A 129,213-nucleotide genomic window follows, 5' to 3' on the forward strand; every position below is an offset into this window, starting at 1 on the left:
TAAAATCTACCCGCCTCTGAAAAAATCAAAATTGAGAAAAAAAAAATAAAATAAAAATTTCGCTCGCCCGCTCCATTTTTTTTTGAAAATTTTCCGAAGAACTATTAATCAATTTGGTATGGCCCTATAAAGCAAAGTAATCTGTCTTAATTTTTAAAGGTTGTTAATCAGATTTTGGTCAACTAATGAATTTGTTCTAAACTTTAACAAACTTTAAATCATTTACACTTATTTGTTGTTGTTTTTTCACTGATCTTAATACATGTTAGATTTTCACTGGAAGTATTTTTAAAATAATTTGATCTTCATATCCTGACTGTCCAACAAAAATAGCGTTATTCTAACAAGTAAAATATTTAATATTCATATTTTGCCTAAGGAAGCACTACTTTTCATCGATTTCCACTGACAAATTTTCTTACGAAAATTCATTAGAAATGCAACTTTGTAAAATCATTATTACCTCCCTTTGCCTATCTCGGTTGCGCAACCAAGATAAATTGAAAAAAAAGATGAATTCCAAAGGTACTGTTTTAAAACTTGTCTTTCGTTTTCATTTAGTTGAAAAATCCAAATATTTATCAAATATAAATGTAAAACCGGAAATTATATTGAAATCTAAATAAATAGGCCACCTCTTAAATACTTTTATGATAAAGGGGGGTAATTACAAAATTTCACGAAAAGTAATAAAACATGTATTTCGAATAGGGATCTCTAGAGTTCTACAATTCTAGTCTATAATCCACATACTTGTACTGAACTGTAGTAACAGTTTTTGTTGTTGATAAGTGGACACTAATGAATATCAATATACCAGATGTTGCCTGGACAGGTTACAATAGTTAGGTTAATTTTTCTAATAACAAGAGATAACTTAACTATTGGAAATAGTTAATATTGTTGATTGTTCTAGCTGACATTTATTGATACTGTACATTTTCTCTTATAAATAGATAATAGAATTTATCAAACTGTTAGTAACAATGATACGATTACACAAAATTGTACTAATGGTGACATAACTTCCACTGTCCAACTATAGATATCTATTGCCACCTAGAAATACATTATTAAAACAACAACATCTGCCCATCAGCATCTTGCCTATATAAGCAGAATCCCAGAACTGATGGACAAGTCACATTTATGCAGTTACATGACAGACTTGTTCCTTGGATTCTGCAGGTAAGATATTTTGTTATATTTTTTGAGAAAATTATTATCATTTTATATACTTTAGTATCTTGTATATTGCGGTTAAGTATTATTGGGTATTTGAATGATTTGTTGTAATGTAATGATAATTTCAATGTTCAATTGCTATAAAGAAATGTATTACGTGTATTTTGTGACTATAATTTCTTATTCACATATATTCAGTCATTTCTTTCCAGACACTGTATTTTGAATATTCATTTATTTATAATTGAAGTTATATTAGGGTAATCTGCGCGAAGAAAAGGTAGTTCAAGTGTAATGAATTTCTTACTAATCATGTTGAAAGAATATTGTAATGATAGATTAATTGTTTATTATTAGACAGTATATCTATATTTTATAAGTATCATACTTCTTGTTTGCTCATAATATATTCAGCATTTTACATGTTTACCCCATGTTTGTTGGTAATTTATGACAAATAAATACCTTTCATTTAGCATTCATATTTTTCATATACTAGTTCACTGAATACTGTTATACTTTGTATTCTTGTTGTTTTGTATAAAATAAAGTCACATTTATGCAGTTACATGACTGACTTGTTCCTTGGATTCTGCAGGTTTTATCCCAGTGGCTTCCGTAACCCCAGAAATATAACGGTTACAGAACCAAGGATTTAGATGTAACTCTTGTAAATGGTTCAAAGTACAGTGTACTCGGGTATTACGGAATCAGTTTTCATAAAAATTAAATTTGAACTGTATAATTGGTCTTTTGTTCTAACAGAGTATATGAAAACTGAAAAATGTCAAAATGTTGCTCAGATGTGATTGACCACCTATGATTATCAAGTGCTTTTTCGAAGAATAATGTAAGGAATCCATTTGAAGGTCGGTGGTACTAACCAGGCATTCGCTCATGCCTGACAATCTGATCACAATGCAATATACGAAGGATACGGAAATACCCGATGTTTCACGATTGCTATGTCATAGACCGTACTGATTGCAATAAAAACACTTATTTTGAATTCTACATTGCAGTGTGCATTTGTTTTTACAACATGTTTATACCTATGCGTGGGACACACCATAGATATAATTGCACCGATAAAGATAAAAAATGGACACATTTTAACCCACACAGCCGGCCGGAACACTTCAGTATATTGTATTATGGATGTATCCTTAACGGATATTTACAGAAAAATAGAGTCAAACAAATATATAGACACATTAAATAACATAATTTCGCACCACCTGGGAACGGACAATGGCCAAACACCATCGACAATTTTTTCCGGTTTTCTTTGCACATACCTCCATACTTTATTTCTACTATGTTCCCAAGTTAAGAACTGTGTAAATAGAATTAATACCTGCCAGATGAATCCTGTTCACACAAAGAAATAGTAAAGTTAAAAATTACAATCGAGCCATATACGTATGAGCTCAATTTTTTCAACTATCATAACACCGGTCTTTAACTACTATATGGCTGTTGGTTGCCATCCCGTACCTACGGACATGTTATATTTTCTGGTCCTTTGGGAGCATAGTGTCCATTGAATGCCTAGTATAATAGAAATCTGCTTACCCTGGGGTGCTACACATTCCGTTTTATCTTATGAACAAAGTCAGCTTTTATTTCTTTGGTTGTGTTTTATGATTCGAAAGAATATTCTTATAGAGGAAGAGCAAAAGGTATTACATCATAATAAAATATGTAAAAAGATCCTTCGGAAACAAAGAATGCAACCAAGCAGAATAACTGCAAACTCGGTTTGACTGAGTCTGTTCATGAGAGGTAATAAAATGTGCAACACCTCTCACGCCCCCTTGCACTGGCGTAAGCGGAACTCTATTACACATATCGAGGGTTCAACGCAATAAGGGCGTATCTACATATAAAAACTATATGTAGAAACTATATGTAGATACGCCCTTATTGCGTTGAACCCTCGATATGTTGAATGGACTCCATGATCCCAAAAGACAAGAAAATATAACAACACTGAAATAAGGCATTTTTGATATTGCATATGTTTCTCAAACACATCGATGTTGCATATGTTTCGAAACACAGCGATGTTGCTTAAGTTTTCCAAATTTAAATATATTATCTATTTCTACATTTTATGTAGACTTATATTACTCTAAAATGGAAAAAATATCTAAGGTATTACCGAGCAGAATTATTGGTTATAGAATTATTCATGTCATAATTCAAAAGCTAGTGATTGTTAAAATATGGCCTCTGTACTAATTTTACAATAATGTTTATATGAGTGAATTACTTTTAAACGGTTAACCTTATTTCGTACAGTATTTAAAAAAAATGAAAATCTTGTTTTATAATTTCTATGTAAACAAACCCATGATCTCGAAATTCCGTTAGTATTGATACAATCAGCTATCAGTTCAGAGCATTGACTTGCACACAAATATGCACCAGCAGGCGTTCAATATATGTATGAACACATGTGAATCATAAAGGAACTATTTTTCAATTTGACTTGGCCCAGAGTACCAGAAAAATGTTTGATGTCAGTGGTCATTTCTCCTTGCAAGCAACGGATAGATAATATATGAAAGTATATTCTGTACAATTCTCAATGTGTTATATTTATTAGATAACATTTAAACAAGTTAAGTCTACGTAATTTTGGATCTCCCCTCGTATAGGACTGTTAATGGAAGGATGAAGGGCCTCAAAGACTGAAAACATAAACTTATCTAAGTCTTTTTATAGTATTCTGAAGCAAACTCTATTTTTTCTCAAATTCTAAAATGTTTTATGGATTTCAAAGGAACTCTATTTTATGTGTCATTCATAATATAAACCTTTTGTTTATTTGCATTCTCATTAATTGCTGCTAAATTTGCTTAGCCGGAATTAGTCCCATCTTTAACACTTGTGCACTCACGGACAAGAGGATGTAGCGGACAAGACTCAGAAACGCAGCTTAAAGGTAAAAGTATCGCTTAAAATTAAGTTTTCTTATTTAGCATAGATTTTCAAATAACTTGGCACATATATTCTTCATAACTAAACAACGTGTCATATACAAGATTCAGACACACTAGATCAACCCAAATGGCATCCCACTGAAACTCACATTCTACCTCAAACGACGATGCCAAACTCACATATACACGATTTTAGATTTCTTTTAACATTTTTCTTTGGGTTGGATGCTAGCATGTTTACCAAAACAAATTAAATGTACGATCTGAAGTTCATACTAAGAGGTCAGACATTTTTTCCGGCCGCAGGCCGGTATTAATTTCCGTTTATATCTGGGGTGAAGTCATTTAACAGCTGGTTAAGACTGTACATTTTAATTGGTGGATTAAACATTACACAGGTTTCCGAATGGAAAAGGTTATATTTTCATAAGGGTGTGCAGGTGCTCTGAGAGTATAATCTGTTGCAAGATTCCTATGAAAATAGCTTGTAAAACGTCATAAACCTGAATCCCTAGCAGCAGAGTTCAACTCTTCTTCTCTAACACTATGCGATTTACGGTCAACTCGTCCCCATTTTGGTTATTTCGTATTCCTTAACGATTTCAAAAATGGTCAGTTCGCCGCTACCGTTTTCAGCCCCTTCTTTTGAGTCTTATTTTTTGTCAAAGTTTCCTGGATTATGATTAATATAATTATGATGAAGAAAATGTTACTTTGAAAACTACATTTTGTTTTGTTTTATAAATACCCGATCGCATGTAAAAGTGTAGAGTGCATGCACGTTTTGTAGCTTAAAGTGTGGCTGTTTATCTTTTTGAAAGATACTTCTTGTTGGTTATCTTATGCTAGAGAGATATTCAAATGAATTCCCTTCCTCATCAGCATTATGTATTTTTAACAAAATTTAATCGTTTTGAATTACCATGTTCCATTCGCAAAATCATAAATTTCAATTGCAAAAGGGTAATTTATTTCATAGAAAAAAAAAATAAAAAAGTAACATTTATATGATTTCTAAAACATTCTGGTTTATATTTTACCGTTGTATACAACTTCGTGTAGGAGTTTTTGCATATAACCGCTAATAAATTACACGTGACGATAAAAGTCACATGGCTACTTCATAGTCTTAAATTTTAATTTTTGATTCATCTTTTATATATACTCAGTTCCAAAAGAAAGTGTGCGCTTTTTAAGTTTAAATATTTCAAAAAATTCCCCGACGTTTTTGTTTCATTTTTTTTCATACACTAACTCTCAGGTATAACTCAAAATCTAAAATGCACACCAATTTGTTTATGAACTGATTTAAATTTTGGTACCAAACATTATAAGTTTTCATGAAAATAACCGAAAAAAACCCCAGATAACTAAGTGCACACTTTCTTTTGGAACTGAGTGTATATCACCCGCTGCATTTGTCTGAAGAAATGTTCAAAACAATGTTAATAACTAAAATCTAAAATTAGAAGGTGTAAAATCGTTTCTTAAAAAATCTGTTCGTGGTGGTTTTTAGTACACAAAACTGCGTAGGAGGTGGTGATAATTTAACTTTTCGCTTAGTTTTTGTTATATCTTATGTAGCTCATAGAGCTTTGCCTTGTCATTATCTGTAAGTATTGTGGAATGACGAAGCTCTCTCGCCGCTGCCCTGAAATTTCTATAATGTAATGGAACCTACAATAATTAACTACTATAATAATATCTACAATAACAAACCAATATCAGAGGAATAAAAACTATGTTTATAGAGCAGTCTGAAATCTTCAGCATCTGACTGGTGATTCTTAGTACAGTTTTCAAGTGATCAACAGCCTGCATTTATAAAGCAGTCAGAAATCCTCAGCAACTAATTGTTTGATTCTTATCACAGTTTTCCGACAGATCAAGAGCATGGTTGCATTTCGAGACTGGGTATCCAGCTTCATTTTTTTATTATTTTGTACGAACATCTCCTCCTTACAGAAGGAAGTCACAAGGACATTGTTACTAGTTATCACAGTATTGATGCACTTTTATTGTAGGATATTTCATATTATGTGTACTTTAATGAAATACTTTCTTAAGTTGTCACATTAAGTATGTTTAATTGCTTGAGTCACATGAACTTTTGTTTAAGTCTGCTAGCGTAAATTTTGATAATTTTCCCATGTTCAAAATGATATAAAAGAAACCCATAACATTTACTTAACATAATAGAAATGGACATTATTAAGGCGTAAAATCAAGATTAAATTTCCTTATTTACTGTCGACGTTAACTCCATACTGGGACATAAACAAATAATATTCTGCATTTTAGTGTTTTATAAAAGCATGCCATAGTTTGGCTACGAAACTATGCTTGATCCAGAACTATCACAGAAAATTGTGGATGGTTTAACCAGGTTAGGATACAGCAAGAGCAGAGCCGAACACAGAGTGAAAATATACAACAATGCGACTATAGGCTCAACTTTATATCATAGGAAAATATATTATAAAGAGCTTGATGTGATCATGACCGGAAGTCGTAGGGAAGGTATATCAAGCTTCTTGGAAAGTGACACAGATCAGATGCTGGTTCCCACTAATACAATATGTATAGAGGTTTCAGACCTGCCTTCACATATTGGTCAAGAAGAAAAGATTTTAATTTTGAATTTTGACGGGGCCCCAGAAGGGTACACATTTTTACAACTCCCACCTAACTTACCAGATCAGAGTGTGCCAAACATTGCGAAGGAGGACTTTGTTTCAAAAGATGGGAATGCATTTCTAACAAATAACAAAAGCCTTTCCGAAGTCGTGAAAACTGATACCGATCCGGATGCTGTGTCTGACGGCAACTCTTTGGGAGCTGAACCAGACAGTGGATGGATTAGACAACATATCAACCAATACCTTCGCCGAGGGCCTTCCCTCCCTTTCACCTTGCCGATTCCTGTCGTTTGCAAATCACTGAAGTACGACAATGTCTTAGCACTGAAATGTTCTTGTAATTTGTTAAAGTCTTGGTGTGAAAGAACCAGGAGGCACAATTGGCCAGGTATAGAACTTATTAACACAATCAAAGGCTTAGATGCTCATGTTGTACCTATTGGTATCAAAGGGAGTCTAGACGAAAACTTACAGTGGAGAATTAGCTATACGCTTGCTGAACTTCAGCTGGTTCACTCATTCAATGATACACAAATCAAAGTCTATGTCCTTTTAAAAATGTTGAGTAAACACGTATTACACCTTGAAATGGAAAAGGAAAATTCTGATAGAAAAGAAAAAATGCAAAGCCCTAGTCTCTCATACATAATGAAAAATGTCGTATTTTGGATATCGGAAGAGGTGCCCATAGAAAAGTTCACTGATGAGTATTTCTCTGCAAGATTTTATCACGCTGTTGTCAAGCTGAGGGATTTTTTGGACAACAATAACATTCCAAACTATATGATTCCGTCTCGGAACCTGTGTTCTGAAAAACTAACTACTTCTGAGAGAAACATATTATTATCAAAATTGAATGCCATTCTGGAAGAGAATCTTCTTATAGTAACAAGGCTGCCAGAGTTAGGAAATGAAATTAACAGCACAAATTTTCAGAAATTGGATGACGACGCAAGGAAACGAACTGTAGAAGAAGAGTTCTTTCTGGCAACTTTCACACTCCCTCCCGAAGAATTAGCTGATATTACTCACCAGTTTCTCAGTGCAAAGAATCCCCTTCAGTGTGTCAGGATTTATAAAGAAAAAGTGTTGCCTCATTTCAGACAAAACGATACCAATGGCTGTTTTGATTACTTTGGGAACAGATCTGATACATGTATTCTGTTCCGTTTAGTATTTCATTTTGCTATCAAATTTCTAAAATCAGTTTGTTGACAAAAGTGAAGGTAGATTGTACAGACGGGATGTGTCAAACTTATAAAGAAGAAGAGTTAAAAACGTACAAGATAAGCTATGCTTACTTTCAAAAGAACAAAGAATGATTTCGGACTTCATTCTACACTCTCTCGTTCTTCGTTCTTTTTTTTATTAGTTCGAAAGATAATCCGAGCTACCGCACACATTGAAAAAGTTCAAAGTGATTTGGATTTTTTTCGAGTTCCTATCTATTAGAAGTGAATATTAATGGAAAGCATGAAACATATCAGAATCGAGCGATTAATTCAAAACAAGCCGGGAAGTATGTCAAATATTGACTGTTGGTTAAAGTTCAGTTGTCCTTGCGATCTATGACAAATATTTCCCCAAGCAAGTTACCGTATATCTTAGGCAAAAACACTCGCAGAAAAGTTGCTTTCTCGTGCCCATAAAGAACAATACAAATATTCTTAAAGTCTGTATGACAACATTATTGATCATGTGATCAACTTTTGTCAACAAAATACATCAGTAAGGCTATATGTAATCTTGTCATAAACGATATACATATAAGACCAGAAACACTGTGAGATGGATGTGCTGTCGAATCGGACATTACAGAGGGCTAAAAACTCATGTTTTTCACTTATACGTCTAATATATACATTTTTAATTCAAATAACTTACTATTGATGGCAGACACAATAATGCTGTAGATCATTTTGAAGGCGTTTTATGTTGAGCATAATATTCTTACTGGTCATAGAAATAGCTTTGTGTCCGCAGGCATTGATAACGTGTTTATTCAACAATTTGTTAATTGTGTTGTTTCATAATGTATACTTCCTGTTCTAGTTTACAGAAGTCTAGTTTCTCATAATATATTTATTCAATATTAAAAAGTAAATTATTTCTAATGTTTTTACGTACAAGTAGAATACAAATTTAGAACTTCAGTTTTTGATGAGGAACTGCTGTTTGCATGAAATATTTTTATGATAGAATTGAGACAATCGCTCAATTGCGGTTTCTGTCTAACGTTTAGCTTATAGTGCTATATTTCCTATGAAAACTGTATAAATGTACACAAGAAACATTTAACTGATGTGTAGTGTGAGTGGTTGCTATAAACTTATACTGTGAAATCATTAATATTCGTGGGGGACTAATTTTCGTGGATTTCGTTGTTGCGTCAATCCGCGAAATTTAACCCCAACGAACAAGTAATATTCCCATTCATCTAAAGTTCAAAAGTTGAAATCCACGAATTTATATCCCCACGAATTTGCCGTTTAGACTATAACCACGAAATTTCATGCCCACGAAATTAAATGATTTTACAGTATTCTGATAAAGATTTACAGAACAATATACCGAGTTACTTGATTTCTTTATTTTGCGCGGTGATCAGTAATTCAGATCTTAGCATAGGCTACTAATATCTAACTTTTCAGTTTCGGTCTGTTCTTAATATGGCACCGCGCTCTGGTTCCTCTATGTAAGGCATTAAAGGGCCACAATTGGAATTGGTCTGCGCATCGTTCTACAGTAATGAAATTCGTCTGATGTATCCAGAATTATAATGATTCTATGAATCTTTTTTTCTATTCAAGTATTACTGTCCGCAAATAATAGAACTTTCGTTTAATGTCTCGGAACGTATCCTAGTACGACTATTTTGGTCATATTAAATAGAAAATAGGCGACATATTAAGAAATGTCCTATATAAATGACACATTAAATTGAAGGATTTTGATATTTTATACCAGGGGAGAAAGGTTTAATCAATTTAATATTTCAAAATTTTATACTTTTTTCGAATATTTTCTTCTATCTTGGCCAAATATAGCCCGATTTATGGTAATTTGTGAATATTTTGTTGGCATACATGTAGAAAGCCTCCGCATGGCTCGATTATGTCATCTAATGACAGTCAATGACGCATTAAAAATCCTGTATATTTTTTTTGAATTTCAATGTTTGTTCCTTTTGTAAAGGGGTTTTATATGTATAATGTAAAATCTGGAAATTATCAAAGGCTCATTGACCATGTTTAAAAATTCGAACACGAAATTCGAACCTTATGCCGGTGAGATGCCATATAAAAGATCTAAAACATTGGCCTCGTAACAAATCAGAAGAATAGAAACACATGAGCAAGACAGACAAGTTTTTTTTTACTGAAACACATAGATACTAGATGATGATAGATTTCTGCTTGCCATAAGATTGCCGATATGAGACAACATGCGATATTTAGAGATGTAATTAATGTAAGGGAAAGTGTTTCATATATTTCTTTGAAGTACAAACAACATCAAAGTGTTATTTTTTATTTTATATTGTCTCACTATGACTGCACTTGCTACAGGAAGCGTGACTACTTCATATGTTGATGATTTGCAATTATAAACATTATGTTGAATGGTAGTTTTTTTTTTCAACTCAAAGGAATACAAAACTGATGTGCATGTGATTCACTGCTTCATTTTCTGCTATAAATAAATTATCAAAACATTGACTGTTGTTGTTACAAGTACATCAATGCATTCTAAAAGACCTTTAACTAAATCATGTTAAATAGAGTAATGAATCATAACAAACAAAATAGGAAAAGCCGCGTTTCAAGAACACAGCTCCCCTTAAACAGAAACCAGCGATGTATATAAGAATGTGTACATTATATTCTTAAAATTTACGCAAAATATATACACAAAGTAAAACATATAGACAAGGAGGAAAAAACGAGCAAACAAAACACACAAACACTTATAGACGCTTAGAACAAAAAGAGTCATCAGTTTGGTACTGAACATCCATTCATTTTACCCTGCACCCCATTGATTATATGTGGTGTTTGAAAAAACTCTAGTTAATATAAGAGTACAGTAAGGGATGCAACAAGATGCTATCCTCTGTGTTTGCTATTTGCGTGGTGTACAAGTGGTACCAAACAGTGATCATAATCAAGCAATGTACAAGAAAAATAAAAACAACATATAATTGCGCTGGTATGTACTGTTATGATGTTGTCTTGGTGAAAAACGCAAACAAACAAAAATTTACGTTTGAGTTAGTTTCTCACCGCCCTCTGTTACCTGTGAAATGAAGACTCTAATATCTCATCCAAAAAAACTCACTTTTAGGCTGCTTCCAGTCAAAGGACTAACTGTCCATAAAATTGCATGAGTATTTTCCTAAAAATTTCTTCGTCTGACATGTGGCTGAACTGTTCAAAGAAACCGGAGGTATTATTCTGCCGAAAATATGGCAAAACCTTTTCTATGTAGATCAATCCACTTTCTTCTCGTGTGTGTGCGTCGTGAAACTGTAGAATTACCTCCGCCAATTGTTCTGGAGGGAGGGTAAACGTTGAAAGCAGGAACTTTTCTTCCATATATCTCTTCATGGCTTTCATATTCAACTCTTCCTCGTTTGAATTATTAATTTCATCTGCTAACTGTGGAATCCGTCTTAAAAATTCTAGTCCTTCTTTCAAAATGTCTTCCATTTCAGATAGCAATATTACTCTTTGTTCGGGTGTCAGCTTTTCCATGCACAAGTTCCTGGACGGAATCATGTAGTTTTGAAGATTCTCCTCTTCAAGACATTTCTTCAACTTGACGAGTGCTTCAATGAGCCTCGCAGAAAAATGTTCCTTGGTGAACATTTCTTTAGGTTTATCTTCCGAAATCCAGAACATGATGTTTTTCATAATATATGTCAAGCCAGGAACATGCACGTTGTCGCCTTTTTCCGATGTTCTCATTTTAAGAGCTGGTTCCAATATCCCTTTTGCTAGCATCTTTAAAACGGCATAAACCTTAATCTGTGTGTCATTGAAGGATTTAACAAGTTCAATTTCTGCAAGTGTGTAGCATATTCTCCACTGCAGCGTTTCATATCTGCTGCCCCTCACACCAGTTGGCACAACATGGGCATTGAGACCTTTGACCTTTTCGATGAGTTCTAAGCTTGGCCAGTCAAATTTGCGTTTTCTGTCGCACCATTCATATATTCCAGAACAGTAACATTTCAGAGCTAAAACCCGGTCATAGTTAAGAAATCTTTGTCCCATTGGCATCGGAAGGGAGAACGGGAACGCGGGTCCTGTAATCTCATTTTTAGCTATATTCTTTCTCATCCAGCCAGTGTCTAAATCAGCAGCAACTTCATGGCCTGCAACAGCTTCCTTGGTGTCTCTATCGGTATCATCATTAAATTTCTGAGTATTTTTCAGGTACAGAATATCTCCTTTCTGAACAATTTCCCACTTAATCATTTTTGGAAGTCTTTGAGACAGTTCATCTTTAGCAAGCTTAAGATATGTATAACCGGGTGGTGCATCTTCAAAATCTAAATCGATAGTCACGTGCTCACTACGTGAATTGACACCAGTCTCACAACAAGCTACATAAGCCGGTACAATCATTTCGTCAGTATCGCTCACCCAGAAGCTTGCAAGTCCTTCTCTACGACTTCCTGTGATAATAAGCTCCAGGTCTTCATCGTACTTTTTCCTGTGGTATACAGTTGAGCCTTCTGTAGCATTATTATATACTTTCACTCTTTCTGTAGCCCTTTCTTTGCTATATCCCAACCTCTCCAAACCCGCTAGAACTTTTACCAACAAAACGTTATCAGCCATTAGTCAATAAACAAACCATACGTTAATAATTTCTTACCATATTTTAAGTAAGAGCTCAAATAAAAAAGCAATTCACACAAGATACTATATATCTATACATTTTGTTATTGTTTACAAGTCATATCCTGTGTAGTTGTTCATTCATGTCAAGAGGTTATGCAGCTTTAAGTACAAACCTCGTACACCGCCTACAGGTTTTTATGAGAATAAAAGGTATGTTGAAAGGGAAACTACTCACATGAATAGAAGTCTGAGTAATTATTTTAATACTAGCTAAGTAGAAAATAATAGAAATTCAATGAGATCCAAGATTTCCATTTGCTACATCATTGTCATAGGTGTGAAGTTGCAAAAATATAAGCACGTGGCGTTCAATTGAATGTTAGAAAAACTTTTTATTGACGATGACGTTTATTAAAGAAATCCCCCTGGTAAATTCGCAACAAAGTATTTTCTCTTTTCTTGACTAGATTATCTCGGATAGATCGTCTATATTTTACTATATAAAAATTCATAGCAAGCCTTAATCATTATCTACGAGTATAATGGCTGAATGAGTTATGGTCCGTTATTTTTTTATACAATGTCATAATATTGACATATTCCAATTCATAATTATTTCTCTCCCCACTGGGGGTGGGGGAGAGAGACATACTGTTTTTGCCCTGTCCGTCCGTCCGTCCTTCCGCCCGTCACACTTCATTTCCGATCAATAACTGGAGAACCATTGACCTAGAACCTTCAGACTTCATAGGGTGGCAGGTCTTATGGAGTAGACGATCCCTATTGTTTTGTGGTCACTCCATAAAAGGTCAAGGTCACAGGGGCCTGAACATGGAAAACCATTTCCGATCAATAACTTGAGAATCACTTGACCAAGAATGTTGAAATTTCATAGGATGATTAGACATGCAGAGTGGATTTTGGGGTCTCTCTGTTAAAGGTCAAGGTCACAGTGGACAGAACATGGAAATTCATTTCCAGTCAATAACTTGAGAACCATTTGACCTAGAACCTTCAGACTTCAAAGGATGGCAGGGCTTATGGAGTATTGTTTTAGGGGTCACTCCATCAAAGGTCAAGGTCACAGGGGCCTGAACATTGAAAACAATAGCTTGAGAACCCCTGATTCTTGATTTTTGGGTCACTCTGTTAAATGTCAAGGTCACAGCGGACAGAACATTGAAATCCATTTCCGGTCAATAACTTGAGAACCATTAGACCTAGAACCTTCAAACGTCATAGGGCATATTGTGAAAGGACTTACAGGGCAGATGACCCCTAATGTTTTTGGGGTCACTCCATAAAAGATCAAGGTCGCAGGGGGCTGAACATATAAAACTCTTTTCAATCAATAACTTGAGAACCACTTAACCCAGAATGTTGAAACTTATTTGAATGACTGGTCATGCAGAGTAAATGACTCCTACTGATTTTGGGGTCACTTGATCAAAGGTCAAGGCCACAGGGGCCTGAACATGGAAAACCGTTTCTATTTCATAACTTGAGAACCGCTAGGCCCCAAATGTTGAAACTTAGTGGAATGATTGGACATGCTAAGTAGATGATCCCTGTTGCAGCCAACCATCAGTGTCTCTTTGACTTTTGCTCCTGTCCCCTATTGACTTCTTGTCTATATGACTATGCAGTGGGGGAGACATGCGCTTTTCTACAGAAGCATCGGATGATTGGACATGCTAAGTAGATGACCCCTATTGCAGCCAACCATCAGTGTCTCTTTGACTTTCGCTCCTGTCCCCTATTGACTTCTTGCCTATATGACTATGCAGTGGGGGAGACATGCGCTTTTCTACAGAAGCATCTTCTAGTTCTCAGTATCTGTTTTTGTCAGCTGGCACCCAACATTTCTGTTTAATCGCTTGAGTAAAACCAGAGTTATTGTCCCATATTTTATTTTAAATGATCCCTTTTTACCGATATCGTTGTCTAAGTCAATAAACTAGAGTTCGTAAAAAAGAATGTTTTCCTGCAAAGGCATGCAGTCAATGTTTTTATAATTATACCAGAGTCATTGCCCTCTAATTAATTAAGCCTCCACTTTAGTTTGTATTCACTCAGGGTTTCTTGTTAAAACTAAATGCCAACCTTGTATTAACAGAGCTATTGTCCCAAATTTGGTTAAAAAAATCATTTTTATAGATATTAGTAGTATACTTTGGCCGATTTCGGAGAGTGCCTTTGGTATCATCAGGAGGATGGGGTGGGAGTAGTAGTGGAATCTAATTAGGGGTCTACTTTTAAATCCTCCAGGATTTTTTGAAATTGGGTTTATTTTGTTCTATAAACCTTCTACTTCAAGAAAAGTATCATCCTCAAATTTCATGTCAATATTTTGGCGGCCATCTTGAATTCAAAATGGCGGCCATGGAATTTAGTGATATAACCAATAAGAACTGTACATTTTGGTTAATTTTAGGTATTTAGCCCTTTCCTTTTTAGTTATTTTATGTAAATTAACTAATTAGCATATTTAGGAATATTAATGAGAATGTAAAAGTATGACCAAATTTCGCTAAAAATTGGCATTCAACTATGAAAGTTATACAAGTTATTTCTTGGTAAGTTTTAGTCAGTGAAGTAGTCAAATGGTACCAAATGAAAGGTAAGACACTGTGCTCTTGATATGTTATCTTTTTATGTTCATATCTAGCAGATACCAGGCTCGATTTCAGTCAAAAAGGGGTGTGTAATAAACTGACCACTGAACGCGAAAATCCATTGTTTCACCACCAAAGTCTTCTGAACATCAGCAAAAGTAAGTATGTAGTACATGGCGATTTGTGGGGATATGGACCGCCGTGAGAAAAATATTGAGAAATATAGAGACCTATACCTCAGTCAAGATTGAAGTGAATTATCGTAATTCGAAGGCAAAATATGTATGACTGCTGAATAGTTACAGGTGACAACGTCTTTGAAAACTGTGTTATAACCATATACCCTTGTTATGTGTATGAGTGTGTCAGATCAGGTTAATGCATCGACACTGTGTTCAGAATGCAAAATAAATAGAAAAAGAATTTGTTACATGGTGCAATCTTGAGAATGCTGTTTCTATTGCATAAACAGCTAGAAAATGTAAACTATTTCATAGTGTCGATTCTCCTATTAAAATTGATAAATTAATACATACCTCCCCGTAAACCTGAGTTAAAGACATCTCTGAAAGGAATCATCACAAGTTTTCTCTATGTATGTTTTAGTGTAGCATAATAGGTGGTATGTGATGTCATGATCGTTTAACGCCTACAGTACATAAACGTTTTACGTAAGGAACTTTATAGTACTAAAATCTACACCTTGAGTCCTTCAAAGAGACAGGATTTGGTCACTAATCACATCCCTGAAGTTTGTATTTTTAAAGTTCGCATAGATGATGAGCAAGATTATGTTGGATTCCATAATTGTATATACAATCACATTAAGCTCATTTCATAGATAATTTAACCTCTACAACATGTACCAATACCATATTTTAATCATATCACTTTATGTCGAACTGCTATTTTACCCCACGTGAAAAGATATTGCGACAAAGTATATACAGACTCTAGCAAAAATATTCGTAGTCAGTATAGAATCTTGCAAAATCCTAGAAAAATTAAAATCCAACAATTGCAAGGTTTGCTGTTCAGTCATTTTTATATGATTTCTATACTCTTTTATACCTATTTACCAAATAATCTAATGAATGACACAGGAAGTGTTTTAATTAAACACATTTTGTGCATTTAATTTCAGTTAAGCCTTTTTTGCTTGTAACATTGCTAAACATTTTCCATGTGACCGTGTGAAGCAGTTTTTAAAACACTCTCCATCTTATTGAACAACATTAATATTCGGTTAGGGAATGCAGTTTTCGAGAGGTAATTAGTACTCAGAACTATTTCTGCCTAGCTTTTCGCAGATATTTTCGTATGATTTAGAAAACGTTATACACAGTCAGGTGTGGTTACCTATCAAAAGTAATTCACGCATTCTTGATGATGTTTTCAAATACGGACAATCACTTGTTGCTCGTATAATTGATATTTTTATGCCGGGGAGGTGCAGTTATTAAATGGAACTAACAATTTTAAGAGTACAGTAATGCATCGCTTGCGCTTGACATATCTCCATATCTCCTTTAAAATCTATTTAAGTACACAGATTTACTCGAGTTTTTTTCTCTATTTAGACGGGGAGTGGGAATATTCCCCGTACAATGTTTTGAAATATATCAGCCCAGGTAAGTATACTCTGTTACTGGATACCTGGTTTGCCGCTCAATAGCTTTGTAGGTTATGTTGTCTGTCGGTCCGACGTTAAACATTAAAACATTTTCCTTTGCCTTTCTATAATTGCCAATACATCTTTGCAAGAACGACTTTCAAAAATTCAATGAACATTATCAATATGTTCTTTTGCAGAAGTACCGCTATGATCAACTGCGAGAATATTCTTCTAAATGTCACTATCGTAATTCAGAGACTTGTTTGAGGTTTTTGTAAAGTTTAATAGCAATTTAAAAACACTTCTGTTACAAAGTGTATCAGAACAATAATTATTTATCAAATTCAATGGAAATTTTCCTAATGTATTCGGTAAAATGATCAAATGTTTTATCATATGCGGTTCTGACCTGCTTATTTGGGCATACATGTATACTGCATATTTGGTGTTCAGTCCTTTGTCAGCTGGATGCTACACTTTAATCTTTTATCGTGTCTTACGAAAGAGGTGCATGACGCCATGATAAGTAGTTCTTAAAGCCCACTGGTACTGGGCTGCTTTAATATATTTCTGATTTGTCGGACCTTTAATAATGTTCTATTGTTCTGCTTTCTGCATGGCATGGAGAACATAAATGTTTTGTTAAAAGATCCATTAAAAGTATAGAACTCAACAAATCAAATTAACAGAAGACTCGATTTGAATGAGATTGTTCATGAGAGGTTTAGAAATGTGAAATACCCTGATGCCCTCTAGCACCAGCTTAAGCGGAATTCTGTTATGATTATATTAAATTACGGGAATTCCTATAGTTTTTTTATGCGCATCTTTCTACGGAAAACAGAACTGAAGTCAACATTTGTTGAAACATGTTACAGACAATCTTAAATATGAGGAATTTTGAATGAAATAACATTTTTGATAAGTTATATCAGTAATCAAATGTTGATACTGGTTTATGTTGTATTGACAAGTATCATGCCTGACAGGTATCTTGCTATTTTTGTGGTTGTGTTTTCACATCGCATTTTAGTACAAAGACAGTGTTGTTCATATAATGGAAGATAATTGACTTAGTACTAATAAGACAATATCACCTTTCAGATTATTTAGTATTTTCAATTATAGAAAGAATTAAGAATTTTTAAAACTTTTTTTAACTTTTAGCAGACATACATGTAATCAATTTGGCCAGGTTCGCGCCATTTCCGTCCGAACAGGTGTTGTATTCTAGCGGTCTTAACATAAAATTTAGCCTGGTGACCCATACATTTTTAGCCATTTCTATGCTCACAATACAATTATCTATACACAAGAAGAAAAAGAAAAAATTCTATGAAAGTGTTTTTTCAAAATTAAAAAATAATATTCTTCACTATGGCTATTTTTCATTGAAAAAAGTTCACAAAAGTAAATATGAAACAATATTTTTTTCATTTTTACCCATTATTGTAAGGATAGAGTATTACAAATATGACTATGATATCAAATAAGCATATAATAAAATCTGTAAAAAGAAAAAGCCGTATTGTGCTGCCTGGATTTATATTTTGGTTGGTATTTATAAAAAAGCAGAAAATTATGAAAATGTTGAAAAATCGCTGGCAGTTTCAGCAACGTGGGTGTGTTCAAAACAATTTTTCACAAAAACAAGCCTGATGACCTATTGTTTTTATTTGTTCATTGTTTTGAGCACAAATTTTCCTATCATATATGTGAATTAAAAAAAAAACAACATCATTTTTGTGTTTCACCTAACGTGCCTTTAGTTTCCCTTGCGTAAATAAGACATTTAGCTGTCGGGGGGCTTAATTTTATGTATACTGTTCTACCACATTGGAATATGGTGGGGAGTGTTCAAGTTGCATTTTTGCTAAACTACTGTTTTAAACACACCAGCTTTGTTTTGCAACTGACCATTCCAAAGCGTTGCCGCACTACGTTCCTTTATTCTTACGTTTTGAGCTTGCTGTCTATATGCTTTACTATGTTCATGTATTTATCATATATATTCTAAACTATACATGCATTGGTGCAGTGTTACAGTTTAAAGAGGCTGTTTTGTTGGAACGTTGCATTACCATGAATCAGGGGATATCACATATCGGATCTGATGAGAAATACTTTCAGTTGCAGAGAAGAACTTATGAAAATGCAATGATTGCTTTGCTCGTTATGACATTACCACCTGCCCCAGATGCCTTTCCTTCTGAAATTAGCTGAACGTAGTTGCGGAAAGCCCATGTTAAACTCAGAGCGTTTTGAAATCAGGGGTAATAAATAATACTGTGTGTAGATAGCTTTGTTATCGTGGGCTGAAGATAAATAAGTAAAACACTCACAGTGTTGATGTCAAGTTTGAATGACTATAATTAACCAGTAATTTTGAGTAATTCAGAAGACTATCATAAATTTAACACTACCATTAAGTTATAAAAATTGTGTTAAGCTTCTACTGCATAACTGTCTTGATCACGCTTAAATCTGTTCAAGATAAAATTGCAAAATATGCATGTAATTTGCACATAATCTTATAATTAGAGCATAGACAACTGTTAGTGCTGACATTGATTTGTACTGCATTTTCGTATAATTCCTTTCCTTCTAGGTTCTTATTTCATGTATATTTCTTGTAACTTTCGGAAATAATCATCTTTCAAATTCAAAACCATAAGAATACATGTAGTCGAAAAAAAATATTAAAAGGTAGAAGCGACGTGTAAAAATGCATTGTAAAGTAAGTGGGTGGGGTACAAATTAAACAGTTAAAATAGATTAAGTACAATTGTTCTGAGAAAGTATGAATATAAACATTTGTAATGTCTCATTGGCTTGTTTAATGACATGATATCCGATATTGTAAGCAATTTTAATGATTTTTTCAGACATTATCAGCAGTATTATTTTCGTAATCGGTCGCCATATTGATGACGTCATTACCGGTTCCAGTCGCGGTCCTCAGAAGAGATACATACGTATTGTTTTTGTCTTAGACCAAGGAATAATTTGGTATACGTGGCTATATTTTTCATCTATTTCGAGGGGGATTATAAATGGCAGTGGACTATAAACTTTATTTTAAAACAAAAACTTATATTTGTGCAACATAGATGCCTGTAGTGAAAATTACAGCAGTTACATAGGGATGTAAAACTACTGTCACACAGTTTAAAAAATCTTTAATAGCGAGCTCGAAGAGCAGGCCCAAAGGGCCTGCTCGAGAATCGAGCTTTACGGTAACACAAGTATTCTTCCACACTTGGTGATGGATTTGAAAAGTTTCGTCGGAAGTTCTTAAAAAGCGCACCCTAACGGATAGGTGCTCACAGGAAGTACTTCTTTCCGGAGTGAATACAGAACTTCATTCAGTTGCTAAAAATATTCATCACTTAACAATAATGAAAGAATGCTTTCCAGTTGTTTGATAAAAAAATATTATTTTCATTTAAAAGATCAAGCATCGGCCAGAAAATGGTAAAAATGTCATTAATAAGCAGAAAGAAACGGGAACGCGGTAATGGTTATAACACACTAAATAGTTGTTGTTCTTTATTCTATATAAAACTGACCTATTTCCAATGGCCGCAGCACACATCAGGACCCATTTTAATTGTCTGTAACCTACATTTTCTTGAAGAATAGTGTCCGTGCTAAATAAAAATCAAAAGAAAAGTGGGGGTCATGTTTGATGCAAGAAAAATAATTTCAGTCAAACACACAAACTGCAAAATCAGCTAAAAAATGAGACCACAAATTATACTGGTGGTGTATGATCAAAGTTTCCATGAAAAATTTTGTCATGTTGTTATTTCACTATCAAAATGCTACCTACATGTCAAGCATAGATCTGTCATGTGATTTTACCAAAAAAAGCAAAGAAAACAAGGAAAATAGCTCTACAGAGCAAAAAAACTGAGGACTATTTGTATCCGCTATAATGCGACTACCATTTTTTTTCGCGCCATTTTTCTATTTAGTGTCTGTATGCCTATAAGAAAATTTTTTTTCTCTGACACTGTGCCAGTTTCATTTGAAATGTACAAGAACCCTAAATGCATGAAAAAATACAAGGTTTTAGCTTGATATCAACAGTTTCTAAGGTTTTATGGCATTTTCAGTACCATAAGACAAAGCGTCAGATTTTGTCAAAAATAGCTGTCGCGACATAATTTTGAAGCAGTTACCCTAAATGCAGCCTTGTTTTGCCCTGTTTTGACATTTTCTGCTCTGATCTGCATACAAGTTACACATTTAAGCTGTTAAATATGTTCACTTTTACCTCTGATGGCCAGAAATTAGCAATCAGTAGGCTATAAATATGCAGTTTTTGAAAAAAATACAGCCAAAACAGTGAAAATGTGATATTTTTGGGTTTTATCCTCATTTTCAACAAAATTGCAATAAAATTGTCATTTTCTATCAAATTCTAATCAAAGTAGCCCATTTCCACCATCATCTGGCCAGATTTCAATTTTTACCAATGTCATCTTATAGGTTACAACACACTAAATAGTTGTTGTTCTTTATTCTAAATAAAACTGACCTATTTCCAATGGCCGCAGCACACATCGGGACCCATTTTAATTGTCTGTAACCTACATTTTCTTGAAGAATAGTGTCAGTGCTAAATAAAAATCAAAACAAAAGTGGGGGTCATGTTTGATTCAAGAAAAATAATTTCAGTCAAACACACAAACTGCAAAATCAGCTAAAAAAATGAGACCCCAAATTATACTGGTGGTGTATGATCTAAGTTTCCATGAAAATTTTTGTCATGTTGTTATTTCACTATCAAAATGCTACCTACATGTCAAGCATAGATCTGTCATGTGATTTTACCAAAAAAAAATGCAAAGAAAACAAGGAAAATAGCTCTACAGAGCAAAAAAAACTGAGGACTATTTGTATCCGCTATTATGCGACTACCATTTTTTTTCGCGCCATTTTTCTATTTAGTGTCTGTATGCCAAATGACGTCACCGTGACACCGGCTTCCCATAATTTTTGCAACGTATGATATTCACTGTTACAGGTATGGTGACACTAAATGTAGACTTTTTCAAGTGAATGGGTTCTCCTGAATTCTTGTGAGTAGGGAATAGTTTCTGTGTGACAAATAAATGATTCATAATATTTTTAGCTAAATCCGATTTCTCTGAGCTCGCTTTGAGGCTTTGCCTTATTTCATATTATACCACATATCGTAAATTAGCCGTTATACCAAGCCAAAACTAATCCTTCGTTTATTCAAGATGCAATGTTCAAAATAATGGAAAAAATCAGGGTCTTTTGAAGCAGATGGCGGCCATTTTGAAATACAAAATGGCTAAAATGACCAATAAAGTTGATAAAAAAAATTTGACACTGTATCTGAGCTTAGAAGTATCATTAAAAATAAATGGGCTGCCATGGGAAAATCACAATTTTGATGACATTTTTGCTAATAGAATTTTTTCTATGATATATATTTAAATGAAACTACCCACTGTTGTAAATAAATAATGGTCTATAATATGTAGAGACTTGCCCTTAACCCTCTTTACACAAGGGAAACAATCTATTTATACAGTGAAATTGTAGGATGAACACCATTTGTCAATCATAATCCTGTCAATGTTATATCAATACAAAGGAAAAGTAAGCTATCTATATTACCCGATATACAGGATAACACAGTCATGCATTTACTAGTTCTGAAATTGATTTGTTTGATTTCTCATATTTCTAGACATTTTTTTTGACACATTCGTATGATTAGCAGAGATTGTTGTTTCCAGCAGTAGCTTTTTCAACATATTTTGCCATATGAAATTCTGTGGGTTTTGACTTTTCAAAAAATGGTCTGTTTGTTGACAAAGCTAACCATAAAAAATTTATCCATTATTAAAGAGATCTGGCTTTTTTTAGATTCTGCCATTACACTCTTTGAGAAATTTTTCAGAATTTTTTACATGACAAACATTTAAATATCATATTTCATCTTTAAAAAGATAGTAATAAATTTAATCACAATTTTCATTTCTGTATACCAAGTTTACTTCATTACCCAGTTGACTTAATTCTGTGTTTTCCAGATAATGACCTTATGCCATTACTCCTGATTTATCAAACCTGCAAAACTATCTTAAACATATTTTTGGCTAAGTCAAGGGCTGTAACTCTGCTCTGATTGAGTGAAATCCCAAACAAAATGCACAATATCACATCACATGCTGAAAGACAATCCTATGAGGTTTTATGGCTCTAGGTCAAACACTTTTTGGGATATAAACAACATAAATTCGGACAAATGTAGGGACAATGGAAATATTAAGAGCCCCCAATACCCCACAATTGTGTGGATGGGGTGGGATAAGGGCACAGAAAAGGTTTGTATGCATATTTTATTGTTTCATTATATGTACATGTTAAATACAACAGGATTCAATCACTGCTCATGAAAATGTGAAAGTTTAGTTTTTCTGCCGATGGTACATAGACCATATCCTGTCTGAAAGAGTCATACATAATCTATGGTAATTTAATGGAAACACTAAACAATAAAAATCTCACACTGCAATAACTGAATTTACAGAAATTCCCTCAGTTGTAAAATGCCTAGGTTTGGCCATTAGCCAAAGAAATAGTGCTGCATATGGATGCATATAAAATATGTTTGAAACTGTCAGGAAAGGTACCTGTATATATAAATTCAAAGTAGATTTAATTAAGGTTTATTGTATATAAAAGTATGTCATATCCAGCAACTCTCTCTTTATATCTTTAACAGAAATTTAAGGTAAATCTACTCCTGTCACAGAAACATAGTCTAAGATTGTCAAGTATTTTTAACAATTTAATGTCTGTTTCATTAATATCTTTTTTAAACAATACTGTCAATACATCAAAGTACATAAAATATGGCTACATTTACTATCAATTTTTAACATATATCAAATGGATTTTCAGGATACTTTCATTACTTTAAAAACAACATCCTCGTTAAAATTTTGAAGTCATATTCAGGGCCTCCGCTGTCGATCGCCAATGTCGCCATTTGCGATAATTTTAAGAATTTGGCGCTAAATTTTGCGAACTGGCGAAAATAAGTGGCGCATAGTTTTTTTCCTCGGCATTTGTTTTTTCCGTAGTGATATAAGCGGCCCAATAATTGGTTCCCGATACACGTGTTTACCTAGACGCTGGTAGTGAATAAAATCGATAACCAGTCTAGGCGGTGTTGACAATTGGACTACTGAAGTTGGTTGACACTTTGAGAAGATAATTGCGTAATAATGTGTGAATTGATGATTAACCAGTAATCAAAACATCTGCCAGCTAGTATGTTTGACCTCTGCCGAGAATTCACCAAAATTAACGCCGATTACGGTGTACTTTATGTGTTGCGATTTTTTACAAAAAAAAAAAAAAAAAGATCGACATGTTTGTGGCATGCAGTTGTATGACTGACAAATTTTAAATAAGTACGAACGATACATTTAATTTGTTAGTTTTTGCAAGATAATTTTGTAATTCCTCAGTTTTCATAAAAGATTTTAACGATGGATCCGAAAACAAAAACACATCGACCTCAATTTGTATCCTGGACCTGGTTAATTTCTTTGCAATGTTCAGAAGCTGGAAGATATCACTTGCTACCATGGCTTCTTAAAAATCATTAGACAAGTGTTCAACTCGACCTTTTAGAATAGAAAAAAATCCGAATTTTCCTTTCCGAAAATAAATGAGTCCTGAAAAATTGGTAATTCTGACCAAAGAGCTATAAAAATAAAAATTACTTCTACAATAAACTAATGCACCTTCAAAACTTGTTATTATTCCTAATGAAATTATTTACAATATTTTATTTCTCTATGCACACTATGATAGCCAACTAAGAGAAATAAAAGTGGCTCAGAACTTTGGCTCAAAAATGGCTCTAAAGTGGCTCCAACTTTTTCAAATTGGCGAAAAGGTTGGCGACAAGTATGAAAAACCCAGAGGAGGCCCTGATATTTGTTTTTAAATTTTTCTATGTTTTACCAATAAAGTAAAAATCAAAATGACATATGCACAATCAAAGTAGGAATAAATACATTGTAACAATTCAAGGTTATAAAACAAAGATTACTGGTAAATGAGGTATGAGTCTATGAAGAGTAGACAGCAAATTACAATCTTACACCTTGCCAAAGGCATGTTATAATGTCGATTGCATAATAAACTTGCTAACACACTTTAAACTTGTCCAGTTCCAAACCAGCTATGCCTTATCTACCATCTACCACATACTTGAGAAAAAAAATCACAAACCAATGTAGTTTCACTGTTTTGTATCCCTGTTTCCCAAAATGAATGAATGTGTCACAAATTCTTTAATCACAGCAGTATTATAAGGTCACATCAAAATGAAATTTGCACACATGAATACAAAATCAGATGTAAATCTCTATGTCAGCCAATCAGATCTGACTTTGTTTCACTGAGTATACTTATTAAATGGTAAGTTTTTTTCCAAACTTATCACAGTTACTTTGTTCATAATTTCTCAATGAGGATGGCTGATGCTCCTCCGCCCCCGTTACAAATGCCTGCCAATCCTTTCTCTCCTGGTTTCAGGGCATGCACCATGTGTGTTGTAATCCTGTTACCAGACATCCTACATGAAGAAAAGAGTAACATATTAACCTTTAGCATGCTAGATAAATTGTCGTCTGCTGGAAATGTCGTCTGCTAAAATTGTAAAGTTCATTCAATTTGCTCCAAAATTGGAAGAAATATTGTCAGAGTAGCAAACAGCTTGGAACCTGATCAGACGCCGATTTAATCGGCGTCTGATCTGGTTCCAAGCTGTTTGCAAAGGCTGTTAAATTCGCCTGCAGCAGGTTAAGGGTTAATAATACTCATTACAAACTCATTTATTTCATCTGTATCCATACAATAATAAACTAGTGACATGCCCACTTGTAATTAGCTGAAAGTTAAGACAAAAGATAACAAAATTAGTCCTTGTCACAACTGGCTCTGCAGGAGATAGTTAACTTTTGCCAGAAAATGGCCAAAAAAACTGGATGAATGAAGTAAATTCTAACTTTTATTTCATTAAGAATTATAGTCTCATCATATAGCATGCACAATTTTGTGATTTATTTATTATTAAACAGAATATCTAACTAAATAAAAACATTTTTACAATTACTGCAGTATGGGTATCAAAAATCTCCACTTTTTGATCAACATTTTAACCTTTACCCTGCTATATTTCTATAATGAACTTGTCCGCCGGTACCATTGACTGTTAAAAGGGGTGCTTACCAAAAAGATACTGACTGAAAGGCGAACAGTGCAGATCTCGATCAGACTGCATGGATGTGCAGGCTGATCAGGATCTACTCTGGTCACAAAGGTAGAATCAATTGCAATCTGCATGATAAGGATTAAACAAATTTTAAATTTTAAATATCGACTGTCAACTACAATCAAATATGACCATAACTTCTATGAAAGAAGCTGGACTTATGTGATTTTAGCAATATTCAGGGACACATTTTGAACAATTCAAAATAAAACATCAGTATAGAAGATAAATATCCTAGTAGGAAACAATGTATCATCCATTTGATTTTTTTTTCAAACTTTGTAGCACATTTAAAGTTTGAGGTAGTGGACCCATAATGGCAATTGGTAGTTTTCAATGAAATATATTTTCTCAGTATGTGATTTCGGCATTTTCCAGCTGTCATCAAAACCATTACTCATATAAGCTACATTTATGCCGAAATAACAGATGAGGATACCACACAGCACGGAAATTGCTGAATGCTATTATGGGTCTACTGCCTTATGTGAACCTTGTCCTTTCCAGAGTAATCTGAAAACAAGACATGCTTTTTACATTTATTTATTTATTTATTTGGGTTTTACGGCGCACCAACACAGTAGCTTTTTACATTTAACATTAAATCAAAAGGAGTGTTTAATGGCTTCGTAATTATGTTTAAACACATATAGTAATGCACAAGGTCTGACAGAATAAATTCAGATAAAACCGTATACCATATACAGCTAAAGATTCATGTTAACTTAAAATAATCTTAACATATCTAAGACCAGTCATGGGACAGACAAAAAGTAATCTTTGTTGCAAGTGGTTTTTATAAAATAGTTTAAATAATCTGCAAATGGCAATAAAACTAATGTTTGATCCATCTTATCACCCACTGAAAAGTGTAGACAATATGCTATGACATCAAGCAGTTGATCTTAGATATTACAACATGCACAGAAAGGTGCAGACAATATGCAATGACAACAGAGTTTTATACCATGGGATTTATACACAGTTAGCAATGTAAAAATACATTCAAAACAAGAACGAAAGTATCTGTACATTTAGAAATGCAAGCTTCTCACCCAATAGGATGACCGAGGCTGACAGCTCCACCATGTATATTGACTTTGTTTATGTCCAAGTTCAGCATCTGTATATTTGCCAGTACCACTACACTGAAAGCCTCATTGATCTCCCACATAGTTATATCATCACTTTTCACACCAGTTGCTTCTAAAACCTGGAAATAAAAAAGTATTTTTGTACATGAAAAGAAAGCTAAAGATGAGTGATTTTATTAGCTGGGTTGAAAACAATTTTGGTAGTGGGGCATCCAAAGAAACTATCTGTGAAATCAGTCTTGGCTAGTGGTTTCTTTCAGGAAGATTTTTCAAGTTTCCAAAATATAATAAATCAAAAACAGACCAGCAATTTAACAGATGCAAACTTTTGAAGATTTATCTATTTTTTACATCTGTAGGGCTGGCCATGATTTTTAATGAAATCAAATGAATTTCAATTTTCAGTGAAATCATTTCAAAATCAAACCAATGATTTCCAAAATCATGTCATCTGACATCACTTCCACTTTTAGCACTTAACTGCCATCCTTTTCTTTTATCCGAAAACTATGAATTGTCTTGGTGAAGCGCTCTCAAAGAAATATCTCTGTGAAATTATTTCAAAATCAGACCAGAAGTTCAAGGAGAAGATCACCTTTGAAGATTAAGCTTTTTAGCTCTGGAGGCCATATTTGCCACTGGAGAGTAGAACAATTTGAACAATATTGATATACAGTGAATCATGGAACATTTGTCTGAACTTCATTTGAAATCAAGCCAACAAACTCTGTCAAGAAAATTATCAAACTTTCCCCTGTAGCCATATAAGGAAACCCTACCAGTTCCAACAGTGGCCATGTAAATCATCTGAAGGTCACCCAAAGAACATTTGTGTGAAATGATGTTAATCAAAGGTTTGCAAGGAACTTGGTAGTGGAACATTGCAATGGAACTATTTCAGTTTCTGAGAAGATTTTTCTTTCCCCCCCCCTCCCCCTCGTCCCATGGCAACCAGTATTCTGCAAGTATGACTTAGATCTGAAGCAATCTGAAAGGGGACCCCCCACAGAATATTATTTACAAGTTTGGTTGAAACTGAATCATGGTTTAGGCCATCTTCGTTAAAAAAACTGTGGACAGCAAACAGAGGATGGACATCCAACCATCCTAAAGCTCTCCATGAGCACATTATGAGTAAAAAGCAATGCTGCCTTTGATATTGGAACATTTGTTTTTCTCTGGAGTTGCTCTTTCAGGAAACTGGTAGAAACTGCAGTGGATGTCTTTCAAGCTTTTGTGGCTGACAACAGGAACATTTTCTCTCTCTCCAAAAGTCTGATAAAATTCAAAATCCAAATCAATATTCTTAGTAATAACCAGACCAGTTCTTGTACAATTAGAAAATGTGTTTTTTGTGTTCTGCATGCCTTCTTAATGATATAAACATTCCTTTCAATTTTCAAAAATATCCTTCAAATGAAGTGGACATTAAATCAGTGACTTGATGGACAGGCAAACTGGACCCCTGAATGTTATACAAGCCTACAAATAAAATCATAAAAGACTAAGGAAAATTTAACAATTCAAAATGTTACTAAAGTTTTGTAAAACTAATACAATTTTGAGGGAAAAAAAACAAACAGTAAATTTATCATTTACATTAGTATGTACTGGTAAATATTTTAAACTGCAATCATATAAAACTCAAAATATTTACAAAAAAACTGTCCAAAAACTGATCTATGGCCTAAGGCTAAGGAAGTGAGCATGTTTATTTTGTCAAGGACTATGCAAGAGGCCCTGACAGGCATCATAATTATGTATGCTGAATGTAAAAACATGAAGATCTCTTGTAATTTTTGTCGTTTTTTGTTGTTGTTTTTTTTCAAATTATAGAATACAAATAAAAAGAATGGTAACTTTTTTTTGCTATATGTAAACTTGATTTATAACTTACTAAATTGTTTAAATGATGAACATATAAATAATTTGAAAATGATCTAACATGATATGAGGTTCAAGTTTCTACATTCATTTTTAAGTCGGTCAAATCAACAAATCCCTCAAGCATTTTAACACTTCAGAGTCTGTGTCTTAAATATCAAATTAAGTTTAATTGGAAGGTCATATATACTGTTTGTGGTGGTAGAAGGAAATATTTGTAGGATTTTTCAGTACTTTGATTCAGTCTCTACATAAAGATTGACAAAATAAAACTAAAGGAAAGGACAAAATGTTTCAACATATCTTTGGCTTTACTGAATAATAATTTATATAATAAAAAAGTTATTCTCTTCGTGAAAATAAAACTGAACTGAACATTACATATTTATTTTTTGCACTACATGATGGGAACATAAAAAACAACAAACAGTACTTATGTAAGTAAAATATAAAAGCATACTGAATACTATAGAGTGACATATATGGACAATAAGAAATGAGATACTGGTGCAGAGATACCATCATTAACTTTGAGTGGAGTCAAGTTGTACAAGGATTTTGGCACCGTTACCCAAATCCAGCAAGTGCTCATGTTTTAGCAGAGGATGTTCTAGAGCGAAGGATTGATGGACATAAACTTATCACTAAAAGGATTATCATGAAAAAAGGAAAAGTGCCATCATATTTGGAAAGGTTCACTGCTGGAGTAAGAAATATTCATGTGATAGAAGAGTCAGTCTTGGATTTAAATGAAAAAACATTTGTAACTTATACAAGGAACATTGATATGCAGAATGTTATGAGTGCACATGAAAAATGTACTTATCAAGTCAATCCCAAGGACCCATCAAATGTACTGTGTGAAAGACAATTGTGGTCTGGATCGAATATTGCAGGGTTTGGAAACATCGTATCAATGTATGGAGTGAAACAATATCAAAAGAATTTCGAAAAAACAAACAATGGATTTAATTATGTATTACAGTCAATGTTTGACCCTGACTCTTTAAAGACAAGTCAATCTGAAAAATACACAAACAAGAAAATAAACTACATACTGAAACTTCTAAAACAGATTCATTCAAAAGTGCGAGAACTTTTGTTTCCCCATAATTACACATTGCTTGTATATAACCATCAAATCCCTGAGCATCCTAGTCATATCTTACATGCAAATGCATCCTTCTGTATGTAACCTTTCTGAATGTTGAAAAAAAAAAGCTATGTCAAATACATTTGCAACTCAGTATCACGAATCCCAAGGGATCCAGCGTTTTACTTAACAATAACTTTTACTTTAACAACTTAAAATGATATTTTATGCACGTGTTTTCGGTACGGAACTTGAGATAAGTGATGTCGAGATATCAAGTTTTAACTGTATTTAAAATATCTAATTTTTCACCATTTTATGGTGAACATCTCAAAAACAAAGTAAGCAACCAGTAAAAAAGAATGCACCAAATGACACATACAGAAGAACTACAGAAAGACTTAATATTCGGACTTACAGTCGAATACCGTTACCTCGATATTCAAGGGACTGTAAAAATTGCATCAACGTATCCGAAGTTCGACGTAACGATATCGACGATATCTGGGACTACTTTGTACTTTTGTCGGACGTCTATATTGTCATTATATCCAATGCTTTTTCCAGAGGGTTTAAAGGGGGAAAGAAATAATATAAAACGTAAATACGATTTTAATCTTATTGACAAATAAAACATCTTAATTTATTTAAATACATACATACAACTTGTTAATTTTTCAAATATACATTTAAATATTAACATTTTTATTCCTTCCCTAAACAAGTCCGAATGCAGCGATAATGTTCCTAGTTGAGTAGTCATTTTGACAGTGCTTCGATAACGAAAATTCGCCTATTAAGTATGCATACCGTTACTCCATCCTAAATGGCAGAGTTTTACTCCGTCAAACAGAAAATATTTCATCCAAATTAGTTGTTCTTTTGGAAAACAGCTTTCCTGCTTTTATACAAAGCGTTATAAAAATAAATTTTATTTTATACTTCTTTGTTTTATAAGACTAATTATTGGGAGTTAAATAACTTCCTGACATTAAAATTGGATTAAAGATTAAATAACAAACAAAACAAACACAAACTAACTTGAATATGATTAATACATCGCTGGACAACAATAGGTTGATTTTCACACCGTACAAATAACATGGATATTTTTTGACAATCTGTGATATCGATAAAACCAGGTGTGAAAACAGTATAGGTAAGTTGACGGGACTGAAAAATCTCATCGAGCTAAACAAAATATCGAGCTAATCATATCGAGGTAATGATAAATAATTACATTAAGATAAATAGGGAACAAGAGCTCATCGAACACGAAATGCCCCCCTTGATGCATATAGTAATTGCACAAGGAACAGGAATTATATGCTCACTGTAAACAAAAGTTTCTATCATTCTGGTTTAATCTGACATTGACCTTTAACCTATTAACCTAACAAGAGATTACAGAGTGATCTTGGCGCCATCCACTGAGCCATTTTTAAATGTTCCAAATTTCAAGACTAGCTCAAGGTCAAAATCAAGGTCAAATTTCATTTCGGTACAAAACAATGTGTGTGGTCCAAATTTGAAAGCTGTGGCTTCAGAAATGTTGAAGTAGGTCACTAGATCAATATCAAGGTCAAAGTTCATTTTGGTAGACAGAACTATGCATGTGCTTCAAATTTGGAGACTGTAGCTTGAGAAATGTGAAAGTAGGTAATAGGTAAAAATCAATGTCAAATTTCAATTTAGAACACAAAACTATGCAAGTGGTCCAAATTTGAAGCCTGTACCTTCAGAAATGTGAAAGTAGGTCACTAGGTCAATCTCAGATCAAAGTTCATTTCAGTACACAAAACTATGCTTGTGGTTCAAATTTGAAGGCTGTAGCTTGAGAAATGTGAAAAGTAGGTCACTAGGTCAAAATCAATGTCAAATTTTATTTTGGAACAAAACAACTATGCATGTGGTCCAAATTTGAAGCCTGTACCTTCAAAAATGTGAAAGTAGGTCACTAGGTCAATAAAAAGGTCGAAGTTTGTTTCAGTACACAAACCTATGCATGTGGTCCAAATTTGAAGGCTGTAGCTACAGAAATGTGAAAGTAGGTCACTAGGTCAAGATCAAGGTCAACTCATGTCAAGGTTCATCTTGCCACTCAAAACTATACATGTGGTCCAAATTTGAATGATTAAGTTATGGACATGAAGATTCTAAGTTTTTCCCTATATAAGTCTATATGAACCATGTGACCCCTGGGATGGGGCCATATTTGACCCTAGAGGGATAATTTGAACAAACTTGATTGAGAACCACTAGATGATGCTACATTACAAAATATATAAGCCATAGTCTTTGTGGTTTGGACAAGAAGATTTTCAAAGTTTTTCCCTATATAAGTCTATGTAAACCATGTGACCCCCAGGGCGGAGCCATGTTTGACCCTAGGGAAAAATTTGAACAATCTTAGTAGAGGACTACTAGATGATGTCATATACAAAATATCAAAGCCCTAGGCCCTGTGGTTATGGACAAGAGGTTTTTCAAAAAATTTTCCTATATAAGTCTATATAAACCATGTGACCCCAGGGGTGGGGCCATATTTGACCCCAGGGAAATAATCTGAACAATCTTGGTAGTGGACCATTAGATTTTGCTACATACCAAATATCAAAGCCCTAGGCCCTATGGTTTTGGACAAGAAGATCAGAAACCGTTTTGCTGTTCTTGGCCAATGTGACATTGACCTTTGACCTAATGATCCCAAAATCAATAGGGGTCATCTGCTGGTCAAGGCCAACCTAACTATCAATTTTCCTGACACTAGGCCTAAGCGTTCTTGATTTATTGCCCGGAAACCATTTTACTGTTCCTGGTCACTGTGACCTTGACCTTTGACATACTGACCTCAAAATCAATAGGGGTCATCTGCTGGTCATGACCAACCTCCCTATCAATTTTCGTGATACTAGGCCTAAGCGTTCTTGAGTTATCATCCGGAAACCGTTTCACTGTTCAGGGTCACTGTGACCTTGACCTTTAATATACACACCCTATTACCTGATGTCCACCACGCCGAGGGATGCGGCTGCCACAGAGGTAGGAAATCGATAACGGTGAATAGTGGTGTTAGTTTTTTGAGCTGTATTTTTTCATTTCGACTTTCCATGAAGATATTCTGGTGCAGGCATATGTGTAAATGCCTAAACATATTATATGATTAATCCTGGTCGCCAACTTTGCGAAATAAAGAAGTATTCAGCTGTTTAAATTGGACGTTTATTAAAATTGATGCGAAAATCATATTCAACGGCCCAATTCGAAGTGTTTACAAAATAATTTGATCGGGTTTACCTCACACGTCAAACGACCAATCATCTGGGGATAATCCTGGCAAGTTTCAAGTCTGTCCGTACGTCTACACCGACGTTATGACTCTCCAAAGGGACCCGGGTATAGTCACGTATGATAAACTTTACCGCAGAGGGCATTTTTAAATGATGCCCATTCCGCCGAGGAGTCAAAATGTAGGATATCGTTTACGACAGAGGGAAATTTTGTGTAAAAATGTCTATTTTGGCTGTTTGTTTTGCTTTTGAGACCTGGGAGGTCATGGAATTATTTGCAGTATGCATTGTTTATACTTGTGTTTAATAATGGGCGATTTTCAATGGCGAACACTGCTGTAACACGGTGGTAATCAGTCTAGATTGAACTTCTATCTATCTCCGACGTTGTTTTGCTACTATAAGTCTACGTTTTGTAAACTCAATTTTGTTTCAATTTCTTTTATCATGAAATATACAGAAATAATGATATCGTAAGTCCTGATGGTATCGGTACTTGCGTTCTTGCTGGATTCAGTGTTGAATTTACGGTTTATATTAAATGATAAATCGTTTTGCAATCAGTCTAGATTGTATGTATGTATATATATATATATTGCATACAGTCTGATACTGTACATGTATAGAGTTGTTTTGCCACTGAAAGTCTTCGTTTTGTAAAATCATTTTTGTTTCTTTTTTATCATAATATACAGACATTTGCTGCCAGCAATGAAATCCTAAGTCCTGGTACTTGCGTTCTTGCTGGATTCAGTGTTGAATATAGGTTAATATTAAATATCAAATTGTTTTGCATTATCAAGCTTTCATACTAAGAGGCTACTGATAGTAACATAGTTCTACATAAAAGATCCGTTAGGCTAGAAAATTTAAATATATTTGTTGTCAGTGGCATAAGTCAAGTGATCGGTTCTAAATAAAGCTGTTATTCATTAATCGTTTACAGAAATGTTCTAAACAATTTATTTTGTATTCAATTTCAGAACCAAAGATGAAGGCATACACGTGTTATTACTGTAACAATGATTTGGAAGTAAACACTGGAGTGATTGACCATTTAATTAATTGTCATGTCAAGAGAGATCTATCAAAATGCAATGGAAATAACTAAACCATCTGTTATTACCGAGTTACTATCTGAAATGAAGATTTCATTCTGATCGATCTCTCTTGAAGATGTATTCAATTTTGATATTTTGCCCTGTAACTTCGATACATGCCCACACGCTGGTCACTAGAAATGAATATTTCACCTTCATTTGGAATCACGTCGTTATATGTTTTCTGACCTATATCCAGCATTCCAAATGTTTTCATCTTATTCCAGTTCCATATGTACTTAAATGGTCAATCACTCTAGCGTAAGCTGCAAATCAGTGTCTTAGCTTTTTTTTAAACAATTCTCATGCATTTCAAATATATATTCTTAAATATACTACTCGACAAACTGTGTTTAACTATATGATCTGATGTGTATTTAAATGAAAGCTGTATATAATAAATGCAAAACGATTTAATACCTAATATTAACCGTAACTTCTACACAGAATCCTGCAAGAACGCAAGTATCAGGACTTAAGATATCATTATTTCTGTATATTTCATCATAAAAGAAATTGAAAAAAAAATGAATTTACAAAATGAACATTTACAGTCAGCAGCAGAACCAGTCTATACATGTCGCAGATAGTATGCAATGTCGGAGATAGAAATACAATCTAGACTGATTAACACTGTGTTACAGCGGTGTTCGCCATTGAAAATCGCCCATTATTAAACATAAGTATATAAACAATGCATACTGCAAATGATTCCATGACCTCCCAAGACTTAAAAGTCGAAATGAAAAAATACAGCTCAAAAGACTAACACCACTTCTCATCGTTATTGATTTCTGACCTCTGTGGCAGCCGCATCCCTCGGCGTGGTGGACATCAGGTAATAGGGTGTGATATACTGACCTCAAAATCAATAGGGGTCATCTGCTGGTCATGACCAACCTCCCCATCAACTTTCATGATCCTAGGCCCAAGTGTTCTTGAGTTATTATCCGGAAACCGTTTTACTATTCAGGGTCACTGTGACCTTGACCTTTGACATACAGACCTCAAAATTAATAGGGGTCATCTACTGGTGATGACCAACCTCCCTATCAACTTTCATGATCCTACGCTCAAGCGTTCTTGAGTTATCATCCGGAAACGGATTGGTCTACATTCCGACCGACCGACCGACCGACATCTGCAAAACAATATACCCCTCCTTCTTCGAAGGGGGGCATAAATATCGGGACCGACTCAAACACATCGTGCTAACCGGAGTATCGAGCTAACCGTTATCGAGGTAACGATATTCAACTGTATTTCCAAAGGTAGAAATATGCCTCTTTTGATATTTCTGCATATAGACAATTAAATAAGTTATGAATATCAAACACAATTCCATGGGACTATTGTAAGAAGTATGTGTGCTATCATATTGTGTACAACCCTGGATTTAAGATGATTTACATATATTTTTTTTACAATGACTCATGTTGAAAATGAACCTTGGGAATAATTTTACATTGTAACTGGCGATGAACATGTATATGTTTCTGCTGAATAAACTTCGACTTGACTTGATTTCAAAACTGAAATGGGTTATCTTTAGTTATACTTTATTTGTTTGTTTGCATTGTTAGACTGTAAGACAATGAAGCACAATGTTTCCAGTGATTTTTTAACCAAAATGCCAACTTCAAACATTGTTTAAAGTATGAATAGGCACCCAGGTAGAACCAACCATCTTCCACAAGCCAGCTGGTTTGCAATATTAACTCACCTTTGGTATAGCATGTGCTGGGGCTGTAGGAAAATCTATTGGTTCAATAGCTGCATCAGCAAAGCCTGTATCAAACATAAAAACATGTTAACAGAACTACTGTATACATTGTATGGGGAACTTTTGAATAATTATTTAAATTTCAAAACTTCTACAAGTAATAGCCATGTGCTTACACTAACACTAAGCCTAACTGAAACCATATAATGATTTTGTTACATGTATTCAATGTTCAAGTACGAGAGCTGTCCCATTAAATCATTGACATGGGAATAATTTGGAAAATGATCGACATCAATTCACGTGGTTTTCACAGTCATTTATCAAGGCATTCAGGACTACACTCTGAAAATAGGAATAATTTTTTTTTCAGAATTATGATTCTACAAGGAAGTTAAATAAGAGAACATAGTGATGACAAGCACACGTTGTAACATAATAACTGTCAACCGAAGACAGTATAATGTGCATCCTTTCTAACAACACTCCCCTGCATGCTCAATACACTTTTGATGGCTGAAAAACCTATCACAATAGAACAAACGGCATTTACTAAACGTTTATACATTTAAAGTAGTCACTGTACAGTTGTACAGTTTAAGTATCCTGTAATTTCAGATGCATCTCAAATTTGCCCATTGTCAGCATTTACAATGTCTTTTGTCTGCTGCATATTGTTATCACTGCAGCTTTTAAGTTGCTTTGGGATGCAATTTCTGAATGTCCTGCAGAAAATCTGTGATTCTAATTAGAAACTACTGGTAGTATCTGCGATAATTTTTATTACTCTCAACATGCTTCAACTTTTACAAGAATATCAGACCTACATAAAGACTCAAAAAAACATGCTTTTGCAAAATCATTTTTGATAAAATTCATTTATAGTTTCTTGGAAATAGACAAAATATACAGGTGTATAAAATAATTGCAATCGGACGTCAATAAAAAAGATTTATTCCAAGAGTCTACGATTTATTGGGACAACACTCGTACATTTCATTGTATTAAAATTTTTGCTTTGTTTTTGTTTTGATTGTATGTATTCATATGTACAGTATCCATTTTATCAAATAATAAATATGTATGGTCTAAGACAACTTTTTTTTGTTTTGGGGGCTTAGTTTTGAGTCATACCAACACAATTTAGGTTCGAGGAAGACCCTAGGTGCCTCCTAAAAAATTACTACAGGTATGGGTGGGTACCCTGGTAGAACCTCAGGGATCTGTCACATGCTATGATAGAGGGGAAAAAGTTGTTTAAATGTTCTTTGTATAAAAATCAAGTACTTATATGTAAAAAAAGAAAATAAAAATCACACATACCGGTAAACCATATATATAGAGTTTTTATGCGTGACTTTTTTCCCCTTTTTTTACATTTAAGTACTTGAATTTCATGAAAAACTTTTGAACAATCTTTTCCCCTCTATCATAGCATGTGACAGATCCCTATGGGTAGAACCACAACCTTCCATAGGCCTGCTGGATGACTTTTTCACATGAAGAATTCTACACCCAATGCAATGTTTTGAACCCACAATGAGGGGCCAGTGATTCCAAGTTGTTGACCTTAATTGCTCAGCCATAAACAGCCCAAAAGTAACAAATTAATTATATGTTGCATTCTCAACTTCGCAAAGATAGAGTATAAAGCGGCTGCATATTATTTGTGGGGGACATTGTCTGAGAAAATTTTATGGTTGCAAAAATCCACAAAATTAAATTCCAGTGAACCAATAAAGCCTCAAATTATTTTATCTTTGAAATTCAAACCCGACAAAATTGATGTCCCCAACCAATGTTTTGGCCGTGAACTAATATTTACCCATAATGTGTTGATAGTATAAAGGAAAATGGGCAAACAGTCAATAAAATGAGTTAAAAATAGAATAAATACAGTGTAAATGATACTATTGTTTCAAATCATATTATTTTACCAAGAATCCTGGCAAGCGGTTTAACTCCATGTCTCTCAGCAGCTTTAGCAGACATGAGAACTATGGCACCTGCACCATCATTTAAAGTACTGGCATTTGCTGCTGTTATGGTCCCTACAAGTGAACAAATTGTTAAGAAATTGGTATAAAACTGTATTAAACCTTAAAGGTATGATATTCTAAACAGAATGAAGTCTTAAAGTTCTAGGAAACAACTTGATCAGTCTTCATATACAAGAATATTGAGCTGTGCCATGAGAAAACCAACATAGTGGGTTTGCGAACAGCATGGATCCAGACCAGCCTGCGCATCCACGCAGTCTGGTCAAGATCCATGCTGTTCGCTAACAGTTTCTTTAATTGCAATAGACTTTGAAAGCGAACAGCATGGATCCTCACCAGACTGCATGGATGCGCAGGCTGGTCTGGATCCATGCTGTTCGCAAACCCACTATGTTGGTTTTCTTATGGCACGGCTCAATATTATGTTAATCTGTCACTGTCTTCAAACATTTCACAAACAAGAGGGCTATGATGGCCCTATATCGCTCACCTGAGTACCATTGCTTTAACCAAAAACAAGAAGAAAAAATTCTTACAAGGTACAGATATGTCAAAATACACCTAAAAATTGGAGGTACCATCCATGTTATACCATAGAAAAGTGGTCTCAGTTTTTCCCTATGGCCAATAATAAAAAAGTTACTAAATAAGCTATTTATAGTAACATAAAAAGGAAGTAATAAAAAAAAATATTGTAAGTGAACAAAAGAAGGATCTGCCAAATAAAAACAAGAGCACTGCAATGCAACGCAAATGCAGAGCAATATTCACAAAAAAAAACAGTCATATGACCTTTGACCCCTAAGTGTGACCTTGACATTGAATTTAGCCATCCGAAACATGCGCTCTGCACATCCTTTCATTGAGTGAACATTTGTGTCAGGTTTCTCTGAAATCCATCAAGGGGTTCAAGAGTTACAGAGTAGAAGGGAAATTGCTAACCAACACACAGACAGACAGACGGACACCGAGGCGATAACATAATATGTCCCTGCAGGCGTATAAAAAAGAATCGAGATCTTATGGTGATACAAGTTGTGTGCAAGTTTGGTTAAAATCAAATCATAAATGAAGCTGCTATTGTGCAGACAAGGTCAAAATAGCCAATTTTGGCCCTTTCAGGGGCCATAACTCTGGAACCCATTATGGGATCTGGCCGGTTCAAGAAATGAACCAAGATCTTATGGTGACACAAGTTTTGTGCAAGTTTGGTTAAAATCAAATCATAAATGAAGCTGCTATTGTGCAGACAAGGTCAAAATAGCTGATTTTGACCCCTTCAGGGGCCGTAACTCTGGAACCCATAATGGAATCCTGCCAGTTCCAGAAAGGAACCAAGATCTTATGGTGATACAAGTTGTGTGCAAGTTTGGTAAAATCAAATCATAAATAAAGCTGCTATTGTGCAGACAAGGTCAAAATAGCTAATTTTGGGCCTTTCAGGGGCCATAACTCTGGAACCCATAATGGAATTTGACCAGTTCCAGAAAGGAACCAAGATCTTATAGTGATACAAGTTGTGCGCAAGTTTGGTAAAAATCAAATCATAAATAAAGCTGCTATTGTGCAGACAAGCTCAAAATAGCTAATTTTGGCCCTTTCAGGGGCCATAACTCTGGAACCCATAATGGGATCTGGCCAGTTCAAGAAAGGAACTGAGATCTTATGGTGATACAAGTTGTGTGCAAGTTTGGTAAAAAAAAAATCATACATGAAACCCCTATCGTGCAGACAAGAAATTGTTGACGGACGGACGCACGGACTGACGACAGACGAAGGGTGACCACAAAAGCTCACCTTGTCACTATGTGACAGATGAGCTAAAAATACAGTGACAAATTTTGTTTACTTTACTGCTTTATGTTGTTTGGATAAAGCATGTTAAATATAAGAGGTCACAAAATTATTGTAAATGATAAAATAATACATCTCCATAGCAGAACTGGAACATGCCACTTTCAGTTTGAAAATATATCGTTGGAATGTGCTACTTTCCATTTGAAATCTGGCTATTGTATATAGCTGGTGTACAGTTTCTCATGTATATTTTTCAGTGTACTAAGTATGTTATCAAAGTTCAATTCAGTGAAAAGGAAGATGACAAATTTTAAGACTAAAACCTATTTTGGTTTTAGGAATCCACCTTTTAACACTAAAAACCAATAAATAAACTAACATTTTCAGCTTACGAAACATGACTACATTGTATCTAATTTTGGTTCAATTTAAGGTTAGTATATCATTCTATCCTCCTTCCTTAGTACAGAGGCAGCTAGCAGTTAAATAAATCTTTTGCATCCTCTTTCTTTTAAAAACAATCTTAATCCTAAGGTTGCTAGTATATAACTTGGTTCTGAGACCTGTCAATATTAGAGGGTATACTCAGAAACAGCCTAGCAGAGGCTGGAGTTTTGTCACAAATCTTCAAACTTAATTTTGTAACCATAATGATAGACCCTGGTATCAAATGAAGAGCATAGGTCTGGTTTAAACTTAAAACTGCCAACACCTTGTCAGCTACAAAACCGCTCAATTCAATATGACTCAAAACTGTTATTGTTTCTTAAAAAGTACAGAAATTATAGTTTTTGTGTTTATGAAGTGAGCCACGCCATGAGAAAACCAACATAGTGGCTTTGCGACCAGCATGGATCCGGACCAGCCTGCGCATTCGCGCAGTCTGGTCAGGACCCATGCTGTTCGCTTTCAAAGCCTATTGGAACTAAAGAAACTGATAGCGAACAGCATGGATCCTGACCAGACTGCGTGGATGTGCAGGCTGGTCTGGATCCATGCTGGTCGCAAAGCCACTATGTTGGTTTTCTCATGGCGCGGCTCAAGTATTAAATCCCATGAACATGATTTAGGTCATAAGGGAACTTTTCAATTTAAAGGTAGACAGGCATAGACTGGCTCCTGAGTAGACAACAACCTAAATGGTAACAAATGGTGTTTTCAGAGGAAGTATTTGCAAAACCATTCTAAATTCTTTCAAATGTTCATATTAATACCGATTATTTTCTGAATAGAAATAACTCGCGTTTATTTAGGCAAGAATTAATTTTGTTTTTTGTCATGATGACAACAATAATAGACGCTTATGTCATTCTTAAGAAAATTAGCCTTAGATCAAGGGAAGTAACAAAGTATAATTGATGTCTATTTGGAATCTTTCGGTTTTAACCGCACATTTTTTGTCGGTGACGTCACAACACTATTCGGAGTCATTCGGGCAGTTCACATGTTTCGATCAGCTGGTGTAATAGACACGAAATTATAATTAGTTTATCTTATTTCATCCGATAAAGTTACAATGCCTGGCCGTGGGAGAGGCGTTCGTAGGAAAGCAAGGAACCCTACAACTGCCAAGAGGCAATGTATTGATCTGCCAGAAGCGCCGGAATCTGAAGAAAATACAGGTAACGTTGTTGCTGAAAATGTCAATGTGGCTTCCCGAAGCCAACAGTCTGCCATTGATTTTGACGAAATAATTTGGGCGTCAAATTTATTAAATGAAAGTGAAGGGTGTCAGCATGCCCAGTCACGCAGAATCCTGCGTTTTTCACGCAGAAAACACAATGTGCACGCAAATTTTTCGATGGCCGTGCGTGCAGGAACGCATGTTTGTTGTGGCCGGCAAATAAACGAATTCGGCTCAAAAATTGGTGGTCGCTAACCTAAAACCCGGGAAACTCTTGCTTTTGAACAGAAAACCAATAAGCTTCCAGCGGCAAACATCTGCGCGATCTAGATTACTCCAAATACATCACTAACAAAAATGGCAGACGAGCATGAAAAACTTCATTCTGGGTGGAAATATTAAATTGACCTCAGTGCCATATGAAAGGCCGGGTTTTCACTACAAAATAGGCATCATACAGCATTAGTTCCTGCAGGCGTACTGTTGATAATGTGCAGAACAGAATGGTCATCGAGTACTACTGTAAGCAAATGCCTAAGCCAGAGAAAAAGCTGCTGAAGCATTTAGGCCTTAGACATTCGTAATAGTTAAATACTGTTCTTTATGCGTTAGCAGCATATAGTAAACAGGCTAGGCCTATATAAATACAGTATGACTGAGTTTACTGAATAAATACTGTAAACATTATCTAATATCTGTTGCTTTTAGTTTTCATACCAGTACATATGTTCATGTTTTGGGAAAATTCAGTGTACCCAGATTTTTTAAGCCTGTACCCACTTTTTCCAAAAGTAGTGGGTACAGGTACCCACTTTTTAAAAATCCTGTGGGCATGCTGGGGTGTGGTGTAGCTGATAAGCAGCAGCAGGTTAATGTTCATAATTTGCCTAGCGCACGATGTAGTGAAGATGATATATCGGCCCACGTGCCGTGTTGGTTGAAGCAACAAATTTGCAAGGGTGATTATATCAATATTGCATTGCTGTTAAAGGGTAATGTTGAGCTGCATGAAATTTGTACTGGTGCCTCACTGCATTTGGCTGAAGGGGGCAAACTTGAGTCTAGGCCAAAGTCAAACAAAGAAGTTATTCCCTCTATAGATAAATGGACTGATGCATTTTTGATTTTTATGTCCATCTACTTAACAGCCCATGCTGATGAAACTGCTGGTCTATTACATTATATGTTCAATATTAGGGAAGCAGCTGCTAAATATGGCGGTCTGGCTTGGCAAAGTTATGATGAACAGTTTAGGATGCGTCAAGCTACGACCAAGTCAAATTGGTCTCACATAAATCAAGATTTATGGTGGCGTTGTACTTTAGAGAGGCAACACATGGCAAGTAATAATGTGTCTGGACAATTGCTTTGCAATTATTTCAATGCAGGTTCATGTTTCCGTAGGTCCTGCCGGTATAGTCACTTGTGTAGAACATGCGGGAGTAGTCACCATGGTGCTTCTTATTGCCGTGTTTATAAAAATAGTCAGACTGCTTCCTTTGCAAATACACAAACACTAGGTTCGAACCAAGGATCTTTTCGCAACCAATATTGGCCGTACAATAGATCAAACAGGGGATCCTTTAGAAGAGGATCCTTCAGAGGACAATCCAATAAGTAATCTTGAATTACAGAAAATAGCTAAGTCCCCAATCGACATTTCAGTTTTACGTTAGGAACTCTTAAACTATCAATCTGAAGATGCAGTTATACTTCTAAATGGCTTTACTCGTGGTTTTAACATACATTATGAAGGTCCACGTGCAGCAAGAGAATAAAAAAATTTAAGTTCGGTATATGATAATATGTCTGTTGTTCAAAATAAAATTGAAAAAGAAATTACAGCTGGTAGAGTTGCGGGCCCTTTCACTGACAGACCGCTTTTAAATTTACAAGTTTCTCCTATAGGTCTGGTGCCTAAGAAAACGCCTGGTGAGTTTAGGCTTATACATCATCTGTCCTATCCTAAATTTGAATCTATTAATGATTTTATTGACCCAGGCTTATGCTCTGTTCAGCTTTGACGAGGCGGTTTTTCTGGTACAGGACTTGGGTCCAAGTTGTAAATTGTTTAAGTTAGATATAAAAAATGCATTTAGATTGTTGCCAATAAATATTGAAGATATTGAATTGCTTGGCTTCAAGTATGATGGCAAATACTATGTTGACAAATGCTTGCCATTCGGCTGCTCTATCAGCTGTAGTCTTTTTGAAAAATTTTCAACATTTTTAGAGTTCTGCGTTAAAAAGAAAATGAAGTCTGGAAAACTTATTCATTATTTAGATGATTTTTTGGGAGGTGATAAATCATATGCATCATGCAAATATTTCTTGACTGTGCTAATTTGCTGTGTGTTCCATTAGCACAAGAAAAAACAGAAGGTCCTTGTGAGGTCATTATATTTCTGGGTTTAGAAATTGATACAGTGCAGATGGTGGTGCGTATTCCTCAAAGTAAAGTGGAAGAAGTCATTAAGAAAATAGAAGATCTAACTGGGGAACAGAAAACTACACTGAGAGAAATGCAATCTTTGATTGGCTCTTTAAATTTTTGTTGTAGGGCTATAGCAGTTGGCAGACCTTTTTGTAGAAGGCTTATTAATTCTATTTGCGGCTTAACAATGCCGCATCATCATCTGCGCATTAGTAAGGGTGTAAGATTAGATCTTGCTATGTGGTTAAAATTTTTCAAAGCTTTCAATGGAATTTCTGTTTTTCATGACAGGTATTCGTTGTCAAATGTTGATATGAATTTGTATACCGATAGCGCTGGTGGTCCCAACCTGGGATTTGGTATTTATTTTCAGGGACAATGGTCATATGCACCTTGGCCTGCTGACTGGCATAGTGCTGGCATAACTAAAGACATAACGGCACTGGAGTTGTTCCCAATATTGGTGTCTTTGCACATTTGGGGTAGTCAGTTTCAAAACAAAAAGATTAAGTTCAACTGCGATAACATGGCTGTAGTTCATATTATCAATACAATGACATCGAAGTCAGATAATGTTATGTGTATTTTAAGGTTACTGACTCCGGCATGTTTGGATAACAATACTTTGATTAGAGCTCAACATGTTGAAGGTTCGAAAAATCTCATTTGTGATGCATTATCTCGCTTACAGCTCAACAGGTTCAGGGACTTAGCTCCAGAAGCAGAACTCGAACCATGTCCGGTCCCAACCCATCTGTGGAATGTCTTCAATCCAGAGCAAAGCAACTGTTGAATGCCAGTTTATCAGCTAACACCTTTGGTACATATAGAACAGCATTAGTCACATTTCAAGACTTTTGTAGTATATACAAATTAAAGTTACAATGGCCAATAACTCAGAATCAAGTAATATTGTTCATTTCATTCTGTTTTGAAAAAGGGCTCTCTCCAAATACAATATCAACTTATGTAGCAGGTATAACTTATTATAATAAGTTAAATGAAGGGTCAGATTTTGGCGAGGTATTTATCATTAGGAAACTGTTGGAAGGTTGTCGTAGGTCTAAGAAAAGAAGGGACCTTAGAGCCCCTGTCACTTTAAAATTTTTAACCGAAATCTGTTCCTTGTTACCAATAATTTGTTATGATGTTTTCGAGTCCAAGTTGTTCAAGGCTATGTTTGTACTAGCATATTTTGGTCTGTTCAGGGTGAGTGAATTAGTTGTGACAAATCAGTTGGAGCTTAATAGACCTGTGCAGTATCAAGATGTTACATTCCAAAGTGATAACACACAACTAACTATAGTGCTGAGAATGTCAAAAACAAATCATTCTAATTTGCCAACAACAATTAGGATTAAATGTGAAAATAACGCTAAGTTGTGTCCTGTATGTGCACTAAATGATTATATTGTGGTAGGACCGAAAATTATGGGTCCGTTATTCATACATGCCAATATGAAACCAGTTACCAGATGTCAATTTTCTGGTGTATTATCTAAGTGTTTGTGTACTTCGAGTTTTGCCAGTGAAAAAATTCGATCACATAGTTTTCGAATTGGTAGAGCAACTCAGTTAGCAACAATGGGTATCCCTACAGATGCAATTATGAAGTTAGGTCCTTGGCACTCTGGAGCCTATAGGCGTTACATACGTTTATGATCGAAATAGGTGTGAGGCAAATGCTTTTATGTTTCGTAAATCTTCTTCTGCAGATATCTGGTTGTGCAGTGATTCAATTGTACATTGGGCCGGTGTCCAGGCCGTGAAGACAGGCAAACCAGATCTGAAACTTGATAAAAAGGTGGGCTGGTATGGTATAAGGGGAATGTCCTGGTCTTCGTTCATTCACAGCCTTCAGCTAAAGATAGCTTTTCAAAAGCCCCCTAGTATTTTTATGATTCATTAGGGTGGCAATGATGTGAGCAAGTTTTCTCTGTGTCGTATTTTCAATTTAATATCCAAAGGTTTGAATTATGTGGCATCAACTTTTCCGGAGTGTGTTATCATTTGGTGTGACATCTTGCCAAGGTTAAATTGGGGTACTGGTCAAATTTATAAAAAAGCAGATGGCAAAAGACGGCGTATTAACAGGTTTGGTCGCCAAAAAGTTCTTGCTTTGCCCAAGGGCGACGTGTTGTCCATAGACATTGACACTGATACCCCCGGATTTTATCGTTTAGATGGGGTGCATTTATCACTGTTGGGGCTTGAATATCTATTAGACGCTTTAAAAGACAAACTAGTTTCGCGGCTTTGAATTTTGGGGGATAAATTTATTTTGTGAATGTGAAGTTGTAATAAATTTATTGTGGCGGAAAATTCTGGCAGCCGGGGATCATTCTTGTAAGGTATAAGGAAAAACAGTATTAAATGCATTATTTCTGGTTTGATGTATAATTGAGCAATTATTTTACTGGGTTGTTGGTCCGCTTCGGCGGAATGTTCAATGATCTGGTGAACTTGCTCGATTACATTTCAAAATTTAGTTATTTCTGTGAGCACTGGGTTTTGCCCACAAGTTGTTGCTATACTTGGTTTCTCCTAGGTGTCTCTTTGGCATTATAATTTTTACATGGATAGGACATTACAGTGCTAAATATAGCTATTGCCATTAAAATTTTTGCTATTGTGCACCGGCTAATTGCTATTGCCTGATTAATTGCTGGGTGCTTGTCACTGCCGAATAATTCTATAGTGTTGCCACGAAATTGGTTTTTGTCGACCGAAATGTTGCTAAATTATTGTCCAAGTATTATGCAAGACAGATACATTGTGTTTTGCTATTGTCTGTGCCATATTGTATGGCCGAAATATTGCTAAATTATTGTCCGGATATTATGCGCGACACATACATTGTGTTTTGCTATTGTCTGTGCCATATTGTATGGCCGAAATATTGCTAAATTATTGTCCGGATATTATGCATGACAGATACATTGTGTTTTGCTATTGTCTGTGCCATATTGTATGGCAAAAATATTGCTAAATTGTTGTCCGAGTACTTTACGCGTATTGTGCGCGGAAGAATGATTAAGTAAGTTATTAAACGGTGGCATGTGTATTGTACACACCTGAATTTTTGCTATTATTAAAGTATTATCCTTCATTGTGAAGGTTTAATTTTGCACGGCAGAAATATTATTATAGTCTTGCTAATTTATTGTACTGATTTAGTGCATGGCAAAAACATAGCTAATTTTAAGTTTACTTGAGGGTGTAGGCAATTTTTGGTCCTCGGTTGTTAGAATTTTCATTACATTTTCTTGGCCTGGGTCACAGCGTGTGACAAAATTCAGGCTAAAACAATTATTGTCATAAAGATGCGGCCATAAACTATCCAAACTTGTGTTAGGGATTATATTAATGTCTTGTTATTGATAAAGTATTATGCAATATGTTTTTGTGAATCAGTTTCAAATAATTAAAACAGGTTTTTCAAAGAATTCTGGTTTATTGTGTATAATTCAAGTCCTTAAATAAAGAATTACTGTATTTACAAATGCATGAACAGAAGAAAATATATACATTACTTTCAAGAATTTACTTAACTTCCATTTAATTTAACATGTAATTATTGCCTTCCCAATTAAAACATATAAAACTTAGTTATTACCATCTTTTTGGAAAACAGCCTTGAGTGAAGGCACTTTGTCAAAATTGACCTTTTTGTATTCCTCATCTTCTGATACAGTGATTGGGTCTCCTGAAAATAGTTATGTTGTCATTATGTATATTCCGGCAGACTGGCTCCTGAGTAGAAAACAACCTAAATGTCATAATGTTGTATTCCATGGAATTAGCATGGAGACAATGTATTGTCTGATGGAATTTTTATTGGTGCAAATGTATAATCTTAATTTCATTCAATTTGCACTGGCGATAACATTCTGTCATAAAAACAAAGGATTTTGCACAGAAGAGCACATATTGTTACAATTTCATGGAACTTGCACAGAAGATAAGAACATTGTCCTCCAGAAACACTGATTATTTTTACACATTGAAATATTTAAAATGACATAAAATGCAACAAACCATGGAGTGACAGCAAAAAACGTCAATATGCAAATTCAAAATATAATCCAACAAATGTCTTGATATTGTTACAGTATCATCTAAAGACATATGAAGATATAAAATTCTGTACCCTTTTTCTGAGGGATCTGTACTGGAACTATCTCATTTTTGAAGATTCCCGCCTCAGCTGATTCCCTCGTAAGTTTGTAACTCCTTATAGCATATGAATCTTGTGCTTCACGACCAATGTTGAATTTTTTGGCTGTAGTCTCACCACATATACCCTACGTCAACATATACTGATATATTTATTATTTCTAACCTAGGTAGTTGGTTGTCAGTTTATACCAAAAGCTAAGAAAAACCAATTGTATATACATGTATGTCAATATTTTGTCAGAAACCATCTGAACAAGTGTGAGAGGGTTATATGTCATATAGAATAATGCACTCTGGCTAGTCCCTTGTGAAATTATTTTGCAGGCATGTAAACTCTTAATCATGCTTTACTGTATTAATAAGAGCTGTCCGTAAGACAGCCAATGCTTGACTATTTGAATTGTTGTCCCAGAAGCAGGAATATTACCCTAAATGTTAAATCAATCTAGTATCTGCATTAGTTTTGGAAAAAGTAACTTACATGAAAAACTTTAACCAGTTTTTATGTTCCAATGGAGACATAATTTTGCAAAATACATGTCAGAGTTATGGGACATGATGCTATGACCTAGTTTTATAACCCTGAAGACACATGTGAAGTTTTAAATCAATATCTGCATTAGTTTTGGAGATAGTAACTTGCACACAAAACTTTAACCAGGATTTTCTAAGTTCAAACTGGGGCATAATTTGCCCAGACTACATGTCACACTTTTGGGACTTGACCCAGTGAGATTGGTAATTGATCTAGAAAAAGAACAAGAAGCTGCGTTCAATAAACGCTTGATGCCCCTGGTGGCATCCTTGTCCATACAAAGCAACCTAAGTCCAAAACGGGTCAAGTTCAAGGTCAAACTGAGGTCAGGTGATGTCTGAAGATGAGGAATGGTCACAGGTTACATCTGCTTAGTATCAAGTCATTCTAGTAAGGGGTATTGATGCTAGATGAAACGGTCCCATTTGGTTAACCTCGTACGGACGGACGAACAAACGGACGGACAGACAGGACAATCCCTATATGCCTCCCGCATCAGTATATGCTGGGGGCATAAAAGAAGTTTCAATGCTATATGAATATATGCCTTAAAATGATAGCTGTATGTACTTGCATGCAAAACTTTAACCAAGATGAGATGCCGATGCCGACGCCAGGGTGAGTAGAATAGCTCGGATTATTCTTTGAATGGTCGAGCTAAAAATGGTTCCGCTTTATATTATTTCTTAAATATGGTTGCAACACAAGCATACATGTACATACCATGTGAAATTTTCCATATGCATCTGTAAGCCCATCAAACACCACTGCATCCTACAAATAAACAGTAAATTTCAAGAAAACAGTTGCTATCACCTTACAGGCTTTGTTATATACTGTGTAATCCTTTAAGCTGTTTCATTTCAAAATTTCGTAGTTTCCACCTTTTTATGGGGACATGAAAATCTGAATTTTCAGTTTGAATTAGAAAAAGCTATTGGTAAATATGCATGTTTTGAAACCCAACTATAAGCTTTAGTGAAGAAGGACTGACAAACTTATTTTACAGACAGACAGAGACAGAGAGAGACAGACAGACAGAGAGATAGATATAGAGAGAGACAGACAGGCAGAGACAGAGAGATAGAGAGAAACAGAGAGATAAAATCAGTATATCTTCAAATATATGGGGAGATATAATGATACGATCAATGTAAAAATGTCCTTAACTGTATTTGTTCATTTGGATTTGCTTTGACAGATCCACACAACCATGGAAACATCAGACGTTATCTCTCATGAATACTTACAAGAAGCTCCACCTTTCCGTATGGTGTCTGCCCTCTCTTCATGTAGTATGGTGCATTAGACATACTCTCCATACCCCCGGCCACCATCACTTCCTGGAAATGATACAAATATACAATAACCAACTTATATACAAATTAAGAGTAATAGACAGAATTATCACCACAAAAAAATTCTGTTAAAGCAATGTATCAGTTTTTTAAAAAATAAATATTTTTTTGAAAATACACTGAAATTAACAAAACCAGGTGTGACCTTGACCTTAGAGATATGATCTAAACCAATGTGTCAAGGCACACAGTTTCATAACAGATATTAGTTACATGTAGCAAGAGGGCAAGCAAGAAAATGCTTGGGCAAAGTAAAAACAACACCAAAACAGTACAATTCTAACACCAATACTTCAGCTTGTCTGTAAAGAAGCCTTGAAGCCCATTGCAGGCACTTTGCCAGAAAAGTCAGTAAGATTGTCTGATGAGGTGTTGTAACCCCTTGTTATATAATGAAGTATTACACTTATATTATATAGCAAACTTCTTTTGATATCTTTAACATAGATAAGTATATGTCCATAAGCCTTTGGCCCAAACCAGCTATATACAGAATAAGACTGTCATTATATTCTTTATCCCCTAGCCATCCCACAACCCTCCCCTCCCCCTTGGCTTAAATACAATACATGTATACTGACTAACTTGACGTAACACACATTAAGACCTTCAAGACATTAACACCACTGTTACACCAGTGTAAGGAAATTCCAAAGAAGTTCCACTCTATATCATAAGTAATGTTTTAACATACCTGACTTCCACACATAATGCTCTGAGCTGCCATCATGACAGATTTCATACCAGATGCACACACCTTGTTGATGGCTGTAGTTGGTGTTGTTATTGGTAACCCTGAGTTAAATAAACATAAACATTTCAAATCTTCCAAAACCTGATTGCAATTTTAAAACACTCTATTTTAATAACTAAGTTTACCGTAAGTTTACTTCAACAGATCTTCATGACAGTCTTAAACATTTATAGCAGAAAATATGAAGAACAAGAGCTGTCCATAAGACAGCTAATGCTTGACTATTCGAATTGTTGTCCCAGAAGCAAGAATATTACCCTCAAAATACTGTTAAAATATCAGTTTCAATCCAGTATCTGCATTAATTTTGGAGATAGTAACTTGCATGCAAAACTTTAAACAGGATTTTCTAAGTCCAAAAGGGGGCATACATGTAATTTGCCCAAAATACATGTCAGAGTTATGGGACTTGACCAAGTGAGGTTAGAAATTGACCTAGAAAAAAGAAAAAGTAGTAGTATTATTATTATACCAGATTTATATAGCACCCTTTTCATGATAAACTCGTTCAAAGGCGCTTTACATATAGCAAACGCAACCACACAGGGTGCGAAATTCATCCTCTTCCAGTACAGACACAGAGCAATCTGACCAGAGGGACAGAGTGAGATAAAGCCCCAGAACAGATAGAGAGAAATCCTTTTTAGATACAGACTTGTCCGGCTAACTTAGCCTAGCTCTTTGCGAATAGACAGTCTGGTTCTTTAACGTGCCCGGTGTCTTTCCTAGGAAGCCGTCTTTCCTAGGAAGAACCAGTACAGGCCTGTAAGTTAGGTGGGAGACACTGAAGAGCATCTCAGAAATTTCCAGTGCCTGGACCGCGATATGAACCCCGGACCTCTTTATTGACAGTCAAGCGCGTTACCACTAGACCACCAGCCCACCTTAAAAAGTAAGTTTCAAAGCATATAATATGCCTTTAAATGATAGCCGTATGTACTTGCATGCAAAACTTTAACTAAGGTGTGACGCCAACGCCAACACCAACACCAACACCAGAGCAGATGCCTGGGAGAGTAGAATAGCTTGGTGGACTATTACTAGTAATAGCATTACATAAGAATTCCTTATTCTTTCATATTGCAGTGCCATAATGTGCTTTCATTTTTTGTTGGGTTTTAAGTCACAGTAATAGATGGTGGGGGAAGACCCCAGGTGCCCCAGGAAAACTATGTATTGTACAGGATTTTACAAAGCAACTCTCTGCATAAAATGAAAAGGATTTTTAACCTCGTTAGCACTACCAAGATATTTTCAGTCGTAGTTGCCACTTCTTGTAAGATTTTCTCTAACTTCTAAAGTCCATAATGTGATCTTTCTTTTCATTTTTAAACTTTATGTCATGCAGCTTACTGGAACACTAACATTTCAAAACAGAATTTTTTTTTTCGTAGTTATACTGCCTTTTTGATGTTTCTTGTTTTTCCTAAGTTATATTTCTACAGAGACTTAATCAGAGTGCTAACTTTAACATTACCTGCCCCGAGTGTTGCCTGTCTACATGGGGCCTGTCCTTCCATACCCTGTAACACATTACCCATATAGACCTCCTGTACAGCATCCTTTGGAATTCCTGTTAACACAAAACAGCAAGCATAGCAAAACATAGTGCTCAATACAGTGTACAAAAAACTTTTACTACTCACAGAAATAAAATAAATAAAATTTCTACAATCAATGTGAATTGACCTTGTACATAACTCGAAATATATTAGCAACATGACCATTGCAAAGCAACGAAACTCTGCCACCAGAAGGGGCAATTGTCACATTTACTGCCATGGTAACAACAGTTTTATATTGAAACTAAACTGAATAACCTGCATATTCTTCAAATAACCTAGCATTTATAAGTTGTGTTTCATGAAAAAGGATCTAGATTTTGTGAATGAGAGACGGATGGACAGGCAGTTGAACAGCTGGATAAATTGACAAAATAAAACGCTATGTATATTCTACATACTGCTTTCTAGCTATGTCCCAATTTACATTTGTTGCCATAGCAACAAAATAAAAGAATGTGTATATTCTGTATATTGCCATCTATCTGCATTATAACAATAAATTTTCATAAAAAAGCTCTTGTACTTGTTAAGTTATCACTGAATCCACATAGATGTCATATTTTTGGACTATCTGTTGCCATATCAACAAATTGAAAAAGATATGCATACAAAATGTAATCTCCAGACTGACAGAGGTGGGGAGGTGTGCAAATCTTAAGTCCCCTCTGGCGAAACATCAGTAGCGGACTAATAAACTGTTATTTTAAAACTCTGCTGTATGTCAAACAGTAGAAACTATAATACTGATACTTTTCTTTGCATAAATTAACTCTTATATAAGGGAAAAGATCATGGTAAATATGTACCGGCTTTTTCAATGGCACCCTGTATGGCGATGGAGCCAAGTTTTGTAGCAGGAAGTGGAGCAAGACTTCCCAGGAAAGATCCTACTGGAGTACGCACTGCACTTGCTATGACCACATCCTGAAATAATATGATAAACAAAACGTAATACAACTACATGAGTCTAGTGTATGACAATGCTAGAAAATTATATCTGACAAATGTTCAATATTATCTCAGTAAAACAGTGATTATGGTACCTTTAATTAAGCTTGGAACTTGTAAAGTTCTGCTAAAGCTTTCCAAGTTTCTGAACTTATTCAGTATTTTATTTAAAGAAGTAAATGGGCAGTAACCCCTTTAAATAACTATTCATGAATTTAAAGGAAATCCAAATAAAGCTATTTCTTGGAGGCTATAACAGTTATCCTAACTTGACAGGGGTTTCACTAAGGGCATGGGGGCAGGGATTCCCCCTGCTATAGTGGTCTTAAGCCCATGCAACCTTTTCTGTAGCAAGTATATTTCTAAATGGATGGAACCCTTTACTTTGCAATTTCCACCTTCAACTTCAATATTTAATGGAAACTTTGCTGTTAATGTCACTGATTTCAAAATACTTACATTTAGACCTGAAAGTTGTGTCAGTCCTCTAAAGATCTGTTTTGAATGAGTTCCCTGAAAATAATAAGCAAATGTTTTACTTTCAGGCAGATTATTATTATCATTTTGTACTAGGCATACCCATAGATTCTTTTACATACATAACCAGCATCATGTAAACCCATTTTAATGTCAAGAAGCCCTAGCTATTCAGGGCTTTTTTACCTTCTAAATTAGAAGCCATTTGTCAGATTTTTTTTTTTTCAAATCATAGTTTCCCCTGAAATTGACTTTATAAGTTTATACAAGAGCTGCCGGAGGTCAGCAACGCTCGACTATTCAACAGCCTTGTCAATTGAATGAATATTAAAGTCCAAAAAGGGGCATAATTTTGTAATATTACAACACAGGGTTATGGAACCTGTACAATGCATATCAGCTCATGACAATGGACAAGTATGTGAAGTTTCAATCCATTCCCATCAGTGGGTACCGAGATACCAGCTTACATACAAAAAACTTAATCAAAAACTGCTAAGTCGAAAACGGGGCATAATTTTGTAAAAATGCAAAATAAAGTTAAGGAACCTGTGCAATGCATATCAGATCATCACAGTGAACAAGTGTTTGAAGTTTCGGGTACTGAGATACCAGCTTACATACAAAAACTTAACCAAAAACTGCTAAGTTGAAAAAAGGGCATAATTTTGTAAAAATGCAAAGTAGAGTTATGGAACCTGTGCAATACATGTCAGATTATCACAGTGAACAAGTGTGTGAAGTTTCAGTCCATTCCCGTAAGTGGGTACTGAGATACATATAAAAACTTAACCAAAAATTTCTAAGTCGAAAACAGGCCATAATTTTGTAAAACAAGGAGCTGCGTTAAATAAACGCTTGATGCCCCCGGTGGCATCCTTGTCGATACAAAGCAACCTAAGTCCAAAACGAGGTCAAGTTCAAGGTCAAGGTCAAACTGAGGTCAGGTGATGTCTGAAGATGAGGAATGGTCACAGGTTACATCTGCATTAGTATCAAGTCATTCTAGTAAGGGGTATTGATGCTAGACGAAACGGTCCCATTTGGTTAACCTCGTACGGACGGACGGATGAATGGACGAACGAACGAACGGACGGACAGGACAATCACTATATGCCTCCCGCATCAGTAGATGCCGGGGGCATAAAAACAAAATAGAGTTATGGAACCTGTGCAATGTAAGTCAGTTTATCACAGTGAATAAGTGTGTGAAGTTTCAATCCATTCCCGGAAGTTGTTACTGAGATACCAGCTTACATACAAAAACTTAACCAAATCGGGACGCTGATGCCGACGCATGGGTGAGTCCAATAGCTCTACCTATTCTTTGAATAGTTATACCTATTCTTTGAATAGTCGAGCTAATAAAGGATTTTATTCCTCTATGCCCAAGTATGGAGCTTTTTTTCACAAATGGCAGTCCTGGGCCCCTTTCCCCTCTTAATAAAGAAATGCATGTTATTCTTTTACCAAGAAGTTTTTACAAATGTGGATTCAGTTAAGAAGAACTTTGGACATGTTTAGAATATTTTGTTAAAAGTATTAAAGACAGAACCCACAAGGTGCAGGGTTATACATACATGGCTATAAAGAAAAATCGATAATGATAGCTTAGTTCAGGGGTACAGGGGAAAAGCACTTGCTCTTAACTCAATTTATTGAAGCATCTAGGTGACAGATTGTCAGTGTGATATAGATTTAGCAAGCAAATGGTTAGTTACCATTCTGTATATTATTATTTCTTTGCGTGAATCACAATGACCTAAAACCTACCGGTAATATCTGTTAGTCTTAAGGTATTAAAAATGTGCTGTCAGACCAGGGCTTGTTCAAGAGACCCCTCACATACATGGCAATTGCTGAGCTAACTGGCTGCCTGACATGTATTTTTTTCTAGTGTGACCAAGTTTGTACAGCGACATGTATACAGTCCCACATACTGGAAATTTGTCCTCCATCTCCGAAGGTACATAATATTGCAGGTGTTGTAAGACTGACAGAGCAAGCATGACATTGTCACAGTTCCAAGGTGGGCCTAAAATGTCACAAGGTGAGAAAATGTGCAGTCAGTATGGGGCTTGAACCCAGGACCCCTCACCTAGACAGGTCTAGGATTTCGTTGTTTTTACAGATATTCTGTAAATATATGGACAATCCATAAATTTAAAGATTTTTCAGTCTTTAAATTTACAGACTGGGTAAATGAAATCTTTTAACGATTATGAGTTAAATCAAAACTGCAGGTTTAAACTTAGAGATTTTAGGACTGCATGCATGAATGAAGGTTTTATGTGGTTTTCTGTCAGTATTGATGACTGAATTTTCAGAAAATGTGAAAAAAATTAAAGTGATCCTACCTGTCTGAAATTCTCCTATTAGTTTTATCTGTGCATGTTATAACTGAAACATTTTATTTTAAAGGCACTGACCACCAGATTTTGGCTAAAACAAATCTTTCTTTCAAATTGAAGTTTGGTCATATTACAAACATTAGAATATGAGTTTTGTTTCTGAACTATTTTAAAAATGCCAAATCAAGAAAACAAGAGGGTCATGATGACACTGGATCGCTCACCTGAGTAATATGAGCTACATGTTTCAAATGTCAAATTGATGAATAAATATTAAGAAAGTCAGTAGGTCACACTCATGGTCAATGGAATTCAGTTTTACGATTTGTGTGCAAAACTGTGTATGTCATCAAAATTTCAAGGCTGTATCTTAAAAAACAAGAAAGTAGGTCAGTAGGTCAAGGTCACAGTCAAGTGACATCATATTACTTGGGGTCATCAGGTAATTATAATTAAACAGTCTTGGAAATAGGATCAGATGATTTTTTAAGTATTTTTCCTATATAACTCACATAATAACTAAGTGACCCCAGGGCAGGGCCTCTTTTAACCCCAGGGGCATAATTTGAAAAATTTTGGTAGAGGACTACTAGACAATGCATCATACCAAATATCAAAAGCCTAGGTCGTATGGTTTCAGACAAGAAGATTTTTAAAGCTTTTTCCTATATAAGTCTATATAAAACTTGGGACCCCCAGGGCAGGGCCTCTTTTCACCCAAGGGGTACAATTTGAACAATTTTGGTTGAGGACAATAAGACAATTCTACAAACCAAATATCAAAGGTCTAAGTGTTGTGGTTTCAGACAAGAAGATTTTTAAACTTTTTTTTCCTATAAAAGTCTATGTAAAACTTGGGACCCCCGGGGCGGGGCCATATTTGACCCTAGGGGGATAATTTGAACAATCTTGGTAGAGGACCACTAAATGATGCTACATACCAAATATCAAAGTCTATATAAACCATGTGACCCCCAGGGCGGGGCCATATTTGACCCTAGAGGAATAATTTGAACAATTTTGGTAGAGGACCACTAGATGATGCTACACACCACATATCAAAGCCCTAGGCCCTGTGGTTTTGGACAAGAAGATTTTTAAAGTTTTTTCTTTCGTTTGCCATGGCAACCACAGTTCTGCATGGAATTCAATTCCTTGAATAGTTTTTGTAGAGCTTCACCCAAGGAACATTCCTGTGAAGTTTGGATGAAATTGGCCTTGCGGTTTATGAGGAGATGTCATTTAAAGTAAAAGTTTACGGATGGACAACGGACGCCGGACGCCGAACGAAGTGCGATCACAAAAGCTAAAAAGGTGACCGCGTCAGGAATCGGACCCGGACTGCCACGACAAAAAAGAAGTTTTCCGCTGTCGTTACCAATAAGGCTATGGAGGATTTAGCGTTCAATGCACGTTAAATATAGATATTTATAATCGAGGCAATTTACCTCACGTAAAGCGTTTCAAATGCTTTTCGATTTTCAATTTTCATTGTAAAAATTAGTAAAAACAACTAAGTCTCATGTGTTTCCGTAACATATAGTCTGTCAGTAATTAAGTTTCGAAGCATTCTTAAGAAATACAGTACAGCATTAATTTCCAGAGATCTAAAAAATCTTCTTTTTTTGTTTTCAAACGACCTGAAGGCCAGTGCTTTTAACCTGCGGTTTTGATTTAAATTGTAATTCTAGCATTTGATTTTGACATATTTTGCATTATTGTTATTGGTTTTATAGCTAATTCATTGACCATGAGTGTGACCTACTGACTTTCTTAATATTTATTCATCAATTTGACATTTGAAACATGTAGCTCATATTACTCAGGTGAGCGATCCAGTGTCATCATGACCCTCTTGTTATCTTGATTTGGCATTTTTAAAATAGTTCAGAAACAAAAACTCATATTCTAATGTTTGTAATATGACCAAACTTCAATTTGAAAGAAAGATTTAGCTATGTAGCTAATTTGTGACTTTTCTGGGACCTGATGACATGTTCAATACCATTTCCGTCAGTTTGAAATTTTACCTAACATACTAACAGTGAACTAGAAATGTGTTCATGGGACACAGATGCTCCCACTACATGACAAAGGACACAAATTTTTTCCTAGGTCAGGGGCCATAACTCCTACAAAACTGAATGAATCCAGACGCGAAACCCCAGGTGCACAACTGCACATTCCTTTAAACTTTGGTGACTCTAGGTCAAATACTTTTGGAGCTACGCGCGACACAACATTAAAATGACCATTTTTTAACTAAGTCAGGGGCCATAACTAATACATGACTGAATGAATCCAGATGGCAAATCCCAGGTGCACAACTGCACATGCTGACCAACATTCCTGTAAACTTTGGTGACTCTAGGTCAAATACTTTGGGAGCTAGGCGCAACACAACATTAAAATAACCAATTTTTAACTAAGTCAGGGGCCATAACTCCTAAATAACTGAATGAATCCGGACGGGAAACCCCAGGCGCACAACTGCACATGCCGACCAACATTCCTGTAAACTTTGGTGACTCTAGGTCAAATACTTTTGGAGCTACGCGCAACACAACATTAAATGACCAATGTTTTACTAAGTCAGGGGCCATAACTCATACACGACCAAATGAATCCGGACACGAAACCCCAGGTGCACAACTACACATGCTGACCAACATTCCTGTAAAGTTTTGTGACTCTACGTCAAATACTTTTGGAGCTAGGTGCGACACAACACTAAAATGACCAATTTTTACAAAGTCAGGGGCCATAACTCCTACATGACTAAATGAATCCGGACGCGAAACCCCAGGTGCACAACTGCACATGCTGACCAACATTCTTTTAAACTTTGTTGACTTTAGGTCAAATACTTTTGGAGCTACGCGCGACACAACATTAAAATGACCAATTTTTAACTAAGTCAGGGGCCAAAACTCCTACAGGACAGAGTGAATCCGGATGCGAAACCCCAGGTGCACAACTACACATGCTGACCGACAATCCTGTAAAGTTTTGTGACTCTACGTCAAATACTTTTGGAGCTAGGCGCGACACAACACTAAAATGACCAATTTTTACAAAGTCAGGAGCCATAACTCCTATAGGACTGAATGAATCCGGACGGGAAACCCCAGGTGCACAACTGCACATGCTGACCAACATTCCTTTAAACTTTACTGACTCTAGGTCAAATACTTTTGGAGCTACGCGCGACACAACATTAAAATGACCATTTTTTAACTTAATCAGGGGCCATAACTCCTACATGACTGAATGAATCCAGACGCAAAACCCCAGGTGCACAACTGCACATGCTGACCAACATTCCTGTAAACTTTGGTGACTCTAGGTCAAATACTTTTGGAGCTACGCGCGACACAACATTAAAATGACAATTTTTACTAAGTCAGGGGCCATAACCCCTACACGACTGAATGAATCCAGACGCGAAACCCCAGGTGCACAACTACACATGCTGACCAACATTCCTGTAAAGTTTTGTGACTCTATGTCAAATACTTTTGGACCTAGGGGCGACACAACATTCTCGGAAGGACGGACGGACGGACGTTCCTACATATGGATACTTATGTGGCTACTCTTTTGTTTTATTGTTCTTTCAGCCACGTAAGAGAAAAATAGCCACATAAAAGCCTTACGGAATGAATGACATCAAAGAAAAAGTACAGTTACCTATTGTTCCTATAGCCACCTAAGTATGCAAATGTGAGCTCGGACAGACGGAAGGATGGACGGACGGACGAACGGACAAGGGCAAATCTATATGCCCCACCAAAAGTGGGGGCATAAAAAATGTGTATGTTAAACTATATTAAAATAATGAAGTTTAAATCGGGTAGATTTCCAACACAGTTTCGAGCCTAACTTCTTGAGACGTAGAGGCTGTCAGTCTGTGAAATCGCTCTGCCTTGCAGTTGAAAAATTGAGACTAGGATTGAGGTGGATATGTAGCTTTACTCATTTGGCTTATCAGGATGACTTATTTTATGATCTGATATTTTATAGTTGTCATCCCTCTAAGCATTTTACTGTTAGGAAAACGAAGACTTTAAAAAATCCAAACAAGAGCTCTGCCAAGCAGGGCAATTTACGCCCCAAAGAGTTATATCAGAGGAAGGGGGCAAAATTTAAAGAACTTGACCGCTGAAACCCAAAGGACAGGAACAACAAAGGGAAGAAATTCCAAAAAAGTCCACAAAAAAATTCTTGCCAGGTACAGATATGTAACAAGAGGGCCTCTAGAGTGTTAACAAGCTTTTCCTTTGATTTGACCTGGTGACCTAGTTTTTGACCCCACCTAACCCAGATTTAAACTTGAGCTATAGATCATCAAGATTAACATTTTGACCAAGTTTCATTAAGATATGGTCATAAATGTGGCCTCTACAGTGTAAACTAGCTTTTCCTTTGATTTGACCGGGTGACCTAGTTTTTGATCCTACATGACCCAGATTCAAACTGGACCTTAAGATCATCAATATTAATATTCTGACCAAGTTTCATGAAGATACAGTCATAAATGCGGCTTCTACAGTGTTAACAAGCTTTTCCTTTGATTTGACCTGGTGACCTAGTTTTTGACCCCAGATGACCCAATATCGAACTCGTCCAAGACTTTATTGAGGATAACACTCTGATCAAGTTTCATTAAGATTGGGCCAAAATTGTGACCTCTAGAGTGTTTACAAGCTGTTCCTTTGATTTGACCTGGTGACCTAATTTTTGACCCCAGATGACCCAATATCGAACTCGTCCAAGATTTTATTAAGGGTAACATTCTGACCAAGTTTCATTAAGATTGGGCCAAAATTGTGACCTCTAGAGTGTTAACAAGCTTTTCCTTTGATTTGACCTGGTGACCTAGTTTTTGAGCCCAGATGACCCAATATCGAACTCGTCCAAGATTTTATTGAGGGTAACATTCTGACCAAGTTTTATTAAGATTGGGCCAAAATTGTGACCTTTGGAGTGTTAACAAGGTTTTCCTTTGATTTGACCTGGTGACCTAGTTTTTAAACCCAGATGACCCAATATCGAACTCGTCCAAGATTTTATTGAGGGTAACATTCTGACCAAGTTTCCAAGCTGCCAAAGAAAGGTGACCTCAGCGATTGTCAGAACTGGCATGGAATCCAACTGCTCTCCATACCTAGTAAAGTCCTCACTCGCATTATCCTAGAGAGGATGAAGAAGGCAGTAGACTCACAACTGAGGGAAGAACAAGCAGGCTTCAGACCTGGAAGATCTTGTACAGACCAGATAGCTACTCTCCGTATAATCATAGAACAGTCTATAGAATGGCAATCCCCACTTTATGTCACCTTCATTGACTTCAAGAAGGCCTTCGACATGATAGACAGGACTGCAATCTGGAGCATACTCGCACACTACGGTATCCCAGACAAGATCGTCAACATTATTCGGAGCATGTACAACAACAACACCTGTCAAGTCATCCATGACATGAACCTTACATATCCCTTTGCTGTCAATAACGGAGTACGACAAGGATGTCTACTGTCTCCTCTCATCTTCTCATTGGTGATTGACTGGGTGATGAAGGCAACAATGGAGCAACCTAGAGGGATCCAATGGACACTTACCAAACGACTCGAAGACTTGGACTTCGCAGACGACATCGGTCTCCTGTCTCACACCCACAGACAGATGCAAGAGAAGATAGAGCATTTACAAGCTGTAGGAAGACGAACTGGCCTGGAAGTGAACAGAAATAAGACAAAAAGCCTGCGGATCAATGCGGCCCAGGATACAGCTATCCTCATAGAAGGGGAACCTATAGAAGATGTACCCCAGTTCACATACCTCGGCAGTGAAGTCAGTAAGACAGGAGGCACAGAAGAAGATATAAGGTCCAGAATAGGAAAAGCTAGGTACGCTTTCATCACCTTAAAGCCAATCTGGGACAATAGGGCCATACACCTCCGGACAAAGATCAGACTGTTTAACACCAATGTTAAAACAGTTCTGTTATACGGCTCAGAGACCTGGAGACACACAAAAGCACTAGACAAGAAACTCCAGGTCTTCATCAATACAAGCCTGAGAAGAATCCTCCGCATCAGATGGCCGGAACGAATCTCAAACCAGGAGTTGTGGCAAAGAACCAACCAAAGGCCAATAATTATTGCGGAAGAAATCCAGATGAAGAAATGGAGATGGATTGGCCACACCATTAGAAGAGGCCAATCATGCACAGCCCGTCAGTCTCTGGACTGGAACCCGCAAGGAAGTCGCAGAAGAGGTCGTCCCGTGCAGACATGGCGGAGGACCCTAGAATCCGAGCTACAAAAAATTCAGATGTCTTGGGGAGAAGCTAAACAGGTTGCCATGGACCGTACCAGATGGAGAGCTGTTGTGAAGGCCCTATGTCCCTCCAGGGATGAAGAGGACTAAGTAAGTAAGTAAGTAAGAGTGTTAACAAGCTTTTCCTTTGATTTGACCTGGTGACCTAGTTTTTGATCCTAGATGACCCAATATCGAACTCGTCCAAGATTTTATTAAGGGTAACATTCTGACCAAGTTTCATTAAGATTGGGCCAAAATTGTGACCTCTAGAGTGTTAACAAGCTTTTCCTTTGATTTGACCTGGTGACCTAGTGTTTGACCCCAGATGACCCAATATCAAACTCGTCCAAGACTTTATTGAGGGTAACATTCTGACCAAGTTTCATTAAGATTGGGCCAAAAATGTGACCTCTAGAGTGTGTACAGTCAAATTGTTGACGACGGATGGACGGACGGACGACGGACACAGGGTGATCATTAAAGCTCACCTTTGAGCACTTTGTGCTCAGGTGAGCTAAAAATACACCTAAAAATTGGAGGTACCATCCATGTTGTATCACAGAAATGTGGTCTTGGTTTTTCCCTATGTCCAATAATGAAAAAGTTACAAAATAAGCTATTTATAGTAACATAAAAGGGAAGTAATTCAAAAAGAATTATTGTAAGTGAACAAAAAAGGGATCTGCCAAAAAAAAAAAACCAAGAGAACCACAATGCAGAGCAATATAAACACGTAACAAAGTCATATAAATGACAGTTGACCGCTAAGTGTGACCTTGTCCTTGATGCGCTCTGCATGTCGCCTCGATGTGGTGAACATTTGTGCCAAGTTTCTTTAAAATCCTTCAAGCAGTTCAAGAGTTACAGAGCGGACACGAAACAAAGCTATATGACCTTTGATTCCTAAGTGTGACCTTGACTTTGAAGCCAGCCACCTGAAACATGCGCTCTGCACGTCGTCTTGATGTGGTGAACATTTGTGCCAAGTTTGTTTGAAATCCTTCAAGGGGTTCAAGAGTTACAGAGTGAACATGCAATTGCTAACGGACGGACAGATGGACGGACACCGGGGGTATAACATAATACGTCCCTTCAGACATATAAAAAGTCATAATATACTTGCTTTAATAAATTAAAGATTAATATTCATGTATAAACTTCATATAGGTTGAATTTAATTTTAAATAAGAGACAATTCTTCGAAAATATTATGTGACAGGTGCAGGGCTTTTCATCAGGAAATTGGGAAGAGGCCTTGGCCTTTCAAACTGGGAAATGCATACGCGATAATCGCTCATTTAGGGAAAATATATATATATATATATATACCAGATTTATATAGCGCCCTTTTCATGATAAACACGTTCAAAGGCGCTTTACAGCAACTGCAGCCACACAGGGCGCGAAATCATCCTCTACTAGTACAGACACAGAGCGATCTGACCAGAGGGACAGAGTGAGACAAAGCCCCCACAGAGAGATCAGAAATCAGATACAGGCTTGTCCGGCTAACTTAGCCTAGCTCGTTGCGAATAGACAGCCTGGTTCTTTAACGTGCCCAGTGTATAGCACTGATACACGCAAGGATTGCCTGGGTTCCTGACCAGTACACCTCTAGCTGGGTGGGAAACACTGAAAAGCGTTTCTGAAAATTCCCGAGTAGCTGCCGGGGATCGAACCCCGACCTCAGGATTGGAAGGCCAGTGTGCAAACCACTGAGCTATCCGTCCACCATTTTATTGAAACAGGGCCTTTTTTCCTTCTGCAAAAGAGGTATGTCACAAAGAACACAATGTGGCGGTTTCCTAATCATAAATGAGCTTATTGCTTCCTATTTGTGAAATATAATTTAAAAAAAAAAAAAAAAAGATTTTTTTTTTTACATTTTTGGAAGTTCCTCTGCCACAGTTGGGAAAAAATGACCTTATTTTCAATTGGGAAGTGGCCGAATAGCGGCCTCTATTATTTAAGGATGAAAAGCCCCGAGGTGGGAGGAGATATCTACCCTGACACCGGTTTCAATAACAGAAGACTGCCGATATGACACTAAATTACAGAAACAAAACACATTCATAAAATGTCAGCGAGGCAAGTTTATGCTTTAATGTCAACATAAAATGTAATCATACAAATACTTTGTACATATACCAGAAAACATTCCCAACGGATTTTCATTGGGGATTTCCTAACAGAAATTTGCAGGATAAGTTTGGACGTGACGGAGACAGCGACAGTCAAAAGTTATCACGCTGTCCCGAAACATCCTATTATTTGGACTTGTGGATATGATACACTTCATTCCGTAGAAGACTATTACCTGATAATGCCAACAGTGTTAGATCTCTTACAGTTTTCTAAAATTTCGAACACAGTGGAAAACAAATCCTGGCCTGCCAGGCCAGGGTCTAAGACACTAAGTAACAGAGTAAGACTAAAAATTACTAAAAAGACTAGTCTAAACAGAGGACAAGGTCATACACCGAAATCAACAAAACCAGATTATGACAACTTTAACTTTGTATGAATATTGTGAAATTAAAGAATCTTGCAACGTACCTTGCTATTCAACAGTAGCTTTGACAGCATTTCGAAGGGTATTTGATGGAACAAATTCTGACAAATTTGTACACAGAATTACCAGCGGAGTTACTCCCCTTGTGCTGAAACATTCGTTCTCAAAATATTCGAACCAATTGTATTAAAAAAATCATTCTTCAAAACAAATATAAAGAAAGTAAAAAACTGAAGTTTAAAGCATAATCTTATTCGGTTAGCCTATATGTGTTTTACTGGAAAATGTTTCAGTTAAAAAATTAGATTTGGTACGAATTTCTGCTCAGCGTAAGAATAAAAATTTTGTGACATTTGCTCTGGGAAAATAATCGTAAAATGCAGAAATCTGATGCAGGTTCATCTAAAGTAGATTCAGCGTCGGTATGTCATGGTTATGTTTTCTTCTGGTTATTTTGATAAGTAAAAACTAACACGTTAGTGCAGCTAAGCTATCATTCAGAATGTACCATAATTTCTTTTCAAAGACCAGAAGTGTCAAGTCAAGATCTATGGCAATTTAAGAAGTCCTGTTTTCTGCATTCACTTTCACAGTTAGTCCAACTAATTGTATGGCAGTCGCATTATTGACAGTTTTTGCACAGGTCAATATGTCTCCTCCACATACAACATAGGAAGGACCTTTACTGTGGTGAACCCGCGACAATTCTATGCGGTAATTTTTAAATCACATAAATTTTTAACTATTAAAAAACATTTAAATAATTATATTAGTGAAATTTCAAGATACCTGGAAAGAATATCCATTTTTCCTTCCATTCAATTGATGTTTGTGTGAATAAACGTCAAAACACGAGTTTGTCACTGTTTTAAACAATGCACCCTAAAGTTTACACACGGCTCCTCTTCGTGTTACGTGATCGATAACCCCACTGTCAGCTGTACTATTTTGGAAGAGTGTAATGACGAACATGTAAATACAGCAAATGAAATGTATAGTGTTTATATCATATATGACAGGTGACAAAACAACACACGACATGTAATACAATAATACATAACAAGGTGCAACATGTGACGTTAATGTTGTCATGTCTTGTCACTGTCACCCATTGTATCCTGTGTCGAGCACCTTGTCGCATAGTCATGCATTGTGTGGCATTATAATCACATGTCGCACACCGACCTAGAAGAGAAAAGAGGCAACACAACACATTGTGCACACAATACCTTGGATGACAATATGACATGACAGCATAATATTAATGTGGTGCACCATGTTGCAGTGTTTTGTCACATGTTGTATTGCAGCGTGTCACATTAATGTGCATTGACCTAAAACACAAGGGACAACACAGAACATAAGCTAAACAAGATTCAGTATTTTATAGTTGCTATGATATCCCTCTAAGATGTGGAGGTCAGCAACCATCCAAAACTTATAATGCTGACCCTAAATGTCCTGTTAGTTGAACTAGGGCAGGATGTGACTTGTGGGTCGAAGAAGTCTTTTGTCAGGTCAAATTCATTCCATTACAGATTTATGGTAGACAGTTTATAGGCAGATCTGTTAGAAATAAGATGTAACCTATCAAAACTAGTGCATTTCTTTGGTTGTGTCATAGGTATTGGGAATTTTTTAGCATCATTATAAGGTACACTCCCAATTTTGTTCAAATGGGGGCATTTTGCCCCTTTTAGTGACCACTAGAACTAAAAAATAGAAATGCCTTTCAAAGACTTCTTCTTATGAACCTCTTGCAGGATCTTCATCAAACTTGGTCTATAGCATTATTAAAATATCCTCTCCCAAATTTGTTCAAATGGGGGCACTTGTTCCCTTTTAGGGGCCGCTAGAGTCAAAATTAGAATTACCTTTAAAAGACTTCTTCTTATGAACCACTTGAAGGATCTTCGTCAAACTTGGTCTGTAGCATCATTATAATGTCCTCTCTCAAATTTGTTCAAATGGAGGCCCTTATCCCCTTTTAGGAGCCGCTAGAGCCAAAATCAGAAATACCTTTTAACCACTTCTTCACATGAACCGCTGGAAGGATCTCCTTCAAACTTGGTCTGTAGCATCATTATAAGGTCCTCTCAATTTTGTTCAAATGGGGGCACTTATCCCCTTTTAAGGGCTAAAAATGGAAATGCCTTTAAAGGACTTCTTCTCATGAACCTCATAATGGATCTTCATCAAACTTGGTCTGTAGTATCATTATAGGGTCCTCTCCTAGGTTTGTTCGAATGGGGGCATTTGGTCCCTTTTAGGGGCCGTTTGAGCCAATATTAGAAATACCTTTTAACAACTTCTTCTCATGAACCGCTAGAAGAATCTTCATTAAACTTGGTTTATGGCATTATTATAAGGTCCTCTCCCAATTTTGTACAAATGGGAGCACTTGGACCCTTTTAGGGACCACTAGAACTAAAAATAGAAATGCCTTTAAAAGACTTCTTCTCATGAACTGCTTGATGGATCTTAATTAAACTTGGTCTGTAGCATCATTATAAGGTCCTCTACCAAATTTATACCTTATACGGTCCCTTTTAGGGGCCACTGGAACTAAAAATAGAAATACCTTCAAAAGACTTCTTCTTATGAACTGCTAGATGGATCTTCATCAAACTTGATTTGTACCATTATTATAACTTAACTTGGCTCTTTACCAAAATTTTTCAATTTGTGACACTTGACCCCTTTTAGGGGCTGCTAGAGCTGAAACTAGAAATAGCTTTAACCCTTACCCTGCTAAATGTTTATAGTGAAATTGTCCATCTTTCAATTTGGACAGTACCATTACCTGTTAAAAGGGTTGCTTACCAAAAAGATACTGACTGGATGGCGAACAGTGTAGATCATGATCAGACTGCATGGATGTGCAGGTTGATCATGGTTTACACTGATCGCAAAGGCAGAATAAATCATGTCCAGCATGATAAGGGTTAAACAATTTCATCTAATGAAAGGCTGGATGGATTTTCACTAGATTTTGTATGAAGGATTATTATAAGGTCCTCTCTCAAATTTGTTCAAATGGGGGCAGGTGGCCCCTGCTAGGAGTTGCTAGGACTAAAAGTAAAAATACCTTTTAATGACTACTTCTCATGAATCACTTAATGGATCTCCATCAAACTTGGTCTGTAGCATGAATTATAAGGTCCTCTCATAAATTTGTTCAATTTGGGGTGCTTGGCCCCTTTAAGGGTCAGATGGTTAAGGTCCTCTTCAGGTGAGCGACTTATTGTTATCGGTAGATTTATCATTTTTAGCTCACCTGTCACATAGTGACAAGGTGAGCTTTTGTGATCACCCCTCGTCCATCGTCTGTGCGTGCGTCCGTCCGTCAACAATTTCTTGTCTGCACGATAGTGGTTTCATTTATGATTTTATTTTAACTAAACTTGCACACAACTTGTATCACCATAAGATCTTGGTTCCTTTCTTGAACTGGTCAGGTCCCATTATGGGTTCCAGAGTTACGGCCCCTGAAAGGGCCAGAATTAGCTATTTTGACCTTGTCTGCACAATAGCAGCTTTATTTATGATTTGATTTTTACCAAACTTGCACACAATTTGTATCACCATAACATCTTGGTTCCTTTCTTGAACTGGCCAGAGTCCTTAATGGGTTCAAGAGTTATGGTCCCTGAAAGGGCCAGAATTAGCTATTTTGACCTTGTCTGCACAAAAGCAGCTTCATTTATGATTTTATTTTAACCAAACTTGCACACAACTTGTATCACCATAAGATCTTGGTTCCTTTCTTGAACTGGTCAGATTCCATAATGGGTTCCAGAGTTATGGCCCCTGAAAGGGCCAGAATTAGCTATTTTGACCTTGTCTGCACAATAGCAGCTTCATTTATGATTTGAATTTGATAAAACTTGCACAAAACTTGTGTCAGCATAAGATCTCGGTTCCTTTCTTGAACCGGCCAGATCCCATAATGGGTTCTAGAGTTATGGCCCCTGAAAGGGTCAGAATTAGCTATTTTGACCTTGTCTGCACAATAGCAGCTTCATTTATGATTTGAATTTAATCAAACTTGCACAAAACTTGTGTCAGCATAAGATCTCGGTTCCTTTCTTGAACCGGCCAGATCCCATAATGGGTTCCAGAGTTATGGCCCCTGAAAGGGCCAGAATTAGCTATTTTGACCTTGTCTGCACAATAGCAGCTTCATTTATGATTTGAATTTAAACAAACTTGCACAAAACTTGTGTCAGCATAAGATCTCGGTTCCTTTTTTGAACCGGCCAGATCCCATAATGGGTTCCAGAGTTATGGCCCCTGAAAGGGCCAGAATTAGCTATTTTGACCTTGTCTGCACAATAGCAGCTTCATTTGTGATTTTATTTTAACCAAACTTGCACCAAACTTGTGTCTTGAAACAACATGCAGAGCACATGTTTCAGATGGCTCACTTCAAGGTCAAGGTCACACTTAGGGGTCAAAGGTCATATGACTTTGTTTTGTGTGTATATTGCTCTGCATTTGCGTTGCATTGCAGTGCTCTTGTTTTTATTTGGCAGATCCTTCTTTTGTTCACTTACAATAATTTTTTTTTTATTACTTCCCTTTTATGTTACTATAAATAGCTTATTTAGTAACTTTTTTATTATTGGCCGTAGGGAAAAACCGAGACCACTTTCTGTGGTACAACATGGATGGTACCTCCAATTTTTAGGTGTATTTTGACATATCTGTACCTTGTAATAATTTTTTTTTCTTTTTGGTTAAATTTCTTCCCTTTGTTGTTCCTGTCCTTTGGACTTAGATATTTTTTCTGAGGACTTAGATTTATTTTTAATTTCTTCCCTTCCCTTTGTTGTTCCTGTCCTTTGGGCTTCATCAGTCAGAATTTTGCTTGGTACTCAGGTGAGCGATATAGGGCCATCATGGCCCTCTTGTAATACTATATTGATTTAATATCTTTGTAGTGAAAAACCTTTTTTTTTAACTACTCAGTTAATGCCATTTTATTACCAGGTAGATTTAATATTGTAGGGCATATTACAATCCATCCTCCTTCACCTGAAGTCATATTGTTAGACTAGTACCTCTCTTCAACTCACTGATTGGTCTGCCAAGATCTCTCTCTATATATATCACTGTGTTCTACCCTGGATCCCTGTATTGCTAGTTGCTAGAACACTTATCATACCTCTTGTCTTGAGTCGCCCAGCAAGTTGATTATAGTACAAATTACACTACTTTACTTGAACATACAAAAGGTGGGAGCATGATTCCAATAAAAGAAAGACTATGTAAGTTGATATTGTAATATGTAATTATATCCCCTATACAGAGATAAGCTACATAAATCAAAAGAAAGGTTCACATTAGTTGAATACACAATTTTAAGATATTTGAATGTTTCACGTCAGCCTTTGAGGTAGCCCACATGTTTTATGTTTATTACAGCTGATAGATTTGAAGGCTGAGCTTTTCAGAAAGCAAGAGGAGTTCAGAACTCAGAAGTTACAGAGTGAGAATACTGGATTTATCAAAGGGAAACCTTCAACCTCACATAAGGTATCAGAAATGACTAATGATGATTGTATGCTTCAAATTTGCTGGATTTTACTAGGTTTATGAGACTTGTGTTGTATTAATTGTCAGGATAAAAGCAGTCATAATGTGATTAAATGAAAATTGTTGCAAATGACAAACATAAGTTCAAAGGTTAAGCTGTATTTTCACTTATAGTAATATAAGGATCTTACGTGCCCGCCTGTATAAGACTGGGCTTTCCCTACACGAGGGACAGTGTTCAGTAAGAAACCAAGCATTAGAAAGATGATACAACATTTATCCAATCTAATATATTTTATGTGATTATAAAACTATAAGGATAGCTTATCTTAGAGAGTTTATGTGACATTAGAAAAAAAGGCCTATTAAATCAATGGTGAGTAAAATGATTAACTGTATCAAGTAAGAATGTCTTATTTTTGGTGTAATTTTGAAATTATACGAAGCAGAGATAAAATATAAGTTTGTTTGCTTTGTTGGGTTTGATATAATGCCAGTTTGCAACAGCATGTCAGTTATCTTCAGCAGTAAGAGGTAGGGGACAATGTGCCATAGCAATACTGTCATTACTTATGACAAAGAACATGTAATTTGAGCCTGTGATCTGATTTGAAGACTTCGATTCTACCTGTTTCTTTTCAGAAGCCAAGTCTGTTCAGTAAAAAGAATGCAGGTGTCACACAGAGAGCAGAAAAAGACTATGAGGAGAAATTAGAAGAGGAAAATGTTTTTGAGAGATCCAGGTAAAATTGATCTGTTTATTTTAAAGATGTCAGTTAAGGTGCTAGAGATATTCAAGTTTCATTGTGTTCTTAATTTCTATTTTCAAAACTGAAAGAGATGCCAGTCATAGTGATAATGTTAGAAAATCACTTGATGCAAGATTTTATATCTGTGGTAGAAGATCCAAAAAATATTTCTGAAATTGTTTGACTTTGTCAAGTTTGTTAAGACTTGCTAGTACATGAGCATAGCCAAATTTTACTTGCACTGCAAGGATTGTTATACTGAATTTTAACTGTAAAAAGATGAAAATTTTTAACAGACAGTCTATGTGAAGTAATTTGTGCAGTCACAGTCAAATTTGTCTATTAAATTGGCTCTCGAGAGAGCTAAAACAATTTACATACTAGTCAAAATTTTCCAGTGGTGGGGGGAGAGCACAGTAATTTAATTCACAGTTTAAGATTCTCTGCACATTAGATCCGAAAGGAATGGTTCTTCAGAGCAAGGCGGTTTCTGTTTGGAATTAAAAAGGCAATAGTTAGGTTGGTTTTACTCATTATTTATAACTTAAATAACTTAAAAAAAATTCAGGGTCTGCTAAAGTATTATCAGTTTGATTAATCTTAATATGTACTTAGCAGCTTCTTTTATATTTGTAGAAAGGCCCTTGAGAACAAAGCCAAGCTTTATGAAAAGATAACTTGTGGCACAGACATCTCTGGTAAATAAAGTGTATTCATTTTACTTTTGTTTGGTAAAATACCTTTTTTTATGTATACATGATATTTTTCATGTACATGTACTTATGGAAACAGGACACTTAAAAGTCTTCTTTTGTCTCATTTTTTTGTCAAAATAATAAGCTAGCCAGGCAGACTGAACAATCTGTTTAAATTTGCTTTTTGTTTCTGTATACCAACATTTCCACTCAAAAATTTTCATTACAGTGACTCATAATTCATTTCGATACTGTTACCTTTTTTGTTGTTTGCATGATTGATGAAATTTTTTGTTACCTACTCTACATTATACACTTACTGAATGTCTTGCTTGTCAAAAGTCAGAACTATTTCCGATGGTCTGAACAACTGAGAGCCGTTAGTTTTAACCATTGATCTGTGAGTCATCCAATAAGTGTTTTATTAAATGACATTTGAAATAAATTTTCATAATTTTTTTCCTCAGTATTTGACTGTAATCCAGCAAAATTTTGTATTGAACTATAGACTGGTTAATAGCCCAAACTATTGACTGTCGATATATATATAAGGAGTTGTGTAATTTTTTTTTTCAAATGTTTTATTTGTTTCCAGAGGAAGATGGCAGTGGACTTTATCTGGTGGATTTCCAGAAAAAAAGTCTTGATGATTTTGAGGAAAGAAGAGAGAAAGAGAGGAAAGAGAAAGAAGAGATGGAGAGAAGAGAGTTAGAGGAAGAACAAAGACAGCTAGCTGAACCAGTTCTGCCTCCAGAATCTGAGGAGGAAGAATGGTGAGATTTATTGTGTCATTAAGTTAGGTTACCAAATTTTAATAGAATAGAGTAAGACTAAATGGTTGGCCATGAATTTAACACAAGTTCTTCATGAATGTGGAATATACATGTACAGTAGAACTTGTCTGATGCAACATTTAAGCCACTGCTTCATCTTTATATTTTCTGTGTTCATTGAAACACTTACACTCCCTGTAGTCTGGCATTCTTTGTCGGTCTTCTCAGGATGAAACATGCTTAAACCAAGCAAATACAGAATTCATTGTAAACCTTTATTTTCTAAACTCAAGCTTTAAACTTTCAGTATCTCTACAAAACAAGCAATGCATTTCCTTTTTAATCAGCAGTCTCAATGAATTAGATTTATTAATGGGAAGTAATTTTATTTTATTACCCGAAATTATAACTAGAAGACAAGTAACATTCACATTTTTACATGTTTATTTGTACATTTCAGATATGAATACAGTCACATATTTCAATTACCGGCGCGTAAGATACTGTAAACAGTGCTAATTCAACCTATGAAATATTCCTTTCAATATAAAAGTTATTATCAATATTTTGGCAGAGTATGGCCACTCCAATGAAAGCTATTTGAAAAACCAGTCGACCGGGAGGAAACCAGACGTACTCGTAAAGCACCACGTCATTGCTCCACGTTACCTGTAGAGCAACAAGCAGCGCCACACGGACGCAAGGGATACCACAGTACACCACAGTAAATTAAACATCCCCCAAAACTCGACGTTACCTGCAAAGCAATGAGGAATATTTAGCGGACCAACGGAGCAAGGCAACGTACTGTGGTTCTAAGCAACGAGCAAGGCTACAGTACACAACAATATTTAGCGGACCAACGGAGCAAGGCAACATACTGTAATTCTAAGCAACGAGCAAGGCTACAGTACACCACAATATTTAGCGGAGCAAGGCAACGTACTGTACTTCTAAGCAAGGCAAATACTATAATGAGCAAGGCTACAGTACACCACAGTAAATTAAATATTCCCCATAACTCGACGTTACCTGCAAAGTAATGAGGAACATTTAGCGGACCAATGGAGCAAGGCAACGTACTGTAATTCTAAGCGAGGCAAATACTATATGATGAGCAAGGCTATGACATCAGCAAGGCTATGATACATTTAAGCAAGGCTAGTCAGATATTGCCAAGGCACTAGAGCAATACCTTTAATATACACCGTAACATCCGTACCATCAAAACGTCCCAAAGCACGCCCGATCGCCCCCACGGTCGACAGAATTTTTCCAGGCCCTTACAAATAGGAGTGACATAAAAATAATTGTATATAATTATGGAAATGATTAACTGGAATTTTAGTAATAAAGATTATACATGTATTAATTCTAAATTGTCCTTTTGATTTCTCATAAAGCAACAGTCCGGAAGAATGATATCCTTTTAGATTTGTCTGTTTCACAAATTGTTTGTAGTCCAGGAATCCGTTCAATTAATGTCTGTGGAAAGTACCTGGAGTCTGATCACTTCCGGAGTTGGCACCCAATGGCAGCATATTATCTGCAACATAAATACTTCACAAAACAGTCAGATTGTCATAACAGAATTAAAGATACAAAATATAATGAATTGTAGTATACAACAATTTTTATTATTATTATTATTATTACTGGGGTGTGGCGGGTGGGCAATTTAACATCGATCTGAAGCGCTAGCCAATACACCTTTAGTTCAACTGAGAAGATTGCACGTGCTCTCGATTTAATATAACGCTCGAGTGGTTCCCTGACGAATAGGCGTTTATCATTAATCTGTTATGTTTAGACAAGGAACTAGAAAACTGGATTACTTGACAACGACGATAGTTTATAGCTAACACACCTAGCAACGAGATAGCTATAAATTTCGGGAAAAAATAAAAGTAATTATTTTTAGGCAAAATAATTTTTTATTAATTTATAAGATGCACCTGGGACATCTGAACTTCCGAATGCCAACATTACAGTTAAGCCTGTCTGTAAAGATATCATTTAGATATGAGAAAAGTGGCATCTCCCTTAACAGGTGAAGATATATTGTTTAGAATTGAGAATGGCGGCCTTTTTAAACTGGTTTTACATGTATAGTTGTGTTTTTTTATTTTGTGGTAGTCTTTAGTACATGTTTGACACTAATTGTTGAAATGATAAAATCCCCTAATATACTTGTCTGGTACAGGGTTGACTATGTGGATGCATTTGGCCGATCAAGACGTTGTCTGAGGAAGGATTTACCTGATGTACAGAGACAGGATGAAACTCTTCAGAAGAAGAAAAGGTATACTGTAATCATAGTACTGCTGCATTTCAGCTGAAAGAAAGGTTGTTTAAGTTTTATATTTAATGTTGGTGAAATACTGTGCATCAGGGGTTTTATTTTGGATTTTACTCAGCAAGAACTGAGACCCTTGACTTAGTCAAAAATATGCAAATGTTTGTACCACACATATTTCAAAAAAAAAAAAAAATGGACCTAGATTCGTGAAACTGCAAGAATGTTATTCAGCATGTGAAGTTCTGCACCTGGTGTTTTTATTTTGTATTTAAAGAAAGAAAAAGAAAAAAGTTTTATACTCTTTTTTTCTATTATTTTGTGTGTGTGTTTTTTATGATGATTTTCTGTATTGCAATTCTCCCCCCATCCCCCACCCCCCACCCCAACCCAAGGTACTATGAAGACTTATTCTTGCGTTGTCAACAAGTACTTCCCTTACAGTAACAGTAAGTGAGGGCACTATATCTTGTTTTTCAGTTGGAAACAGAAAAGGAATGTAGTAAATTATAGCTATAATGTATTTTGAGAAAAGCAAATATAAGGTTTCATGCAAAAAAAATCAAAGAATGAAGACTTAAACAAGTTAAAAGGTAGTGTGGCCAAGCAAATGTAGTTCCTCCTGTTGTTAACCACCTGAATTGTTAAGTTACTGAAATGGTGGAGTGCAGTCATGAAACGCAAGGAGGGAGATGGGTTTGGTTGATGTCTCTACAGTTAATTGTTTTCTTATAGTAAAACCAGTGTCAGAACTTTCTGAAGCACCCACTGAAGTGCAGAATATTTTTGGAAGAATTAAGAAAATTGATGCACTATGTTTTTTTCAGGAAAATAGATGAAAAAGCACAAAAGGGGCACAAAGACTTCCAGGAGTTAAGGTAGAATATATTTTGATAACTTATTCTAGCAATGAAATAAAAAGAGGAAGAGCTATCATAGCCTATGTTTTTTTAATACTCCTGCATGTGTAAAACACTGAACTGAAAAATAAGTCAGGCACTGTATCTTCCCTGGTTATTATAGATTTGAAATACTACAAAGGAATATTTTATTTTTCCATATTAATGAATCATTACTACAGTTTTTGGCAGTATAGTATCTAATGAAGCTAATAAACATTAAAATTGTCATGTACTAAAATTTTGAGATCAGAGTACTTAAATTTGATGGTTTAGTTAGAGAGCTTACATGTTTTCTTCTAATGTTGTGGTAACTTGTGTCCAGACTACATGAAAAGGTTTCATCAATAATGATGCATCTATAATGATGAGTAGACTTCAGTATAGCTTAGAGGAAAGTATCAGTACCAAGCATCTAACATGTACAAAATGTATCTTGAAAACTGTTTCAAGGAACTAAATGGCAAGCATCAAGTCCAGTCTTACATGCCATAACTATGTTCCATTAAAACAGGATTTTTCTCTTTGAGAAATATGCTTTTACCACATGCAGTCTGGCATCTGGCTTTTATTAGCTCACCTGAGCACAAAGTACTCAGGGTGAGGTATTGTGATCGCTCACCGTCCGGCGTCCGTCCGTTGTACGTCCGTCCACACTTTCCTTTAAACAACATCTCCTCCTAAACCAACAGGCCAATTTTGATGAAACTTCACAGGGATGTTCCTTGGCTGGCCCCCTTTCAAAATTATTCAAAGAATTGAATTCCATGTAGAACACTGGTTGCCATGGCAACCGAAAGGAAAAACTTTAAAAATCTTCTTCTCAAAAACCAGAAGCCCTAGAGCTTAGATATTTGGTGTGAAGCATTGCCTAGTGGACCTCTACCAAGTTTGTTCAAATCATGACCCCGGGGTCAAAATTGACCCCGCCCCAGGGGTCACTTGATTTTACATAAGAAAATCTTAAAAAATCTTCTTCTCAAAAACCAGAAGCCTTAGAGCTTAGATATTTGACATGTAGCATTGCCTAGTGGACCTCTACTAAAATTGTTCAAATCATGACCCCGGGGTCAAAATTGACCCCGCCCCAGGGGTCACTTGATTTTACATAGGAAAATCTTCAAAAAATTTCTAAAAATAAACCAGAAGGCCTAGAGCTTAGATATTTGACATGTAGCATTGCCTAGTTGACCTCTACAAAATTTGTTCAAATCATGGCCCCCGGGGTCAAAATTGACCCCGCCCCAGGGGTCACTTGATTTTACATAGGAAAATATTTAAAAAATCTTCTTCTCAAAAACCAGATGACCTAGAGCTTAGATATTTGACATGTAGCATTGCCTAGTGGACCTCTATTAAGTTGTTCAAATCATGACCCGGGGGTCAAAATTGACCCCGCCCTAGGGGTCACTTGACTTTACATTGGAAAATCTTCAAAAGTTTTCTAAAAATAAACCAGAAGGCCTAGAGCTTAGATATTTCACATGTAGCATTACCTAGTGGACCTCTACAAAATTTGTTCATATTATGACCCCCTGGGTCAAAATTGACCCCGCCCCAGGGGTCACTTGATTTTACATAGGAAAATCTTCAAAAAATTTCTAAAAATAAACTAGAAGGCCTAGAGACTAGATATTTGACATGTAGCATTACCTAGTGGACCTCTACAAAATTTATTCAAACCTTGTCCCCCGGGGTCAAAATTGACTCCGCCCTAGGGGTCACTTGATTTTACATAGGAAAATCTTTAAAAAAAATTCTAAAAATAAACCAGAAGGCCTAGATCTTAGATATTTGACATGTAGCATTGCCTATTAGACTTTTACAAAGTTTATTCAAATCATGACCCCTGGGGTCAAATTGACCCTGCCCCATGGGGTTACTTGATTGTACATAGAAAAATCTTCAAAATTTTCAAAAAATAAACCAGAAGAGCTTAGATATTTGACATGTGGACCTCTACAAAACGTTTTCAAATCTTGTTTTTAAAGTTACTTAAAGAAAATTTCAACTATATTTTCTCATAATTCTTTTGATTGATTTCTATTATGATCTTTTGACCTTGAAGACTTGTCCTTAAGTGCAATGATAACAGGTGAGCGATATAGGGCCATCATGGCCCTCTTGTCATTATAAAGGGATAAGAGTGAGGATATTCCAAACTTAATGTCAGCTGATATGAGGCGGGAGATGGAGAGACAGAAATGGGAAAAAGAAGAAATGGAGAAAATGCAAGAGGAGAAAGAAGGACCCATACATTATGCTGACGTACAACACAATGGTAATCAAACTAAAACTGTTTATGTATAATCTAAACCAGTTGGTACACTTTAGGAAGTGTTTATACAATATACAGTTAAATTTTTGAACTGCTGTTCCCAGATATCAAATTCCTATGAAAATATTCAGTTTAAGTATTTAAGTGTGTCACTGGAATCCCAAATCTTGTTACAGTAACTTCTTTAGATATTATGACCTTTGTTTACAACACATCTTCTGCAATACCTCCATGCATGGGCAAATGCTTCCAAATCAGTAGTTTTTCAGTAACCTGTTCTCTGTTAAGCAACAACATCTGTCCAGCAAAGTCTAGAGATTTTTCTCAGATACTGTCTTAAGTCATAAAACATTTCAAGTAAACTTTCTTTTATCTTGGCAAATTAAGTAAAAAAGCTTCTATTTCTAACTTTAAAAGCCATACATGTTAAAAACTGTAAAGCAGAATTACTTGCGATTGATTAATTTTCACTAAATTCATGGACTTTTAATTTTTATTTCAGAAAACCTAATTACTAGCTCAGTGCTGAAACCTAAATGTTAATTATAATTTCATTTTTCTTTTGAGAAAAATTTTGGGTTTACTAGTATACAATAATTTAGCTTTCTTTTATTAGTCCATTAATAAATTTTGCGAAATTATGGTCTTGCCAAAATATCTGATTTTACAATATGTGTCCTGTTAAGTACAGTAAACCTCACTTATAAGGCACTCGGATATAAGGAACACTCGGTTATAAGGAACAGTTTTCAATTCCCCGATCTAATTCCTTCTTTATTCAATGTAAAAATCCTCGGTTGTAGGGAACTCCGTTATAAGGAACACTCGGTTATAAGGAACACTTTTTCCAGTCCCAAAGTACGAAATTCAATAGTAAACCCCTTGGTTATAGGGAACAGACATAAAGAATGAAAATTATTGAAAACCAGAATAAACAGGTGAATTGTTGATGACGTCAGAGTAATGTTGGCACTTTCACGTGCTTTCATGTACATGCATAAACACAATTATTTCATTTCTATGATCTTTAGTTTGTTAATTCACGGATATGATAAAAAGAAAATATGTAATATGATCATTAACATTTACCAAGTACTAGGAGGTACATCTATGAGGTATTTCATGTTAACAATAGTAAACGAAAAATCAGCAACGGTTATGGTCACATTCACCAAACCTTGGATTTTAATATTGTTCATTATTAGTCTAGTTTCGTCACGATGGAAATACCCTAAATAAATGTGCTGATTACACATGATTAACAATGGCAGTCCAGTTTACCAAATTTCTAATTGTAAAAAATATAGCAGGTGCTAAAATGGACAATAGCAAAACTATAGGTATAATTTACACTTTAATATATGGTGCCGTTGTCCAGTGTATGTAAAATAAAAATTTGAACATTTATTTTATGTTAGTATTGATGCCTCTTCACATATAGCATGCAGTCAAGGAAGGTAAGGGGAGTAACTGCAACATTTCTTATAGCCATAATCAAATGTAGCACTCTTTAAAAAAGAAGATAGAAATAACCGTCAAAAAATAAACAAAATTACGGTCATTTTTTACAGACGTACATATTGGCTTAGTTAAGGTTTAACGCCGTGTTCCAACACTATTTCAGTCATACACATGCAGGCAGTCTAACTTACCATCTGTCCAGGAAAGGACCGGTACTAGATTCGCAACTTTCTCACATAAAGATTCATGGTCGGCCCAGAGTTTGAACACATGGCCCTTTTCAAACATCAGTCAAATAGTGTTCGCTATACAAATTGTGATCTTTACATACCTCGGTTACAAGGAACTAGTTCGCTATACGGATATAAGGAACCTCGGTTATAAGGAACAAATTTTAGTGGTCCCAAGCTGTTCCTTGTAAGCGAGGTTTACTGTATGTGTTACCATTTCAGAGATTCGAACTCATGGTGTCGGGTTTTACAAGTTTGACAAGGAAGAATCAGTGAGACAAGAACAGATGGAACAACTCAACAAACTCAGACAGGAGGTATAGCCCATGCTTTCATTTTATTTTCTATCTTAGCTGTTTATTGCTATTTTTAAGTTTATTTGATTATGACGGATGGTGGGTATATCATCTTACTCATTGTCTATCTGTTGATAGACCATTTGGTTTCCAGTCAATAACTAGAGAATGCTTGGTCTCACAAAGGCTAAACTTTATAATGATTATTGCCTGTAGTCAGTAGAAAACGTGTATGCTTTGGGGGTTAGTGGGTGAAAGTCACATTGAACTTGACCCTGAAAACAGTACTTGTTCAATAACCAAAGAAAGCTTTGTCCTAGAGAAGCCAACTTGATATTAGGATGATGGTCAGAAGATGTTTTGTAGGTCTGTCTGTCACCGTCCGTAGGTCAAGGTCACAGTGACCTTGAGACTGAAAACTGTTTCCACTCGGTTACTAAAGAACACTTTCAGCTACTGTCAAAGGGTGATGCCCTTTGGTTAGTAGATGACCCCTGTTGTTTCGGGTATCAGTAGGTCAAAGGTCAAGGCCACCTTCACCTGAAGACTGAAAACAGTTTCCATTCATCAACTAAAGAACACTTGTGCCTAATGCATTTACACTACATAGAATTATTGCCTGTGGTAAACAGATAACCTATAATGTTTAGAGGTCAATAGGTCAAAGGCCAAGATCACAGTATATTTGAGATTGTAAACAGTTTCAGATTAATATCTGAAGCTCTTTTAGTCTTTGAAATTTCACAGAATTATTCCCTTTTGTCAAGAGCTGAGTCCTGTTGTTATCAAGGGTTAAGGTCACAGTGACCTTGAGATTGAAAGCAGTTTCTTATCAGGTACTTTGAGCCTGTTGACTGTCAGTCTTCATAGGATGGTTGCCTATAGTCATTAGATGATCCCTGTTGTGCTTTTTATGAAATTTGGTCAAACATGTATAATTACATATCCAGATGCCTCTGACAGGCCATCATGCAGGGGATATGTGTTTTGCAAACAGCTCATGTTCAGTCTGTTCATTGGGAAAAGTAGTAATTGTGATGTGGAATGATCATGACACTAAAGGGACTTGAACTTACCACCTCTGGACAGAGCAGCAGACCCCTGGCACCTTGTCCACTGCATCAATATTGATGCGAGAAATATCGTTGATCTCGAGAGAGGAATCTCTATTACCTACAGTGAGACACTGCTTGCTTGAGTATCAGTGTATGGCCCTTGACTGTTTTTCTTGTTTAGATTGTTTGAAAGCATTGATAACTTTAGTATTTTGGTTATCCCCTTGCACGGTTTACCTTGAGTGATAATTCTTTAACTGTAGCCGCTGCTGATGCTGTAATCACAAAAGTTTTAGTACTTGTTTCCCCTGGTAATGTCTGCCTGCATAGCTGAATAGGAAGAGTGCAGATCTATGAATCACAGGGTCATAGGTTTGATCCCTGGGTGAGGAATATGTTCTCTATGACAGTTAATGAAATACATTGTGTCTGAAATCATTTGTCCTACACCTTCGATTAATATGGGGAAGTTGGCAGTTACTTGAGGGGGCAGGTTATTACTGGTACAGAATCGAGGAACGCTGGTTAGGTCAACTGCCCACCATTGTAGACCCCCCTATAATTGAAATGCTGTTGAAAAGCAACACTATACCCAAAGTAAAGGAACGAAAAGCAGTCGACTGATAAAATTGCTAACATTTTTCTGTTTTGTTTTACAACTAGCATGCAAAAATTGCAATTTGTTTCTCAAAAATCTAAAGAAGACAAAGGGTTGCCCATATGGGTAAACAGAAGTGACTATAAATTAACTTTGATAAATAAAATTGTTGAATGATACAGTTTTTGATGTTGACTGAAGTCTCTCTTGTTACTAGACAAAAGATGAGAGATCAAAGAGTGAGCGAATTAAGGAGAAGAGGAAAGCTGCCCTTGCTGCAAGATTGGCCAAGGTCAAACAGAGAAAGAGAGAAAAATTGGGACTGCCTGAACCCCAGGAAGGTAGGATTTGTCACTTAAGGGGATAGCATTTTAGCTGTTTCATCTGTAAAATCGTATCACATGTAGTTGCATGTGTAAAGGCAAAAGATTAATCATTAAGTGTACTTTACACAAGTAACAAGATTTACACAAGTAAATGGTGTAATGAAAAACTATTTATTTCCACTTGGCAGAATGCTTCTCTAACATTCCTTTTATTAAATACCTATAATTTACACAGGCTTGATTGATTTGTATAATAAGAATATAAGTTGTTTTTTCTTTGATGTATTATGTTCCATTGCTTAATACCATTAGTATTTTCATTTAGAGATGTGACTGAGGAAGGACTACTGTTTGGTCCTTCTAACCAGTTTTTTCTGTTTTATTATACAAAATCTAGATGTAAGGTTTCATTTTATTTCTAAAGAGGAGGAAACATCTAGTTTCTGAAAAACACAGATCAAACAGTAGAAAGAATTACAGTTCTTAAATGCAAGGTTTATCATTACATATGTTATATGTTCATTTATATGAAATGCAAAATGTTACGTTTATGAGTAGTGGTTGCTGGCTGATGCTTATTACCAGCTAGGTAACTAGACTATTTTGTCTTGGATGTATATGTAGACTAAATTTATACAGTATGTACACATATATTACTGTATAAGCAGGCACTTGGGAGGAGTTTGCAAAGCACTATTCAGAGCTTTTAATTTTTCTGTCTAGAAGATGGCAGCTCAGGTGAAGAGATAGGACCAAAGCTTACAGAAGAGCTGAAGAAAGAACCTGAACTACTAACTCGTGATGATTCCTGGAGAGCTACTGTACAGTCTACAAGAGATTGGGATAAAGGAAAGCATCGTAAGTTGTTGTATATGTATATACTGTTTTCCCTGTTTCGGCTCAGATGAGCAGAAGGTGCTCAAGGTGAGCTATTGTTATCGGCCTTGTCTGTCTTTGTCCCCTCATCAAAAGTTTGTCTGTTAACACTCTAGAGGGCCCAATGTAAAGGAAGCTTTGTACAGAATGTTAGCCTCAAAAAATCTTTTACGAATTTACTTGGTATTCTGGCATAAAAAACTAGGTCAGATAATAGAAACAACATTTTTCACACTCTAAAGGCCACATATTTTACCAGATCACAATGAAACTTGGTCAGAATATTTTTCTTTATGAAATATAGGACATGTTCAAAATTGGAGTATCTGGGATCAGAAACTAGGCCACTAGACCAAATCATAGAAAACTTGTTTAACACTGTAGAGGCCAGATTTTCAACTTGATTTATGAAACTAAGTCATCTCGGAAAACATGAGTCATCTGGGGAAACAAAACTAGGTTGTTAGGTGAAATAATTGAAAAACCTTGCTTAGATACAATTCAGGACATATTTTCTGCTTGATCTACATGAAACATGGTCAGAATGTTTGTGTTTATAAAATTGAGATAAAGTTTGAGGATCAAAAGCTAGGTCCCTGGCTCTGATAATAACTTTCTTATCACTCAGGAGAACATATTTATGTCTCCCCCCCCTCTGGGGGAGACATATTGTTTTTGCCTTGTCCGTCCGTCCGTACGTCACACTTCATTTCCGAGCAATAACTGGAGAACCATTTGACCTAGAACCTTCAAACTTCATAGGGTTGTAGGGCTGCTGGAGTAGACGACCCCTATTGTTTTTGGGGTCACTCCATCAAAGGTCAAGGTCACAGGGGCCTGAACATTGAAAACCATTTCCGATCAATAACTAGAGAACCACTTGACCCAGAATGTTGAAACTTAATAGGATGATTGGTCATGAAGAGCAGATGACCCCTACCGATTTTGGGGTCACTCCGTCAAAGGTCAAGGTCACAGGGGCCTGAACATTGAAAACCATTTCCGATCAATAACTAGAGAACCACTTGACCCAGAATGTTGAAACTTCATAGGATGATTGGTCATGTAGAGTAGATGACCCCTATTGTTTTTGGGGTCACTCCATCAAAGGTCAAGGTCACAGGGGCCTGAACATTGAAAACCATTTCCCTTCACTAACTTGAGTACCACTTGACCCAGAATGTTGAAACTTCATAGGATGATTGTACATGCAAAGTAGATGACCCCTATTGATTTTGGAGTCACTCCATTAAAGGTCAAGGTCACAAAGGGCCTGAACATTGAAAACCATTTCCGATCAATAACCAGAACCTCTTGATCCAGAATGTTGAAACTTCATAGGATGATTGAACATGCAGAGTAGATGACCCCTATCGATTTTGGGGTCACTCTGTTAAAGGTCAAGGTCACAGGAGCCTGAACATGGAAAACAATTTCCGATCAATAACTTGAGAACCACTTGACCCAGAATGTTGAAACTTCATAGGATGATTGAACATGCAGAGTAGATGATCCCTATTGATTTTGGGGTCAGTCTATTTAAGGTCAAGGTCACAGGGGCCTGGTCATGTAAATCATTTCTGGAGAATAACTTGAGAACCACTTGACCTAGAATGTTGAAACTTAATAGGATTATTGGACATGCAGAGTAGATGACCCCTATTTATTTTGAGGTCACTTGATCAAAGGTCAAGGTCACAGGAGCCTGAACAGGGACTTGAGAACCACTAGGCCAATAGTGTTGAAATTTAGCGGGATGACTGGACATGCCAAGTAGATGATCCCTATTGCAGCCAACCATCAGTGTCTCTTTGACTTTCGCTCCTGACCCCTATTGACTTCTTGCCTATAGGACTTTGCATTGGGGGAGACATATGCTTTTTTACAAAAGCAATTTCTAGTTTTATTTGATCTAAATGGAACTTTTAAGAAAATCTAGGCCTACATCTAAACTTAACTATCTTGGGGTAAAAACTGATCTAACTCAAAGAAAAATATTGTTTACCCTGTAGAAAACTTATTGTCACACTTAATTGACATGTCTTGCCTTTGTCTTTATTCAAACAGTGGTAGTTGCCAAACTGAGTCGCCTTAATATAAAATGTACATTACAAGGTTTAATAGTAGTAAAAGGTTAACATTAGAAATCACATTTTTGAATGGATCTGTCTTCATGAAACTTTTCCTCTGCATCTCGTTTCATACTAAATGCAACTGTTACCTCCATTGATATAGTTGTCATGACATATAGTCAAGGTCAAACAGTCAAGGTCAGGTGAGCAATTCAGTGCCAACATGGCTCTCTCATTTTGTTGTCTCTTTTATTTTATTTTTTTGAAAAATGGAAAAAAAACTGGATTTTTGCTAATGCTATTGCTCTATTCATTATGTTATGGCAATTATGTACAAGTTATTTTAAGCTCTACTATATGTTGTATAAGGAGAGGGATCCTGCTTACCTGGACATCACTGTCCGCATCCACATCCGTGTCCACACCTCTGTTAAACCCCCCCAATTTTCGTTACTTATTTGAATTTTACAGTCTTTACAGTTCAGAAACTTCACACATGAAATGTTTTGTTTCCTCTGCAGCTGGTTATTAATGACTCCAGTGAGAGCTCTAGTTTCCTCAGATTTGCCCCATTTCATTATCAACATTGAAATAGACAAGCTCTCTCTTTCTCTTCAGCCAGCTCTTGTTTATTCTCATTTCAAATTATACTTTCTTTTGCTAGAATAATAACATGCAGTTAGATAAGAAAAGTCTTTTCTTGAAGGTTTTAAAACTAACTTCATCAGCTTTAATCTTGAGATAACATTGTTGTTATTTTCAATGTAAATCAGTAATTAACTTAAACTGAATTTGTAGAGTTTGTTTTCAGCTTTTTTAATTGCATGTGCTTGATTTCTTCAGGATGACTACAAAATGCATTAAATACTTATAACTCTAAGACATACTCAGTTATATTGCATTCATCACTGTTGTTATATCAATTCCAGTAACCATGGAGAGGTCAGAGCAGGCGTGGCTAGAGAAGCAGAGAGCAGAGAGGGAGGAGGAGTTTGCCCCGCCTTCTTTCTACTATGATACACCTTCCAGTAAATATAATTCTAAAAAAGGAAACACAATCAATCAAAATGAAACAAAGAGTTGGAGGTCATCAAGAAATACTGAACAGGAAAGTGATATGGCATCAGTGGTTGAAAAACAGCTGAGTGAGATAAGAAAAGATATTGACCTAGAAGCCTCTGGAATTACACATTCAAAAGTTGTTTTGCAAAAAGACAAAGACAGTTCTGTTGTGTGCAAAGGAGAAAGTGATAATTCTACAGTATCATCTGACATAGCTAATACAGACAGTCTGCCACCCAGACTCAGCAGCCCAGGCGATAATATTCTTTCACAGCCATCCAGTTTAAATGCAACTGTTCCAGTTGCTAATATTCCACTTCCCAATTCTGATATCCAACCTTCAAATTATCAGCTTCCATCCACAAATAATTTTATTGTTCCCCCTCTAAATTTGAATGTCCCACCCCCAAATTTCAGTATTCCTCCTCCAAATTATGCTCATATTCCTCCTCCAAATTACCATCAGCCTCTTACAGATAACTCTTTTCCGAGTATCAGTCCTTCTCAAGGTTCTAGTTTTACTAATATCTCATACAGTTCATCTGTACAAGGGAACACTTTGACTTCAGGTGAAACAAAATCAAGTGCAGCCACTGGACCTGTACATACTAATCAAGAAGAACAGTATACATCAAATCAAACTGAAGAGAAAAATAGGAAAAAGTTTGTGCCTAAACTTGACATTATAGACACAAGGCTGATGGACAGTGAAAATGGTTAGAACTGATTACAATGAAGAAGTTACCAAACAACAATGTCATCAAAATAATTACAATAAATGTTTTAATTCTATATTTCAATGAGTGGTGTGGAAATTTAAAATGTTGCAAAAATAAGCTATATTTTGAATTCATCTTTATAAAACTGCAAACTGCAAAGTCTAATTTTACAGGCAATACCATGTTATCTAAGTGAAGTGAGCCACTTATTTAAGTTCATCGCACAAATTTTAGCAGACTCTTATTATCCATGCTGCAAAAATGGAAGAGATATTTTATAGTGCAGTATGTTTGACTGAGTGCCCATCTGTTTCTCCCTCTGTCTGTCATCTGTCCGGACTATAACTCTAAAACCAATGAAACTTGACACAACTATAGGTGGAATTACCAAATGAAAGAACCACAGTTCTAATTTGAATACTCCCAGAATTATTTTCCTTTTTTGTAATTAATTTTATTTTCTCAAGACGATATTAAAAGTTTTTTGCCGCTGTGACTAGGATGGCTCACTGTCACAGGGGCAAAACAAATTTCAAAATGACTTTTTGGCATTTTTTTCTCAGAAAACATTATCATTGTAATAAATTTAAGTGTATATGGCTCCTGGACCCATACTGTGTCCTAGATATGTTACTTCCACCTGTAGGAAGAGGTGGTTGCTTTGGTAACAAGTTGTGCATGACAGCATTCTTACAGGTTTTTGCTTCCAGGCTTTATAAATGTGTCAGGCATTACATTGTATATGTGTTTGCCTTTCTCATTTAAACCATGCTATATTTAGTTTAATTGTTTCTTACTATGTTAAATGATTTAATATACACTTTAACTAAATATCCATTTAATATTTTAATATGCTTTAACCACATGCCTAAATTTCTGCTTTACATGTTTGTTGGGAAATAACTCGTGCTAATGTTATTTTTATGCCCCTCTTCGAAGAAGGAGGGGTATATTGTTTTGCAGATGTCGGTCTGTCTGTCTGTCTGTCGGTATGATAACTCAAGAACGCTTGGGCCTAGGATCATGAAAGTTGATAGGATGGTTGGTCATAACCAGCAGATGACCCCAATTCATTTTGAGGTCAGTAGGTCAAAGTGACTCAGAACAGTTTCCGGATAATAACTCAAGAACACTTGGGCCTAGGCTCATGAAAGTTGATGCGGTGGTTGATGATGACGAGCAGATGACCCCTATTGATTTTGAGATCAGTAGGTCAAATGTCAAGGTCACAGTGACCCAGAATAGTTAAACGGTTTCCGGATGATAACTCAAGAACGCTTGGGCCTAGGCTCATGAAAGTTGATAGGATGGTTGGTCATGACCAGCAGATGACCCCTATTGATTTTGAGGTCAGTAAGTCAGTTGTCAAGGTCACAGTGACCCAGAACAGTTAAACAATTTCCAGACGATAACTCAAGAACGCTTGGGCCTAGGATCATGAAAGTTAATAGGGGGTTTGGTCATAACCAGCAGATGACCCCTATTGACTCAAATTTTGAGGTCAGTAGGTCAAAGGTCAAGGTCAGTGACCCAGAACAGTTAAACGGTTTCCGGATGATAACTCGAGAACGCTTGGGCCTAGGCTCACGAAAGTTGATAAGATGGTTGGTCATGACCAGCAGATGACCCCTATAGATTTTGAGGTCGTAGGTCAAAGGTCAAGGTCACAGTGACCCAGAACAGTTAAACAGTTTCCGAATGATAACTCGAGAACACTTGGGCCTAGGCTCATGAAAGTTAATAGGGTGGTTGGTCATGACCAGCAGATGACCCCTATTGATTTTTAGGTTAAAGGTCAAGGTCACAGTGACCCAGAACAGTTTAACGGTTTCCGGATGATAACTCAAGAATGCTTGGGCCTAGGTTCATGAAAGTTAATAGGGAGGTTGGTCATGACCAGCAGATGACCCCTATTGATTTTGAGGTCAGTAGGTCAAAATTTACTGCATTTGAAAACGGGATATAAATACTGATAAGCTATTTGATTTGTATTGAGAAATATGCAGGAGTTCTGCAACGGAAATATTGCGCGACTAGGAATGCATAAGAACGAATGCATATTTCTCAATACAAATCTAATAATATTTTTATTACATATGCATTCTACACATATAGTTATTATGTAAAGGATATGAATTTGTTCTTTAGCCTCAGTAAAATAAAAAATATCGTCAAAAGGGAACTTTAAAAAAAGAACTTTTAAACGTGACGACATACATCATGGGACTGACGTCTAAAAGATGTCACCTGACCGATATATACCTTTTAGTCGGTGATCGGCCAGACTTTTTGAATATGTTTTGGAAGGCTTTTTCAACATCTTGATTTTTTTGGGGGGCGGGTAGGGGGTTGGGGGAGTATCTGCCCCAATGCTAACATATAATCTTGTACAGAGTTTCAAAAATCAGCCTAAGAAATAGTGCTTAAAAGTAGTTCTACCTCCTTAGCTAAACATTCTTTTTGCATAATCACACTGTCATACCTAACCTAGCAGACATACCTAACAAAATGTGTATCATACAAATTGAATGCGTTTAATATCGGCAATTAATATTTTTCTGTTTGAGACCTGGTGAAAGTTTCAAATTTGACCCAGATGTAATAGAAAAAAATCATTCTGACAAAGGTTTATGAAGATGATGTAGAAAATGTGGCATCTTAAACAAATCACTTTTATGTTTCCCTACTTTTTTTTCTTTTTCAAAAATATAACACAATTCTTTTCATCTGATGGATTACATAACTATAGTTATAAGAGAATATATGTCTGCGTTTATGTCCGCTCCAAAAAAAGGTAAAGCTTTTTGAACTTTCCTAAAGCAAATGTCCACCATCTTTGACTTTAATCTCAGTTGTTTTCAAGGCAATTGAAGTATATTGTATTGAAAATAAACATTTTTGATGATAATGTAATTCTTTTCACAAACATTAAATATGCTTATTTCAAAGGGTAGATTTATTGACAGCATGACTTGTTATTTTATTTCAGTTTCTTTCTTGTACATGAAGCATACATTTTAAATACAATTCAGTTCAATTCAAATAGTTTATTTATGTCTCTTCATGTGCACAGTATGATTAAAACATTATAAATACGTATGCCTTTCTAAACAAAAATTTAAAAAAATTTTTTTTATACAATTGTTTCATACATTTAAGTTTAGTAAACAATAGCAACATTAGATTGATCTTGGATGTATCGGGCTTTCGTCGATTTTGTCAAGACAGGATCAAATGAGGCGCGCAATACATCTCAGATCAGGCTCCTGTTGTAATGACCCTTTTATTATATACATGTACTTCCATTTTATTTTGAGATTATGTACGAATATTTCAAAGTCTACTTTATATTAATGACGATAGAAAACAAGTGTGCACTCGACAAATAGCAAGTCTATTATTTTCAGGTGTATACTGGACACTCATTCCAATGTTCGTTATTTTCATATGAAGAACTCGTTATCCTTGGTTTCGTAGACAGTTTTAGTACTGGACCGCTGCTTCCGCTGTCAACACCGCAGTAATGTAAAGCCAGTCTCCATTACTATGCCGGAATTGCAATACACATTTATTATCAGTTTAAATTAAATCTATGAAAGTGTGAAAAAATGTTATTCTTTAACGAAGAACCAAGATACAAAAAAATTTACTTTTGAGATATTTCTGATTTTAATCCAGGTTTTCTCGCGAAAAGTTCAACCGATTGCATTTTGTTTGTTTCGTAGTTATCTACAATTGTATACAAATTGTATTACCTCCTAACATATTTGGCTGTACAATTTTTCTGCGATTTATTCTCACTGTATTTTTAAAAACATCCTGCATAAATTCTCATATTGTATAAAACACCGATAGATCAAAATTGGTTAGTCTACGACGCATGAAACATCTAATAAGGAATCACTATACAGATCTAACTTGTCCCGGACCAGTATGCGGAAATACTGTGACCCAATGTCTCAAGATTGTCTAAAAATATTTGCATATATCGTGATAAAGCAAATATTTCTATTGTTTATATAATTTATAAATATACAATTACTTATGTGTGAGAAAGTTACGTTAAGTATTTTCAGTAGTTACCGCAGAAAGTGCCGAAAATTCCAATTCCACCAAATTTTCCGTGAGAATAGCAGCGTGTAAGTACATCAGTTCCAGTATAATAAATTAAACCTTTCTTAAACTTGCACAATCCTTGAAACGAATTTTGGATTGTTGCCAAATCTTGTTCACATTAAGTCTGAGACTTGTCTTACAATTTTAGGCAGTTTGGTACACCATACATAGAAAAAACATTGTCGCACATTGCACTACTTTTATGTATGCTGAAAATAGCAACATGTACAAATGTATTTTAGTTTTAATACATGAAGTGGTCAGATTTGAAAACAGATTTTGTAATAAGTTTAGTTCTATTCAGTAAGACAATTCTCCTATGCATTAATTGAAACTTTGAACTAACTTTTGCCATTCATGAATTTTTAATAAAATATTTGGAAAGGATTTATAAATGTAACCAAAAATTTAGAAAAATACAGGTAAAATATCTGCTTTGTTTATTTCCAAATTTCAGTATTACTTTTTATACAGCTACTTTTAGTTAAGGTCTTGCAAACTGAGCTGTTTTTGTGCTATGGAATTGCAGCATATTTGAAAGTTTTGGTTCACTATATTTTCACACCACAAACGAAGGTCACTCTGAATTTAAGATGGCGGAAGTAAAGTATTTATGTGTTTTCTGTTTGAACCAGGGTGACTTGCATTTTAAAGTATCCTTGCTATATTATCTCAATGTAGGTTTCTTACAGGTTGACCTTTAGCAATATCAGAACAATGGTCTTTCTTGAGAGATGCCTGATTGCACAACATTGACCATTTGTCCTTCCAAAATACCAGCTGATCAGTATATGACTGTATGTTTATAGTAGTGAACTGTTTAGTCAATATTCATTGATGCATATTCAGAAGCTGTTCTCCTAAGGAGGAGGTGAAGAAAACAACAGAATAATGGTCTTGAATCTGAGCTAAGTTTGAAACTCAGTATTTCGGATGAACAACTACGTAGTCTGAATTTAAGCACAACCTTGTGTATGCAATGCATTTCATTCTTAGTAGGTAAATTTCACATACAACAATAAAACTACTACTCACAATACAAAGGCAATGTTTATGTATACAAATGCCTGTAATAACGGAGATGGGTAACGATGTATCATACCGGAGTGGATAGGTCACAGGGCGGGACTAGTGAAAAGTGATCTTATTCTAGAACAGAATACTTAAAACTTTAGAATAAACATGCATGCAGCTACTGTACAAACAATAAATATCTTTAAAAAAGGATGGTCATTGCAGTGCAGTTGGAAAATAAATTTGGTAAGTGTTTGCCCTTGAAAACCTTGAAGGAATGTTAGGCCTATTATGAAAGGGATCAATAAAGAAATGAAAAAAAATTATCCAGAATTATACTTTTGTTTCGGCCATATATTTCAGATCTACTACAAACTGCTGTATTTGGGATCAGAATCAATTGAAGTGGTTCCTTTCTACAGCTGAACATCAATCGAGAAAAAAAATGCATTACACACAAGAGAAAAGATTGCCACTATAAACCTTCTCTACCTGGTAGACTTAAATTGATTATGCTTAAAAAGTCATATTTATAGTACACAGCTGTAAATTTGTAAAAATAAGTATTTTAACGGCATATCGAACTATCTGTACTAAACGCGACTGCCTTATTTGTTGCTTTGATCGTTATCTTCCATATTTTTATTTTTACATATATATATTTTTTTTGTATTTATTAGACATATAAATATACTCGCTAAATGTATTGACCAACACGTACCTTTAAAACTGTTAATAGTAGTGAAAAAAAAAACAAGTCTTTCGTATAGCTAAAATTAGCAAGAACTTAGTCACGTGGCATATGGGTCTTTGTAGGTCATAAAAAAACAATTAAGTGATAAAATCACTATAGAGAATTAATCTACTGGAGTGTACATATTACAGAACATAAGTTAACAGAACAGAACATACCTTTATTAACTTGAAACTTGTACATAACAGTTGTTTGAGTATACAATGCAAGACATACATTAAATTCAACATGACATGGTGATATATAAGCATGTACGAAGTGCATGTAATAACATGTATAGTATTATCATGGTTGTTGTTTTGCATACCAGTCAAAAATGTGATTAAAATAAAGAATATTTATAACAGGAGGGCCAAGATGGCCTTGGGTCGCTCACCAGAATAACACACAATAACAGTGTAGACATGTTTGACCTAGTGACCCAGTTTTTGACACCACATGACCCAGTTTCAATCTCTTCCGAGTTTTCAAGGAGTTAAACATTCTGACTTTGTTTCATGAAGATTGGAGCAAAAATGTGGCCTCTAGAATATAAACAAGATTTTTCTTCGATTTGGCCTAGTGACCTAGTTTTTTTACCAACTGGACCCAATTTTTAACCCTTCCAAGATTTCATGGAGACAAATATTCTGACCAATTTTCATTAAGATTGGACCAAAAATGTGGCCTGAGTGTAAACAAGCATTTTCTTTGATTTGACCTAGTGACCTTGTTTTTGACTACACATGACCCAGGTTAAGATCTTTCCATGATTTCATGAAAACAATTATTCTGACAAAGTTCCGTGAAGATTGGAGCAAAAAAAGTGTCCTCTAGAGTGTAAAAACCTTTTCCTTTGATTTTACTATGTGACCTAGTTTTTGACCCTACATGACCAAGATTCGAAATCATACAAGACTTTATGAAACAAAACATTCTGACCAAGTTTAATGAAGATTGACTCAAAAACGTGGCCCCTAGAGTGTTAAAAAGCTTTTTTATTTGACCTGGTGACCTAGTTTTTGACCCCATGTGACCCGGATAAAAATTCTTCCGAGATTTCATAGAGACAAACATTCTGACTAAGTTTCAAGCACATCAGATGAAAGTGCAGCCCCTATTGCATACACAATGTTCATCTTTTATCAAAGGTGACCTAGTTTTTGACCCAAGATGACCCATATTCGAACTTGACCTAGATTTTATTAAAACAAACATTCTGACCAATTCTCATGAGTTTCAAATTTAAAATGTGGTCTCTTGAGTGTTACAAGATTTTCCTTTGATCTGGCCTAGTGACCTTTTGACCCCACATGACCCAGTTTCGAACTTGGCCGTAAGATCATTAAGATAAACATTCTGACCAAGTTTCTTGAAGATAGAGTCATAAATGTGACTCTAAAAGTGTTAACAAACTTTTCCTCTTATTTGACTGGGTGACCTAGTTTTTGACTCCACATGCCCCAGATTCAAACTTGATCTAGGATCATCAAGGCAAACATTCTGACCAATTCTCACGAGTTTCAAACTTAAAATGTGGTCTCTAGAATGTTAATAAGATTTTCCTTTGATCTGGCCCAAGAAAGCGAATTATCCCGCTTTGAAACTACCTATACTGTGACCGAATTCTAATTCCTAAAAAGACTATACTACTTAAAGTTGTATAGAAATAGACTATAAGTTTTGACCATGCACTGGTGGGACTTGTTTTGCAAAGCGGCGTACGCCGTTTTACGCCGATTTCAACATCCGAAACCGGCGCATCCGCTTTATTTCTCTCGTTTGCGCCTCCAGGGTACGCCGATTGCGCCGGTTCACATAATGCGGCGAGGTGTTGACAAATATGGCTGAAAACTCCTCGTAAGGAAATTTTGAAGTAATGGAGTGTCTATTATTATAAATTTAAAAAAATGTTTGTGTAAAAAAACTTTAAATACTTCAAAAAAAAAAGTTTAGAATGCACGTAAACTAACAAAATATTTTTTTAAACTGTTTTATTTAACATCTGTGACAGGACCCTTTAAAAGGATATTTAATATGCGCTAGAAGGAAGCTTTTGGTAAGGTAAATTTTGTATCACTTATTAATTCTATAACTACAGACAGCTGTCACAGCAATAGCAGCCATATTTGTTTAACCGGATTGCTCGATTCGCTCATCATATAGGCGTACGCCGGTCATGTGACCGGCTTACCCCGATACGCCAGCGGCGAATGCAAATCAAGCAGGCCCACTGTCTGTTTTGATATTATAAAAAGGAATATTCGCAAGAGGTGAGTTTGTTGTTTCCTTAGCATTAAGACAAAAAGACTAAACAATAAAACATCTACTAGTCTAAGGCTAGGAATAGTTAGTTTTGTGTGGGAGAAAAAAAATAGATTGGCACTTATTATTCTGAATAGATGGATTTAGTTACAAGTTGTAAAAAATTTGTTTACAACTCAAGCAAGTGTAAATTTGATTACTCATGCTAGAGGCTAGATCGGCTAATTACTCAAAAAAGTAAAAAAAATAGATCTAACATAAGACCAGTATTTGCTTATTGACAGCAATTATTTAAGTAAATTTGAAAGATGTGATATTCAAAGCTATGAGTGACATACAGTGCATAAATCATACATAGGATAGAACTGTTTGTATGTAAACAGACACTTGATATTATCAAAGAAGTACAAAGAGCTATGAAAATAATTAGATCGGCAACTTAAAAGTCATATAGAGCAAATCTCGCCAACATCCCGTGATAACAGAATGAGATCTCATTTACCGGAAGTGGCGCTTTCTCCACGCGCCATTTTGTATGCGAAAGCAATTATTCATCGGTAAAATAATTATCACCGTATGACCACGCTTCTTTTGATGGCAAGAAACATGTTCTTTGTCTTAACACTATTTCACTTTAAACTAATATTGTTTTAGAAGCTAACGTATATTAAAGGTACAAATTGTAACTCCATGCTCGCCGATGTTTGTTTTACTAAGAAAACGCCGATTCACGCTCTGACACGAGATCACGCGAGATTACAGCCAGTTGCCATTCTGTGTATTTTATACTTCTTTTTAACCAGTGACAATAAGATTTTTAAAAATTTACAATGTATGTAGAATTTTTTGTCAAAATATCTTTATATTTAAGAACATTTGGCCTATTAAAATAGTACATTTCAAGTATTTTTTTTTTCAATTATTCCACCAGTACTGAGTACAATCATTCAAATTTGGATTTAAACTTTTAGACGCCACGGGATACAAAACGGCGGTGGTGAGTTGATGTTTAATCATTATCATTGATGTTTTCCTGTGTGAGTAACGAAAACCCATTTTTTCTTTAAGTATATATATACTGGGATTCCAAGAGTTAGTTTTTGACTTCTATATTAAGTAGATTACACACATTTCTATATTAAGTAGTTATGTGTGTAATCGCTATCCAACTGCGCAGTATTTGAGAAGAATTAAGGGTGTGATTAACGGTTACAATCAAACAGCACCAAATCATAGAAAGAAAAGGTTGTTTGACATGAAAATTTAACAGCACGTAAAAAGGTTGTTTCACATGAAAATTTAATAGGTCACTGTCAAATAATAGAAAAAACGACGTCATACTCAGTTCAAGTGCAATGATAACAGGTGAGCGATATAGGGCCATTATGGCCCTCTTGTTTCGTTTTTGACATTTTGTTACTGCGTGGAGCATTTTTTTTAAACAACGGGGTGTAGATGTTATGTACATACATTGTATCAATGCTAAATTTAGTGGCAAATGATGAATTTCCTAGAAACGCAAGGACAAATAAGTTGGGAATGAAACGTGAATTTTTTCACATCAGAGACTGTTTAGACACATTTCTTTTCGCTGACCCAAACCGTATCGTCACTGCCGTCATAAATTAGATCTATAAATGACATGTGATCTGCCAAAACATAAATGTGTCCAGAAAATTCCGAATTTGAACATTATGCCAATTTTGGAAAAGTGCCGTAGGCACTTCGACGATGCCGCAGCCCCTTTTAGCGATTCTAATTCTACAGGTTACTCCCCAACAATCAACAAAGATTATGACTGGGAGGTGCTAGTCAGGGAAACAGTGTTAGTCTAAAATGAAATAGTTAAGTGCATTGGTTAAAAGATAATAAGATAAAAGAAGAGTGCAAAGTTAAAATTAAAATGGAGATAATGCACTAGAGATTGACCGTCGCCAGCCTCTTTGTAAAGATATTGAGGCTGGGACTAGCTTGTATGTGACCTGGGAGAGTATTCCAGTAGCAGAAAGTTCTAGGGAAGAAAGAGTTGAGATGGTACAGTTGGTTCGCCAGTTCCGACGGACATTTTATAACAATGCGCGTAAATTAAAGAGAGCGATTTGCACTGTAAATATTACAATACATATTAATTAGGTGTTAAGTCCTTTATTAAAATCAATTTTTATTTATTGTCAAATATATCGGTATTTACAAAAAACAGATGAAGTTACTTGCAGCCGATTTATCCAGTTCCGTTGTATGTTCGCCACCCTTACAGAAGAAAAAGGCCTGCTGCGTACTCTTGCTGTGTACATACAGCGTATATGATGCGTACATGATGTGTACTAAAATCAAGGGCTTTAAATAGTACGCAGGATATAAACCGCACATACACCGATAGTACGTTTGTAGTACACTTTTGACATGCAAATGAGCTCTGCCGCGTACTACTTGCTGCGTACATGCTGTGGACTACATAGTACACAGGATGTACGCTGGAGGAATTTAGTATGCGAGAAATAGTACACAGCATGTACGCAGCACATACACTTTTCACATGCAAATGAGCCTGCGGTGTACTACCCCTGCGGCGTACATGCTGTGTACTCTTGCGGCGTACATGCTGTGTACTACTGCGGCGTACATGCTGTGTACTCCTGCGGCGTACATGTGGTGTACTCCTGGCCAGAGTCCTGCGGCGTACATGCTGTGTACTCCTGCTGCATACATGCTGTGTACTCCTGTGGCGAAACTGCTGTGATAATGTATATTCCTTACCCCACCAACTTTCGTATGCAAATGCTGATCATTTGGACAGAAAAAAACCAGAAAAAAGATGTGACATGCATCAATAAGTATTTACCCTTACCAAAATAATGTAGATTGATGTTATCAAATAAATTAGTATGCTTTTCTTCATCCACTTTTCAATGAAATAAATCAATTTTTGTACCATGTAATTTGGTAAACATTTGAAGAAAATGGCGTAACTGCATCAAGGGGAAACAACTTTAATGCAACTAAATATAAGTGTTGTGATTTATTATAGACAATGTGTGCGTAGTATGTATTTATTTTGATTAAAATCCATCTGAGAACAATCTAGGACTGGAATTATATAAGCATTTATACACTTTTACGTCCGTAAAAAGTAGCGCACCAAAAAATTTTGGATTGATTTTTTCCAATGGGGCGAGCGCAATTAGCCAAAAACGTTATGCAAATATACGAGCGGCAAATCCGATGAACAACTTTTTAATTTGGTGAGGCCTTAATGAGTTAACATAATGAGCATTAAAGCCTTTATAAAACATGATAGAATGGTGTTTTGCTTAAGAGTATTCAAATAACAGTGAGAGCTATTAATTCTTCTCATTCGGGCGCTGTTGAGGCATTATCTTGGTAATTATTTCATGTATTACAAAATGTAATGCAACAAAGTTCAAATAAGGCTTTTCAATTATCCAAGTTAGAAAGCTCCAGGATTAATTCAAAATGAAAAAGAATATATTTTTACACTGCATGCAAGGTGCAGCTCAGAAATCACCAAGATGTAAGCTTCACAAATGAACATTGCAAATAGTTTGGCAAATTTTCATTGTTCAGAATACCAGTAATCTGAACTACTCTATGCTATTAAGATAAAAGTTACTCGGAAATCAAGTTCTTGCTTCCAAGAAAAAAAAAAAATGTACAAATCCTTCCTGCATGAAGTGTACTTCAGACTTTTACCTAAAAAAATTCAAAGTATAAACACCAAAAGAAAATTAACAAGTCCCTCCCGCATATATGAAGTTTACTTCAGACTTTAACTTATAAAAAAAGACAAAGTATAAATGCCAAAAGAAATTGTACAAGTCTTTTCCGCGTATATGAAGTGTACTGCACAAATTTCAAAGTATCTGCGGTGTACATGCAGTGTACTATTTTCTTGTACAAGTCCCTCCTGCGTACATGCAGTGTACTCCTTAAATTTTCAGAGTCTGTGCTGCGTACTTGAAGTGTACTAGTGACCTCCTGCGTACATGCTGTGTACTCGTCGAAATAGTACGCGGCATGTATGCAGCATGCGGTGTATGCAAAATGTACTCCTCTGGCGTACTACTGTGTTCGCGGCATATACACAGCAAATACGCAGCATGTACGCCACAGAGGCTTGCTTCTGTAAGGGCAGTTCCGTCGTATTTTTATACTTCCGTGTAAATTAAGCGAGGGGCACCCGAAGGGAAACTTACAAATTATTTTAGATAGCTGAACACTCTTAAGCGTTCAGAAGTGCAAAATACAAATCAAAGTACACATCAAAATATATATGAAAGCCTGTTCTGTTATTATATCATCTTGGAAAAACAATCCCATAGAAAGTTATGTTTGAGATGACAATAAAAATTGTAAGAATTTACAGTAAGACTATTATTAGATAAAAGCAACAATGAACACTTTGTGAAAGGTAGGTTTGTAATATATCTAATACAAATATGTATGAAGATAATGCTGTCTTGCTTTGGTATGGATGCCAGCTATTAAAGGGTTCACATCAAGCATGCATGGAAGGCCAAGCTCAATATAGACTGTCAGCAGAATCTTAAAATTTTAAACACTTTAATTCCTGTTTGTCAGTTCAGATGTGAATTTTAATATATTAAAAAGGACTTAGTCACTATGGTGACTTTGTCAATAAAAAAAAGGTCCAATGAGAAGCAACAGTCATGCCAGAGCTGTCATCCATGGTCTATGAAATGCTAATTGAAGTATGTTTAATAATATTAACTAGATACTCATGAACATGGGGGCTATGAAGATGGCTTTAGTCTGCTGTTTTTGGAATCTGAGGATGCAATGTTTTATGTATTTCAAGAATAAAAACCACTTGTTTTACACGTGTATGCCTTTATTTCATACATATCATTTACAGCAAAACATGTTTAAAATTCTACCTGTGACAGTGTCATTTACATAAAGCAAAGTTGGTATAAATTATATAGCATGAATAATGTAGTATGAAACAAGCTTTGACTAGAATGTCATCACAAATGGAAATAACACAATCTAAATGGAAATCCCTATATGATAATATATGAAATGGAGAAATAACATGTAACAAATATAATGTCATTTTTAATTTCTTTCAAGAAAACATTGAAATACAGGTCCTTGACAATTTATATTTTCTACTGATACTTCATCATTTAGACCTAGTCTTCTCAGAAATCTCAAACCATGGAAGTCTATATCCTTGGATGCTATAGTTACAGAACTACCATCATGAAATTTATTCATATATAACTTAAAAATCAAAACTGACAGCCTTCCAATGTGATTTTCTTTATCATTTTTAATGGCTTCTTTTGTGTAGCTTTAATAATAATACTCTGTGCAGACCTGGTTGAGTGTAGAGGGGGAGGGGTTCTGCTGCAATTGGACATGACACCTAAAACAAACCAAAAATATTACAAATGTGTTAAAATGCCTATAGTAGCATAGCAAATATATGTCAGGTGATATTACAATTTTAACATTTGTTAATACTGCACAGACAGACAAACAAGATTGAAAGCAGACTGGCTCATTAGAATTTAATTCAAGAAGGCAAGTGAATGTTTTTAACATATGCTTTGCAAAGAATAATGGAATCAGCTGTTTTTTGGATCCCCCCACTGGATACCTCTTCCATATGGCATTTCGTCAACACATCCGTCGGAACTGGAGAAAAGAGATACGTTGTAGTGTACACATGTTTAGTAACTTCTGAAGATTTTTTTCCAAGATTTTTTTCTGTGTTAAATACAGACAAAATAAAAGTACAAATTGATAAAAAAAAGAAATGGAATTTGTTTCTTACAAAAAAATAACTGCTTCGTGTAAAATTTTCTTTCAAAACGCGTCACTTGGACACCGTCAATTTACACACATTTGGCGCAATATAATTCATATTTTGTTTAACTTTAAAACAACCCCGAGAGATGAAATTTCTAGGAATAGTTACTTGTTAATTGAGGATAATAAAGCAATAGTTTGATCATCGATATCTTATTGTTTACTCGATATTAATTCCGAATTCTTCGGAACCGGCGAAACGTCGGAACCGGCGAACTAACTGTACTGTGTTCGAAACTGGGGTATGAGGAAATTCAGGTTTCTAGTGTGGGTCAGGGGATCATGATCGACAAACACTAACTGGTGTTGTATTTTGTAGAGGAATATTACTAAGTTATAGACCCTTCTTTGGTATAATGTTTTTCAGTGTAGTTCTTCTAACACCTGAGTAACACTGCACGTGAAGTCATAATTGTTACAGACGTACCTGGCCGCAGCTCTCTGTACATTTTCTACCTTATTGGCAAGATGTTTCTGCCAGGGGTGCCAAACAATTGAACAATATTCCAGCTGGGGTCTAACGTAAGTTGTGTAGGCAGCCTCCTTAACCATTTTGTTTGTTGTTTTGATGTTACGTTTAATGAATCTAAGTGAATTGTTTGCTTTGGATGTGATGTTATCAATATGCTGTGACCAGTTTAAATCTTTTGAAATGGTAACCCCAAGGTATTTTGCCGAGTCATGCAGTTGCTTTTAGTATTGTGTTGTGCAAGGTATAAGAGAATATTAATGGTTGTTTTTTCCTAGTAATTCGAAGGACCTCACATTTGTCAGGATTAAACTCCATAGCCCAGTCTCGTTCCCAGTCTTCTAGTTTGTAAAGGTCATTTTGTAGGGTCTGTGCGTCGGTCTGTGAGCTGATTGTTAAGTAAACTATAGTATCATCAGCAAATAGGCGGGCCTTACTCTTGATGGATTCAGGAAGGTCATTAATGTAGGTTTAGAAGAGACAAGGACCAATAACCGAGCCCAGTGGGACACCTGATAGTACTGGGAGTTCCTCAGATAAGTGACCATCAACCGCTACTCTTTGAGAGCGGTTGTGTAGAAATGAACTAATCCAATTGACAGTTTCTGAGTTAACACCATATCTGTGAAGTTTATGGATAAGCTTATGGTGGTCTACTTTGTCGAAGGCTTTTGAAAAAATCCATTACTATCACGTCTGTTTGTTGACCTTTTTCTAACCTATCAAATACTTCTTGTGTAAAGCTGACTAGTTGTGTCTCACAGCTGCGTTTTGACCTAAATCCATGTTGGAAGGGACTAAGAATGTTATTGCTATCAAAGTAGTTCATCAAGCTGGAGACTATTATATGTTCCATGAGTTTGGAAGCAATACAGGTCAGTGAAATAGGCCTGTGATTGCTGGGCTTTGACTTTGTGACTTTGGGCCTTTCTTATAGACAGGGGCTATTGTTGCTTTTTTCCAATCCTGAGGGACAATACCAGTGCGAAGAGAAAATCTGAAAATTTCGCAAAAGGATGGGAGCAATTTCAGAGTGCCAAGGAAGTATTGAGATAATTTTTTCCATATGGGCAATATCCCCACCCGCCAGTTAGATTGTATCATAATATTTATATTTAGTTACATTAAAGTTATTTCCCCTTTATGCAGTTACGCCATTTTCTTCAAACTGTTTACCAAATTCAGTTGCTACAAAAATCGGTCTTATTTCATTGAAAATCGGATGAAAAAACATACTAATTCATTTGATAACATCAGTCTACACTATTTTGGTTAGGGTAAATACATATGATGCATGTCACTTTTGCCTTGATAAAATCTAGGTCGAGTTTGAATATGGGTCATCTGGGGTCAAAAAATAGGTCACTAGGTCATTTAAAGAAAAACCTTATGTATGTGATAGAGGCTGTATTTTTCAATTGATCTTCATGAAATTTGGCCAGAATGATTGCCTTGATGAAATCTAGGTCAAGTTCAAATATTGGTCATCTTGGTTTAAAAACTAGGTCAAATCAAAGAAAAACCTTGTGTATGTGATAGAAGCTGTATTTTTCCAATTGATCTTCATGAAATTTGGTCGGAATAATTGCCTTGATAAAATCTAGGTCAAGTTCGAATATGGGCTATCTGGGGTCAAAAACTAGGTCACTAGGTCAAATCAAAGAAAAACCTTGTGTATCATGCGATAGAGTCTGTATTTTTAGCTCAACTATACGAAGTTCAGGGCACCACATTGCAATGGGTCAAGTCTTTTTTGATTGGCAGGCGCCAGTCTGTCCTTGTGAATGGTGAAAATCTAATTTCACAGGTTCGGTTATTCGCCGATGACACTGCTGTCTACTTAACTGTAAATAGTTCTGCCCAAGAAAACATCCTCCAGCAAGACTTAAATAGGTTACAGATATGGGAAAGTAAGTGGGACATGGAGTTCAACCCCTCAAAATGCACTGTTATGAACATAACAAGGTCAAAAAACCCTTTTAAATCAAAGTACACACTTCAGGGCCAAGTCTTGGAAACAGTTCCTGATGCAAAGTACCTTGGGGTCACTATATCCTCAGATCTAAATTGGAATAAACACATCAATTTAGTCACGTCCAAAGCTACCCGAACACTAAACTTCATTAAACGAAACATCCCATGCAAGAACCCAAAAGTTCGAGAAGTAGCTTATAAATCACTAGTCAGGCCACAGCTAGAATATGCTAGCTGTGTTTGGAACCTTTACACCCAACAAAACATCCACCAGATCGAAATGATTCAGCAGAGGGCAGCGCGATGGGTAAATCATGACTACTCCCCTTACAGCAGTGTCACAAACATGCTATGTCAGCTGAGATGGCGTACCCTTGAAGATAGGAGATCTGATTCACGCCTCCTTATGTTCTACAAGATAGTGAATGGTTTGGTTGCTGTGCCACTCCCCCCTATGTCAGCCCCACATCCCGTCTAACAAGACATATGCATCCCCACTCCTATACTCAGATCCTCACTCCCTGTAATTACTATAAGTACTCTTTCTTCCCAGCCACCATAGTACTTTGGAATGCCCTTCCAGTACAACTTGTGCAAGCCCCCACCCTGAATCAGTTTAAACAGGGTGTGACCAAACTTGTACACAATGCTTAACATGATAGACCTGTTTTTAAACTGCTTTTATCTGTAAAATTCCTTCTTGTTTTTAACACTATCAACTGTATTTATACTGCAATACACACCGTGTATTACTTTTATTCTCCTATCCAATCTACTTTTAACTTTTTGTACAGGCGCGCAGCTGCACATAATACTTGCAGAGAGGAGCGCTGCAGTATAAATAGATAGATAGATAGATAGTATGGAGAGCTGTCCTACTCGACCCGGCATCGGCGTCCTTCCGCGTCTGCACTTTGGTTAAAGTTTTGGTACACTTTCTCTTTATCTCTGTAATTACTTGACGGATTTGTTTCAAACATAAAATAGTTATTCCTCATCATCACCCACATCAAATGGCACAAGGGCCATAACTCTTGCACCAATATTTCATGAATTATCCCCCTTTTTGACTTAGAATTTCAGGTTAAAGTTTAACTGTTTTGGTGCACTTTCACTCTATCTCAGTTATTACTAAATGGATTTGATTCAAACTTAAAATAGTTGTTCCACCTTATCACCCACATGATATGACACAAGGTTCATAACTCTGGCAACAATTTTTCATGAATAATGCCCCCATTTACTTTGAATTTAAGGTTAATTTTGATGCATTTTCACTATATCTCTGTTATTACAGGGAGGATTTGATTGAAACTTAAAATAGTTGTTCGGCATCATCATTCACATCATATAACACACGGATCATAAGTCTAGCACCAGTATTTCATGAATTATCTCCCCTTTTTACTTAGAATTTCAGGTTAAAGTTTTGGTGCACTTTCACTCTATATCGGTTATTACTAAATGGATTTGATTAAAACTTAAAGTAGTTGTTACCATCATCACCCACATCATATGACACAAGGTGCATCACTCTTGCTCCAATATTTCTTGAATTATGCCCCCTTTTTGCTTAGAATTATACTTATTTAATGTTTTGATAACTTTATCTTTATTTGGTTTAATCATATTTTATTGCTTATTAATATTTACATTTATAACAACAAACATTAAAAATGTACATGTACAGCCAAGATATTATTATTTCTCTTATTACTTAATTCTTTTGACACAGACATAAGCTATTGTCCAATACCTTCATCCACATTGGAAGCATTAAACACTTCAGTGACTGCTCCAGCTTCCTCAGATGTGCCCATTTTCACTATCCAGCATTGAAACAGTCAAGCGTGCTGTCTCCTGTGACAGCTCTTGTTCAATTGATCTTCATAAAATTAAGTCAGAATGATTGCCTTGATGAAATCTAGGTCGAGTTCGAATATGGGTCATCTGGGGTCAAAAACTAGGTCACTAGGACAAATCAAAGAAAAACCTTGTGTATGCATAGAGACAGTTTCCTGTATTTTTTTTAGCTCACCTTGAACACTTATGTGATCACCCTGTGTCTGTCGTCCGTCGTCGTCAAGAATTTGACTGTTAACACTCTAGAGGTCACAATTTTGGCCCAATCATAATGAAACCTGGTCAGAATGTTACCCTCAATAAAATCTTGGAAGAGTTCGATATTTGGTCATCTGGGGTCAAAAACTAGGTCACCAGGTCAAAACAAAGGAAAAGCTTGTTAACACTCTAGAGGTCACAATTTTGGCCCAATCTTAATGAAACTTGGTCAGAATGTTACCCTCAATAAAATCTTTGATAAGTTTGATATTGGGTCATCTGGGATCAAAAACTAGGTCACCAGGTCAAATCAAAGGAAAAGCTTGTTAACACTCTAGAGGTCACAATTTGGGCCCAATCTTAATAAAACTTGGTCAGAATGTTACCCTCAATAAAGTCTTGGACGAGTTTGATATTGGGTCATCCAGGGTCAAAAACTAGGTCACCAGGTCAAATCAAAGGGAAAACATGTTAACAGTGTAGAGGCCACATTAATGACTGTATCTTCATGAAACTTAGTCAGAATGTTGATCTTGATCATTTATAGGTCAAGTTCAAATCTGGATCAGGTGGAGTCAAAAACTAGGTCACTAGGTTATTTCAAAGGAAAAGCTAGTTAACACTCTAGAGGCCACATTTATGACTGTATCTGCATGAAGCTAAGTCAGAATGGTAATCTTGGTGATCTTTAAGTCAAGTTCGAATCTGGGTCATGTGGGATCAAAAACTAGTTCACAGGGTCAAATCAAAGGAAAAGCTAGTTTACACTGTAGAGGCCACATTTATAACCATATCTTAATGAAACTTGGTCAGAATGTTAAGCTTGATTATCTATAGGTAAAGTTCAAATCTGGGTCAGGTGGGCTCAAAACCTAGGTCACTAGGTCAATTCAAAGGAAAAGCTTGTTAACACTCTAGAGGCCACATTTATGACTGTATCTTCATGAAACTTAGTCAGAATGTTAATCTTGGTGATCTTTAGGTCAAGTTCGAATCTGGGTCATGTGGGGTCAAAAACTAGGTCACAGGGTCAAATCAAAGGAATCGCTATTTAACACTTTAGAGGCCACATTTATGACCATATCTTAATGAAACTTGGTCAGAATGTTAATCTTGATGATCTTTAGGTCAAATAGGTCAGGTGAGCGATACAGGGCCTTGATGGCCCTCTTGTTTGTATTTTCAATTGGTCTTCATGAAATTTGGTCAGAATGATTGCCTTGATGAAATCTAGGTCGAGTTTGAATATGGGTCAATTCTGGTGTCAAAAAGTAGGTCACTTGGTCAAATCAAAGAAAAACCTTGTGTATGTGATAGAGACTGTATTTTTTAATTGATCATCATGAAATTTGGTCAGAATAATTGCCTTGATAAAATCTAGGTCAAGTTTGAATATGGGTCATCCAGGGTCAAAAACTAGGTCACTAGGTCATGTCTAAGAAAATACTTGTTTAAACTCAAGAGACCACATTTTTGGTCCAATCTTAATGAAAATTGGCCAGAATATTTGTTTCCACGAAATCACTAGGTCAAACATGTTTACACTGTTATGGTGTGTTTCTCAGGTGAGCGACCTAGGGCCATCTTGGCCCTCTTGTTTCTGTTTTTCCTGTCCAAATGTAGTCCAACTAATTTGACGCGATCCTAGAGAATACTGAGATAATTTTTTTCATATGGGCAATATCCCCACTTGCGTCAAACACTTGAAAGACCAAAATAGTTGAAGCAATTTCATCGCTGCCGACGCCTTACATGCTATATGTTTAAATGCCGATTATTTCACGAATTGGCCATTAATGCAAATAAAACTTACATGCGTCAAAAGGGGATTCAATTCCTCATGGATTTATGTAAAAATTATCAAATAATATCCAAAATTACGAATTTTCTGATAATTTAAACCTATGTATGTACTGCACACTACGTTTACCATGTATACATACAGTGCTTTAGGGTATAGCAGATTTTAGGGTATAGAGGATAGGTTGATAAATTTTGTATTTAGACCTGAATTATTGTATAAATCTTCATATCATTCTTTTACTGGCATGCTAACAGACATTCTAACATACATTTTAAATGTTTGCTTGTTGTGTTATTTTTCATATGTCATCAAATGAAAATCGAAGCTATCCTTTACTGACTAAATCAGTGTGTATGTGAAAAACATCAGTGAATGAAAACTATTTGATAGAAATTTAAAAAGCTGAATGTTTTTGAAAAGAGAATACATTATTATTCTTATTCATAGTAAAAACCTCTTGGGAAGTTTGTTTGGGTGTGGATTTTAAACTAATAATGGAAAAAATGACCAAAACTATCCTGTACACCCTAAATCAGCGCATATGTAAACAATGGCATGGAGAGAAAAAACACATGAATTTCTATTAAAAGCTGAATGTTTTGCAAAGAATAGCTGTTTTCTGTCTGATACACGCCAATATGTGCAAGCAATAAAACCAATAACTTTACATGACTGTGTTCTGTGATTCATCCTCCATTATTTTGGTCCTTCAAAGTTTTGACGTTTAGATTGCCAGTCACAAATATAAAACAATCTGAACGTCGAATTATTTTGACTATTCCAAATGATCAGCATTTGTATAGGAAAGTGGGTGGGGTAAGGAATTTAAATTATGAGTTGTGTTCAAACCAGTCAAGATTTTCAGATTTTCCAATCCTCGAGTAGAGTAATGTTAATCCACGTTAATCTCCATTTCAGACCTTTAAATTGAGACTTTGTTTCAACAAATTTAATAAATCCATTAAGAAAGTTTAATGTTAGAACAAGAGCTGTCCGTAAGACAGCACGCTCAACTTTTCAAAGTGCTTGACTCTGAATTAGAGCTTTGCCAGTAAAAGGAGCATAATAGTCAAAAGCTTTGAAAGTAACAGAGCTATTGGACATTATATAAAACTTAAACTGATTTAAGGTTATGCATTGTTGTATATTACACATCTTCTAACAGCATTTTCAAAAGCGTACATTATTTGATTTCATTGTTCTGTATGCCAGTGTTATTATTTTTTGAGTTTGCTTTGTTGTGCATCTGCAGGTAAAATTTTCTCAATCCCTGGTGAATTATTTTTTAATGTAAAAGGCTGTACATTCTATTTTAATGTTTTTATTAGTCAATCGGGAGCCAAATCAAGACAAATATATTTCTTCTCTCTTCGCTCACTCCTGATTTTCTCAAAAACAAAAAAAAATTAAATTATTTTTTTCACTCACCGTCTCAATTTTTAGCTCACCAGAGCACGAAGTGCTCAAGGTGAGCTTTTGGGTAGCCCTGTGTCCGTCGTCCGTCGTCAACAATTTGACTGTTAACACTCTAGAGGTCACAATTTTGGCCCAATTTTAATGAAACTTGGTCAGAATGTTACCCTCATTAAAATCTTGGACGAGTTCGATATTGGGTCATCTGGGGTAAAAAACTAGGTCACCAGGTCAAATCAAAGGAAAAGCTTGTTAACACTCTAGAGGCCACATTTATTACCCTATCTTCGTGAAACTTGGTCAGAATGTTTACCTTGACAGGCTTGTTGCAGTACTAGGGGTATAGTACTGAAGTACCAGTACCAGTACCAGTACTAAATTTTGTCTGAGTACTGCAGTACCAGTACTTTTATTTAACGAGTAATGCAGTATCAGTACCAGTAGTTTCTTGAGATCAATTGTTATGGGTACTTGCAATAAACTGACTCATCATAAAACATTATATTTTCTCAGCTATTTTATTTCTAACTTAAATCTAGTGCATATTACATTAGTGCGAGAATATCATTTATGTATTTGTTTAACCTTGAACACAGCACTTTATGTATAGTTATTCATGTTTAAAGTTTCAACACATTTGTTAACTTTTTATGCATTTTTAGCTTCTGAATTGCATTTGATCATTATAAGGTACATGTCATCATATACTTCTCCCTGTGCTTGCACTGTAATATTGAAAAGCAAACATGATTGACAAACTTCATTGAAGACAAAGGCTTGTGTGTTTGTTTGTTTTATGTGGCAGCATTCTTATGCAAAGATAACAATACAGTTAATTACCATGCATCCATTGTTCTTATTAACACCTTTTTCTATTGTATATTGTATTGTTTTGTCACAGTGTCAGACAATGTCTAAGGGATGTTAACATAAAGTTATGACATTTCATTGTACCCCCCCCCCCCCCGGACAACAAAGTTGTAAGGGGGGGGTATACTGGTTTCAGGTTGTCTGTCTGTCCGTCTGTCCATAGACGCAATCTTGTGTGCTCCATCTCTCCTTATCCCCTTGACAGAATTTAATGAAACTTCACACAAGTGATCAGTACCAACAGTAGTTGTGCATGGGGCATGTTAGGTTCTTTTAGAAAAAAAATTTGCAGAGTTATGGGACTTTGTTTTTTTGTTACTATACTATATACATAGACACAATCTTGTGCGCACCATCTCTCCTCATCCCCTTGACACAATTTAATGAAACTTCACACAAGTGATCAGTACCAACAGTAGTTGTGCATGGGGCATGTTAGGTTCTTTTAGAAAAAAAATTTGAAGAGTTATGGGACTTTGTTTTTTTGTTACTATACTATATACATAGACACAATCTTGTGCGCTCCATCTCTCCTGATCCCCTTGACACAATTTAATGAAACTTCACACAAGTGATCAGTAAAAACAGTAGTTGTGCATGGGGCATGTTAGGTTCTTTCAGAAAAAAAAATTGCAGAGTTATGGGACTTTGTTTTTTTGTTACTGTACTATATACATAGACACAATCTTGTGCGCACCATCTCTCCTCATTCCCTTGACACAATTTAATGAAACTTCACACAAGTGATCAGTATCAACAGTAGTTGTGCATGGGGCATGTTAGGTTCTTTCAGCAACAAAAATTGCAGAGTTATGGGACTTTGTTTCTTGTTAACATACTATGTACATACAGTCTGCATATGCAATCTTGTGCATGCCTAATCTACCAAACCCTTACACACAATTTAATGAAACTTCACACAAGTGATCAGTACCAACCCTAGTTGTGCATGGTGCATGTTACATTCTTTTAGATAAATATTCTGCATAGTTATGGGACTTTGTTTTTTGTTACTTTACTCTATACATACAGTCTATACATACAGTCCACGTAATTATGCAATCTTGTGTGCGTCAAATTGCAATGTACTGTGTCAGTGCATGCGGGGGGTACATTCATCACCTTTAGTGATAGCTCTAGTTGATATTTGTTATTGCCAGTGCTAATATTAAATATTTCAAATCATTCAATATGTAAAATCTACTACTTACTTTCAAATGCTTGATGAAGTTAGAAGACACCTTCAGTGATCCAGATATTTCAGAAGGGCAATGCAAGCATTTTGCTTTGAACATGCCCTCTGTGTTTTCCGGTAGTTTGAAAAATTTGTTCCAGCTCATTTTCAAATTCAGAAAAAAAACATCCACATATCCAGAGAGACCAGCAATGACTGTTTCATACAAAAAATAAGTTACTTTACTCTTAGTACTTTACTATTTATACTGAAAACTGAGCGAACTGACCATTTCATTGTTATTGATGACAGCTCAAATCAGTGCAGGATTGCTATTATATTGCTATTATACATTCATCAGCAAAACAGGTTTATCCCATAATTGCTGTTCTGTGATATATGCTTCAGTCATGTCAATAAATATGATTGCTTAAAGGCATAACATCTAAATTATATTAAAGGCAGCATGTATTAGATGCTAAGTTATAAAGGCACCATTTCATAAAAATAGTACAATTTTTTGAAAATCAAAACAACAAAAAAAACAAAGTACTGGTTGAGAACTGCAGTACCAGTACCACTTTTTTGAGACAGTAATGCAGTATCAGTAACAGTAGTCGCCAAATTTTGACCAAGTAATTCAGTAGCAGTACCAGTAGTTGCTAAAATGGCTTCAGTAGTACTGCAGTACTGCAGTAGCAGTACTACTGGTACTGCAACAAGCCTGTACCTTGATGATCTCTAGGCCAGGTTTGAATCTGGGTCATGTGGAGTCAAAAACTAGGTCACCCAGTCAGATTAAAAGTAAAGCTTGTTAACACTGTAGAGGCCACATTTATGACCATGTCTTCATGAAACTTAGTCAGAATGTTTATCTTGATGATCTTTAGGTCAAGTTTGAATATGAGTCATGTCGGGTCAAAAACTAGGTCACTAGGCCAGATCAAAGGAAAATCTTGTTAACACTCTAGAGACCACATTTTAAGTTTGAAACTCATGAGAATTGGTCAGAATGTTTGTATTGATGATTACTAGGTCAAATTTGAATCTGGGTTATGTGGGGTTGAAAACTAGGTCACCCAGTCAAATTAAAGGAAAAGCTTGTTAACACTTTAGAGGCCACATTTATGACCCTATCATCGTGAAACTTTGTCAGAATGTTTATCTTGATGACCTCTAGGCCAAGATTGAAACTGGGTCATGTGGGGTGTAAAACTAGGTCAAATCAAAGGAAAAGCTTGTTAACACTCTGGGGCCACATTTTTTATTTGATCTTCATAAAACTTGGTCAGAATATTTGGTATCATGAAGTCTTGTATGATTTCGACTCTGGATCATGTAGGGTCAAAAACTAGGTCACTTGGTAAAATCAAAGGAAAAGCTTGTTTATACTATAGAGGCCACTTTTTTTGCTCCAATCTTCACGAAACTTTGTCAGAATGTTTGTTTTCATGAAATCATGGATGAATTTTAATCTGGGTCATGTGGGGTCAAAATCTAGGTCACTAGGTCAAATGAAAGGAAATGTTTGTTTACACTCAAGAGGCCACATTTTTTGCTCCAATCTTAATGAAAATTGGTCAGAATATTTGTCTCCATGAAATTTAGGACAGGATAAAAATTAGCTCCAGTTGGGTAAAAAACTAGGTTACTAGGCCAAATCAAAGAAAGGAACACTAGAGGCCACATTTTTGCTCCAATCTTCATGAAACTTGGTCAGAATGTTTATCTCCTTGAAAACTCAGACGAGTTTCAAACTGGGTCATGCGGTTTCAAAAACTGGGTCACTAGGTCAAACGTGTTTGTTATGGTGTGTTACTCTGGTGAGCGACCTAGGGCCATCATGGCCCTCTTGTTTCAGAAAAAAATCTGATGAACAACTTTTTAATTTGGTGTGGCCTAAGGTCAAGGTAATGTTTTGAAGGTCTTACCAGAAGGGTTTGTATGTAAATATAAAGGAAACTGATCATTACTTGAAGAAGTAACATTAAAAATGTGACATTATTCAAAAGTTACGTTTCAAGTTCAATGTCATCTGAGGGTCAAGTACTTTGTCAGGCCAGTGTGAAGGTTATGTTACAATGGGTGTTGTGTGTGAATTTGAAGCAAAATGATCAAGGGTTGAAGAGGTTATTCAAAATAACATGGACAGGCAAATAACAGAGAAGTGCTCCCTATGTGTCATCCAGCAGACATAATTGATGAGCTCGATTCATACCAAGCTGGGCTATCTCAATCACATGACTGGTACATGTCAAAATGCGCCGTGATGTTTCGATCAGGCTATTTGACATGTCCCGCAAATGTACCGAATTGATGCGCTTGCATCTAGCCCGACTGAAAGAGTACAAATTGGCGAAATTGGTGTACTGGGCAAAAACTGGGTACACAATCGAGCACACCTAGTAATACACTTACTTTACGTTTCATTTGGTATGAATAGGCCTATCTGTGGAACAAAACTGCTTTTCAGTGGCACAGCCTAGCAGAAGATAAAGAAAGTAGATGTGTGTGAAAATGTGTTCCCGCAAAAAAAAAAAAAAAAAAGAACGAAAAACCCCATAATGTTATCAGATAATATAAAGATCTATAACCAACCACTTTTAGCCTGAAAAGAACGTGCAGAGAAGGCTTTTTTAAAAAAAATGTTTAATGTTTTCAGAAAAATACAGTTTGTTTACTGAGGTAAACTGATCAAAAAGAATCTGGTACTAAAAATAGTTTAAGATTACCCGTGAAGATAAACTGACAGCTAAACTAGTTGTTTGATACTTCATCAAATGTATTGGAAAGATTCGTGAATATCATTTAGGCCACACTAAATTAATAATAGGTTCTTCAGGGTTTTGCAAAATAAAAAAAATGGACAAACCATCGTAAAAAAAATGAAACATTTTCCGAAATGGAAATTTTTTTTAGACTGAACAGGAAAAAAATAGGAGCGATTATTATATAATTGTCTTCGTATGTATTTTGTATTTCCAGCGCCAGTGTAGCTCTAACTTTCACTGTATCACATGGTTATGTAGGGGAGGTAACTATATCCTTTGGTAATGATTTTAGAACATAATCTCAGTAATCTGTTAAATAAAATCGATAAGGTTACATGTTCCAAAAAACATTTTGATTTTTTGTGCTGTTGCAAAATCTCAAAAAGGCGGGTGAAGGACAAAAACTAAAAATATCTTAATTCCATTTTCCTGAAATAGAAGCGCTGCATCTGACCAATATAACATCATTTTGGTGCAAGTGATTGGATATTTGGTTAGTTTTGGGCCAAATTTATGCCCTGATACTTTTAGAAGTATATGCGGAACCTCGAAGAGGGTGCGGCATCGTTGAAGTGCCTGTGGCGCTTTTCCAAAATTAACATAACGTTCAAATTCGGAATTTTCTGGACACATTTCATGTTTTGGCAGATCACATGTCATTTATAGATATAATTTACGACGGCAGTGACGATACGGTTTCATTCCCAACTTACTTGTCCTTTCGTTTCTAGGAAATTCATCATTTGCCACTAAATTTAGCATGGGTATGTACATAAGATACATCTACACCCCGCTACATTCCCCTTTTTTTAAAAAAATGCACCATGCAGTAATAAAATGAAAAAAAATGGAAAAAATCACTCACCGATCTCGCTTGTTTTGTAAACATTGGCGAAGTACCTGCATTACATGAAGCAAAGTGCCTTCATTCCTCATTGGCACAGGCGGTATCGCGGCACTGTTTAGTACCCGTGATAAAGGGGCCACACTTTCGGACAGTTCAGCGCCTTTAAAAACCATTTTCAAAGAACTACAGTGCTTTAGGGTATAGCGGACTTTAGGGTATAGACGATAGGTTGATAAATTTTATATTTAGACTTTAATAATTATACCCCCACCAAACATGTTTGGGGGTGTGGGGGGCTATATAGGAGTCAGTTTTGTCGCGTCGCGTCCCATCCCGTCCCGTCCCGAAATCTATATCTCAGTTATTACTAAATGGATTTGATTCAAACTTAAAATAGATGTTCCACCTTATCACCCACATCATGTAACACAAGGTGCATAACTCTCCAATTCTTTATGAATTATGCCCACCTTTTACTTAGAATTTAAGATTAATTTTGATGCATTTTCACTATATCTCAGTTATTACGAAATGCATTTGTTTCAAACTTGAAGTAGTTGTTCCACATCATCACCCACATCATATGACACAAGGTGCATAACTCTTGCACCAATATTTCTTGAATTATGCCCCCTTTTTGCTTAGAATTATACTTATATAGTGTTTTGATACACTTTATCGGTACCTCTCTTATTATTTGATATTTATGTCTCCCACCACACAGTGGTGTGGGAGATATATTGATTTACTCCAGTCTGTGTGTGTGTGTGTGTGTGTGTGTCTCTGTCTGTCTGTCTGTCACAAAGCTTGTCCGCACTCTAAGTCGAACATTTCTCATCCGATTTTCACCAAACTTGAACAAAATGTGTTTGACCATGAGACCTCGGCCAAGTTCGATAACTAGCCAAATCGGTCCAGGCGTCTTGGAGTTATGGCCCTTGAATTACCAAAAATCAGCCTTTTTACTCTTGTCCGCACTCTAATTCAAACATTTCTCATCCAATCCTCACCAAACTTGAACAAAATGTGTTTGACCATGAGACCTCAGCCAAGTTTGATAACTAGCCAAATCCGTCCAGGCATTTTGGAGTTACAGCCCTTGAATTATTGAAAAATCTGCCTTTTTACTCTTGTCCGCTCTCTAAGTCGAACATTTCTCATCCGAACTTCACCAAACTTGAACAAAATGTGTTTGGCCATAAGACCTTAGCCAAGTTTGATAACTAGCCAAATCCGCCCAGGCTTTTTTGATTTATGGCCCTTGAATTACTGATTGGATCCACTCGTCCAGACCATCTTATTGGATCCACTCATCTAAGCCATCTAGAGACACTAGACATTTTTCATAGGGGCAGTTGTGGGAGACATACGCTTTTCTCAAAAGCATCTCTAGTTTTTAACACAGACTCAAGCTATTGTGCAATATTCATCCACCATTGGAGTCATTAAACACTCCAGTGACAGTTCTTGACAGATTTAAATGTTTTTGGTACACAGGTGTAACATCATAAAATACAGGTACAGTTCGACTTTGGCTACAAACCACCAGTTAAATATGTAGTTATGGCCCCTTTCCAACTTAAAATTTGTCAAACTCATGGTTGCCGGACAATAACTCACAAAAGGCTAGCCTTGACAAATTTAGATAAGGTGTAACAACATAAAATACAGGTCAAGTTTGGTTTAAATTGCACCTTCTTGTGGCCATGTCTTTCTTATGGTTGCCATTCTTCTGTGACAAGACCGTATTGTGGGGATATTCGTCACTCCTGTGACAGTTTTAGTTGTATACATTTTCATATCATTCTTTTACTGTCATGCAGACAGACATTCTGACATACATTATAAATATTTGCTTGTTGTGTTATTAGCTCACCAGAGCCAAAGGCTCAGGGTGAGCTATTGTGATCGCTCACCGTCGGGCGTCCGGCCGTCCATCCGTCCGGCATCGGGCCATCCACACTTTCCTTTAAACAACATCTTCTCCTAAAGCACAAAGCCAATTTTGATGAAACTTCACAGGGATGATCCTTGGATGGTCTTCTTTAAAAATTGTTCAAAGAATTGAATTCCATACAGAACTCTGGTTGCCATGGCAACCGAAAGGAAAAACTTAAAAAATCTTCTTGTCCAAAACCACAAGGCCTAGGGCTTTGATATTTGGTATGTAGCATCATCTAGTAGGCCTCTACCAAGATTATTCAAATTATCCCCCTAGGGTCAAATATGGCCCCACCCCGGGTGTCACATGGTTTATATAGACTAATATAGGGAAAAACTTTGAAAATCTTCTTGTCCAAAACCATACAGCCTAGGGCTTTTATATTTAGTATGTAGCATAATCTAGTGGGCCTCTACCAAGATTGTTCAAATTATCCCCCTTGGATGTAATATGGCCCCGCCCTGGGGGTCACATTGTTTCTATAGACTTTTATAGGGAAAAACTTTGAAAAGCTTCTTGTCAAAAACAAAAGGGCCTAGGGCTTTGATATTTGGTATGTAGCATCATATAGTCGGCCTCTATTAAGATTGTTCAAATGATCCCCCTAGGGTGAAATATGGCCCGCCCAGGGGGGTCACATGGTTTATATAGACTTGTATAGAAAAAAACTTTAAAAATGTTCCTGTCTGAAACCACACGACGTAGGTTTTTGATATTTGGTATGTAGCATTGCCTTGTAGTTCTCTACCAAGATTGTTCAAATTATTACCCTGGGGTGAAAAGAGGCCCTGCCATGGGGGCCCCTAGTTTTACATAGACATATATAGGAAAAAACTTTAAAAATCTTCTTGTCTGAAATTGCAAGGCATAGGCTTTTGATATTTGGTATGTAGCATTGCCTAGTGGTCTACTACCAAAATTGTTCAAATTATGCCCCTGGGGTGAAAGAGGCCCTGCCATGGGGGTCCCTAGTTTTACATAGACATATATAGGAAAAAACTTTAAAAATCTTCTTGTCTGAAAGTTCAAGGCCTATGCCTTTCAAATTTTGTATGTATCATTGCCTAGTTGATCTCTAACAAAATTGTTTGAATTATGCCCCTGGGGTGAAAAGAGGTCCCGCCCCAGGGGTCACTTGATATATGAGTTATATAGGAAAAATACTTAAAAAATTATCAGATCATATTTCCTAGACTGTTTAATTATATTTACCGGATGACCCCAAGTGATAAGGGGTCAACCGACTGTGACCTTGACCTACTGACCTACTTTCTTGTTTTTTAGCTCGACTATTCGAAGAATAGGGGAGCTATCCTACTTGCCCCGGCGTCGGCGTGAGCGTTAGCGTGAGCGTCACACAAATGTTAAAGTTTGCATACCACCCCAAATATTTTCAAAGTCCATTGAGATATTGCTTTCATATTTTGCATACTTGTTTACCATCATGACCCCAGTCTGTAAAAAGGAGGAGGCAACTCCATCAAGCATTTTGACTGAATTATGGCCCCTTTTCGACTTAGGATATGCTTATTGTAATGTTAAAGTTTTACTCATAGCTAATATTATACTATCAAGCACTGAGAATAGTCGAGCGCGCTGTCCACTGACAGCTCTCGTTAAGATACAGCCTTGAAATTTGGATGACATGTACAGTTTTGCACACCAATCTTAAAACTGACTCAGTGACCATGAATATGATCTACTGACCTACTTTCTTGTTTTTTTAAGCTTTAGCAAAGAAATTTGTTCAAGCAAGCAACTTAACTCAGGTGAGCGATATAGGGCCATCATGGCCCTCTTGTTTTTCTTATTTCATCAAATGAAAATTGAGGCTATCCTTTACTGACTGAATTAGTGTGCATGTAAAAGACATCTGTGAATGAAAAGTATTTGATTGAAATTTAAAAAGCTGAATGTTTTTGAAAACAGCGCTTCTGGCATATCATAGAAGGTTGACCCCCTTGAAAATAGTTTGGTTTCCCAGTTGACCTTTTGAGCTATAGAGTATAATATGAAATAAGACAAAGCCTTAAAGCGAGCTGAAAGAAATCGGGTTTAACTTTAAAAAGTATCACAAAGAATCTAATTACTACCCAAAAGAAACCGAAATTTCGGGAGAACCTATCCACTTTACATTTATTGCCATCATGGGAAGCCAAAGTCACGATGACATAATTTCCCATATTCGACTCGTTCTCCTATTGGCTTTAGGATTATTAATGACAATATTTTCCAATATCTTTCTAATGTTTTATCTTTTAAAAGAAAATAATCATTTTTGTCGAGCCCGCTTGCGGTGAGTTCGACTCAGTCGTCACTTTTGGTGGGTCGGTGTATGTGCGTGCGTTATTGCTTGCGTCTGTGCGTGCGTCCGTCCGATTTTGTCCAGACCATAACTTTAACATGCATGGACCAAGCTTGTTTATATTAAGCATGAATGTTTACCTGAATGAGAAAGAGTGTCATGTGCAAACCCCATGTTCCTATCTCAAAGGTCAAGGTCACAGTCAGAGGTCAAAGGTCAAATTCAAGTTTGTCTGGACCGTAACTTTGACATGCATGGACCCCCTTATAAAGCAAATATTCACACACTTGGACGCATGTATATATAAATCAGTATTTTTAAAAAAAATACTGACTTTATTCAGTATTTGGCAACTAAATAAAGACCTTGACATATTTTATAGTCTAATGATGCATTTAAAAACAAAATTGATTTGGGGGCCAAAAACACCCCTTATCATACATGGTCCTTTGTTTATATTTGGCATGGATGTTTACCTCAATGAGAAGGAGTTTCGTGCACAAACCCCATGTTCCTATCTCAAAGGTCAAGGTCACAGTTGGAGGGCAAAGGTCAAATTGAAGTTAGTCTGGAGCATTTCTTCTTCATGCGTGGTGGCATTTTGATGTAACTTGGCATGAATGTTCACCATTATAAGACGGAGTGTCATGCACAGGAAGCAGGTCCCTAGATCTAAGGTCACACTTAGAGGCCAAATGTCAGGTACAAGAATGACATTGTCTGGAGCATGTCTTCTTCATGCATAAGGGGATTTTGATGTATTGGCATAATTTTGTTCAACACCATGAGGCAACCTTGTTTATAGAATTACTTCCATTTGAATTACTATAAATAGCTTATATTGTAACTTTTTTATTACTGGCCGTGGGGAAAAATTGAGACCACTTTTCTGTTGTACAACATGCACGTTACATCCAATTTTTTAGGTGTATTTTGACCTATCTCTACCTAGTAAGGAGTTTTGTGTGGTCTTGTATTATATAGAGTTTCTTTTATAATTGTTCTAAAACATTCCATGTGCAAATACAGGTGCTAGTGTAAATCAGTTCTAACACTGCCAAATAGTATAATAAATGTTACTTTTTTAGACAGCTGGCGGGCTCGACATTCTGCCCGTGGGCATACATAATGTATTTCTAGTTTCAACTAACCGGAAATCTTTTTTGCATGATGTTTGAGGAATAAATAATTTTCAGCAATTGAATGAAGTTCTGTATTCACTGCCGATATAAGTACTTCCTCTCCACTAGGGGCGCCTTGTTAGCATCAGCTAAAAAAAAATGAAGCTAGTAGACGGCCCGTTATCGATCTAATTTCGTGAAAATAGTGACTTTAACATGTTTTAAACTTTTGGAAAGTTTGTTCAAATGTAATTTTATGATATGAGGATTTGCTTGAATTTACTACAAATATTTATCGACACATGTCAGACGGTTTCTCCCCTTCACATGTATAATCAGCATGAAAATAGTATGTCGGATCCTATAACTGATACAAAATTACTATTTTTTACACTAATTAATTTAAGGTGAATCCTATACTTGCGTTACTGTAAAGCTTGATTCGCAAGCAGACTGAGCTCGAGCTCGCTGTAACACGTTCTATAACTTGATAATGTGGCACCACAAGACAGCATGACACCGGATCAGACAAAGTGACACTTTTCCAAGAATGTTTTAGCTTTGGTAGTGGCTAGGTAGCTTTGATAAACTGTATTATAAAGGATCATTATATTAGTTAAATAAATTACATTTCTTGTGATTTATTATTTACTATTTGTGATTTACCATGGTGGTGGTCAACATTGTTTACCAGACATGGCAATGTGGGGGTAGCCGGCGTAGATAGAGTGCCAAGCTCTGGGAACTGCTCTTTGTCTAAGGTCGGTGCACCAGGGTGCTCATGACCCATTGCACGGGGTGGTGACTCAGGAACTGGTATGCTATTATTTTGGTTGCGGTGGCTATCCTGTGTAGGGTTTAACCTGGGTAAACCAGGAATCGGTGGCGTTGTGATTGAGCCAACACCTTCTGTGGGCGGTATACCAGTGTGATAATCATCACCTGATATTGACGGCGGGTCACTATCTATTGTGAGCCTGCCTGGACTCCCGCTTGAGTTTGAGTCATTGGGACTGGCAACCGGGCTAGGCACTGGGTATGTAACATTGCTCAGGAGATTGAGCCTTGTTGTTGACAGCTCCAGATATCCATCAACTGAGTCTGAAATGGCCTGTGCCTTGTTGACAGGGCTCCCAGAGGAGGAGTTGAGAGAAGTTTCTCTCATTCTTTACTTGCCTGTAATTTTTCCAAATGATTGCATGCTGGTAACCGGTGTAGAACCGCCCACCAGGGCAAAGTCCACACTTAGCAGCTTCCTAGCAGTCCCTGTGGCCTTAACCTTAGGGGTTGTACCGGGTGAAGTCCCAGGTGACATTGTTTTCTTTACTGATTTCTTACCCATTATTCTGTTTGCACTTATTTACTCTAATTTATTATTTATCTATAAAATAATCTATGTATGTTTATGCTGTTTCTAAATATATATGGATGAATCTGCTTATTTTATTGTTTAGGTTATTTAAATTATTTATTTATTTGATAAACTATTTTAGTGATACACTTGTAAGAATCGTCTGCTATACCTGTGTTATGCTTCGCTTAGAGTTAAACCTATACGTCCTAACATATATATATTTAATAATAAAAATAATGCTCTATTAATTGCTACTGTTGCTAATCTATTTTAATTGCTTAAATAATTATCTTATTTAAAATTGCACAATATCTGCCAAATCGTCTGTTTTCTATATTGTGCAAAATATAAGGTTACGAAGTAGGCCTTGAAAAACAAAAATCAAACAACACCAAATTATAGAAAGAAAGAGTTGTTTGACATGAAAATTGAACAGCATGTAAAACATGTATATTACTTCATGAAACAAGTGTCAGTATACTGATATAAACATTGAATTCCAGAAAATGACTGCCTGTAAGAAAAAAATGTTTATTGATTACTATAATTTAAAGAGAAGTTGAATTACTAATTAATATAGAATAAGTTTTGCTGTGGCAAGTTTGTTACATTTAAAATTATAACCTAAAAAGGAAATACATAATATTTCCTTTATATATACCAGTATGTAAGTTGTCTTGATCAAGTTGCTAAGTTATGAAAAGAACAATTATAATTCAAGTACAAAAGTCAAACACAGCTAAGTATGAATTAAATAATTATACTACATGAATATTTTAACTTCAGTTAAAATACAAAAAGCAAATTCAACTTACAAAACTTTGATATTGTATGTTAGATTTTATTTTATAGTTTATTTTAGGATATTTTACTCTAAGAGACTGTTCATATTTTAGCTCCACTTTTCAAATAGACAGGCATGCTCCAAAGAGATCACATGATGGGTCTAATCTATAACCAGAGTTGCTAGAAAAATCTGTTTTCTTGCTGTGTATATGAAGTGTACTTCTGAAAATTTCAATCACTGTGCCGCATACATGTTGTGTACTCATGTCTCCTGCGTACATGCTGTGTATTCTGTGAAATAGTACACAGCATGTACGCAGCATGCGGTGTATGTAAAACGTACTTCTCTGGCATACTACTGTGTTCGCAGCATGTACACATTATGTACGCCACAGATGCTTGCTTCTGTAAGGGCATTTGTAATAGTGTGCGAATGGTGAAATTTAACATAACAAGGTGGAACACAGTTCGCAGCAATTGTTTATCTTTATTTGTTTACAAATGGCATTCATTTTCAAAGGGAGACAACTTTTTCTCGACGATTACTTAAAAATAATCGGAAAAAGTTGTCTCCCTTTGAAAATGAATGCCATTGCAAAAATATTCCGAAAAAGTTGTATCCCTTTGAAAATGAATACCATTTGTAAAGAAATAAAGATAAACAATTGCTGAAAATGGTGTTCGTCCTTGTTATGCGAAATTTCACCACTCGCACGCTATTGCAAATGCATCAACACAAACATGTGTAACTGTTCTTTGAAAATGGTGAGTTTTGTGAAAGAATGAAAACCAGATTCCTACCAGGCGAGGCATCTAAAGCAATGTTTTCTGAAATAAGTAGGCCACCAAATAATCACACAGATGGCTAATCCACGGCCAGATTTTCATTGTTTTGGATATTGAGCCAATAGCAAATGAATCTCAACTATGGCGAATCTACACTAGAACCCTATGGCAAATGTTTTACTGGTACGATTTTATGTCACGACACTAAATGTGTAGAGAAAGTAAAACCTCTAATTTGAGGGTTGTGCACCTCGGACGGGGTCTCATGAGTCATTTTGATAGGGTTGTCAGGGTCAATATTCAACACCCACTCCATCTGAGCTCTGACACCTAAAATCGTGCTGAATTTCCTCTTGAAATGTAAAGGTTTTATACCAGTAAAGTATTTCCCATAGGGTTTAAGTGTAAATTCGCCAAGGTTGAGATTCATTTACTATACTTTTCTAGAATTCTAGAACTGCAACCCATAGAAACCCATATATCAGGGGGTGTAGACAGATTTGTGGTGAAACACCGCCAGATTGAAGCCACTGACCATTTCTCGGATCGCGTTGTTGACGGCTTTGCACAGTAAACGACCCTACTTTCGTTTTCTCTGTGATTCATTTCCCATAAACATGCAAAATTTAACATGAGACCTGTCTTATTTTACTGAAAATACATTCTGCGATTGAAATATTTAGCCCCAATTTTACAAGCAAAAGTGCCAAAAAATGAAAAATTGTGAATTTTTCTGATCACTCGATGTCCGGCGTCTGTCTGTCTGTCGTCTGTCGTCTGTCCGTCAACATTTAGCTTGTGTATGCGATAGAGGCTGTATTTTTAGCTCACCTGAGCAATGCTCAGGTGAGTTTTTCTGATCACTCGATGTCCGGCGTCTGTCTGTCTGTCGTCTGTCGTCTGTCAACATTTAGCTTGTGTATGCGATAGAGGCTGTATTTTTCAATTAATCTTCATGAATATTGGTCAGAATGATAACCTTGATGAAATCTAGGCCGAGTTCGAAAATGGGTCATCTCGGGTCAAAAACTAGGTCACTAGGTCAAATCAAAGAAAAACCTTGTGTATGCGATAGAGGCTGTATTTTTCAATTGATCTTCATGAATATGGGTCAGAATGATAACCTTGATAAAATCTAGGCCAAGTTCGAAAATGGGTCACCTCGGGTCAAAAACTAGGTCACTAGGTCAAATCAAAGAAAAACCTTGTGTATGCAATAGAGGCTGTATTTTTCAATTGATCTTCATGAATATTGGTCAGAATGATAACCTTGATAAAATCTAGGCCGAGTTCGAAAATGGGTCATCTCGGGTCAGAAACTAGGTCACTAGGTCAAATCAAAGAAAAACCTTGTGTATGCGATAGAGGCTGTATTTTTCAATTGATCTTCATGATTATTGGTCAGAATGATTGCCTTGATGAAATCTAGGCCAGGTTCGAAAATGGGTCATCTGCAGTCAAAAACTAGGTCACTAGATCAAATCAAAGAAAAACCTTGTGTATGCGATAGAGGCTGTATTTTTCAATTGATCTTCATGAATATTGGTCAGAATGATTGCCTTGATGAAATCTAGGCCGAGTTCGAAAATGGGTCATCTCGGGTCAAAAACTAGGTCACAAGGTCAAATCAAAGAAAAGCCTTGTGTATGCGATAGAGGCAGTATTTTTCAATTGATCTTCATGAATTTTGGTCTTAGGCCATCTTGGCCCTCTTGTTTAACTGATATTCATGAAATTTGGTCAGAATGATTACCTTGATGAAATCTAGGCAGACTTTGAAAATGGGTCATCTTGGTTCAAAAACTAGGTCACTAGGTCAAATCAAAGAAAAACCTTGTGTATGCGATAGAGGCTGTATTTTTCAATTAATCTTCATGAATTTTAGTCAGAATGATTATCTTGATGAAATCTAGGCCGAGTTCGAAAACAGGTCATCTGGGGTCAAAAACTAGGTCACTAGGTCAAATCAAAGAAAAAGCTTGTGTATGCGATAGAGGCTGTATTTTTCAATTAATCTTCATGAATTTTGGTCAGAATGATTATCTTGATGAAATCTAGGCCGAGTTCGAAAATGGGTCATCTGGGGTCAAAAATTAGGTCACGAGGTCAAATCAAAGAAAAACCTTGTGTATGCGATAGAGGCTGTATTTTTCAATTAATCTTCATGAATTTTGGTCAGAGTAATTATCTTGATGAAATCTAGGTCAAGTTCGAAAATGGGTCATCTAGGGTCAAAAACTAGGTCACTAGGTCAAATCAAAGAAAAAGCTTGTGTATGCGATAGAGGCTGTATTTTTCAATTAATCTTCATGAATTTTGGTCAGAATGATTATCTTGATGAAATCTAGGCCGAGTTCGAAAACAGGTCATCTGGGTCAAAAACTAGGTCACAAGGTCAAATCAAAGAAAAAGCTTGTGTGTGCGATAGAGGCTGTATTTTTCAATTAATCTTCATGAATTTTGGTCAGAATGATTATTTTGATGAAATCTAGGCCGAGTTCGAAAATGGGTCATCTGGGGTCAAAAACTAGGTCACTAGGTCAAATCAAAGAAAAAGCCTGTGTATGTGATAGAGGCTGTATTTTTCAATTAATCTTCATAAATTTTGATCAGAATGATTATCTTGATGAAATCTAGGCCAAATACGAAAACGGGTCATCTGGGGTCAAAAACTAGGTCACTAGATCAAATCAAAGAAAAAGCTTGTGTAGGCGATAGAGGCTGTATTTTTCAATTGATCTTCCTGAAATTAAGTCAAAATAAAAACCTTAATGAAATCTAGGCTGAATTTGAAAATGGGTCATCTGGGGTTAAAAAGAAGGTCACTAGGTCAAATCTAAGAAAAACCTTGTGTATGCCATAGAGGCTGTATTTTTCAATTGATCTTCATGAAATTTTGTCAGAATGATTGCCTTGACGAAGTCTAGGTCAAGATTGAATATGGGTCATTTGGGGTCAGATATTAGGTCACTAGGTCAAATCAAAGAAAAACATTGTGTATGCAATAGAGGCTATATTTTCCGATTGATCTTCCTGAAATTAAGTCAGAATGATTGCTTTGATGAAATGTTGATCAAATTTGTATATGGGTCATCTTGGATGAAAAAGTAGGTCACTGGGTCAAATCAAAGAAAACACTTATTTATACTCAAGGTTTTTGCTCCAATTTTAATGATAATTGGTCAGAATATTTTTTTCCATGAAATCACTAGGTCAAATTATGGTGTGTTTCTCAGGTGAGCGACCTAGGGCCATCTTGGCCCTCTTGTTTATGGGTACTTCTTTTAACTGAACCACGAAGGCACATTTTTGACCGAATTGTTTATGGGTACTTCTTTTAACTGAACCACGAAGGCACATTTTTGACCGAATTAATGGAGATTTCGCTGGGATATTTGGCAGACAAAGAGATATAATGTTGGGCTTTTTATTAAGTGTAATGCCAAGCTTGTTGCCTCAGAAATGAGAAAAAATCCTCAATTCAATATCCAAAACAATGAAAAGACTTTCCGTGGATTAGCCATCTGTGTGATTATTTGTGGGGGTGGGGGAGGGGTCTTTTTAAATCAGAAAACATTCCTTTAGATGCCTGTTGCTATCCTCGAAACCTGGTAAGAATCTGGTTTTCATTGATTCACATTGTGTACAGACAAAATTGAAAATATTTACTGCAAAATGAAAACAAAAATGATCTCTGAAAAGTGTCACGTAACGTGTCTGATCCGGTGTCATGTTGTCCTGTTGTGTCGCATTATCACGTTACAGAGTGTGTATAATACCCCAGTCACATATACGGCGCATCTAGCCACGTGCTGAGCAAGTTGCCAGGTGCAGTAAAACATAGTTCAACGTAGTATTTATTCGCGTCTTGTATTTTTAGCTCACCTGTCACATAGTGACAAGGTGAGCTTTTGTGATCACCCTTCGTCCGTCGTCAGTCCGTGCATCCATGTGTCAGCAATTTCTTGTCTGCACGATAGTGGTTTCATTTATTATTTTATTAGCTCATCTGAGCAATGCTCAGGTGAGTTTTTGTGATCGCTTGATGTCTGGCATCCATCGTCTGTCTGTCGTCTGTCAACATTTAGCTTGTGTATGCGATAGAGGCTGTATTTTTCAACTGATCTTTATAAAATTTGGTCAGAATGATTACCTTGATGAAATCTAGGCCAAGTTCGAAAATGGGTCATCTGGGATCAAAAACTAGGTCACTGGGTTAGATCAAAGAAAAACCTTGTGTATGCGATAGAGGCTGTATTTTTCAATAAGTCTTCATGAATTTTGGTCAGAATGATAACCTTGATGAAATCTAGGCTGAATTTGAAAATGGGTCATCTGGGGTCAAAAACTAGGTCACTGGGTCAGATCAAAGAAAAACCTTGTGTATGCGATAGAGGCTGTATTTTTCAATAAGTCTTCATGAATGTTGGTCAGAATGATAACCTTAATGAAATCTAGGCTGAGGTCGAAAATGGGTCATCTGGGATCAAAAACTAGGTCACTAGGTCAAATCAAAGGAAAGCCTTGTGTATGCGATAGAGGCTGTATTTTTCAATTAATCTTCAAGAAATTTGGTTAGAATGATTGCCTAGATGAAATCTAGGCCAAGTTCGAAAATGGGTCATCTGTGGTCAAAAATTAGGTCACTAGGTCAAATCAAAGAAAAACCTTGTGTATGCGATAGAGGCTATATTTTTCAATTGATCTTCATGAAGTTAAGTCAGAATGATTGTCTTGATGAAATCTAGGTCAAGTTCGAATATGGGTCATCATGGTTCAAAAAGTAGGTCACTAGGTCAAATCAAAGGAAAACCTTGTGTATGTGATAGAGGCTGTATTTTTCAATCGATCTTCATGAAATTTGGTCAGAATGATTGCCTTGATGAAATCTAGGTTGAATTTGATTATGTTTCATCTGGAATCAAAAAGTAGGTCACTAGGTTAAATCAAAGAAAAACCTCGTGTATGTGATAGAGGTTGTATTTTTCAACTGATTTTCATGAAATTTTGTTAGAATAATAGCCTTGATGAAATCTAGGTCAAGTTCGAATATTGGTCATCTGGGTTTAAAAACTAGGTCACTAGGTCAAATCAAGGGAAAACCTTGTGTATGCAATAGGGGCTGCATTTTACACTGGATTTTCATGAAGTTTAGTCAGAATGGTTGCCTTGATGAAATCTAGGTCAAGTTCGAATATGGGTTGTCTAGGGTCAAAAACTATGTCACTAGGTCAGATCAAAGAAAAACCTTGTGTATGCGATAGAGGCTGTATTTTTCAATTGATATTCATGAAATTTGGTCAGAATGATAGCCTTGATGAAATCTAGGTCAAGTTCGAATATGGATCATCTTGGGTCAAAAACTAGGTCACTAGGTCAAATCAAAGAAAATACTTGTTTATACTCAAGGTTTTTGCTCCAATTTTAATGATAATTGGTCCGTATATTTTTTTCCATGAAATCACTAGGTCAAACATGTTTACACTGTTATGGTGTGTTATGGTGTGTTTTTCAGGTGAGCGACCTAGGGCCATCTTGGCCCTCTTGTTTTAACCAAACTTGCACACAACTTGTATCACCATAAGATCTCGGTTCCTTTCTTGAACTGGCCAGATCCCATTATGGGTTCCAGAGCTATGGCCCCTGAAAGGGCCAAAATTAGCTATTTTGACCTTGACTGCACAATAGCAGCTTTATTTATGATTTGATTTTTACCAAACTGGCACACAACTTGTATCACCATAAGATCTTGGTTCCTTTCTTGAACTGGCCAGATTCCATTATGGGTTCCAGAGTTATGGCCCCTGAAAGGGCCAGAATTAGCTATTTTAGCAGCTTCATTTATGATTTTATTTTAACCAAACTTGCACACAACTTGTTTCACCATAAGAGCTTGGTTTCTTTCTTGAACTGGCGAGATTCCTTTATTGGTTTAAGAGTGATGGCCCCTGAAAGGGCAAGAATTAGCTATTTTGACCTTGTCTGCACAATAGCAGCTTCATTTATGATTTGAATTTAATCAGACTTGCACAAAACTTGTGTCACCATAAGATCTCGGTTCCTTCTTGAACTGGCCAGATCCCATCTTGGGTTCCAGAGTTATGGCCCCTGATAGGGCCAAAATTAGCTATTTTGACCTTGTCTGCACAATAGCAGCTTCATTTATGATTTGATTTTAACCAAACTTGCACACAACTTGTATCACCACAAGATCTTGGTTCTTTTCTTGAACTGGCCAGATTCCATCATGGGTTCCAGAGTTATGGCCCCTTAAAGGTCCAAAATTGGCTATTTTGGCTTTTGCAGCCATATAGAGACTTCATTTAAGGTTTTATTTGATACAAACTTCCAAAATATCTTCAACAACAATAAGTCTTGGATTCCATGATGAATCAGATC

The 129,213-nt window shown here is 36.0% G+C and overlaps 2 protein-coding genes across 3 annotated transcripts; one reads left to right on the forward strand and one right to left on the reverse strand.

Moving 5' to 3' along the window:
- Positions 1–23,548: 23,548 nt before the first annotated feature.
- On the reverse strand, positions 23,549–65,430 carry LOC123552205 (acetyl-CoA acetyltransferase, mitochondrial-like). The gene is made up of 13 exons (XM_045341685.2): positions 65,275–65,430; positions 54,026–54,079; positions 53,425–53,542; positions 52,531–52,626; positions 50,994–51,094; positions 50,192–50,284; positions 49,665–49,715; positions 48,378–48,531; positions 47,844–47,933; positions 38,310–38,423; positions 36,373–36,437; positions 27,244–27,401; positions 23,549–25,489 (listed from the first exon to the last, which is right to left on the reverse strand). Exons 1-13 carry the CDS (start codon positions 65,302–65,304, stop codon positions 25,369–25,371), a joined length of 1,245 nt encoding a protein of 414 aa, XP_045197620.1. The 5' UTR covers positions 65,305–65,430; the 3' UTR covers positions 23,549–25,368.
- A 92-nt stretch (positions 65,431–65,522) lies between these two features.
- LOC123552204 (coiled-coil domain-containing protein 174-like) lies at positions 65,523–87,270 on the forward strand. Of its 2 annotated transcripts, none has more exons than XM_045341683.2 (12): positions 65,523–65,652; positions 70,658–70,768; positions 71,411–71,511; positions 72,154–72,215; positions 72,808–72,985; positions 75,189–75,287; positions 76,109–76,159; positions 78,319–78,461; positions 80,372–80,466; positions 82,316–82,439; positions 83,148–83,282; positions 86,302–87,270. In XM_045341683.2, exons 1-12 carry the CDS (start codon positions 65,608–65,610, stop codon positions 87,153–87,155), a joined length of 1,998 nt encoding a protein of 665 aa, XP_045197618.2. In that variant the 5' UTR covers positions 65,523–65,607; the 3' UTR covers positions 87,156–87,270. The 2 variants fall into 2 exon arrangements, with proteins under 2 accessions (XP_045197618.2, XP_045197619.2); XM_045341684.2 differs by having other exon boundaries at positions 83,151–83,282.
- Positions 87,271–129,213: the final 41,943 nt, after the last annotated feature.

The sequence above is a fragment of the Mercenaria mercenaria genome, chromosome 4, assembly GCF_021730395.1.
Source record: "Mercenaria mercenaria strain notata chromosome 4, MADL_Memer_1, whole genome shotgun sequence".
NCBI classification, from domain to species: domain Eukaryota; kingdom Metazoa; phylum Mollusca; class Bivalvia; order Venerida; family Veneridae; genus Mercenaria; species Mercenaria mercenaria.

What these genes read in the sequence shown, in the direction of transcription:
- LOC123552205 (XM_045341685.2), bottom strand. Translation starts at nt 65,304, where the DNA reads ATGCTGTCAAAGCTACTGTTGAATAGCAAG. An exon ending in CACAACTTTCAGGTCTAAAT is followed by an intron (nt 53,543 to 54,025) that starts GTAAGTATTTTG and finishes ATATTATTTCAG; the next exon opens with GATGTGGTCATAGCAAGTGC. An exon ending in CATATGGAAAATTTCACATG is followed by an intron (nt 48,532 to 49,664) that starts GTATGTACATGT and finishes ATGTTGACGTAG; the next exon opens with GGTATATGTGGTGAGACTAC.
- LOC123552204 (XM_045341683.2), top strand. Translation starts at nt 65,608, where the DNA reads ATGCAGAAATCTGATGCAGGTTCATCTAAAGTAGATTCAGCGTCG. An exon ending in TTGTGGCACAGACATCTCTG is followed by an intron (nt 72,216 to 72,807) that starts GTAAATAAAGTG and finishes ATTTGTTTCCAG; the next exon opens with AGGAAGATGGCAGTGGACTT. An exon ending in TCAACAAACTCAGACAGGAG is followed by an intron (nt 80,467 to 82,315) that starts GTATAGCCCATG and finishes TCTTGTTACTAG; the next exon opens with ACAAAAGATGAGAGATCAAA.